This window comes from Haliotis rufescens, unplaced genomic scaffold (genome assembly GCF_023055435.1).
Source record: "Haliotis rufescens isolate VD_foot unplaced genomic scaffold, xgHalRufe1.0.p SCAF_5, whole genome shotgun sequence".
Lineage (NCBI taxonomy): Eukaryota > Metazoa > Mollusca > Gastropoda > Lepetellida > Haliotidae > Haliotis > Haliotis rufescens.
In genome coordinates this window covers 6,740,874-6,885,052 of record NW_025964223.1, presented here as the reverse complement: position 1 = coordinate 6,885,052, position 144,179 = coordinate 6,740,874, and the positions used below count along the sequence as shown (strand labels likewise).

The following is a 144,179-nucleotide window of genomic DNA, read 5'->3' as shown; positions in this document are numbered from 1 at the left end:
CCTGACTCTCTGATTGGTCGGATGAAAGGTTGTTCTGACTTGACCCGTAATGTGATGCCCTCTGATCATTGTTTAGTGGTAGCAAGAACTGATATCTGATTTTGATGAGATTGCTTTTGTTTAGCAATGTATTGCAGTTACTTGTAATTATAATTTTGAAAATGCATAATAAATAAATAAACATATCTCAAACCAAGTGTTGTGAATGACGGAAGCTATGTTTTGCAGATGACAGTGAGCAGTGACTACCTGCGAGTGTCCCCCTTCACATGTACCTGTGTGCTGGAGATGTGGGTGGGGCTCATCCACCTCGCCTCCCACCGACACAAGGCCCTAGGGGAGGAGGTACAGTCCTTTATCTACAGCATCGTTTCTTCACTAGAGTGATGCTGTTTGTGTGTAACCTGTAACTGGTCACATTTGCATTAGAGTAGGAAATTTCAATTTATTTTCTTAATGATAAAAGGATACTTCTTATGCTATTACCGATGCTTGAGCTTTCTGATCCGGTGAAATTGACTTTATTTCACCTCCATACATGTAATGTAGGCAGATTGTGGCCTGCAAAACTTAGGGCTGGGACTGGTAACTTGGGTGCTCGGTCCTCACAGGACTATTCGTACCCGTGGTTAGTCATGTGATTAATGTTTAATGACAATAACAATCAAACTCTCATGGGCTTTCTGCTACCCTGGGCAGAAGCCCATTTATGTAACAGGTGCATCTTTCTAAAAACAATAAAAGAAAAAAACCCCCAAAAAACCCCAATCAAACTCCATGGTTAAACTACAAGTCGCTAATTATGAATGTGTTCTTTGACTTTTGTATGTTTGAGTAGAGATAAAGCTTCTGTCAACATGATCAGATCGTTTTATGCATGTATCTTTCCAGGGCTACGGTAAAATAATTTTCAGTTGGAAACCTGCGGTACCAGGTAGTGCTGGTAATAGGGGTCTGGTACCCGGGTTGTAAATTTGGACTCATCCCAGCCCTAGCATATTTGTCGTGTAATCATTGTTACCGATAGAGGGGCGTTGAAACTATTTTGTGTCAACACAGATGAAATGTGGTGCTCTCTGATATAGAGGGGCGTTGAAACTATTTTGTGTCAACACAGATGAAATGTGGTGCTCTCTGATATAGAGGGGCGTTGAAACTATTTTGTGTCAACACAGATGAAATGTGGTGCTCTCTGATATAGAGGGGCGTTGGAACTATTTTGTGTCAACCCATTTGTAAGGTGGTGCAAACTGATATAGAGGGATGTTGGCACTATGTTTGCTTTTTTTATGGCATCATGATTGACATTTGAAGTGTTCCTGAATGGTACTGTTAACATACTCCATATTTATTCACAAAACATTACCCACACATTTACCTGAATATTTGCTGATGAAGTAATTTTGTCATCAGGGGGATGAGGCCCTGCTTGCTTGAGTGTTTGGGCTTGCCTGGAAAGGGGAGTTGCTTTCTTCTGGAAAGGTCTTGTGTTCATTGTTAACACTGATTGTTGTAGAGTACATGTTGTTGTTTTTGGTTCAGTCCTTCTGGGTGCGCTTCTACGGCATCATACAGGAAGTGTGTGATGTGAAGGAACAGGCAGAGGGTGGACCACAAGTTTACGGTAAGAAAACCCAGACGTGCGTACAGGGGGGAAATGGATTTTGCAGATTTTGCAGATTTTGCATGCAATGGTTCGTACAATAAATGATGTACATTTATGAATTGTATTGTGTTTTATTTTGACATTTTTAATTTGAAAATTCTCTGGCACCAAGATTAATGGCTAATGCAGCAATATTCAGATTCACTTGCTCATCACTCTTCTTGTTCAGTGAGCTGGTACTCACTGATGATGGATGGTAATGACGGCTAGGGGTGAAACATCTTCCTGAGGCAAGGGAGTTCACTGACTTTAAAAGTCCAGTTTCCACCCTTGCCGAACTAGGCTGGGATTATGGAGTTACATTTTGGCTGGACTAACGAGTCTATGCATAATCCTATCAAAATCGGGCTCTGAAATCGAAATCCAGTTCGTAAACTGTCATGCAGATTTCGGTCGATTGGAGGATTTGCAAAGCATGTGCACCACTAACTTGTTGTCAACAGATATTTTCTAAATCTTTTCATGTTTTTAATCAAGGTGCTCGCATGATTTGATGCACTCCGTGATGTAAGACTCGTTTTATCACAATATAGATTTTGATTATCGATCAGATCGACTTGACGGGGCGCCACCGTTTTGTTTGAAGCAAATGCAAGTGATACGAGGGGTGGAATTTGATTGGTCCATAGGAGAGGCATAGAGCTTGTAATAGCCACTGATCGAGCGCAGGAATTCCAGCCTCTCTGGACTTTTAATAGTCAGTTAACTCTCTTGTCTCGGGAAGATTGGGGTGAAACGGAGCACCGATGCATTGTGAGTTTTCATGTGACGATACGATACATGATACATTTTTATCTATATTGATACAAAATACAGTTGCTGAAAAAGATTACTTACTACTCTCTTAATGAATCCTGGTGTATTTGTCAGTCAGATATCGCAAAATGTGTTGTCATTGGCGTTTCAAGTTCACTACAAAAATAGCAACTGCAAACATGTGCCACAGCTAGCTTTTCCTGTTGAACCTGCTCTGAAATATTTATTGTCAAGAAGTTTCCATGCGATTTGACGTAAATATGGGTATCGTGATGCGTATCGTATTGAGACCTATGTATCGTGACTTTGCTGTATTATATCACTCCTAATAACGATACAACATTTCCATCTGGCCCAGTCGTCTAAGGTGCCGTGATTGGCTGTGCAGAGTTGCGTCGCTCGCTCGCTCGCTCACTCACTCACTCACTCACTCACTCACTCACTCACTCACTCACTCACTCACTCACTCACTCACTCACTCACTCACTCACTCACTCACTCACTCACTCACTCACTCACTCACTCACTTTAAATTAAAAGGCAGAAGTATGCAACCAGCCATGAAAGTGTTCTCTTTTCAGACAGTGACGTGTTCGTCAACCCTTCCGGCACCAAGCCCAAGAACCCTGTTGGGTTCAGCCTCTGGGTCATCACACACGTCGCCCATGTCTTCACAGTGGATGAAGCTGGCCATCCCAGGACTCTGGTCAGTCAGATTCCATCCTTTAGTTGATGATATTTTGTAATCATTCAGTTACTTTAGTTACTCATTACGTTTTTGTAATACTCAGTAATGAACTCTGTAGGAATTGTGTAGATGCAGGAAGATCAGTGTTCGTCATTTTGCCTTTTCCTCAGGAGCCACCGCACAGCAACTATTTCATCATGAAGAACATCTTACAGAAGAACCTGTCTTCAGTAAGTGATTTTCAAACATCTTAAAAACAATCCCTCGTACTGTACCCGTCTCCCCGCAGGCGATTGGGGTGAAGATGTTTGTGTGATGTGTGTGACTGATACAACTGGACTGCCTCTGTTGTCTAGTTGTAGAGCCTCTGTTGTCTAGTTGTAGAGCCTCTGTTGTCTAGTTGTAGAGCCTCTGTTGTCTAGTTGTAGAGCCTCTGTTGTCTAGTTGTGGAGCCTCTGTTGTCTAGTTGTGGAGCCTCTGTTGTCTAGTTGTAGAGCCTCTGTTGTCTAGTTGTAGAGCCTCTGTTGTCTAGTTGTAGAGCCTCTGTTGTCTAGTTGTAGATCATCCGCCTGGAGAGCGGAAGGTCAGGCTCATACCAAAAGATGTTAAGAGAAGATACTTGTTTCCCTGCCTGGCACTCGGGATATAGGGGATAAAACGACCAGTTGGCTCAGAGTTTACTGTGTCTGAGTGGGTATTCTTGTTAAACTGTATCTCAGTGGGCTAGCAGTATAAAATCACCTCACCTCACCTGATACTACTGTGGTTGTCTCCCTGCAGTCGACTGTGACGGAGCCGGAGATGCGGAGCTACCTCCTGTGCTGCCTGACTGTGGCCAGGCTGTGGGGACCGGAGACTTCACTCATAGCGCTCCTGTGGGACCACTTTTATCGTAAACTGGTGAGATTCATCTTTCATGACAAATACCACACGTGTATCTTTGAGTTGTATTTAGAAACTGTAGTATCAGTGAAGGTCCAGGATTCACTCATGGACTTCAAGTTCATTTTCGTTCTGGGACAGTGGCGTAGCCTAGTGGTTAAAGCGCTCTGTCGTCACGCCGAGAACCCGGGTTTGATTCCCCACATGGGTACAATGTGTGACGACCATTTCTGGTGTCCTCTGCCAGAATATTGCTGGAATATTGCTAAAAGCGGTGTAAAACCGTACTCACTCATTTTCTTTCTTTGAGTGCAATGTTTTGAGACAGTTATTTCTTTCTCAATGTTGGAAATTAGCTTTTATGGAAATCAGTCATATTTTGAAACAAAATTTGTTTCAGTCAGGATTCATTTTCAGAAAGATTCAAACAGACACTTGATAAATTACAATACATATTGTAACCTGACCCTGGAGATCAGTTGAGTAGTTTCATGTCTGGCTCACCTGACTGCAGGTCTTATAGTTGCTGTATGTGTTTCAGAACAACTCATTCCAAGTGTCGTCCACAAGCCTCGACGGACTGGCCCAGATCAGGTCAGTATCCTTCAGCCATTTTGTCACTGACGTATTCTTCAGGGTCACGGGACCATTGTACTGCATACTTGTTGTAGGATACGAGAGTGAAGACCAGATGTCATGATGTTGTAACCTGATTGTTTGTGTCTCTGTATTTGCTTTGTTTATATATATATATATATAGGAATGGGTGCTGTCCGTCCGTCCTTCCGTTCTTCCATCCTTCATTCCATCCGTCCGTCCGTCCGTCCGTCGGTCACATTTCGTTTCCGAGGCAGATCTTGAAAACCGTACCATATTTCTTCACATACTGTCACATGGATAGGTCTAGTGGTGAAATAGTGCCTTTTGATAGTTTGGATTTTAAAAAAAAATATTTTTCAAGTTTCCATGGCAACGACTTTGACTTAGACGGAAAATGGTGGTAGTCCTCGTTTCCGGAGCAGATCTTGAAAACCGTAACATATTTCTTAACCAAATGTGGCACATAGATAGGTGCTCCATCGCTCCTAATTGAAATAAAGAAGTTGTTCGTCCATATGTCTCATCCTTACTCATTACAAATACAGTTACATATTCTATCATAAACAGCAGATGGAAAAACAACACCAGTAATACTTTAAAACTTTTTTTAGTGCTGCAATTAGGCCATTTAGAAAAAGGCCCAGTGAACATAGTTCACAGGAGCTAATGCATTGCACACAACCGGACATGTCATATTGGCGGGGGATATGAGTATTTCATGCTTGTTATTTACTGATATAAGATAATACTGATTGTCTTATCACTCCACTTTTGGATGCGATCGTTCGGCCACTGTGTTTCATCTGTGTAGCACAGCTACATCAATGAGGAACAACTTACTGGACACTTCCCTTTTGAAAAAAATGTCGTCCAGTATGTGACTTCATCATGTTGCGAGGGCATATTCGAATCACCAAAATGATAGAACAATGTCTTATCGTGAAATAAACCATGCTTTGTTCTTCATTGTTCTTTGCGATATACCACGTAGTTATAGAAGAAAAGGTACAGAGAATTGAAGTGAGGATTGTGAGAATATACATGAAATACCAACTTTAACCCACCTGTTCGCAAAATGTGCCCCTCATAGTTTATTCGATCTCTCTGGCGTGTGTTTTATTGTACGATAAACAACTCTCACTCGACGTTTATTTCTCAAATAGATATGCAGAAATCACATGCATGAACACTACTGCAGTGAATAATGCACATCTCGCTATTTTAACTTTTCGCACATAGTGCTGTTGTAGACTTTTGGCACCATGTGGTTTCACTTGGAGCAGCACGTGAACGGATACAAATTAGGAGTAACTATAAATTACTAATTATAAATTATATAATATACTGCATACCCAAAGAAGATTATTACTACCCAATGAAAAGGATTATATGTAATATGCAGTCTGGTTTGCTTGTCGTGGTTAAACTCTAGGTTCAATTGTTGTGTCCCCTTGAGTTTTATTCTTGCAATGCAGCATGAGGGAACATGGAATTCCTATCCCTCACATTCTTCTTTTGATTTCAGCAAAACCTCCAAGACATTGCTGACTCAGTGTAAGAAATGGTGCGCCGAGGAAGAGAGGTAGGCCCCACTCGTGATGACAGCGTCTCATTCTTGAGAAAACGTCATTTTTTACAGGGAAGGGGTGGCTGACAGATTTTTGATCCACTAATGTAATGAAAATAATGACCCTCCCCTACTGCTTGTCCTATTTTTTCATGAACCTCCCAGAGGGAACAAAATGCAAATGCACTTTATGTTTTATTATAAAATGTCGATTTTAACATTACGTACCCTCCCCAACTATATGTATTATGTTTTATGCCCCCTCCCCGAAAGAGGGACCCTACCCTGATTCCTTCTGACCCACCCTATAATAAATGGCCGGTCCCTTAAATGTTCATCATTAATATTGATTAAAGAGAGACTATGCGACAATACCAGCCTGTGTAAAGACAGAGTTGTTTATGTGAAACGTTGCCTTTGTCTCTGTTCAATCAGACTAAGTGGTGTTTCAGCTACTGATCTTGCTAGGATGACCTGTTTCCCAGGCCGTCACACATCAGCCATGTGTTACTTAAAACAGGAACAACTCAAACTGCCCATTGAAATCAGAGTCAAATGACACAAATAAAAAGTATGCACAACAAAACATGCGTATTGGCCAGCTTAAAACATCACCGCAAATGTCTATGTATTCGATATGTACAAATGGAAAGATTTGTAACTGTTTTTATTTTTGGGCTTTTTTTACTTTTTTTGTCAGTGACTGTCTTGAGTAGAACACGTAATACATGTGAAAAGTACAGTTGGAGGTTTGTGTTCGTAGCTTGGAGAAAGAGAACAGCTTCCACCTGTTTCTGTGTCTGATGGCGACACAGATTTCGCGGCTCATGAAGTCAGGAGCTGTGCAGGAATGGCGACAGATGAAGGGGAGGTAACTGGAGATGGACTTACAGTTCATATTAGCATATGTTGTGCCAGATGTCCCTTGATGTAGTCTGCTGTAGTAGATTAATCCTGGGGCCTCTTGACATCAGTTCTGACAGGGGCCTTTGAAGGTCATGGCTAGAATTGGATCTTCAGCAACAATGCTTGTTGTAAGAGGCCACTAACATAACTCAACTCACTGACTTGGTTCATGCATGTCATCGTATCCCAATTGCGAGCGATGCTCATGATGTCAATCACTGGTATTTCTCGTCCAGACTTGATTATTTACAGACAGCCGTCATATAGCCAGAATATTGCTGAGTGTGACGTTAAACAAGAAACAAACAAACAAGGTTACTATGATTTCAGCGGTCAACTGTCCTCTCAGTGTTCCTGTCTATTAACAAACATTCAAAATTGTGGTTAATAGGCTACAAAATCTTACTGTTTATAATAATATAGTGTATACTGATAGTTCTCTCAGTTAAACAAGTCACTGTATGGCTGAAATAACACTGATGGAATGTTAAAATGTACTCAGATCCGGGGTGGTATAGGTCTTCAGCAAACCATGCTTGCCGTAAAAGGCGACTAACGGGAACGGGTGGTCAGGCTTGGTAACTTGGTTGATGTATGTCATCGTATCCCAGTTGCCTGGATCCGTGTTCATGATGTCAGTCACTGGATTGTCTGGTCCAGACTTGATTATTTACAGACTGCTGTCATATAGCTGGAATATTGCTTAGTGCAACGTTAAACAACAAAGATACAAACGAATATAATGTACTCACTCACTCACACACTCAGTTAAACAAGGCTGTGGATAGCCTAGGAGTTACAGAACTGGTGAAGACTGAGGTTCTTCATGTGCCCTAGACAGGCTAATATAAAGCAGTGTCACAACCAACTCACTCCTAGTTACATGCTTTGTGTCAGATTCTGCTCCAAGTTCCACCAGCGTCGGATGCAGGAGCTGTCGGAGACGGGTCTGTACAACTTCACCTGTCTCTTCCTCACTCTAGCCAGCATCACAGAGCTGGAGGACATGGTGAGTCCTGCATAACATCGGTTTTCTTGTTTTAATCTTTACCTCACCTACTAAAAGTCAAGTCAGCATCGTCCGTCTGCTGTCTTCCTTCATGTACAATCGCCTCAGAAACCACTCGACCAATGAAGCTGAAATTTCTCATGCTTGTTCCCACAGCAATGATGATACCTCAATTTGTACAAGGGGCGGTCGGGTAGCCTAGTGGTTAAAGCGTTCGCTCATCATGCCGAAGACCCGGGTTCGATTCCTGACATGGGTACAATGTGTGAAGCCCATTTCTGGTGTCATCCGCCGTGATATTGATGGAATATTGCTTAAAGCAGCGTTAAACCATACTCACTCGCTCAATTTTTACAAGTGGTTGGAATCTGATTTTTCAATATGGTCGCCACTGCCACTACTGGACTATTTCTGGCTATTTCTCAGGCATTTTTGTTCAATATGTAATGCAATTTGATATGTTTAGTTGGTACTGACACTCAACACATATGTTATATTTTGGCATTGTTTCAATTTTAGTTTTTTTGACCGTGCACTTTCATTCCATCAAAATTCTTAGTTCGGCTCTTTAGCTTATTCTTTGGAATTTGTTTCAAGTCCTCAGTATTTTGCAGAAAATGTTGAGTATCAACGCTACAGCAACTTTTGGAAGTGGCTGTCTTTGTTGACATGTTTAATTCTTGACCACATGTCCAGGTGAGCTACAGTGGCATGGGCCTATGATTTAATTAAGTCTTTGAATGGCATTTACAAGTGACACTCATAAGAGAGGGAATTCATGAACGTGAACTTCTTTATTGTAACGAACACAACGTTTCGGAGTCAATGATCAGAATAAATCATTCGCCTGATGAAGGAGTAAGCATACACTCCGAAACGTTGTGTTCTTCATAATAAAGACATCCATAAATTCTCTCTCTTAGTATTTAATTGCTTACATTGAACCATGTGGATAGTAAACAGGTGAGTACTGTGAGGTTGGGCTGTATATTTCAGGGCAAGAAGCTGTGTGACTTCTACAGTATGTTAGACCCCAGTAACACGTCTTCGAACCGCCGCACCATCACGTGGATGGGTGGGCTGGCACTGTGCCAGATCTGCGGGGAGAGAAACACAGACATGGCATTTGTAGCAGACAAACTGGCGCCGTCCTTCAACTCAGTCTGCAGGTGGTTCAGAGTTCTTTATTCTTGGTTAATTTGCAGGAATTACAAGACAACTGGTTTGGGATGCCTGCTGAGGTTTTGTGTTTAATGCGTAACACAAAATTAGTTGTGGTATGTCAATTTTCTTTACAGTAGGGAGCACGGGTGGCCCAGTCGTCTAAGGCGCTGCGATTCGCTTTGCAGAATTGCATCCCTTGGGCATGCCAGAAACCTATGATTGTGGGTTCGAATCCTGGTCCGCCCCGATTATGTTTCTAGGTGGTAGACGAAGTGGTAAACGTCCGAGACCTGCATCACTTCCGGCTTTCCTCCCACATTAGCTGACATGCCATGATATAACTGGAATACTGTTAAAAGCGGCGTTAAACCGCTCACTCACTCACTTTACAGCACTTGGCCTTTTACCGGCTCTTCAATCATTTGCTGCCACTGACATCACTTACAACAATCTCTACTCCCACACCACACATGCTTTTTAGTGCCATTTGACGAGGGCCACTGGTGGGGCGGGATACACTCACCTCTTCACAGATACCTAGTATCATCACTGTTTGATAGTGATTTATATACACAGGCCTGTAAATTAGGCGATGTTGTACAGTGGACTCTGCTTTTAACAGGGATTTATAATGATTATGGAAAGGTTTTTGTCTCCTTTATTTATATATGTCACTATTGGGACAAGTAAATATTTTAGGTAAACTTGCATCCCTGGGCTCGATTGTTTACAAACGTTGCGGCGTAAAACAACAGTCACTCACTTCCAGACAACAGTCCAGCGTAAACAAGGTATCAGTGAGCTCATGTAGACTTGGTGATGATGTATGAAAGACCATGTTATCCCCCTGAAGACAGATATTGTCACATTAGAGCTTTGTACCGAGCCCTGTTAGAATATACATAAAGAGAGAAAACAGTCTGCAAATTTGCAGATGTTTGTGTGTCATGTTTCAGGGAATTCTCGGACTCAGGGCTTGACCCACAGTGCCGCCACGCCCTGTGGAGGATGGTGAGTTTGTACCTAGAGGGCTTGCAGGACGTCTTTGAGGCCAGCTCCTCGCTTACAGCTTCAGAGTACAGGTTACTGGGTGAGTTCAGGTTACTGGGTGAGTACAGGTTACTGGGTGAGTACAGGTTACTGGGTGAGTTCAGGTTACTGGGTGAGTACAGGTTACTGGGTGAGTACAGGTTACTGGGTGAGTTCAGGTTACTGGGTGAGTTCAGGTTACTGGGTGAGTTCAGGTTACTGGGTTAGTACAGGTTACTGGATTAGTTCAGGTTACTGGGTGAGTACAGGTTACTGGATTAGTTCAGGTTACTGGGTGAGTACATGTTACTGGGTGAGTTCAGGTTACTGGGTGAGTACAGGTTACTGGGTGAGTTCAGGTTACTGGGTGAGTACAGGTTACTGGGTGAGTTCAGGTTACTGGGTGAGTACAGGTTACTGGGTGAGTTCAGGTTACTGGGTGAGTACAGGTTACTGGGTGAGTACAGGTTACTGGGTGAGTTCAGGTTACTGGGTGAGTTCAGGTTACTGGGTGAGTACATGTTACTGGGTGAGTTCAGGTTACTGGGTGAGTTCAGGTTACTGGGTGAGTACAGGTTACTGGGTGAGTTCAGGTTACTGGGCGAGTACAGGTTACTGGATTAGTTCAGGTTACTGGGTGAGTACATGTTACTGGGTGAGTTCAGGTTACTGGGTGAGTACAGGTTACTGGGTGAGTTCAGGTTACTGGGTGAGTACAGGTTACTGGGTGAGTACAGGTTACTGGGTGAGTTCAGGTTACTGGGTGAGTTAAGGACATTTGGGAAGCGTGTTCATTGTCAGGTTTATCTGAACTGACGCAGGGTTGCTAACAGGAGGAAATGCTGATGTCAGGTTGACAGAATGTACCTAATAACAAAACAAAGTCAACAAATGTCTTGATTAATGTAGTTGTTTCTTGTGAGTAGTTCAATGTCAGTGTGCCATCTCCAGGAGAGGATCTGAGTCTGGTGTTCCGGGTCTGCCGAGATGGGGAGCTCCGCTTTGTCCTTAACTCTCTACACATGATAGTCAGCAAGTTCAGGTGAGCTATGCTTTCACCCTCAACTCTCCACACACATGATAGTCAGGATGTTTAGGTGAGCTATACTTTTCCCTCAACTCTCTACGCATGATCGTAGTTAAGTTCAGGTAAGCTATGTTTCCACTCAACTCTCTACACATGACAGTCAGCAAGTTCAGGTGAGCTATGCTTTTCCCTCAACTCTCTACACATGACAGTCAGCAAGTTCAGGTGAGCTATGCTTTTCCCTCAACTCTCTACTCACATGATAGTCAGCAAGTTCAGGTGAGCTATGCTTTTCCCTCAACTCTCTACATGTGATAGTCAGGATGTTCAGGTGAGCTATGCTTTTCCCTCAACTCTCTACACGTGATAGTTAGGATGTTCAGGTGAGCTATGCTTTTCCCTCAACTCTCTACACGTGATAGTTAGGATGTTCAGGTGAGCTATGCTTTTCCCTCAACTCTCTACACATGACAGTCAGGATGTTCAGGTGAGCTATGCTTTTCCCTCAACTCTCTACACGTGATAGTCAGGATGTTCATTTCAACAAGAGTAAGAGCAGTTTGATTGTCCTTGTTTAGGGGAGCTCATCTTCCCGAGGCAAGGGAGTTAACTGACTATAAAAGTCCTGTTTCCACACTTGCTGAACTAGGCCGAAATGTTTAGGTTCAATTGTAACGCCAACAGTGGCTACTACGAGTTATGTCCCTTCTGTGTCCCACCTACTGACCAATCAGATTCCATCTCTCATATCACTTGCTTTGCTTCAAACAAAATGGCAGCTCCTAGTGAGGGAGTCAACCGGATGTTAATTTTTTTATGCGACTTTGATTGGACTATGCATAGACTCGTTATTTCAGCCAAAATATAACTCAATAATTGCAGCCTTGTTCAGCAAGGGTGGAAACTGGACTTTTATAGTCAGTTAACTCCCTTGCCTTGAGAAGATGAGCTAGGGGAGCTAGGGTACGAGGTTGTTACAACTAAGACTGATTTGCTTCCAGGAGTGTCCTGCAGCCAGACACCAGCTCCGATGCAGCAGTGCAGCCTCGACTGAGGGAGGATCAACACCAAGGTTGTACAAGGAGATGCTGGGTTAATAATACGTCCCTAGTTCCCCTTGCTGGTCATCACAGCCAACTAAGGGGATTGGTCAGACCGGGCCTCAACTCCATGTTTGGCAGGCAGCCACTAGGCAGTATCCCTTGAATTATCCACTGAAGTATCCCTTGAATTATTCCTTGAAGTATCCCTTGAATTATTCTTTGAAGTATTCCTTAATGTATCCCTTGAATTTTTCCTTGAAGTATTCTTTGAATTATTCCTTGACATATCCCTTGACATATTCCTTGAAGTATCCCTTGATTTATTCCTTATAGTATTCCTTGAATTATTCAAGTATTCATTGAAGCATCCCCTAAAATATTCCTTGAAGTATTCCTTGAAGTATCCCATAACATATTCCTGGAATTATTCCTTCTGTTGACAGCCATATCCTCCTATCTGTGGCTGTACATCTACCCCGCCGTCAAGGACCACTCCACCACGCTGACCCCGCCCCTCAGTCTGGCCGACCTCGCCGCCAACCTCGCCCTCATGGCCAGAGACCAGTAAGCGGCTTTGTGTCTATTCCACAGTTGCTATGGTAACAATAGCTATCATGGAATGTATTTGTACTCATTCAACTTCCCAATCAGGATTCCAGTTGGTCACAAGGTCCTGGCAGATAGTGTCATTAGACCCCAGGATCCTCTCACACCCCGGACTATTGGCAGATTGCCATGGTGGATGGAATATTGCTGACTGAGGCATAAAACAACATTCATTCACTCACTAAATTTTTTATTAGCTCACCTAACTGAGAGATGCAAATACAAGTTTCATTTTCTCATACTGGAATAATGTGTCTCCATAGTAATGTGAAGAGTTGTGAGATCAACATTTTAAATAAGTTACTTCTTTGTGTCCTCAGTATTTGCTCAGAAAATACTTGAATCTCAATGCAGACTGCAGCGTTTGTTAAGTGGATGTCTTTGTGGACATTTTAAACTGTGGACGACATATCCAGGTGCTGTGGCACTGTTTTCACACACGACCAGACTGAAAGATTTTATGGATGTTTCTGTCAATCCATCAAATCACCCACGGAATCCTAGTGACCATGTTAATTATCCTGCCTGATGTTGCAGACCTCCGTCCATGAGACCGACGCGAGAAGACTTCCAGTCAGTTTTTCAACACTTCAGCTCTAAAGAGTCTGTTCAAGTCAGGTAATGCCAGAGTTTGCCCCGGTATTTGGAAAGAGGGTTGGTTTGGTAACTCGCTAACACCTTCACAAGCAATGAAGAGTCTAGAACTTGATATTATGCGGTAGGCCTTGTCAAATAGAGCAAGGTAATCTACACTGTAGGATGACAGGGATTTGTTTCTGTGTGTCTCTGTCCGTCCATGAAAGATGGGATTTCTGGAGCAGATCTTGAAAACCGTACAGCATTTTTGTACCAAATTTGATACATTGATAGGTCCAGTGGTGAACTAATGCCTTTTGATATTTTGGGATTTTTAAAAAAATGTGTTTTTCGAATTTCCATGGCAACAACTTTGACTTAGGCTGTAAATGGCAGTAGGGCTTGTTATCAGAGCAGATCTTGAAAACCGTACACTATTTCTTCACCAAACTTGGCACATAGATAGGTTTAGTGGTGAACTGGTGCCTTTTGATAATTTGGGATTTTTTAAACAAATATTGTTGGAGTTTCCATGGCAACAAGTTTCATATATTTATCCATAACTAGTTTTTGCCATTGCATGGGATGTCGATGATTTTGTCCTCTTATTAACTATTGTAACTCTACTGCAGTAGTAACATTGCCCCTACCTTTAACCATTACTCCTTTTTTGAACTATTACAAATTAAAACTATTATGAAGTCATTCAGTCAATGTGGAGGTGATTTGACTGAACACAATTCCTCATCTCTCCAGCATCAGCTGCCACTTCCTGTGCCAGGTCCTGTGTGAGGATGGAATTATGGACTACATGATTTCAACCAATCAGAATGCTCAGACCCAGTTGCTGCAGGCTTGGTTCAGATGTGTCCTATTACTACCAGCATCATCAGCCCAACTAAACACATTGACGAGGTAAAGATGGAGTGAGTGAGTGAATGGAATTTAATTGTGTATATGATGCTATATCTGACCTTGTACAGACGTATCAGTGGTTGATGGCGTGAGCACTGATGTACGGTCGGGGCATGATGACACATGGCTGTCCAGAGCTGCTACAGCTCATTCTGTGGCGCTATGCTTGTCATAAGAGGCGACTATCAGGATCGGGTGGTCAGGCTCGCTGACTTGGTTGATGCATGTCATCAATCACAATTGCGGGGATCGATGTACATAATGTCAATCACTGGATTGTCTGGTCCAGGCTCGATTATTTACAGACCGCCGTCATATAGCTGGAATAATGTTGAGTGCGGCATTAAACTACAAAAAAAAAAAAAAAAAAATTATTTAAGAATTAATCAAAACATTGAGAACACAATTTATAACCAATATTCAGCCATGATCAGAATGTGTTTGTTTGTTTGTTGATTAATGTCGAACTCAGCAGTATTCCAGCTTTATGACTGTGGTCTGTAATCAATTATAGACCAGACAATCCAGTGATTGACATCATGAGCATCGTTCCACTCATTTGGGATACGATGACATGCATCAACCAAATCAGAGAGGCTGACCACCCGATCCTGTTAGTCGCCTCTTACAACAAGCATAGTCACCTATTACAGCAAGCATGGGTGGCTGAAAACCTGTTCTACCCCGGATCTTCAGGGGTGTTACACAACATGGGCTGTGCAAGTCTTTGACCCAGGTTCATGGAGGTGTGGGTAAAGACATCATGGGTCTTGGTCTTGCACTTGTATATGCAAGAAGTCAAACCCTGTGCATTCATTCTCCTGGTTTGCTGAGGCTCCTGTAACCATGGTAACAAGGGTTTGATGTGTTTGTCAGTATTGCCCTTGGCATCCCGGACATCAAGAAGGTGTTTGAGTTGGCACGAGCAGCGATCCCCACCGACATGGAGGAGGCCCCCAAGATGTTCCTGAAGGCTCTCGGAAAACTCTACTCCAACACACAGGTAACTCACCTGCCTCTACTCTAACACACAGGTAAGTTACCTGCCTCTACTCTAACACACAGGTAACTCACCTGCCTCTACTCTGACACACAGGTAACTCACCTGCCTCTACTCCAACACACAGGTAACTCACCTGCCTCTACTCCAACACACAGGTAACTCACCTGCATCTACTCCAACACACAGGTAACTGACCTGCATCTGCTGTAACACACAGGTAACTGACCTGCCTCTACTCTAACACACAGGTAACTCACCTGCCTCTACTGTAACACACAGGTAACTCACCTGCCTCTACTCTAACACACAGGTAACTCACCTGCCTCTACTCTAACACACAGGTAACTCACCAGCCTCTACTCTAACACACAGGTAACTCACCTGCCTCTACTCTAACACACAGGTAACTCACCTGCCTCTACTGTAACACACAGGTAACTCACCTGCCTCTACTCTAACACACAGGTAACTCACCTGCCTCTACTCTAACACACAGGTAACTCACCAGCCTCTACTCTAACACACAGGTAACTCACCTGCCTCTACTCCAACACACAGGTAACTCACCTGCATCTACTCCAACACACAGGTAACTGACCTGCATCTGCTGTAACACACAGGTAACTGACCTGCCTCTACTCTAACACACAGGTAACTCACCTGCCTCTACTGTAACACACAGGTAACTCACCTGCCTCTACTCTAACACACAGGTAACTCACCTGCCTCTACTCAAACACACAGGTTACTCACCTGCCTCTACTGTAACACACAGGTAACTCACCTGCCTCTACTCTAACACACAGGTAACTCACCTGCCTCTACTCTAACACACAGGTAACTCACCAGCCTCTACTCTAACACACAGGTAACTCACCAGCCTCTACGCTAACACACAGGTAACTCACCTGCCTCTACTCTAACACACAGGTAACTCACCTGCCTCTACTGTAACACACAGGTAACTCACCTGCCTCTACTGTAACACACAGGTAACTCACCTGCCTCTACTGTAACACACAGGTAACTCACCTGCCTCTACTCTAACACACAGGTAACTCACCTGCCTCTACTCTAACACACAGGTAACTCACCTGCCTCTACTCTAACACACAGGTAACTCACCTGCCTCTACTCTAACACACAGGTAACTCACCAGCCTCTACTCTAACACACAGGTAACTCACCAGCCTCTACGCTAACACACAGGTAACTCACCTGCCTCTACTCTAACACACAGGTAACTCACCTGCCTCTACTGTAACACACAGGTAACTCACCTGCCTCTACTCTAATGCACAGGTAACTCACCTACCTCTACTCTAACACATAAGTAAAATTTAACTTCCAAGGGTGCCGTTAGTGCAAAACAAACTCAGTGCTACGACTGTCGTAAGTCAATGTAAATGTATAGGAGTTACGATCACCTTAGCGCTAAGATTGCTCTGTACAACAGCATCCAGGCCTCTACACAAACTGTACTCTAACACACAGGTAACTCACCTGCCTCTACTCTAACACAGAGGTAACTCACCTGCCTCTACTCTAACACACAGGTAACTCACCTGCCTCTACTCTAATGCACAGGTAACTCACCTACCTCTACTCTAACACACAGGTAACTCACCTGCCTCTACTCTAATGCACAGGTAACTTTCCTTCCTCTACTCTAACACAAAAGTAAAACTTAACTTCTCAGGGTGCCGATGTATGCTGTTGCTACGGCTGTTGTAAGTCTGTGTTAAGGTGTAGGAGTTACAATCACCTTTGTGCTAAGATCACTCTGTACAACGGCAAATAAAAAAAAATGAATTAAGAACACTGGGAATTTTATTTTCAAAAGCATTATTTTTTGCAATTCCCTGAAATGTAATCGTCGTTATTCACATCAAAACAAATTGTGCACACATTGTGAACTCATACTGAAAAAGCAACAATTCAGTTTAATAACTTTGGCCACAGATTCTGATAAATAACAAAACAAATCTTAAAGGTTATATTTCATCTTACTGCTGCCCACCTACTTCATACAAGTGAATCTGTACTCCAAGGAGAGAATGGGGCTGACTGACTGACGCTGACGTCGATGATGTCCATGTTTCAGGACCTGCGGGAGAAGATGCTGCTGCGGGAGAAGGTGATGGGGTACTTCTCCAATGTCCCCCAGCACATCTCCCCAATCCTGCGCAACATGGGGCCCGTCGACACCCTCACCTCACTCTACTCCAGCGTCGGCCACCTCATCAAGTACTGCTCTCCCCTGCTGTTTGCACAGGTGGGTCGGGGAGTCAATCTCACTATAGTTTTACAATCATTTCACCTTTTTTATGAAAGCAAATTCTATTAATGGCTGAGTGAAGTCCCATGGTCGGTAAAGTGAATTATGTTTGAGTGTGCCACAGAGCAGATGTTACGATGTTCAATGTGCCCTTTGGAAGAATACTTTTGATAGATTTCAAAAAATAGTTTTGAATCAATACTGTGTGACAATCAATGACACTCGCTGGTCACTACACGTATCATGGCATAACAAGTCAGTCACACTGACAGCTGGCTGTTATGAAAGTACTGGTTGTGACCTTTACCATAAGCTGTGGTCCATCTTTGAACTCAGTGAATGTCATTCACCATGAGCTAGGTACTACGCAGTGTACTAAGTCCAAAGTTGTCCCACTTCAGTTTCATTGAGACTGACATGTTTCAATTACTGAATCACCAGGTTAGGTTGTGGAGCATTCTGTTCCATAAGCTCATTTTCTTCAGATCTTAACAGAGGTATTGAATCTGGATAAAAGATCTGATTTACTGAGATTGCTTCCCAACTGCCATATTTCATGAAGAGTTGGGTACAGATGTCATCCATTCTTCCTTTTTGATGAAGACGAGCAAGCAGACTTCAAAACTTCTAGATGTTGTTTTCAGTCCAAGACGGACTGTCCGCTGCCTGCTATCATCAACGCCATGATTGTGCCCCACTTTCTGTTCAAGACCGACAAGCCAGTGAACCCAGTGTTTCTCAGCGCAGTCAGGGCAAACCTCCACCTGGTAGGGATGTGTTGATGGAAGTGTAGCTCACCTGCACTTCTTGGGGATATGTTGATGGAAGTGTAGCTCACCTGGTAGGGATGTGTTGATGGAAGTGTAGCTCACCTGCACTTCTTGGGGATATGTTGATGGAAGTGTAGCTCACCTGGTAGGGATGTGTTGATGGAAGTGTAGCTCACCTGGTAGGGACATGTTGATGGATATGTAGCTCACCTGCATCTGGTAGGGATATGTTGATGGAAGTGTAGCTCACCTGCACCTGGTAGGGACATGTTGAAGGAAGTGTAGCTCACCTGCACCTGGTAGGGACGTGTTGATGGAAATGTAGCTCACCTTCACCTGGTAGGGACATGTTGATGGAAGTGTAGCTCACCTGCACCTGGTAGGGACATGTTGATGGAAGTGTAGCTCACCTGCACCTGGTTGGGATATGTTGATACAAGTGTAGCTCACCTGCACTTCGTAGGGATGTGTTGATGGAAGTGTGGCTCACCTGGTAGGGATGTGTTGATGGAAGTGTAGCACACCTGGTAGGGACATGTTGATGGAAATGTAGCTCACCTGCACCTGGTAGGGACATGATGATGGAAGTGTAGCTCACCTGCACCTGGTAGGGACATGTTGATGGAAGTGTAGCTCACCTGCACCTGGTGGGGATATGTTGATAGAAGTGTAGCTCACCTGCACCTGGTGGGGATATGTTGATAGAAGTGTAGCTCACCTTCACCTGGTTGGAATGTGTTGGTGGAAATGTAACTCACCTTTACCTGGTAGGGATGTGTTGATGGAAGTGTAGCTCACCTGAACCTTATATGGATGTGTTGATGGAAATTTAGCTCACCTGAACCAAGGTTCTACTGAGATTATAGCATGGCGCATTTTCCGTCATCTTCAGGAGTCCATCTGTTCATAAACTTTTGACGTCTTGTCTGAACAGTGTCATGGAAGAGCCTGACACTAGGAGCATGTCTAGCACTGTGATAGGACTCGGATTTGGCATTATAAACAACATTTTCAGTCTTTTGATGCAAAAGCAGAAAAAAATTGGAAAGTCTTTGAAAACCTTATTGGTTACCCTAATTATTCATACTATGCAAGGCATTTCATCTTTTCGTGCCCTTCCACAAGAGCTTACATGATGTTCTACTATCTGACCTGTTTACAGTTTGTCCAAGGCCTTGGTAAGCTGGACTACAAGAGGGCTCCCTATGTTCAAAGACGTCTTGGTGATATTGTCAGTCTGTACTTCACACGATTTCCCCTGGTAAGTTGTGGCCTTTGTTTTAATCAACACGACCTCTAACACACACAGACACACAAAGAATGTACTTATATTTCCTCATGGTGTCTTCCTAGAACTGTTATCATCAGGGGATGACCCAGGTGGCCTAATCACCTACGGCACCGTAGTTTGCTGTGCAGAGTTGCTTCCCCTAGGCATGCCAGGATCTGTTGATTGAATCTCAGATGCCCTGACTGTGATCCTGGTTTATTACATCACTGGTGCTTGTGGGTTCCACTTTGTGGTAAGGCCTGCATCACCTCAGGCTTTCTCCCCACAGTAAGCTGACCCGTGAAGATTCCAGGGTAGAATAGATCTTCAGCAACCCATGCTTGCCGTAAAAGGTGACTAAGCTTGTCGTAAAAGGCAACTAACGGGATTGGGTGGTCAGGCTCGCTGACTGGGTTGATACATGTCATCGATCCTAATTGAGTGGATCGATGCTCATGATATTAATCACTGGACTGTCTGTCCAGACTCGATTATTTACAGATCGCTGTCATATAGCTGGAATATTGCTGAGGGCGGCGTTAAACAACAAACCAACCAACCCCACAGTAAGCTGGTATCCCTCCAATAACTGAGATACTGTTTGGAGAAATTAGACCAACTTACTGTCTGTAGGTTTCCACGATAGTCTCAAACACTATTACCGAATTCGACGTAATAAGCACCCCCCTCTATAAGCGCCCATGGCGATATTTGCTAATATACTTGCTAGTGAACAATCTCAATCAGCACCCCTTCTGATTGATCAATGTAAGACTTATTTATTTGTGTATAATACACACTCGTGTGTTATATGCACCCTCAATTATGGGCAATTTAAAACTGGAAAAATATATCTGTCATATATAAACATTTCAGGCTGTCAGCATAAACCACGAAACCATCTTTCAACTTTTTTCACCAAAATACTATTTTGATAAGAGCCCCCTATTTCTAATTTTGAGAGCGCCCTGGGCGCGTATTACGGCAAATACGGTATTTAACATCATTTCAGGAATTATGAGATAAGTTGTCTACTGAGATTTGTGTTACCTTGTTGGTAGTCAAGGCTAAAATGTACTTCATGCTTGTCCTAGGAGCTGAGTAGATTGAGGATTGGATGGCTTTCAATGTATTACTTGACTGAATGTGTGTCATAGTACCTAAACAGTGAGGTTCTTTGCTTATGCTGTCAACCGCTGCCTCATAAGGCAGCTTGGCTGGAATACTCCCCAGGAAGCTGAGAATGAAATTCACCTAGCTAATACCAATACAGGACCATGAGCATTGACTTGGTGAATGGGGCGGTCGGGTAGCCTAGTGGTTAAAGTGTTCGCTTGTCACGCCGAAGACCCGGGTTTGATTCCCCACGTGGGTACAATGTGTGATGCCTATTTCAGGTGTCCCCTGCCGTGATATTCCTGGAATATTGCTAAAAGTGGCGTAAAACAATACTCACTCACTTGGTTAATTGAATGGTGCATTTTAAGCTTTTGTATATAATTATTACCTGGCCTAGACTGCATTATTTACAGGCTGCTGTGGTGTAGGTGACAATAATATTACAACACTCAGTTGCTTGCTGACAATGTAGCAGTGTCCAAGGATGTATGTCCATCTTCTGAGCAGCGTCTTTTGCTTGTTTTGTCAGAAATCTACTGGGTCCAGTGCGACGGCTGTGCATCCCTTGGTTGTGAGTACTCCTACTTCTACTTCATGGTGTGACAAGGTGGTGGGGAAGTCCAGTGGTTAAATCATTCGCTCACCATGGCTTAGACCCGGGCTCGATTCCCCACATGGGTACAATATGTGAAGCCCATTTGTGGTGACGCCCGCCGTGATATTCCTGGAATACTGCTATAAACGGCGTAAAACAATACTCACTCACACACTCATAGTGTGACACTCTTTTCACTGTGAGCCAGCTGTGCTTGATTCCGGAGAAACAAGAAACCATTCCTCACAGAGAGTTTGACATCTCTTGTAACATCCATATGTTAACATGTAGTAGGGACACTGGCAGTGTGAAGATCACTTTATGAATGTGGAATTCAAGGTCACAATGGCGGCTCTGTATGAATTATGTCAGTTAACTACCGCCTTTAGGCTTAGACCTCTCTCATTACCCGTAAGAGGCCACTAACGGGATCGGGTGGTCAGGTTAGCTAACTCTTTGATGCATGTCATTGTATCCCGATTGCGTACACGATGCTCATGATGTCAATCACTGGATTTTCTGGTCCAGACTCGATTATTTACAGACCGCCGTCATATAACTGGAACATTGCTGAGTGCAGCATTAAACAACAAACACAAAACAAACAAACAAGTCTCATTATCCATAGCCATTCCAGGTTAGAGTAGTTCTTCAGCAACCTCTGCTTGTCATGAGTGATGACCGAATGGATCCAGTCCTCAGACTCGCTGACCGCGTGTCATTGTACAGAAATCACATAGGACATTGCTCATGTTATCAACCACTGCTCTATGTGATCTAGAATCAATTATTTATGTGTTGTTATACCTAGAATATTGCTTACTGCAGTGTTAGATAACAAACCAACAAACAAACCTGTCTTCATTGAGTTAACAACGTTCCTTGATTGAGAACATCTTTTTTTCCTACTTTAGTTATTGGTATTTGAAATTTGTGTGTTTTGTTGTCCAGAGTTCATTGTATGGGTCGTGCGTCCAGTCTCCGAGCCCTGAGTCGGTGGATCTCCGCCATCTTGTCCTTGAGATGGTTCACAACAACTACCTCCAGTTGAAGAACCAGACCCTGCCGCCGTCTGCCAGCGCTGTCAGTGTCCTCTCCACATCTACGATTGTCTTTTTGTATTTTCATGTGGTTAACTATAATAATATCATTATGATAACATGTGAAATGACCTTAACAAGAAATATTAACCTGCTAAGCAATCATATTGAAATCAGATCTTAGTTCTTGCTACCGCGAAACAAAGATCTGAGAACACCTCATTAGAGGTCACATTGGAATGACCTTGCGCGAACTTTGACCGACCAGTGGAATGACTGACCAGAAGTCGACATTAGCCAATCAGAAGGCAGCTTTTTCGTGCTCTATGGCACTAATTTCAAATTGGCGACTACGCTTCGAAACATATTTTGACAAATTCTCAATTAGAAATTTGAAACCTGAACAAAAGAACAATCTGGAATGGCTAATAGATGGTCTAGCTTGTATGGATTCAGTCGTTAAGCCCGTAACTATTCGGAATACCACTTGTTAAAGTTTTCGAGGTTGCATGATTAGAAATCACATTCCGACTGCCACTTTCATGATCTGGTAAGCGACGCTCTGATTGGTTGGGTGAAAGGTCATTCTGACGTGACCTCTAATGGGATGTCCTCAGATCTTTGTTTAGCGGTAGCCAGAACGAAGATCTGATTTTAATGAGATTGTCTGCTCTGTGTCCAGACTCCATAGGATAACAATTAAGTGGAAGAAAGTACATAATATACCAACTGGTGAAAAAGCAGGTGTAAATGTGGTCCATTTAATTCTTCCCAAAAAAGATATCAGCGTTCAAAAACTTTATGTTGCGTTTTGATAAAACTGGCTATTTCTCCTTGGAAAAGCACATCAACTTTTCAAATGATGTAGCATTTTGTGATGACCTGTCTTCCAGTGTTTATGGGACAGAATGTGCGTGCCAGACAATGATGGTGAGGTGCCCAGTGCTTCCTGACAATTTGTGATGTTAGACCCAACTCTGTCAGCACCAAACCCCGTGATACACATGTGATGTTAGACCCAACTTTGTCAGCACCCAACCCCGTGATACACATGTTATGTAAGACCCAACTCTGTCAGCACCAAACCCCCGTGATACACATGTGATGTTAGACCCAACTTTGTCAGCACCCAACCCCGTGATACACATGTGATGTAAGACCCAACTTTGTCAGCACCCAACCCCGTGATACACATGTGATGTAAGACCCAACTTTGTCAGCACCCAACCCCGTGATACACATGTGATGTAAGACCCAACTTTGTCAGCACCCAACCCCTTGATACACATGTGATGTTAGACCCAACTTTGTCACCACCCAACCCCGTGATACACATGTGATGTAAGACCCAACTTTGTCAGCACCCAACCCCGTGATACACATGTGATGTAAGACCCAACTTTGTCAGCACCCAACCCCGTGATACACATGTGATGTAAGACCCAACTTTGTCAGCACCCAACCCCTTGATACACATGTGATGTTAGACCCAACTTTGTCACCACCCAACCCCGTGATACACATGTGATGTAAGACCCAACTTTGTCAGCACCCAACCCCTTGATACACATGTGATGTTAGACCCAACTTTGTCACCACCCAACCCCGTGATACACATGTGATGTAAGACCCAACTTTGTCAGCACCAAACCCCGTGATACACATGTGATGTAAGACCCAACTTTGTCAGCACCCAACCCCGTGATACACATGTTATGTAAGACCCAACTTTGTCAGCACCCAACCCCGTGATACACATGTGATGTAAGACCCAACTTTGTCAGCACCCAACCCCGTGATACACATGTGATGTTAGACCCAACCCCTTGATACATGTGATGTTAGACCCAACCCCTTGATACACATGTGATGTTAGACCCAACCCCTAGATACATCTGATGTTAGACCCAATCCCTTGATACACATGTGATGTTAGACCCAACCCCTTGATACATCTGATGTTAGACCCAACCCCTTGATACACATGTGATGTTAGACCCAACCCCTTGATACGTCTGATGTTAGACCCAACCCCGTGCTACATGTGTGATGTTAGACCCAACTCACTCCCTGTTCTAGGGTTTGGCCTACGTCACCGAGGTGCTTCAACGAACTAAAGGAGGGGAGGTAATCGCAAAGTGAGTGAATGTACAGGAACAGAAATCCTGATATTGGCTGCTTTTCGGAGCTGATTAATTAATACATAAAACTGCTTCAATAAAATAACAACAGGTGCATTTAATGTATACTTTTGCCTAAATCTCTTTCTCTTTTTACACATGCCTACATACAGAGCATGTAAAGCATGCGGAAATATTTAATTTAATAAAATACTCAGTCTTTACAAATTGAAATGGGCAGATTTTGGGGGGATTTGACTCAAAAGATTTAGTATCGTATCTTTTGTATATATATATATATATATATATATATATCTTTTTAGAGACAGCAGGCTCCTGATTCGCACGTCCATGGAGTATATGCTGTTGGCGCCGTCACCTGCCCTGAAGCAACACTCCACTCACATCACCAAGCACCTGCTGGAGGCCTGTGCCCAGAACCCCACCGTTGTACCTGTGTAGGTGTAGCGAGGAGGGACACGATATATGTAGCTGTCTTAGTAGACTGTCAGCCTGGAGAGCCGAAGTTGGGGGATCAATCCCCAGCCGCGTCATACCAAAAGACGTTAATAGATGGAATTGTTGTTACCCTGCCTGGCGCTCGGCATTAAGGGGCCAAAACAAGGACTGGTCAGCTCGGAGTCAGTATACTTTGTCTGAGTGGGGTATTCATGTTAAAGTGTGGCATGGTATCTGAGCGGGCTAGCAGTATAAAATCGGCATCAGTCCAGACTAGTACAATCTCTCTCTCTCTCTCTCTCTCTCTCTCTCTCTCTCTCTCACACACACACACACACACACACACACACACACACACACACACACACACACACACACACACACACACCGCTATATAAGTGCAATAATCTTGAACGTGATGTTAAACCCCATTTCACCTCCCCTCACCACACCTGTCTTAGTAACAGAGTAAAACTGTTACTGTCTACAGACTATTGACTGCCCCTTTCATATTAACATGCGTCGATGTCCCTGTTGTTCCAGCACTGATCTGCTGCCGGTGGTGCAGGGGTATGTGGGGAAGTACCTGAGGCTTCAGACAGAGGGGGTGTTCCAGGTGCTTGGGAAGATCCCAGATGTGCACCCCGGGCTGCTGGTGCAGCTGATCCCAGACCTCACCGGTGCCGTCCGAGACCTAGAGAAGAAGCGAGGAGTCGGAGTCGACACATCTCTCAGGTGGGCCGTAAACATACACAATAACATACAGAAAAGTAACAGATTCTGTGAGCCTCTTTCAGAGACATGATTCAGCTTCATGGGCCTCATGGTTCCTTATAGATATGACCAAAATGTATGTTTTGATTGACAGATGTATGAACTGGGGATGAAAGGTGCAGCATGACAATAGCTCACTTGAGATCCTGGGTAGAATTGATCTTCAGCAACCCATGCTTGCCGTAACAGGCGACTATGCTTGTCGTAAGAGGCTTGCTGACTTGGTTGATGCATGTCATCGATCCCAATTGAGTGGATCGATGCTCATGATGTCAATCACTGGATTGTCTGTCCAGACTCGATTATTTACAGACCGCCGTCATAAGCTGGAATATTGCTGAGTGCAGCGTTAAACAACAAACAAACAAACAAAGCACCTGCTCCAGGTGCCGCCAAGTACATAAATCAGGTTGCACTACCAAAATATTGTCTGCACCATATGCATTATATCATATATTGAAAGGTGCATGTGAACAAGGAGAAGGACTTGCATCTGACAGAAGTGTTTCTGTTTCAGGAAGCTGTACATAGATGTTCTGTCCCAGCTGGGAGAAGTACTTGCATCTGACAGAAGTGTTTGTGTTTCAGGAAGCTGTACATAGATGTTCTGTCTCAGCTGGGAGAAGTACTTGCATCTGACAGAAGTGTTTGTGTTTCAGGAAGCTGTACATAGATGTTCTGTCCCAGCTGGGAGAAGTACTTGCATCTGACAGAAGTTTTTGTGTTTCAGGAAGCTGTACATAGATGTTCTGTCCCAGCTGGGAGAAGTACTTGCATCTGACAGAAGTTTTTGTGTTTCAAGAAGCTGTACATAGATGTTCTGTCCCAGCTGGGAGAAGTACTTGCATCTGACAGAAGTTTTTGTGTTTCAAGAAGCTGTACATAGATGTTCTGTCCCAGCTGGGAGAAGTACTTGCATCTGACAGAAGTGTTTGTGTTTCAGGAAGCTGTACATAGATGTTCTGTCCCAGCTGGGAGAAGCTGGTGACATGGAGAAGCAGAGGCTACAGCTGGACCACGTCTAGAACAGCTGGACCACATCTAGAACAGCTGCGCTACATCTAGACCAGGTGCACAATACAATAGCTGGAACATGTATAGACCACATGGAACGGTACCACAGCACACATAGCTCAACAACAGACACTTCAGTCTTTCCTCCAACATCAAGCTGACAGGCTGTGATATAACTGGAATAAAATTCAAAGTGAAACAGACTAACAGAACCCAGAACAGCAGGACCACATCTAGAAAAGCTGGACCACACCTTCAACAGCTGGACCACACCCCTTCAAAAGCTTGACCACACCTTCAACAGCTGGACCACCCCTAACAGCTGGACCACACACCTACAACAGCTGGACCACACCTACAATGGCTGGGCCACACCTACAACAGCTGGACCACACCATCAACAGCTGGACCACACACCTTCAACAGCTGGACCACACCTTCAACATGTGGACCACACACCTTCAACAGCTGGACCACACCTTCAACATGTGGACCACACCATCAACAGCAGAACCACACACCTTCAACAGCTGGGCCACACCATCAACAGCAGGACCGCACATGGAACAGATGTGCCACATCTCTGACAGCTGGGCCACACCATCAACAGCAGGACCGCACATGGAACAGATGTGCCACATCTCTGACAGCTGGGCCACACCATCAACAGCTGGGCCACACATGGAACAGATGTGCCACATCTCTGACAGCTGGGCCACACCATCAACAGCAGGACCGCACATGGAACAGATGTGCCACATCTCTTACAGCTGGGCCACACCATCAACAGCAGGACTGCACATGGAACAGATGTGCCACATCTCTGACAGCTTGTCTTGATGACAGAGTGAATATAAAGCTGCACAATAAGTTCATTATCAGAACTCCCGGCCCAGGCCCAGGTGCTAGGGTTTCTTGAAGTGAGATTTGCTTTAGACAGGACACATGTTAGCCATGATTGTATGTGTTGAAGGTGGGTTTGTTGGTACCAAGAAGGCTGATTGATGATGGATACCCATGCTGATGACGTTTAACCAGTGACCTTGCATGGAATGATAGAGCATCCAATCCAGTCACTGCTCATGAACAATACTATAGCCTGGACATGTGTTGCAATAAAGAAGGACGATCCCGCCAATAAAATAATATTCATTCATCAACTTTGCTGAGACTAAGAGGTAATAAATTAAGCAATTAACCTAACCCTGAGGACAAACCATTTGGTTTTCAATGGAAGGGTTTTCATCTGAGATCAGCATTTAATTTTTTTAAATTTTAATACTCAATTATGTTTCCAACATAAAAGGTGGTCAGTTATTTTGTTGTTGTAAATAGATATAAATAAACCATATTCTTTAGACACTTTAATATAGTTTTCTGTATTCTCCATATTTCAATTCACACCATCTTCTAAAGAAAGCATATTATTGTTTTCCCATAATGTCAGGCATAGGTATAAATGTTTCAGTAAAAAGGTTTTACAAACCACCCACACCCACACCCTCATGAAAATCAAATGTATTTCCCCCATCATGATTGTGCCCTGGGGTACATTGCCAGGAGACTTCATCTACATAGAGGATGCTCACTACTAGCCATTGTCAAACAATTTCAGCAAATTATGATTAGCGACTAAGGGCAGTGTTAGAAATTGGCACTAGTCCTGTAGTCCTTGCCAAACTGCCCAATAGTTAAGGTATCATAAGGACTAGTAGAAATTGGCCATTTTTGAGGGTTTTGCTATGTTATCATTATAAGGACTTGTAGAGTAAAACTGTTAGTTTCTACCGCTGCTAAGGGGATCGGGTGTTCAAGCTCTCTGACTTGGTTGATGCACATCATCCTATGCCAATTGCGTATGTTGATACTCATGGTGTCAATCTCAGCAGACTACTGTCATAATAGCTGGAATATTGCTGGGGCGTCAAACAACAAACAAACAATATACAATTCTACCATAACCTTAAACAAAAATGCTTGATTATGATTGGTTAAAAAGAGGTTATCTTTTCGCAACAGAAACCTCTTTTTGAATATATTAAGCCTTTTCACACACAAAACCGTGCGTATGAATACATTGATAGCCAACGTAGCCATCCATAAATATTTGGCCACATTTCTGCCACATCCCAGTTGGGGGTGGAAAGGGATTACTTTACATTTGTATTATTCACGGGTTTATTGCTAACTGAAAAGACTTACACTTTTGAAAAACGTAGCTGAATGTTAATAAAAAAAGTTATTGGAGAAATAAATTTGTTAAGAATTTTGTAAAACTATTATTATATATTGGTTCACCCCTACACAACTATAGTCAAGTTGTTGGCTGACGTTGCTAAAATTAACAAGCATTCAACCACGACATTGATGAATGCTTGATTCTGATTGGTTAAAAAGAGGTTTCCTTTTTGCTACGGAAACCCCTTTCAAATATGTTAAGCCTTTTCACACACAAAAAAGTGCGCATGAATACATTGATAGCTTACATGTCGATTCATAAAAAGATGGCTGCCGATCGATCACCCCCATATGAACTGTAAAACGTATCTATATTTCCTCCTATTACAAGCCAGGTCTCCGATACACGCCGAGTCGGTCCAACTAAGTAACGCCCTGTGGCGTTCGGGAGAATGATACTTAATAATAAAGTGTATTCTATTTTAATTGTGTTCTTGTATTAATTATAAAAAATAACATATAGCTAGAAACAAATTACATACACCAATATTCTTTTTAAATGGTGAATCTGCGAAGCAAAGACGATTTCATTTTATTCGAACTGAGGTGGTGGTCGTAACTTAATTAGCCTTTGAAGGATACAATGTAAATTTGCTTATGGAACAAAAATAATGTACATTTATAGTGTCATATTCTGTATACTATTAATTTTATAAGAAATATTGAAAGACAGACGTTAACAATTAATAAGAGTAAACTGTACATAAAATAATAAATTTAAAATAATTGTACCTACTGTTGCAAATATTACGAATGCGAATATATAAGCCACACACAAATACATACATGCATATATCGGTACATAAACAATTTACATCAATGCACATATGTGTATACCCATATATGCTTGTACACCTATACCTCTACATACCAGCATATCACACATGCAAACAACTATTTGATTGCTGAATCGTAAAGAAGATTTATTTAAATTTTAAATCTTTTAGATTTTGCAATGAACAGTTGGACAGATTGTACAACAGCAAGGTTAGTATCAGTAGATGTAGCATTTCCATATAATACTGAATCCAAGTCATATCCCTCTATATAGTAGTACATATTGTTCCGAAGATTGCAGTAGTTACGACATGAAAAGAAGTAACATCTAGGATCCTCATAATGATACCCACAGGATCAGTTAGTAGACTCATGAATATGTCTATAATGTTTGTGTGCATTTAAATCACTGCATCCTAATCTGGGGGTGGCCAAGTCGTCTAAGGCGCCGCGATTCGCTGTACGGAGTTGCGTCCCTTAGGGACGCCAGAAACCTATGATTGTGGGTTTGAATCCCGGTTCGCGCTGATTATGTTTCTAGGTGTGTCAGCACCATACCCGTGCTCGTTGGTTTCACCGAAGTGGTAAACGTCTGAGACCTGCATCACTTCGGGCTTTCCTCCCACATTAAGCTGACACGCAGTGATATAACTGGAATAGTGTTAAAAGCGGCGTTAAACCCAACTCACTCACTCACTCACTATCGGCAGATGGACAAAAAGCACCCATGGCACCATCAGGTAAAGGTAATCGTGTCATTGTTTTGCACGCTGCAGCCATGATATGGGGCTTATGGAAGGATGTGTGCTAGTTTTCGATGCGAAAAAGAAAACTGGTGATTTTCATAAGGAAATTATAGGAGTTGATTAGTTTATAGACTGGTTCGAACCTCAGCTATTGCCCAATTAAAACGTCAGTGTCATTGTCATGGATAACGCCAGTTGATATAACGTCTGGGAATCGGATACTGTCGCCCAAACCATGAGTCGTGTAAAGGCTACCATACAGAAATATATGACATTGTCGACTTCAGACCATATGAAACGAAAGTTCAACTCATTGAGAAAATTCGGCTGAATAAGAACCCTGTAAAGTACAGGACATATGTGCTGGCGGCACAACACGGTCACGTTGTCTCACGTACGCCAGTCAGACATTGTGAGCTGAACCCTGTTGTGCCTATCTTGGCTAAGTGTAAAGGGTTCATGGCAAGACTTAACACAACATTCAAAAGTACCGATTCATATACGTCATAAGCGGAGATAAATGCTACCTCAAGAAATCATCTGTAGAGCAACAAATACTTCTGGATTCCAAAACCGCAACCTTCCGATACTCATCCTGTTTCATAGCTCTTAACTAGTTCCATCATGTTTCCAAGTAAATATAATGCAGTACATATCCTAAATTGCTACCCCATCAACGCACAAGTCAATTAAGTACAATAACAGACATATTTTGAGGCCACCCCCAACTCGGTGACATTTGCACCTGGGACGGTGGGAGGCAACCGCCACAGGACAGGTATTAGGTAATTACATCATGTTATAGGCCATTTCATACATGTATGACAACACACGAATATTTTCAAAGTTGATCATCATTTTACCTGTAAAAGTACATGTTAAGGGAAACCACATTTTCAGTTTGGACAGGCTAGATGAGGGCAATTTGAGTTATTTTGATATATGCTCTGTTTATAGTCCTGTGACTCGTATTTATTAAACGAAGCCAGAAAACCAGTTTTCTAGCATTTCCGACAGTACTTTAGTACTTACCACGTTCTATGCAACGTCTCTTCCGTTCAAATTTTTACCCCAATGAAGCGAGATGTAGACGATGGTTTTGACGGAATCTGTCGTACAGGCCGTAACTGTCATTCGGAATACCCTGTGTTAACCTTTTCGAGTTTGCATGATTAGAAAACACATTCCGACTGTCACTTTCCTGCTCTGGTAAGTGACGCTCTGATTGGTCGGATAAGAGGTCGTTCTGACGTGACCCGGAATGGGATGTCCTCAAATCTTTGTTTAGCAATAGAAAGAACTCTGATCTGATTTCACAAAAAGTTTATAATTGATGCATAAGTGTTTCAGAAGGCAGGTTCAGAGAAGTCTTTGGGGCAAAAACGGTGGAATAATAATAATAATAATTAAAGCTGCAAGCAGCAATGGCGGGCTCCAAGTAACACTGTGCACAAACGTCCATGTTCGAATCCTCAAAGGGTTTCCTTGAACCAAATCAGTCAAATGTAGTCACCACTTGCAGGGTATTGTCGCAAGGAAATTGGCGTGTGCCAGGGTGTCCACGTCTGTTCTAAAACCATTTCCGACCTCGAACATGTTCGAATCCAAAAAGGGTTTGCTTGTACCAACTCTGTCAAAAGATGTCACCGGAAATCGCCGCTACGAAATTGATCAAATATTACCACCAAGCGGTGTTACTTTTAGCATACAACTAAAAACAATAAATGAGATGCATATGGCACACTAACTTCATGTAAACTTGCAATAGTTTCTGTAGAGAACCTTACAAGATATGATCTTTAAAACAAAATTTCGTTGAAAAAAATGATCAAAATCAAAATTCAATACGGCCGTAACTAAACATGAATTCCAAAATCGTCTATTTAAGTTTGATGTGTTATGCATGGAGACGATTATCAGAAAGTTTGAAAGCATTTCATGCAGTGGACTCGGAGTTGTTTGCGTTTAAAGACAGGTACCCAAAAAACACTGTGGAAACCTTGAATCCAAAATGGCTGCCAAACCACGTGACCAATGACCAAAGTCGAAGAACAAAAAATGAGGTACATATAGCACACTAACTTCATGTAAAACTATCAATAGTTTCTGTGGAGAACTTTACAAGATATGATATTTATAGTAAAATTTCGATGACAAAAAATGATCAAAATCAAAATCCAATCTGGCCGCAACTATAAAAGATATCCAAAATCGGCTATTAACGTTTAATGTGTTATGTGTGGAGACCATTCTCAGAAAGTTTGAAAGCATTTCATGCAGTGGACTCAAAGTTGTTCGCATTTGAAGACAGGTACCCAAAAAACACTGTGAAAACCTTGAATCCAATATGGCTGCCAAACCACGTGACCAATGACCAAAGTCAAAGAACAAAAAATGTCAAGCAGCTCAAGCAGCAGATGCATGCAAGGTTTCAAAGTAATCGGATAAGCGGTTGCGGAGCAATAGGGTGGAATACATCTTCAAAATATTGTGTTCTTTTAGTTATCTGCCCTTGGCCTTTGGGCCTACAGCCTTGGGTTTTTGGCGGGCACTAGTACCCACCGGTCCACATACACACACACAACTTGAACAAAATCGAGCCAGTGGTTATTTTTCTAGCTCTGGTACAAAAATTGGCGGAATAATAATAATATTAAATCAAACGCTAACACTGGGACTCTTCAGCCTTTCGGCTTGGTGACTCTTTAACAGGCTGTAACTTCTTTGTCAGTTGGGCTCCAGTCAAACGGATTATGTCTGCGTTCGATCAGGCCCCGGGTTCCTGTCGCATTGCTGAGATAAAGTGCTAAACCTGTTTCCCACCTCGTTCATATATACGAACCCTCAAAGGGTTTACCTGTACCAACGCCGTCAAATGTAAAGAACCTCTTGTGAGACATCACCACTACTAAATTGACATGTGCCTGGGTGCCCCAGGATGTTTTAACCAATTTCCAACTTCGACCATGTTCGAATCCTCAAATGGTTTGCTTGTACCAACGCAATCAAATGTAATGAACCGCTGGTGAGACATCACCACATGTGTCCCAGTGTGTTCTTAACCCACGTTTGACTTCGACCATGTTCGAATCCCCAAATGGTTTGGTTGTACCAACGCCTTTAAATGTAATAAACCGCTTGTGAGACATCATGACATGTGTCCCAGTGTGTTCTTAACCCATGTTTGACTTCGACCATGTTCGAGTCCCGAAATGGTTTGCTTGTACCAATGCCGTTAAATGTAATAAACCGCTTGTGAGACATCATGACATGTGTCCCAGTGTATTCTTAACCAATGTTTGACTTCGACCATGTTCGAATCCGCACATGGTTTGCTTGTACCAACTCCATCAAAAGATAGTCCATGTTTGCAGGACATTGCCGCTACCAAATTGGCGTGTGCCACAGTTTTCCAGAGTGGACTAAATGCCGACCTCCATATTCTAATCTGCAAATGGTTTGCAAATGGTGTGCTTTTAACAACGCTGTTAAAAATAAGGTACCGTAGCAATTGACAATTGAGAAATGAAGAATCAAGTCAGCAAGTCTGATCACCCAATCCCATCAGTCGCCTCCTGTGACAAGCATAGTTGCCTCTTGAGACAAGCATCGGTTGAAAAAGGCCAATTCTAACTCTGGTCGTCAAGGGTAGTACACATAATATTGAACAAGGCTGTGGAGAACGCTAGGGTATCTGCAAAGCCAGTGAATGGGGGTTTATAGTAGATTTATGAGGCGCTTCCTTCAGTATTTGTACTTGGGTGAAAAAAATTCTCAAAATCAAAATCAAATATGGCCGCAACTACAAAAGATATAAAAAAACGGCTATGCTAATTTGTTGTGTTCTGTATGGAGACAATTTTCAGAAAGTTTGAAATCATTTCATGCAGGGGATTCAGAGAAGATAGTATTTGAAGACAGGTGCCCAAAAAACCCTGTCAAAACCTTGAATCCAATATGGCTGCCAAACCACGTGACCAATGACCAAAGTCAAAGAACAAAAATTATCAAGCAACTGCAGCAGTAGATACATGCAAGGTTTGAAAGTAAACGGGCAAACGGTTGTAGAGCAACAGGGCAAAATATATCGTCAAAAAATACTTGTTTTTCAGTTATCTGCCCTTGGCCTTTGGGCCTACGGCCTTGGCTTTCTGGCGGGCACTAGTACCCAACGGTCTACAAACACACAAAAAATTTGAACAAAGTCGAGCTAGTGGTTATTTTGCTAGGGCAGGTACAAAAATCGGCGGAATAATAAATAATAATAATAAATAATAATAATAATAATAAATCGAACGATTACAATAGGGCTCTACAGCCTTTCGGCTTGGAGCCCTAATAATAATAATAATAATAATAATTACAACAACAACAGTAAGAGGAAAATTTTGAGTTCAGAGCTGAACGCTCGCAACAAAGTTAAAGCCACAAATACTTATACTGTACTCGTCCTTTCGTATTTTTTTGGTGTTGTTGATTGGACGAAACAAGAAATTCTGGGTACCCTCACACGAAGAATCATGTCAGACAATAGATCCCATCACCTTCGCTCTTCCCTCAATCGTTTGTATTTACCAATCATAATAGGAGGGCGTTTTTTAACATGGAGGGTCTTCGTGATAGACTTGTATTGTGCACTTTTGCGCACAACTATTTGTCTGATGATCCTCGAGGGACGGTTTCGCCTTCACCCATAGCAACATCGTAAACAACCTGAACCCCCGTTACACAGACAGCCGCTCTCACCACTGCAGGTAACGTTTTCAATAACTCGTCATTTTAATTTATTCGAGATCTATTAAGACATCCTTCTCGGTTATAATTAACCTCAGTTCTTCAAATATATGTGTCTCCGTGATTATCGATTTCTGTTTTAAATTTCACAATGCTGTGATTCGGCGGTGGTTGGGTTGATGACTTTCTTCAGGTGTAGTTAATTACATTAAGTAATACGTTACCACTGTTATACCGAGGCTGTTGTCTCCCACAACTGCTGCTATAGCGAAATCTACCACAGAGATCTCAATTACCTCATGCAGCACGTGCGTAGCCACCAAGCTGCCATGTGACCCCCTTCACTCTTGTCTCTTCGCTTGCTCTAGTAAGACGTACAATAAACTGCTCAAGCGTTCCTGTTTCTCCGACTATTCGGTGATATTTATTACTGTTTATTCTCTCTAATAAACTGTGCTTTTACGGGGCGTTTGCTGTAACTACGCTTGGAAATATTTTCCCGCCAAAAGGAAATATTCCCCCCCCCCCCTTTTTTCTATATACTTGCGGGGTGTCTCGTATGCACGTTGCGTCTTACGTTCCCCTGTTCTAGTATATCTTGGGTTTTTTACATCACTTATACCTCTAAATGTTATATGTGTATGTTCTATATTCGCATTGCTCGTTTATTTTCTGGTGAAAATACTCGTTTGTGACTATTTGTGGTGCGTGTGTTGTAACAATGTTTTGCTCTTTGTTCATAGTACAAACAAAATGTCTGACATGGATGTTTCGCCGTCCTCCACCCCCTCTACCCCCGCAACCAGGAGCTGCGGGGTGTGCCGCAAGCGAGCGCTACCGGCTGTATGTGCAGTCCGTTTCCACCCCTGTGGTGGCCGGCTCGTCCGGTCGGGGTCCCCTTGCGGGTACCACCACCACGGCTGCGGCGGATCCCTTGGCGGCCCGTGGGCTGTCCGGGGATTCCGTCGCTGCATTACTTGCATAACTTGTGGACTCCAAGCTGGCGGCCTTATCTCAGGATAGGCCGCTGGCTGTTCCGTCCCCGGCCAGTTCGGTGGCCGCGGGGTCCACCGGTACGGCGGCAGCTCCCGTGGTCACCGGTCCTTCCCCAGAACCGTTGCTCCCGCTATCGGTTAAGGACCGCGTGGCCATGGTTTATGACCTCTTTGAGGACATGCCACTCTGTGGGTTCCTCCGAGGTATACGATGAGTCTTCCGACACGGCTTTCCCCGCATCAACCTTGCTGCGCGGTATCAAGGCTTCCTTGGAGAACGCCTTCGCGGCGGCCTCCGGTCGGGGTCTCCCGTTGCCTCCGACGTCGTGGAGAAAGGGTTTATTCCCGGTACATGACCTTGCCTTTCCCGAGGCTGGTCCTACCGCGGTGGCCCATGTTGAGCGGTTGGGTGTCCGTGCCCCAGCAGCTGCTACGGTAACGCAAGCTACCTTGCACCAGCTGGACGCCCTCGCTCGGCACTCCATGCTTGCCATGTCTCCCGGAGACACTTACTTGGCTGCAGCGGCCAGTCTGGTCGAAGGTTCTCCCACAGACCGTGACCAGCGCATTTACAACTGCCTGCTCAGTTTAAATGCTTCCCTGGAGTACGTTGCCGAGGACTCTCGGCACACACTTGCTCTGCGTCCCTGCATAGGCGCCGGTAGGTCTAAGGGGTCGGGTTCTTCTTCCTCTGGGAAGAAGCCCCGCCCTGAGGGCTCCGGTATGGGCAATCAGCTGCCCTTTCGCGGGAAGACGGGGAACTGGGGGAAGCCCAAGTCGTCTAAGGATGGCAAGGGCCCCTCCAGGTGACTCTCATTGGAGGGGTTCGTATGCCGACAGCGCCAACTTCGGTTGGCCCTTAGGCGAACCCGAGTCACTTGGCCCTGGACAGTTGCGCCTGCCGCAGCCTGTCAGGGCCCCCTCTCCTTCCCCAGTGGGAGCCAGACTCCAGACTTACTGGAACAATTGGGAACAAGTGTTCGACCACCCGTGGGTGGTCAACACGATTCGGTACGGCTATCGGCTAGATCTCAAAGCGAATCCGCCACTCACCGTTGCCCCGTTGGCAGGTTTCGATTCGGAAACCGATCTTCCCATCCTCGCCGATGCCATCGGCAGGTTGGTGGAGAAGGGGCAGTTCGGGAGTTAGCTTTACCAGGAATAACACCGGGGTTTTACTGCAGGATATTTCTCGTTCCCAAGAAGGACAGTGCCGAACTCAGAATGATTCACAACTTGAAATCGTTCAACGAGTTCTACCTGCGCAAGCCGCCCAAGTTCAGAATGTTGAGCTTGGCGGACCTGTAAGCACTGATCATGCCGGCCGACTGGCTCGCTTCGATCGACCTGAAGGATGCTTATCTGCATGTTCCGATTCACCCGGATCATCACAAGTATCTCAGGTTTGTCTTTCAAGGCAGGCACTACGAATGGGTTGTACTCCCATTCGGTCTTTCATCCGCTCCCTGGCTGTTCACCCGGTTAACCACCCCCCATTGTGAGGGGGGGTGTCCGGTACTTCGCGTGCCTGGACGACTCGCTAGTAGCAAATCGAATGACGGACACCCTGTCACGCCAACTCGTTTTCGCACGTCGGCTCTTGGAGCAATTGGGGTGGATTATCAATCTCCCCAAGAGCGAGTTAACCCCTTCTCAGAACTTGCAGTTCATCGAAGGCCGGTTCAACACGGTGTTCTATCGCCTCTTTGTCCCCCCAGACCGGTGGCACAAGATTCAGGCGATGATTGCCAAAGTCTTAGCGGTGCAACAGATTGTTCACTTTTGGGAACAGCTGTTAGGGCTACTTGTATCAGCCCAGGTCTGCACCGAATGGGGTCGTCTCCAACTCCGCCCGCTGCAACGGTTTTTAATCCAGTTGTTAGCAACAGAGGTGAACAGTGCGACCGTCGCCCTCCCGGATCGGCTCCGACCGCATCTGGAGTGGTGGACGGTCCCTTACAATGTCTTATCAGGAGTCTCTATGCGGCCCTACCGGGCCACGTTGACCCTGTATACAGACGCCTCTCTAGTGGGCTGGGGCGCCCATCTAGAGGGGGAGGTGAGCTCGGGGCTGTGGTGCGTAGACGAACTAGGTCTTCACATCAATTGTCTCGAGTTCAAGGCAGTGATCAACGCAGTCAATCACTGGAAGCATCGTCTCGTCGACGCCCGGCTCATGCTGGCGACCGACAACACGACGGTAGTGTCCTATGTGAACAAACTGGGGGGAACCCACAGTCACTCGCTACTCGATCTCACGTTCGAGTTTTACGCTCTGGTGGACAGTGTCCCGTGCCAGATACGCGCCAGTCACATCCCAGGTGTGCGGAACGTACTGGCCGACGCTCTATCGAGGCCTCAGGATCCGAGCCCCACAGAGTGGATGCTGAACCCAGTAGTGTTTCAGTGGCTGTGCGAACGTTTGGGTCGTCCGATGGTCGACCTGTTCGCAACGCGGTTCAACAATCAACTCCCGTTGTTTGTATCACCAGTCCCGGACCCGAGGGCCATCGATCACGATGCTCTCGCGTTAGACTGGACGGGCTTGGACGCTTATGCTTACCCGCCGACAGCGTTGATACCACACATTCTAAGCCGGCTCTGAGGAGTTCGCTGTCGAATGTTACTGATCGCGCCCATGTGGTCGAACAGATCGTGGTACCCCGACTTGCTGACCCAGGTCACGCAGTCGCCACTTCCACTGCCTGTGAGACCGGGTCTCTTGATCCACCCTCACACCCGTCAGCTTCATCCAAACGCAGGGCAGTTCAATCTGCACGCGTGGATGTTGTCACCGAGCGTCTGAGGGGTAAAGGTTTTTCTCGCCGGGCGTCTCGGACATACGTTAGTATGCATCGTGATTCTACCCAGAAGGTGTATGATGCACGTTGGGTTATTTTCACGAAGTGGTGTTGTAAACATCACATTCATTCGCAAGATAAGGTATCTGTGCAGGATATTGCTCACTTGCGAGAGACCCGGAAACTCTCCGGGGGTTCCATTGCCAACTATGTCTCGTCCGTTGCTACGGTACGGGACGTTGCTATGGTTGCCAGTCTCTCCAAAGAGCCGGTGATACGGGGTATTATCAAGGGTTTCAAACAGCACGATCTTAAGAAGGGCCGCCTTCGGGCACCGGCCTGGGATCTTTCCCTAGTGTTGCAATCACTTACGGAAGCTCCGTATGAACCCTTGCATAGTGCTTCGTTCCGGCATGTGACTTGGAAAACAGCATTTCTCCTCTCCTTTGCCACGGCGGCACGTGTATCCGAAATTCATGCACTCGATGTCGCCAAGGTACGATTCGATAGGGGTGACGAAGGAGCGGTCCGCCTGGGCCTGCTCATGGGCTTCCTCGCCAAGAATCAGAGAATCGGGCAAACGGAGAGAGAATTCACTGTAAGATCACTCAAAGAAATCTTACATCCTGCTGATACTGAGGACAGAGCGCTGTGTCCGGTTAGGGCCCTTAAGTATTATCTTAAGGCTTCGAATGAACGTAGACAAGGGCGTGACCGTCTGTTCATATCGTGTAACCCTAATCGCACGGTTGACATAACTCGCAACTCGATTGCGTTGTGGCTTCGTTCTGTCATCAATCTGGCGTACCGGTCTCGGGGGTTACCGGTAGCGGGGTCAAACCCGCACGAGATCAGGGCGCTAGCGGCAACATTTGCCCTACACTCGAATATCTCTGTTCGCAGAATATTCCGAGGTTGTTACTGGCGTTCTGACTCGGTTTTTGCCAATCATTACCTCAAACAGGTCGCTGATGCCGTCGTGGAGAGTGTGCACCGTCTTGGCCCGCGGATCGCGGCGCAAGCGGGCACCAAAGGGCTGTGCCCAGCGCAATTCCGAATTCCTCAGGCGTCAGACCTTGCACGGTGGTCAATCTGGGTCGACTCCAATGTTCCCACTGCCGTGGGTACAGGAGTTGGGGTCCCGCAAACCAGCGCACTTACACCACAGATGAGGGCGGCTTTTTGTGTGCTTTGTCCTTATTTGTATTTTGACAATTATGTATTTAATTGTCTGTCGTGTATCCCAACCTTGTGATGCATGCTTACAAATACTGGAATTAGGTCACGCGCCTAATGCATACTTTAAGTAGGCTTGCTCTGGGATATACGGTCTGAATGAAATTAATTTCCCTCTTTTCGACTGTTTAACCTGATCTAAGATTAAGCTCACGCGGATACAGTGTTCTCATCCGCTGCGGCGATGAAAAACCTATCCAGTGGGGCCGTTTGGAGTCACCAATCGTTTTGGCAATGACGATTGATCCTTACGGTATGCGCTTGACAGTGCTTTGGTATTCCTATAGGGTAACGCCTAGCTAGGTGCATGCGCATCGAGTGCTTCCGCCTTGGTGTTTACTTCCGCTGGTCGGAAGGAACGCTAGCAGTCAGGATTCGGGTTGTAGGTGCTCCCCACCGCCTACTGTGGTAGTCAGCCTCGGTATAACAGTGGTAACTATTACTTAATGTAATTTGTAGAATTTTCCTATTCGGAATATTCTATAAGTAATACGTTACCACTGGGCTGCTGCCCGCCCGTCCGTCCCCCGAGCACTTGCTCTCGCAAGAGACAAGAGTGAAGGGTGTCACATGGCAGCTTGGTGGCTATGCACGTGCTGCATGAGGTAATTGAGATCTCTGTGGTAGATTTCGCTATAGCAGCAGTTGTGGGAGACAACAGCCTCGGTATAACAGTGGTAACGTATTACTTATAGAATATTCCGAATAGAAAAAATTCTACAAATTTCTACATGCATGATTATTTATATGGCATATATTCTCATCTACATATGCAGATTGGTGTCCCTTAGTCATGCCAGGATCCGCTGATCGTTTTCGTGAAATAACTGAAATACCCGTGTAGGTCACGTTAAACCTAACTCACTCTATTAAATATCGCTTGTTAACACCTTTAAAAAGCTAATACTACCACAGCTACTACATTTTCTTCTAACGGATAAACTTATTCCTTTATAACGGTTTGGCAGACCACTTTTTTCGGGCTAAACGTTGCATAAAACGATCCTTATTCACTTTTTACTGTGAAAACTAGTTTATCCAGACCCCGATAATATGAAAACCCATCCTTACGGACGGTCTTGTTGCTAGGGATGTCTGTTTGTGTACATATCCAAACGAACAAACCTATGACCCCCAACACGGAAGTTTGATAACCCGATTCAGTTGCAGACGAATTCTGCGGTAAAATTATAAAAAATCTGATGTCAAATTACCTAACTACTACAGCTAAAAGAACCAAACCTCCAAAATAGTCCTTGGCTGCATATCCAACGTGAACATATGGTCGTCACACAACCGCTGGTCTTGATGTAATGTGAGATGAGAGAGACATGCCTTTGTCCCCTTATATAGTCTAAATATATTCGATTAGGTTCTATATAGTGCTGGATTAGTGCTGGATTCTTGTGGTAAAAGGCGGCTATGTTTGTCGTAAGAGGCGACTAATATAACGGGATCGGTGGTCAGGCTCGCTGACTTGGTTGATGCACGTCATCGTATCCCAATTGCGTGGATCGATGCTCATTATGTCAATCGGTGGATTGTCTGGTCCAGACTCGATTATTTACAGACCGCCGTCATATAGATGGACTATTGTTGAGTGCGTCGTTAAACAACAAACAAACAAACAAACAAACATCCCTTCCTGTTGTAGGGGCATAGGTGACCATGTTGTCTAAGGGGCTGCACTTCGATGTCCAGAGTTACGTCCCTCAGGCATACCGGATCATACGTTCGGATACACTTGCTGATACACTGGCACTGCGGTGCATCTCAAAATTCACAGTTTTTGTGGCAAAAGGGGCCAAGAAATGTTGTTGGTATCTGCTATAAGTTTCACAATGCCGTGATTAACGATTACGTTGATGACGTTTTTAAGCTGTATTGTGCTTGCATGATTAAAGATACTAGCCACATAAAGAAACTGTGCACGGAGAAAATATAGATATAAGGGCACACCGTCCACATATGAAATATAGGTTTGAACACAGCAATTATTGGAAACATTCAAACGCTCATGCACGTGTCATGCGATATGACGTCATTGATGGGGGCCTATGGACGTGCAATGTGTTACTGCACGTGCATCCTGTGCAGCTGTACACAGCATGTGCAACTCAAAATTCGCTGTCACTTTGGAAAGCATGATCTGTGATCATTCAAAAATTCAAAACTTCTCAGGCGCTGACAAAAGCATATCACAAGCAAATCATGCCAAGATTGACAGCTGCACAGCGTCATGAAGCCATTGGAATGATCCGAGCGGGAATGAGGCAACAACAGGTGGCAACACATTTCCAATGCCATCGTAACACGATATCGGCATTGGTGAGGCGTTATCAGAACACAAATGACGTTGCCGACCACCTACGTTCAGGACGTCCCCGAGTAACGACGCCAAGACAGGACAGATGGATTCGAGTTACACATCTCCGACACAGGTTCCAAACGGCAGTAACGACGTCCCAGACAATTCCTGGACTGCGCCGTATCCATCCCAACACTGTCCGGAATCGTTTACGTCAGTACGGGATTCGACCACGACGCCCTGCCATACGTCCCATCCTGACACACCGTCATCGCGTCAACCGTCTAAGATGGTGTCGAAATCATGTTCGCCAACCTCGAATATTGTGGAGAAATGTTGTCTTTACAGATGAATCGAGGTTAAACATTTCCCACAGTGACGGGCGCCAACGTGTCTACCGGCGTTTGGGAGAACGTTATGCACGCAACTGTATTGTGGAGAGGAATCGTTTGGAGGTGGCTCTGTGATGATTTGGGGTGGGATAACAGCTCGGCACCGAACCCCTTTGGTGGTTGTTCAGGGCAATATCACCTGAGTAGTATAGTCTCAGTCCGCAGGAACCCTTTTTGGTTGAGGGAAAATAGGGAAGGTGATTGGCTGTTCCAAGTCACGTGATCAGATAGGATGACTCATGGATCAACGGCGCGTCGGGAAAGGGGGGAATGAAAGGTGTGTGTTTTTAATGCAGGAAACCCTTTATATGAAAACAAAAGCAAAGGGTTATGAATAGAGCTATGTGTATAGCGTGCTGCCCTGAAGTGCCCTGATGGCACAGTTTTACTTCAGAACGTGCTATTTTGAAAATAGATAGAAAACTGATAAGTACATGTACCAGTGTGACGGCACGAAGCTAGGTATGTTGGGAAAGTGATGGAAGCAATCTATAGGACATTTTCATGTTTACAATACTCACCCTTAATTCGAAGAGAGAACAGAGTTTATCATGGAAAATTGTTTGACGAGGAAAATGTTTTATTGGAAATATATGTCGAAGCAGGTTTATTCATAGCTAATGTATAGCAGAGAGACTAAGCGACCGACCGCCCATAACAATGTCAACATACCCCGGCCTTACAATTAATGTCAACATACCAGCCTCGCCTGAAGCTTCACATTCATAAATGGTGTGACCAGTGTCCCGTATTTATGATATGTTAGGGAAGATTTGTTGTACATTTGTTATTTTAAAAGGGAGTTATTTCAGAGAGGATATATAGAGGTTATCAGGCGAGTGTGTTTAGGGATGGTAAATATCCTGCATTAGGAATAAACATTGTATTTAGCGAGCCTTACAAAGGTCAGCTGAGGCAGCTGCTCACCGAGGTCCTGATATAATGGCTGCCATTGAGTATAACACCAAACGATGCGGGTAGGTTGGGGTTGGATCAGGCCATGCCGGAGTACATGAGAGGTAAACACAGACTTTCCACAACCACTGTGTCCCACAAAGAGCGCATTTGAGGGAATCAGGAACTTGAATTGTTCTCGAAGATCAGATATACATGGTAAATGAGGCAGCCACGAGTGGACTTGCGATGGCGGCGGCGGCGGCGGCGGCGGATGTGCTTGTAACGGCGGGTTGGCTTGACGCAGCGGCGGCGGTGGGTGGACTTGCGGCGGCGTTAGCGGGTGGGCTTGTAGTTGCGGGTGGATTTGCGGCGGCGGCGGCGGCGGTAGCGGATGGGCTTGCGGAGGCGGCGTTAGCGGGTGGGCTTGTAATGGCGAGTGGACTTGCGGCGGCGGGTGGGCTAGTAACGGCGGCGGTATGCTATGTTTATTTCTCCTGTGTCGTAACATGACATCTCTCCTTGAAAACATTTTTTCACAGTCCGGACAGGTGGCACCCCCATGGTGATCCAATACGGTGTGCGATTAGAGGGTATGAAGCTTTCTTTTATACCCTTGACTCTGTTGACGCTTCAGCGTCGACTTCTTGGCTGCTTGTGGTTTCTTTCTCTGTTGTGATTTTCTCAACGTAGTCTTCCTAAATATATCTCTAGGGTCAAGTCTAATCTCTGATGCTTTCTTCATGTTGATCACGTCCAATCCGTTTGCTGGCGAGAGTAAAACTGTTTGTCGGGCTACACTACTGTAGAGTTTATACTGTCTTACACGTGCTGGGAATCTTGGAAGACACTCTTTTCTTCACAGCACACTTGTGAGTATGTTAAAAAAGCGATCATATTAGTATATAGTCCTCGTCATACTACACCCGTGAAGGTCCGGGTTATAGAATCGACCTTCAGTAACCCATGCTTATCGGCGACTGACGGGGATCGGTTGGTCAGTCTCGCCGACTCGGATGACACGTGCCATCGGTTCCTAGTTGCACGCTCTAGCGAGCGCGGGCTATTTGAAACGACGAGGCCACTTGAGTTGTCAAGCGCGCTCAATTCAAACTGGGCTGATGGGTACTTCAGGGCAGCACGCTATACACATAGCTCTATTCATAACCCTTTGCTTTTGTTTTCATATAAAGGGTTTCCTGCATTAAAAACACACACCTTTCATTGCCCCCTTTCCCGACGCGCCGTTGATCCATGAGTCATCCTATCTGATCACGTGACTTGGATCAGCCAATCACCTTCCCTATTTTCCCTAAACCTCCCTCAACCAAAAAGGGTTCCTGCGGACTGAGACTATACTACTCACCTGTGTTGGCTACAGAGATCAGATTCTGAGGCCTGTGGTCATTCCCCTCCTGCAATGTCATGGCCCGGGATTGACATTTCAACAGGACAACGCTCGTCCTCACACGGCTAGGGTCGCAATGGATTTCCTTCACCATAACAATGTAATGTTACTGCCATGGCCTGCAAATTCTCCAGATCTCTCCCCAATAGAGCATGTGTGGGATGAAATGGAGCGCCGTCTGCGTCGTCTTCCAAATCCTCCAGATAACGTCCGTGACTTGGCACAGGATTTGAGGAGGATATGGCAGGTCATTCCCCAGGCCTTCCATGCCCATTTGGTGGACTCCATGCGTCGCCGATGCACTGCTGTGATTCACGCACAGGGTGGTCATACCCGTTATTGACTTTGTGACTTTGTCGTTTGACCCCCTACTCCATTTTGATCTTCTGACGTCATCGTAACAGATGTTGTTCAGGTCCCGTTGACATTTTCTTATGGTCCGATCATTCAGCTGCTACAGCGTCTGCATATATATATATATATATATATATATATATATATATATATATATTAGTTTATTATACATTAATATAACACATATTTCATATATAACTCGTCTCTCATAATTCCATTTAGGAATGGCTCAAATTTTATTGACATTTTTACTGTATACTCAAAGTATTTTTATTGAGGTGAGAGTAAACAATCGATCTGTCTGTCTGTCTGTCTGTCTGTCTGTCTGGAATATTTCTAAGCATGGTTAATACAGCCTATCACTTATGTTAAATCAACCTTACACGTTACAACACATTATAAGGAATAATCACTTTATCTTTAGCTCAGGTCAGGGTAGAATATTTAACAACAAGCCCATACGGGCGGTGTATGAATTCCTAGAACTCCTGTGAAGAACTTATTGACTCCTGTTTCTAGGAACATAAAAAAAACAGAAGTCTATTCAAAGCTGCATGTAAAGTCAACGAATCCAGGGCTAGGTGCGCGCCACTATTCAATCACACTGAATAGATGTACGTTAGGAAGTTTAAGTGGTCGGTTAGACAGACTACTTGCATGCCTTTCAGGCTGTGTACACAGAAGGTGGGTGGGGTGGGATGGGGAGGGGTGGGATTGGGGTAGTGGTGTTGATGGGTGGGGGTAGACTGGATCTGGTCCGTCATTGAAGTATAACCTTTACTTGTTTACACAAAGTCACCTACGTCTGTTTGATTGTAAATATGTTGGATGCCCCTCAATTCTGTACTTCATTTCACAAAGGTCACGTATTTAGAGACAATTTAGAGAATGGCCTACGATCGACGTATAAGAGGAATGATGGGTGGTTATTTGTCTGTGTCCTGAGTGAACTGATTGTGTAAGATGGCGGCAAGAAACGCCGGTAACCATGCCAGTCATGGGCTTACCATGCCAGCCGTGTGCTAATCATGCCAACAACCATGGGCTAACCATGCCAACTATGCGCTAACCATGCCAACCATGGGCTAACCATGCCAACCACGCGCTTACCATGCCAACCATCCGCTAACCATGGCAACCATGCGCTAACCATGCCAACCATGCGATTACCATGCCAACCATGCGCTAACCATGCCAACCATGCGCTAACCATGCCAACCATGCGCTAACCATGCCAACCGTGCGCTAACCATGCCAACCGTGCGCTAACCATGCCAACCGTGCACTAACCATGCCAACCGTGCGCTAACCATGCCAACCACGCGCTAACCATGCTAACCATGCCACCTATGCGCTAACCATGCCAACCATGCGCTAACCATGCCAACCGTGCGCTAACCATGCCAACTATGCGCTAACCATGCCAACCGTGCGCTAACCATGCCAACCACGCGCTAACCATGCCAACCATGCGCTAACCATGCCAACCGTGCGCTAACCACGCCAACCACGCGCTAACCATGCCAACCGTGCGCTTACCATGCCAACCACGCCCTAACCATGCCAACCATGCGCTAACCATGCCAACCATGGGCTAACCATGCCAACCGTGCGCTTACCATGCCAACCATGCCAACCGTGCGCTAACCATGCTAACCATGCGCTAACCATGCCAACCACGCGCTAACCATGCCAACCACGCGCTAACCATGCCAACCATGCGCAAACCATGCCCACCGTGCGCTTACCATGCAAACCACGGGCTTACCATGCTAACCATGCGCTAACCATACAAACCACGCCCTAACCATGCCAACCATGCGCTAACCATGCCAACCATGGGCTAACCATGCCAACCATGCGCGAACATTGCCAACCGTGCGCTAACCATGCCAACCATGCGCTAACCATGCCAACCGTGCGCTAACCATGCCAACCATGCTAACCATTCGCTAACCATGCCAACCGTGCACTAACCATGCTAACCATGCGCTAGCCATACCAACCACGAGCTAACCATGCCAACCATGCGTAAACCATGCCTACCATGGGCTAACCATGCCAACCATGCGCTAACCATGCCAACCGTGCACTAACCATGCCAACCATGCGCTAACCATGCCAACCGTGCGCTAACCATGCCAACCATGCTAACCATTCGCAAACCATGCCAACCGTGCGCTTACCATGCCAACCGTGCGCTAACCATGCTAACCATGCGCTAACCATGCCAACCGTGCGCTAACCATGCCAACTATGCGCTAACCATGCCAACCGTGCGCTAACCATGCCAACCACGCGCTAACCATGCCAACCATTCGCTAACCATGCCAACCGTGCGCTAACCATGCCAACCATGCTAACCATTCGCAAACCATGCCAACCATGCGCGAACCATGCCAACCGTGCGCTAACCATGCTAACCATGCTAACCATGCCAACCATCCGCTAACCATGCCAACCACGCGCTAACCATGCCAACCATGCGCTAACCATGCCAACCATGGGCTGACTATGCCAACCATTCGCTAACCATGCCAACCGTGCGCTAACCATGCCAACCATGCGCAAACCATGCCAACAGTGCGCTAACCATGCCAACCGTGCGCTAACCATGCTAACCATGCGCTAACCATGCCAACCGTGCGCTTACCATGCCAACCGTGCACTAACCATGCTAACCATGCGCTAGCCATACCAACCACGAGCTAACCATGCCAACCATGCGTTAACCATGCCAACCATGGGCTAACCATGCCAACCATGCGCTAACCATGCCAACCGTGCACTAACCATGCCAACCATGCGCTAACCATGCCAACCGTGCGCTAACCATGCCAACCATGCTAACCATTCGCAAACCATGCCAACCGTGCGCTTACCATGCCAACCGTTCGCTAACCATGCTAACCATGCGCTAACCATGCTAACCATGCCAACCATGCGCTAACCATGCCAACCACGCGCTAACCATGCCAACCATGCGCTAACCATGCCAACCATGGGCTTACCATGCCAACCATTCGCTAACCATGCCAACCGTGCGCTAACCATGCCAACCATGCGCTAACCATGCCAACCGTGCGCTAACCATGCCAACCGTGCGCTAACCATGCTAACCATGCCAACCATGCGCTAACCATGCCAACCGTGCGCTTACCATGCCAACCATGCGCTAACCATGCCAACCGTGCGCTAACCATGCCAACCGTGCGCTAACCATGCTAACCATGCCAACCACGCGCTAACCATGCCAACCATGCGCTGCGCTAACCATGCCAACCATGGGCTAACCATGCCAACCATGCGCTAACCATGTCAACCGTTCGCTAACTATACCAACCATGCGCTTACCATGTCAACCGTGCGCTAACCATGCCAACCGTGCTAACCATGCGCTAACCATCCCAACAGTGCCATAACCATGCTAACCATGCGCTAACCATCCCAACCATGGGCTAACCATGCCAACCATGCGCTAACCATGCCAGCCATGCGCTAACCATGCCAACCACGAGCCAACCATGCCAACCATGCGCTAACCATGCCAACCATGCCAACCGTGCGCTAACCATGCCAACCATGGGCTAACCATGCTAACCATGGGATAACCATGCCAACCGTGCGCTAACCATGCCAACCATGCTAACCATGCCAACCATGCGCTAACCATGCCAACCATGCTTACCATGCCAACCGTGCGCTAACCATGCTAACCATGCACTAACCATGCCAACCATGGGCTAACCATGCCAACCATGCGCTAACCATGCCAACCATGCGCGAACCATGCCAACCATGGGCTAACCATGCCAACCATGCGCTAACCATTCCAACCGAGCGCTAACCATGCCAACCGTGCGCTAACCATGCCAACCATGGGCTAACCATGCCAACCATGGGCTAACCATGCCAACCATGCGCTAACAATGCCAACCATGCGCTAACCATGCCAACCGTGCGCTAACCATACGCTAATTATGCCAACCATGCGCTAACCATGCCAACCGTGCGCTAACCATGCCAACCATGCGCTAACCATGCCAATCATTCAATAAATTTAAATTCAAATGTATATTTTCTATGCCATAGACTCAAATACATAAAGTGCATACTATAGTGCCCAGGATCATTTTACAACAAGATTCGCATGTGTCATTTAAGTACATATCGTACCATGCCTGAAATGTACCTTGACAGATTTTTAATCTTGATAATTTGTGGTTGCCATCAGGCGAGTAAACGGTTGGGTTGAAGGTCGAATTACACATGTCTCCTAAAGATGGACAGATGAAGGGGAAATGATACAGATCTTCGATACAGTTTGAAATATTACCAGTCGTTACATCCTTCATGGTTTTTTATTCTCCCTTTGAACTTCAGGTTCATGTCCAGTTTAATGTTATCAAATATACTGACCTGTTGATTACCATCCGCGGAGCTCGGAAAGACAACGTGGGCATTTATCTCGGCATCTAATACAAGAAATGATTAACTTTGTATCAATTTCAATTTCTTGTGTGTATTCGTACTACCAGCATACAAACGTGAAACTCAGTTTGACGCAGTGTCCCTTTCGCCAAGTATTACTTTTACGTCATTGGCAAATTCTGTATTTGCCTTGCATGTATATCCAGCTAACGCACTCAAATCACATTTGCAGACATGTGTCTCTTTATAGCTTTAAAAATAAACAATTTACAGAAAGTTTAGAAAATTATAAAGAAGTCATTGGCAAGTAAAATTCAAATATCAATCCGGAAAGTACAACTATTAAGTAAATAAAGAATTGACTTCCTTTCACCTCTTAGGAGTATCCGTGTTCACAGTATATTCTTTGTTCGTGGCTTTGTATGAGAAATATATATATTTCACCACAAAATTAATAATCTGATTTCTGTCAGTCATCAAGGTAAACCTGGAGCAGTCTCTGTTTCCAGCATGAATTTGAAAATGATATAAACAAGTTTGATTCTTTCGTCCCTAGTGTTCTCAACGTTAACTTTTGTTGAACTTATTTGTTTAAGGTTATTTGATATTATAATATGATAAAATGGAGACTGTTCCAGTCTAGTGACTCAGTCATGTTCTTTCCTTCTGCAGAATGACTGAGCCTGCCCCACCCACCATTGACAGAGCGCCTAAACCGGGCCCACCACCCTACGCGCCACACTCGGGCACCGTCAACCCTCAGGCCCCGACCCCCCAGGAGTACCAGGGACCAGGGGTAGTCCCATACCAACCCGATAACTACAACCCCCCTTACCAGCAGCCCGTCATGCAACAGGTGCGTCCACCATAGGTCCTCGAGTGAGTGAGTGAAGTGTGTTTAACGTGGTCAGCACTCGTCCAGATGTGACCGGCTTTCACATCATCGAGTCTTGTCAGCTGACTGATATGAGGGCGACGTCCGGGAAAGATGACAAGCGATCAGCGAAGTCAAAACACCCGAATATCATTACCATTTTACCGTAAAAGGCGACATGCTTGTCGTAAGAGGCGACTAACGGGATTGGGTGGTCAGGCTCGCTGACTTGGTTGATGCGTGTCATCGTGTCCCAGTTGCGTAGATCGAAGCTCATGGTATCAATCACTTGATTGTCTGGTCCAGACTCGATAATTTACAGACCGTCGTCATATAGCTGGAATATTGCTGAGTGCGGCAGGGGTTGCTGAAGACCTATCCTCTACCTGGATGTTTACGGGTTTTATATTGTGTAAATGTAGTTTTATGTATGTTTATTGTGTAAATGTGTCGTACTACGTATGTGTATTGTGTACATGTGTAGTTTTATGTATGTTTATTGTGTAAATGTGTCGCACTACGTATGTGTATTGTGTAAATGTATAGTTTTATGTATGTTTATTGTGTAAATGTGTCGTACTACGTATGTGTATTGTGTAAATATGTAGTACAACGTATTCATCACTTGTTTATTTCGCACTAGGTATTGCTGTGAATGTATTACATATGAGAACACGTGTATTCTTCCAGCCTATGCCCATGCAGACGATGCAGTCGCACAACACCACGGTGGTGGTGGCGGGGCTAGGAGGGGGCGGGCCAGTGTACGTTCCCCCCCGGGGATGGAGCACGGGGCTGTGTGGGTGCTTTGAAGACGTTATGGGATGTGAGTACCACGTGATTCTGTATACAAATGGCTCGTAACAGTATCCAAATTCAGCAAATGCAAATGGGATATGCACTGCCTGTCGGTGAAAGTGCTGGTATTCAAAGTTTGCCACTTTTCTGCATAACTCGAAACACGGAAGCACCTAAACGTGCCAAATAAAGTCAAGAAAGCGCCTTGTTTGAAACGCTAGCCCATATGTTGTCTCAACAAGACCCCATATGTTGTCTCAACAAGAGCCCATATGTTGATTCAACAAGAGCCCATATGTTGTCTCAACACGAGCCCGTATGTTGTCTCAACAAGAGTCCATATGTTGATTCAACAAGAGCACATATGTGGTTCAACAAGAGCCCATATGTGGTTTGAACAAGAGCCCATAGGGGTTTCAACAAGAGCCCGTATGTTGTCTCAACAAGAGCCCATATCTTGTCTCAACAAGAGCCCATATGTTGTTTCAACAAGAGCCCATATGTTTTCTCAACAAGAGCCCGTATGTTGTCTCAACAAGAGCCCATATGTTGTCTCAACAAGAGCCCATATGTGGTTTGAACAAGAGCCCATATGTTGTCTCAACAAGAGCCCATATGTTTTCTCAACAAGAGCCCATATGTTGTCTGAACAAGAGCCCATATGTTGTCTGAACAAGAGCCCATATGTTGATTCAACAAGAGCCCATATGTTGATTCAACAAGAGCCCATATGTGGTTTCAACAAGAGCCCATATGTGGTCTCAACAAGAGCCCATATGTTGTCTCAACAAGGGCCGATATGTTGTCTCAACAAGAGCCCATATGTGGTTTCAAGAAGAGCCGATATGTTGTCTCAACAAGAGCCCATATGTTGTCTCAACAAGAGCTTATAAGTGGTTTCAACAAGAGCCGATATGTTGTCTCAACAAGAGCCCATATGTTGTCTCAACAAGAGCCCATATGTTGTCTCAACAAGAGCTTATATGTGGTTTCAACAAGATCCCATATGTTGTTTCAACAAGAGCCCATATGTTGTCTCAACAAGAGCCCATATGTTGATTCAACAAGAGCCCATATGTTGTTTCAACAAGAGCTTATATGTGGTTTCAACAAGAGCCCATATGTTGTCTCAACAAGAGCCCAAATGTTGTTTCAACACGAGTCCATATTGGGTACGCGCACGAGATTAAAGTGAGTAGTTTAATTTACTTATCATCCACTGTTTCACTCGATGTTTGTTTGGGTCCTTATATTTAGAAGTAATTCCCACAATCTATTTGAAAATACATGTTATGGTTGTTGCAACACTTGCTGACCAATGAATGCATTTGTATTTTATTTCACCCCCAGGTCTGTGTGTGATGTTCTGTCAAGAGTGTTACGGGTGCCACCTGGCGTCGAAGGCTGGGGAAACGTGTTGTCTCCCCTGCTGTGTGCCGGGCTGGCTCATATCACTCCGCGCCCACATCAGAGGAAAGCACAACATCCAGGTCAGGCCATCGGATAGGGATGGGGTACCTGTGTGTGGTTGTCTGCATGTGTATGTGTGTAGGTGCGTGAGGTGGAATGTACGTGTGTTGGTATGTGCGTGAGTTTGTATGTGGGCGTGGGGTAGGTGCGTGAGTGTGTACGTGCGACAGTTGCTATGTATGCAAGTTGATATGTGTATGTGAGCATGTTCCTGAGGTGGTATGCTCGTGAATGGACATGTGCGTGAGTTGGTATGCGCGTGCGGTGTATGTGCATGGGTTTGTATGTGCGTGAGTGTGTATGTTCGTGAATTGACATATACATTTAGTTGGTATGTGCTTGCGTTGGTTATGCGCATGAGTGGGTATGCATGGGGTGTGGTTGCGCGTTATTGTGTATGTGAATGGGTTTGTATGTGCGTGAAGTGGTAAACACGTGAGTGTATTTGTGCGTATGTATGTATGTGCGCGAGGGGGTATGTGTGTGGGTGTACATCAATGTGTGAGTGCGCGTGAGCGTAAGGTGATATGTGTTAGGTGTGTGTATGTGCGTGGGTCTGTGTGTGTATATGTGCGTTAGTGTGTATGTGCGTGCGTGTGTATATGTATATGTGCGTTAGTGTGTATGTGCGTGCGTGTGAATGTGTATATGCGCGTAAGTGTGTCTGTGCGTGCCTGTGTATGTGCGTGCGTGTGTATGTGTATATGTGCGTGCGTGTGTATGTGTATATGTGCGTAAATGTGTATGTGCGTGCGTGTGTATGTGTATTTGTGCGTTAGTGTGTATGTGCGTGCGTGTGTATGTGTATATGTGCCTAAGTGTGTATGTACGTGCGTGTATGTGTATATGTGCGTTTGTGTGTATGTGCGTTAGTGTGTATGTGCGTGCATGTGTGTATGTGCGTTAGTGTGTATGTGCGTGCGTTTGTATGTGTACATGTGCGTTAGTGTGTATGTGCGTGCATGTGTGTATGTGCGTTAGTGTGTATGTGTATATGTGCGTTAGTGTGTATGTGCGTGCGTTTGTATGTGTGTATGTGCGTTAGTGTGTATGTACGTGCGTGTGTACGTGCGTGTGTACGTGTATATGTGCGTTACTGTGTATGTGCGTGCGTGTGTAAATGTGTGCGTTAGTGTGTATGTGCGTGCGTTTGTATGTATATATGTGCGTTAGTGTGTATGTGCGTGCGTGTGTATGTGTATATGTGCGTTAGTGTGTATGTGCGTGCGTGTCCATGCGCATGAGTTGCTGTCCGGGTTCATAGGTTACAAGGGACATTCTATTACACATCTTGAGTGTTTGATGTTTGAGGCATCTGGTGTTTGATGTTCGAGAACCCGGTATGTGATGTTTGAGACTCCCGGTGTTTGATCTTTGAGAAACCTGTGTTTGATATTTGAGACACGCGGTGTTTGATGTTTAAGACACCCGGTGTTTGATGCTTGAGACACACGTTGTTTGATGTTTGAGACGCCCAGTGTGATATTTGAGACACCCGGTGTTTGCTGTTTGAGACACGCGGGGTTTGAACTTTGGGGCACCCGGTGTTTGATGTTCGAGAACCCGGGTAGATGTTTGAGACACCCAATGTTTGATGTTTGAGACACCCGGTGTTTGGTTCTGAGACATCGGGTGTAATGTTTGAGACAGCCGATGTTTGGTGTTTGAGACAGCCGGTGTTTGGTGTTTGAGAAACCTGGTGTTTGGTGTCTGAGCACCGGAAGTGATGTTTGAGACACCGGGTGTGATGTTTGAGACGCTTGCTGTTTGCCGTTTGAAACTTCCGGTGTGTGATATCTGAGACACGCGGTGTTTGATGTTTGAGACACCCGATGTGTGCTGTTTGAGACACCCGGTGTTGGATGTTTGAGACGCCTGGTGTTAGATGTTTCCACACACTGTTCCAGGGCTCCATCTGCGACGACTGCTGCATGGTGGTCTGCTGTTACCAATGCACGATGTGCCAGCTGTCCCGGGAGATCAACAACATCAACAACGGCAGGGCAGCCAGATAGATAGATACACCATGGAGAGATAGCTAGATACACCATGGAGAGATAACTAGATACACCATGGATACACCATCCTGCGACTATAAGTTCTCATGACCGATATTGAGAATGAAATCATTTTTTCCGAAAAGGAAATTTCAGCTCGTTCCAAGCATTTGAAGGAACAGCAGATAAATAAATAATGTGGTATATCAACCTTCGTATTGGGTGTGCAAACATTAAATATTGGTTGTGTCAGCGATACATGTTGGATGTGTAAACGTTATTTTTTTAATCACATGCCATGGTCGACGTGAAGTGTGATCTACGTCATGTGTGGTCTACCTAATGTGTGGTCTACGTCATGTGTGATCTACGTAATGTGTGGTCTACGTGATGTACGGTCTAACGTCATGTGTGGTCTACGTCATGTGTGATCTACGTCATGTGTGATCTACGTCATGTGTGGTCTACTTAATGTGTGGTCTACGTAAGATTTCGTAACTTAACATTCCAGATCAAGTTAACTGAAAAACGAAACGAAAAACGAAATCGGCCTATATCCTCTTGATTTATCCTGTTGATATTATCAACTTCTCAAGATAACACGAGGAGGTGTTTCGCTGATATGGCCTAGTTGTGTACCTGCGCACAGTGTACCGTAATGCAGCGTTTAGTGTGTTAACATTTAATGTGTATTCTCACCTTTTCGTGAACACCTGGTATCATTCCTATCTGATAGTGATAGTGATTTATAACACATACTCATGATGTAGTCGGAATCGTACAATCGACTCTGCTTTATGCTGAGATTTCTATTGGATATGGAAAGGGTGATTTATTATCATAGTCGGAATAGAACAATGGACTCTGCTTTTTGCAGACATTTTTCGGATTAGGGAAAGGTTTTTGTTTGTTATATTGGAACAGTTTTTTAGCTTTTAACTCCTCCACCTTTGTTTGAGACTTATCTAATCTCATAGTTACATGTTATATGTCCAGGGATGTGTTTGTTCCCATGACTTCAGAACGTCAGTGATATGTGTTCCATTCCTCCACATTCAGAACTTTCTTAAAGAAAAGATAAGCCGCGGCTCTGGTGAAGTATTTCATTTCAAACCTGTATTGTAAAGTTCTGTCAGCATCAAGAATGTATTTGCAGACATCATGCAAATGAAATTTGTTCTTTCGATGAGGATCGGAATATCAAGGATGTTTCTTTAATCAGCACTTCAAAGTGAAATCCAGTGAAGTCGTTGCACAAACGGAATGTAGAATAAGTGTATTTGAGTCACCAATTTTAAAATCAATGTGTGCTTATGAAATTCATTTTGATGCCTATTAGGGGTGTTATAGTTGTTAAAGAGGTCAATACCCATTAAATTCTATGTCACAACCTCAAGTTTCAAATTAAACAATTGTATGTATAAGTATACAATACTGTTGACGTGAATATGGTAAATGTGGGATTTGAAGCAAAGGCTCTCTGAAGGTTACGGAAGCCTTTTATACGGAAGCTTTTTTGGGCCATTTTGTTCTGGAAATTTCAAAATGTCATGTTCAAGTTTCAAGATACATACTAAGTTGAAATTTCAAGATAATAAGTTAATATATTGAAATTTCAACTTAGCATTTTGAAAATTCAAGTTAGTATCTTGTAATTTCAGCTTACATGTATGTATCTTGAAATTTCAACTAAGTATCTTGAGATTTCACAAAAGAATATAAAAACAAATGGCCCTAAAAGGCTTCAGTAGAAGGTAGACTGGGCGGTTGTATTTGTAAGAAATAAGTACATGTACCTGCTTTTATTATGCACATAGCTTTCAAACATATTACTAGGACACTAATATGATTTAAATGGAATACTAACACACATGAAAACAGTTTTCCTTCTTGACCTTATTCATAAACATTTTTCAAAGGAAAAAGCGACATAAGTGTCATGTCTTCTATTGTAGTAAAACATATCCTGCTAAGAATAACATCATACTATATGGTTTTTTAAACTTATGTTTTTGTATGCACCAGCCTCAGAAACAAACTGTGCATTTACTGTACTGGGGGCTATCTCACTGTTTTAATGCATTTGGGGAAACGCATGGAAGATATCGAACCACATATATTGTGACAAGGTCACACTTCAGTAAGCGTTAAAACATAGAATGAGTTTCTACCCCAGTAAAATGTTTATCCAGCGTCCAGATAAGTTAATGTACCGTCAGGTGTGGTTAGGGAAATATCCCTTTACGTTTTTTCAATTGTCTTGCAAATGTATTACAACAGTTGGAATAATAAACAAAACAAATGTTTCTTCGTATTTTGTCCTATTTGTATGATCTTTGTAATGGGTGTATAATGATATAAGCTTTTTTACCACCGCCGGTTATGAATGGGAAAAACTGATTTGATTCGCTGACTATAAGGCGAACATCATGTGTTGGAATGGAAAGGATTATGTAACAGGCAGTACACTGAAAATATGTGACATGGAAGGGTATTATTTTGACCAGGTTTCACTCATAGGATTTTGGGAGACGATACATTTGACAGGTGGGTTCTACTCCATATTAAAAGGGGCACTTTGGAAGCCTGGTGCTTGAGGCATTCGGATGGGATTATGTCAGTCACCAATGGAATGACTCTTACTTCAGGTGGATTGGCTAGGTCTTGGTTAACAGTATACCATCAGTTTCATATAAAAGTGGTAAGATACAAGTGATATGCAGTTGTAATAGTAGTAATACTCATAATGTTCTTTGCTGCATATACTTATTTTAATCTACACGTTGTTACATACCGTTCACACGCGTTATGGGGGCGGTCGGGTAGTCTAGTGGTTAAAGCGTTCGCTCGTCACACCGAAGACCCGAGTTCGATTCCCGACATGGGTACAATGTGTGAAGCCCATTTCTGGTGTCCCCCGCCGTGATATTGCTGGAATTTTTCTAAAAGCGGCCTAAAATCATAGTAGAAATAATCATAATGCTCTTTGCTGCATATATGGTTTTAATCTGTAAAAAATACCAATTTCTTTAAATATCCTCCAAAGTATGCATGTTCACATGGCGATCTAAATCATGTAAGCATTACTGGCGCGTAGGATAAGGGAATTGTAAGTAATGACGCCTGAAGAGATGGGTTTTCAGGACTGATTTTGAATAAGCCATGGAGGGAGACTGCACGATGTCAACAGGGAGAGAACTCCAAAGTGAAGCTGCTGTAAAGATGCATGTTCTGTGACCCCAGGACGTAAGTCTTCTTTCAGGCACTGCCAGCAGGTGGTGATCCGTCGCCAGGAAGTTACAATATTTAGATGCTAGTGTGGTGTGAAAACTTCCGGTCCGGTATACCGCGGACGGTGAAAGTATGTAATCCACTATGTGGTACTTTCAAATAGCTGGTTAGGTTGTATATAAGGATACAAGTGCGGGTTTACGCAGATCTCTCACGCATTTTCATCACATCGGAATCAGCGTTCATGTGAGGATCGCTCATGATCCCCGATTCCTTGCCTAGCCCATCACGGAAGCTTGACCACTGTTGCCGCTGGGTGAATATATATTCTTTTCACTGACTTTTACTATCACCACTGTATTTTTGTATTTGATACTGACCACTGCTATCAAATTATGTATTGTCATTGAATATTGTACTCGCCCACTTTTGTGTACTGCCATTGTTATTGCTGTGCAGTAAGTTGTGTTGATTTGTTAACCTAGTTTTGTTAATTGTATACCATTTGATGATGGTAACAATAATATGACGTGAAGGTGTACGGCATTGCCTAAAAGTCGGGCCGGGCCGGGCCAAGACGGGCCAAATTGTTACTGGCTAATTACTTCATTATCGGCGATCATACCTACATATAATTGATGCAACATACACACATGACATTAATGAACAGTCTCCAAACAAAAAAGTACACCATAAATAAGTAATTCGGAGTAAATCTCTTGAAAACCAGAAAGTGGAGCAGTGTGTAAGCGTCGCTGATCTTGGTAACATGTAAAAGAGCAATCGTTAAACGAAGTAAGATTTGAAACGTATCAAATACTTCTAGCTATCGTGATACAAATTTCCATCTGTGAGCATAGTGTTTATATTTATAAGTAAATACCACTTTATAATGTCACTTTTCGTCGTATTTAAAGCAGACACGTTGGTTAAAGTTATACTCTCAACAGTCACACAGGTTTTCGGTCCGACTTGGCCCGGGCGGTCAAAATCAACTTTAAACTCACATATGTATCATCAAATGGATTCACATCTATGAACTAGTATAATATCTACCTAAATACCACTTTATAGTGTCTCAGATCACTGTACTTAAAGAAAACAAGGTGCTCAAAGTGAAGCATTTTTACTGTATTTTGTTTAGAAAATCTCTGTCAGAAGTGTTCGGTCCGACTTGGCCCGGGCTGTCAAAATCAACTTTAACCTCACAATTGTATCATCAAATGGATTCACATCTTTAGATTAGTATTATATCTGCCTATATACCACTTTATAGTGTCTCAGAACGCTGTACTTAAAGAAAACAATGGGCTCAAAGTGAAGCCCTTTTCCCTCTACATTCTCAACATAGTCTCTATCAGAAGTGTTTTGCTTGTGTTGGGTCCGACTTGGCCCGGGCGGTCAAAATCAACTTTAAACACACAGATGTATCTTCAAATGTGTTTACATCTATAGATTAGTGTTATATCTACCTATATACTACTTTATAATGTCACGGTACATCGTATTTAAAGAAAACAAGGTGCTTAAAGTGAAGCATTTTTACTGTATTTTCTTAAGAAAATCTCTGTCAGAAGTGTTCGGTCCGACTTGGCCCGGGCTGTCAAAATCAACTTAAACCTCACAGATGTATCATCAAATGGATTCATATGTTTAGATTAGTATTATATCTACCTATATACCACTTTATAGTGTCTCAGATCGCTGTACTTAAAGAAAACAAGGGGCTCAAAGTAAAGCCCTTTTCCCTCTACATTCTCAACATAGTCTCTATCAAAGTGTTTGTCTTGTGTTGGGTCCGACTTGGCCCGGGCTGTCAAAATCAACTTAAACCTCACAGATGTATCATCAAATGGATTCATATGTTTAGATTAGTATTATATCTACCTAAATAACACTTTATTATGTCACGGTACATCGTATTTAAAGAAAACAAGGTGCCCAAAGTGAAGCATTTTTACTGTATTTTCTTAAGAAAATCTATGTCAGAAGTGTTCGCGTATTTTTGTGCTTAAGTCACTTGGACATTGTTTAGCTTCATAAACTGTTCATAAGAAACATGTCAGACAGCTGATGACTTAGTCTTATGAAATGTGTAAACCTTAGGGGAAATGAGCTCAAGTAAATACAGAAACAGAGGGTCTAAACTTGCCACAGTGTTAGGCCCGAAAGTCTATTTAGGATTTAAATTGTGATTAAGGAAGTAGAGGGTAGAGAGAGAACAAGATAACAAATCTTAACAAAACCTTCCTGCCAAACAAGTGCTAGTTCGTTCGTATCCGTAATCCGTCACAAACTGTGATGAACGCATAGTGTGTTCGATGAAGGAAATACAGCCCTTCAGATCTGTGTTTTCTGAATACACCTTGACCTATGTTCAGTGATATCATTTATAAGATATTGAAGCTACCTGGCCGCCCATAGTTTCTTGGAAATGTCCTGGCTACACTTCGTTTCGTTTCGTGCTCAACAAATATATATGAATGTATATGATGTCTCATCTTGATGTACTTTAATAATGCAATTCGACAAAGAAGATGTACAGATGCCTCAACAGCATTTTTGGCAGTCAACTACAAGTACAGGTAAACATGGCTATTAATGCTCATGTGTGTCAGGTTGCCCCAACCTAGCCGTCGTATCTGTACACAAAACAAGTGCATAGTCTAAACTAGGCTACATATGCATTTCTTCAGCCGTTTCAATAATGCAGTGCGCTGTCACAGCATGCTGCGTAGGTCTGTACAGCACAATGTATTTTATTAGTAATTGGTCGATCCTTCATAAATCGTATTTTTGCCATTCGTTTCACATATGCCTCGGTAGAATTGAGGTAGGGGAAGGACTTCTGGTCAGATAACAAGGTATTCAGATATCCAGAAACTCGTTTATCCGGACAACATTTTAGAAAAAGCAATTGTCCGGATAAGCGAGGTTCGACTGTATAGCGCGTGATACATGACAAAACAGATGTGTTAGGACCTGATTCGCACTTGCTGAAGGGATACCAATGGACCCTGATCATAATACATTGGTTGCTTATTATTATTATTATTATTATTATTAAACATATTGTATTGTCCAAAAAGACAAAGGGATTGGGCACAACTGCAGCACTTATTACCACCTTCTCCCTATATACAGTTATACATAATATTGCATAATGAAAATTAACAATTTACAGTTGAAGCATCACATTGTGGAAACATAGAGCGCAATATACATTTATATACAGTGCTCATATGAAGGATATGTACAATGTGCTGGAAAGTGAAGACAGTGTGCATCTCATACATATGCTAATATTATACATGTTAGTGTTGTATATAGATTTAACAATATTAATGATTAACAGTTTGGAAACAATAATATGCTAGCTACTGAATCTGTTAGTCGTTTCCTTAAATTTGTGTACAGACAAGAATATTTTTGTATTCAGGAAAACATCTAAGTTTGGATCACAAAAAATAATACTATTTAGAGTTTTTTGTCCTCCAAGATTATCGATAGCTGTCAGTAATGTCTCCCTAATATCATCATATAAGGTACATTGGAAGAAGAAATGGAATGAATTTTCACAAGGAGCATTTACAGGAAATAGTATCAGATAATTAACACGAAACAGGTTGGAATTTAGTGTGCTACAATTGTGTCTCAATCTAGTGTGCAATATGTTTGTAGATCTCTCACCGCAATTATAGTGCATAGGTGGTGATGTAGGCTGCTCAGATGCGACAGCTTTAAAATAAGATATTGACGCACTATCCCTGATTCCTGATGATAGATTATTCCATTGGCCTAATGTATCTATAATATAAGACCTTTTAAACGTAGATGTCCGTGCAAATGGAACTACAAAATCATGGCGGTTTCTGAGATTATAACTGACCTTCTGTAACTCAGCTGGTGGTATAAGATCAGTTGCATATGAAGGACATGGCTTATTTATTATTTCATACATAATTACAAGTTTGTTGACGTTTCTTCTATACGCTTAGATACATGTATCCACGTCACACACGCCTAGAACAAGTACACTTATTTGAATATTACTAATATTACAGGAATGTTACTGAGCAGTCAGTTAGAGTTTATATCTTTGCGTTTAATCAGCAACATTAAGCCTTTCACGTATATTACAACTTTGTAAGTTAACTTTCCTTTCCAGAAATACCATAGCATGGTGACAGAGATGAACTTCTACCCCAAGAGGTGTGTCATTGACTAAAATCTGCTTTGTTAATTTGATTTCAAGTGATAGCCTTCACCTGGAAGGAATTTATATTTGTATTATTTCAATATTTCTTTTCATATATATCCCTCAGAATTTTGGGTTTTGAAATAGCATGTCGCAGAAATAACTCCTGTTGGACCCTTTGACTTGCAAGAATACGCTAATCATTGGCCGAAACATGCCCCATTTGTGCTTCTTGCTTTGTCAGACCAAACCCATACTGTTGAATTCCTCAAAAGCTGACTGACTGACTGACTCACTGGCTGACTGACTGACTCACTGACTGACTCACTGGCTGGCTGGCTGGCTGACTGACTGACTGACTGGCTGGCTGACTGGCTGACTGACTGACTGACTGACTGACTCACTGGCTGACTGACTCACTCACTGACTGACTCACTGGCTGGCTGGCTGGCTGGCTGGCTGACTGACTGACTGACTGGCTGGCTGACTGACTGACTGACTCACTGACTGACTCACTGGCTGGCTGGCTGGCTGGCTGACTGACAGACTGACTGAGGGAGAGGTTTATCCTGAAATGCAAAGTGTCTCACCTTACCTTCTCCAAGTGTTACCCTGTGTGTATGATCCTTGAAAAAAACCACGACGGATTAGATAAAAGCAAGTGATTTTCCGACCAGACACATACTATGAAAAAAGGGCTTCACTTTAAAGAGTATACTTCACTCCAACACATTTGGTGAACTTTTCTTGAGAATATACAGTGAAAGTGCTCGACTTTAACAGACCAGTTTTCTTTGAGTTATCGTGCGACATTATTAAGTGTTATATAGGTAGATATAATACTAGTCATGTTGAGAATGTAGAGGAAAAAGGGCTTCACTTTGAACTCATGGTTTTCTTTAAATGCGATAAACTGTGACATTATAAAGTGGTACATAGGTAGGTATAACACTAAGCTATAGATGTAAACACATTTGAAGATAGATCTGTGTGTTTAAAGTTGATTTTGACAGCCCGGGCCAAGTCGGACCGAACACTTCTGACATAGATTTTCTTAAGAAAATACAGTGAAAATGCTTCACTTTGAGCCCCTTGTTTTCTTTAAATACGATGTACCGTGACATTATAAAGTAGTATATAGGTAGATATAACACTAACTCAAAGATGTAAACACATTTGAAGATATATCTGTGTGTTTAAAGTTGAATTTGACCGCCCGGGCCAAGTCGGACCCAACACAAGACAAACACTTCTGACAGAGACTATGTTGAGAATGTAGAGGGAAAAGGGCTTTACTTTGAGCCCCTTGTTTTCTTTAATCACAGCGATCTGAGACACTATAAAGTGGTATATAGGTGGATATAATACTAATCTATAGATGTGAATCCATTTCATGATACATCTGTGAGGTTTAAGATGATTTTGACAGCCCGGGCCAAGTCGGACCGAACACTTCTGACATAGATTTTCTTAAGAAAATACAGTGAAAATGCTTCACTTTAAGCCCCTTGTTTTCTTTAAATACGATGTACCGTGACATTATAAAGTAGTATATAGGTACCAGAGGGAAAAGGGCTTCACTTTTGAGCACCGTGTTTGCTACTGCAATATGATACACTTAAGTGTTATATAGGTAGATATGATATTATAATTAGTCTATAGATGTAAAGTATGTGTTGTAATTTTAGAAACGCTTTGACAGTTATTATCACGTGTCGTGTCAGTCCTATGACATTCGCGAATATCCACTTGCAGAAAACATCCTGTGTTGGTTTAACATGAATTAGTAAAGGTTAATTAGGTATGCCGAACACGTTAATTAATGAAAGAAGAGTAGTCAAAACACTGTCATTTCGAATTCCTGCCCAGGACATTACACCCCTGCACGCTAAGGTCGGTGAGAAACCTTCTCATCAAAGTAAAGACACAGTCAAGACACTGACTTTCGGTATGAACTCTCGGTATGTAGCTATAATTATCAGTTTATTACATTGCTGAAGATACATTTTGATTCAAACTCAATTAAATGAGCAAAACTATCCGTTTCTGGACATTTGAGATCTGCCTAGATATGCACGATTCGTTTTATTATTCTGCAATCCATTTTAAGTATTACCCGCTGGCCCGGCCCGACTTTTAGGCAATCCCAAGGTGTACCTTCCGTTTCAACCAAACACCTGTTGATACAACCAGTGCCTTGTCTCTGCTGCAAAGACATTCAAAAGAATAATTAAATATAAAGTAGTGCAATAGATGAGGTCTATAAGTTGACAGCCTGTCCATTGCAGTTCACCTATAGGTAGCTAACATCAATATCATCCTATATCTGCTAAACAAATTGAATAGGGCGAACAAATAATGAAGAATATTTTGTGATAAACAACATGATGTTGATTGACCAAGGTTCCAACATGCAATGTCTGACGCAATTCCCAATATTGACTTGTACCATTAAGTCCGTGTTTTTTTAGGTGAACACTTCACTTGACTCTGCATGTGTTTGGTGGGGACAGGATACGCTCACCTTTTCGCGAACACTTGATATTATCACTATTTGATAATGATTCATAATATAGTCGGAATCGAACAATGGACCCTAAGATTTCTTATGAATATGGTGAGAATTTTGTCGCATGTATTGTATTTATGGGTTCTGATGAAAAGGAGGGAGACACTTAATAAGCAAGTGATATCTAGAGCAATCGCCCATACACAAACAATGTGTGACGTGAGTTTATTTCTAATAAATATGAACATGCATTTGAGATGTGTTTAGGTAAGGTCAAAATGTCCTTTTCCCAATCTACTATCAGCTATCAGGCTAACCACGACCTGTCAACAAAATTCAGCCACTTTTGTGGGTTTTTTTGCACACCGTTTTTATGACACCATTCAAACTTCAAGATTGGATTGGATGTTATTTATCTTCCTGACTAGAGAGTGAAGTCCAACGACCATGTCCTAGAGAGGCAGTGCATTTGTCTGGCCGTTTCTACATCACATGTGGAAATTTAAACACAGCAATACAAACCTTGGTGGACTGGACGGTGAGGTGAGGTGTAGAAGTATGTCAAATCTCAAATGTTCATTTTTTTCTATACATCTTGTCTTCTTTTGGGGCTGTTTGCATCCTTACAACACACCGCCAACATGTTCTGTTGATTGCCAAGTTTCATCAGGTCTTTGCTTGATTTTATCCATTCGTCACCATCACTCGATACCTCTTTGTATGTCTGTATTCATTTGTTATTTTCGAATATCCTATTCTTAGTTTGGAGAGTATACTTCAAGCTTATTTTGTCCTTGTTTTGTCAAAACCTTAGTTGTTCATCAGAATGTTGGAATATAGGGGAATATCAAAGTTGAATTCAAAATGGCTGACTGGTATAAGGCAGCTGACAGATAAGGTGAGTGAGTGTGAGTGAGGTATTTTTTAACGTCACATGGGCAATATTTCAGCCATATCGTGACAGATTAGGCTGATAACAAATGGGTCAGACGACCGACCCTTTAGTGTTGAGCTTTCCTCGAAAAAACTTATCAACTACCTGTACACATTTCTTAGAAATAGATCCACGTTGCTCAAGGTTTCCTCTTGATTAAAACCCATATCACTAACGTCTACAAGATTAAGTTTTATCTGTATATTAGGTTATAACAAAACCAGGCCTTATATTGTAATATTCTGTAAGTCAAATTAAAAGAAAGTTTTCAAGGTTTTAGCAGATTCAAAATTGCGGTCGTGCTTCATGGCGAGAATGGCGAGAGCCCTAAATGAAGTAGGCTAATGCGCTTCTGGACCCGTTGCTGCCATAATTGAAATCAAGCGGTTGACGACGTTTTTTTAATTATGCAGCCATGTCACAAAGAGTTGAAAGCTTTGTGTAAAATATTCCGTGCCTGTATTGCTTATCTGGTTAAAAAGCCATTGGATAGTCTAATACAAATACATAAAACTAGATATATTCTAGGTAGACGTGTCAGTGAAAACACGAGACTAGTGCATGGTATCTTGTTTCAGACATAAAAAAGCCTTACACATCTGGAGTACTATTACTTATAGATTTTGAAAAAGCATTTGACTCTGAAGTTTTACTCAATAATTCATCACTATGTTCCATACAAATATGGCTTCGGAATAAATGTGATTAAATTACAAAAGCAAATATACCCACTTCGTGTGTAATCCAAAATGGTCATCTATCTTCATTCTGTAGTAGTGATCAAGGTTGTAGACAAGGAGATCCCCTATAACCATGTATGTTTCCTCTAGTTGCTGAAATCGTTTGGTGCATGATAAAAATAATAACATGAAAAGGATTACTCGACATGATGTCGAACATAAACTTGGACAATGTGCTGACGACACAGAGCTATTTCTGGACGGCACAGGAGAATGCCTCTATAGAAATATTAAATATATTCTTTAGAATGTCAGGGTTGAAAATGAATGTAGATAAGACCAAAGCCATATAGATTGGTTCCAAGGCAGGATGTCAAAAGTAAAAAAAAACTATTTGAGACCACTGAGATAAAGTTAAATCCATATATTAAGGATTTGTGGGTGATTAACACGAGAAAAAGGATTGAACATATTAATAGAATATTATCTAGTTGAAGAAAGAGGAATTTAACAATCGTGGGAAAAAATACAGTTATTAAAATACTGGCTCTGTTTTTCTTTTTCACAAACTAATTTCCCGTCCCAGCCCTTCGACTGACTTTATTCCAAAACTTAACAGAATGTATTATAGTGAGTAAGTATGGTTTTACGCCGCTTTTTCAGCAATATTCCAGCAATTTCACGGCGGGGGATACCGTGCAATGGGCTTCACACATTGTGCCCATGTGGGGAATTGAACCCGGATCTTTGGCGTGATGAGCGGACACTTTCACCACTAGGCTACCCCACCACCCAGAATTATTATAAATTCATTTGGAATCACAAAATAGATAAAATAAAGATATCTAACCAAATACAAAAAATAAGGACTCCTTAAAATTATCAAGTCAAAGAAGACATGTACTAAACCCAATACTAAAATCCTTCTTTCAAAGACAAAAAGAGATGTTGTTTGTTTGTTTGTTTGTTTGTTATATAACGCTGCACTCATGTCGGTAGACAAGGCGCTAATATCGACAAATAGACAAAATAGAGAAAGGTTGATAAGAAAAATACTTTGTAGTTATTGGGAACATTCTGGAGAAAGTATGAGTCAAACTCTGACATTAATGATTAAATCTTATCCCAAGACCTTTGCCCGCCGTGATATTGCTGGAATATTACTAAAAGCCATACTCACTCACTCACACCCCAAGACCTGTGGCTAAGTCACAATGTAAAAACTCAACATTAATTATTAGAAATTAGGCCCAAAGAGGCATTTACACAATAAAAGATATATGTAACGAATGAAGTTTCATACCCTTTGAGAGCTCACGGATAAAAAAAACCCCATTAATGGTCATGCCCGATTATTTCTTGGCATACCAGTCTTTGAAGGACGCTGTAGTCTACGATTCGTTTTATAAAAAAACACCTGGACGAATGGTTGAAACCAACAGAAGGACCAAATGGTATTATGAACAACTTATTACATCTGTAATCTCGGTTTGTTATGAATGGCAGGCAATGTTTGACAGAGAAATCTCCTAGAAAGAAGTGTTTACTCAATAAAGAACGTGTTCTAAAGATGTAAATCTTCTAGACTTTCAGTTCAGGTTCTTGTATAAAATATGAACACAACAAAGGAACTCCATAATATGGAATGAATTGAAAATGACATAATATTCCACGGCTTATCTCTGCTTCACGCTGTTTCCTTTTACGTATGCTTCTTTTCTCAATCCCACTCCTTGTTGTCTTACCAGTAGTATGTCGTGCACATACCTGTGGTGGTACATTGGAGGAGAGACGTTTTTCCTCACTCGTCTTGAAATCATTTAAATTTGATGCCTCAGATATCTTTTACAGGAATGTTTCCTTTTCTATCTGCCTTCTTTATGGTAAGCTAACCCCTGTACCGAAAATGGAGCCATCCTTTGAAACTTAGAAATGGGAGTTGCCTTATTCGAGATAATTCCTACCCAACTGCTATTCTGTCCCAGAGAGAGGAAGTCCCCAACAAAGTGAATAGGTGTTCTTCTTTCACTAGGTGAGAGGGCTACATTTGACAATCGTGAGGAAACTGGAAGGACCATATGGCACTCTGGATAATCCGGAAGCTTTTGTTACAGTGCATATATTTCATTACACTTTTTATATTTTTAACAAATTAAACTTAAACTGGGAAATTCTAAAATTCGAAAGTCGCTAGACCAGTATTTCTCGTTTTTATCGCCACTGGTCGACCATGACGGCCGCTCCTTGGCAAGCTCATTCACGCCAACAGTAAATTACGTAATCATAGATAAAGTCGGCGCGTTCGTCCGCCCCGGCCCTTGTTCTATTAATAATGTTTTGTTACCAGCTGGCGCACGTTTTGACCATCATCTAAAACCGTAATTAAAATAAACTCTTGTTAGGCAATACTGATACTATTCTATTACCACCTGCTTTTGTGTAGTCAACTTGGACAGCCTAGCGCAGATAACAGAGACCGAAATTACAACTTCAAAGTAATTGTTCATGTGATAAGAGTAGAGCTGTGGGGGTATATAACTCCTTGGGCGTTGGTCCTCAGCACACTTGCTTGAATAAACCCTAAGGACCTCACAGCTCTCTTCTCTCTTGTTTCAAGGCTAGCTCTCAATAGCTAATTCCCCAAATCGAGGCCTGACAGTTATTGGGATCACCCCAACAGGGCTGTCTTAATTGGTGGAGACGTTCGATCCTCGGTGCCTGGAGCCAGCCTTGTGAACTACAAGTTGAGACTGTGACATTACCTGTACCTGACTCCACACTACCACCACCACCTCCATGGCTTGACACCACACTATGCCTGCTAACACCATCGTCCCCTACAGAAGCAACAACACAGTCAGTCTCATCTTACCCAGCAACAACCCCCAGTAATGGCACAGATACATCTCCCCAAATACACAGGTCAGAAGGATGCTGAAAGTTGGTGGGCAGATTTCTACAATTTCAACTTCCTCCATGGTCACACAGACACCCAATCCTGTAGAATTCTGCCCTTCTACCTGGACGGAGCTGCTAAAGTATGGTTCAGGGACCTGCCTGCGCACACACAGCTGGACATCCACTTGCTGAAAGTAGCCTTTCAGCAACGATTTCGAAGTTCATCAGCCTTCAATTTTAGTCTTCTTGATATGACACAGAAGGAACAGGAGGACTTTGGAGACTTCATCACCAGGGTCCAAGCATCCGCGTTACACTCCTGCTTACCACAATCTGTGATAGTAGCCATTGCAATCAATGGGCTACTCCCACAGATTAAGCAGTGGGTGTATATGAAGGAGCCACTGACCCTGGATGAGGTTCGTCACCATGCCCAACTGGCTGTACAATCGCAGGCCCCAAGCAAGGAAGAGGTCAGCTTGGTCCAACAAGTTGAGCAATTAACGAACTTGGTGACCATGCTGATCACTACAAACAAGGTCTGTGCTGTACAATCAGCAACTCCCTCATCCCACCATCAGCAGCACGAGCCCCAGGTCCAGCAACAGCCACCCTCCCCATCACCAAGATACCACCAGCAACCACAACAGGAACAATACCAACCACAAGAGGATCCATACCAACCACAAGAGGATCCATACCAGTCACCACAGCAGTACCAACCACAGAAGAATCCATACCAGTCACCACAGGAACAATACCAACCACCACAGGATCCATACCAGTCACCACAGGAACCATACCAGTCACCACAAGAACCATACCAACCACCACAGGAACCATACCAGCCACCAAAGGAACCATACCAACCACCACCACAGCAGTACCAACCACTACAACATCAATACCAGATACGGCAGGAACAATATCAACCACTACAGGAACAATACCAACCATCACCACAGCACTATCAGCCACCACAGAATCGTTGATGCCGTAGGTGACAGCCATTCCAAAATCTTTAGTGTCCTTGATTGTGCTAGTGGCTTTTGGCAAATACCACTCCACCCAGATACAAAACACAAGTCAGCCTTCATTACGCTTGATGGTGTTTTTGAATGGAATCACCTTCCTTTCGGCCTCAAAAATGCTCCTATGGCATTTCAGCAAACCATTTCAGAGGCACTAAAAGAGATGAATTGGCGTTACATATTGATATATGTTGATGACATAATAATATTTTCTAAAACCTTTTCTGAACATTTGAATCAGCTCAAGGCAGTATTCCAAAAGACCAGTGAAGCAGGCCTCACTCTAAAACCCAGCAAATGTAAATTTGCGACAAAACAAAATACCTACTTAGGGCATATCTTCAGCAAAGATGGCATCCATGTTGATCCTTCCAAAATAGATTCAGTCACACAGATTCCACCTCCTAAAAATGTCCATGACGTGCGCCATTTCCTAGGTTTGGCATCCTATTATCGAAAATTTGTAGCAAACTTTTTCGGGCATTGCCTCCCCTCTTTACAATCTTCTTAAAAAAGATGCATCTTTCGAATGATCATACAATTGTCAACAGGCATTTGAAAAGCTAAAACATGCCCTTACAACTGCACCTATCCTCGCATACCCTGACAAAAACCAACCCTTCATCCTCACAACTGATGCATCACAAACTGCAATAGGGTACATCTTAGGCCAACTTGATTCTCAAGGTAGAGAACATGTAATATGTTATGGTGGCCGCTCTCTCCATACTGCTAAAAAGAATTGGGGTATCACACATCTAGAATGCCTGGCCGTCCTAGAAGGTATTAAAAACTTCAGGGTGTACCTTGCAAATGGATCATTTTCTGTTTACACAGACCACAAAGCTCTGACTTGGCTTAAGAAAACCAAATATGACTCTGGTCGCCTTGGTAGATGGTCCCTCATGCTGCAAGAGTATGATTTTGAGATCATACACAGGCCAGGCAAAGCCAACACAAACCAGATGCCTTATCTCGCATTCCTCATGCAGAGCAAGTACATCAACCTAACACTGATGATATACCCTCCCCACCCATTTCAACAGAACCCATATCATCAACCAGCACATATGCACAAGTAGCTGCCACTGCTTCATCTCCACTCTTACCCACTCCAACTTCACATTCGATGTCACCATCAAGCAGCCTCAAAGTGTCATTCCCTCATCACCAAGGCAACATGAGGCCTACTCCCTCGACTGCCACTTCTTTCCATTATGCCAATCCCAATACAGGCAACATGAGGTCTACACCCTCGACTGCCACTTCTCACCATTATGCCAATCCCAATACAGGCAACAAGAGGTCTACACCCTCGACTGCCCATTCTTCCCATTATGCCAATCCCAATACAGGCAACAAGAGGTCTACACCGTCGACTGCTCATTCTTGCCATTACGCCAATCCCAATGCAGGCAACATGAGGCCTACACCCTCGACTACCTCTTCTCTCCAACATGCTAATTCTCACTCAGCCAACAAGAGGTCTACACCTTCGACTTCCTTCACTCGCCAATATGCTTATTCAAAAGCAGGCAATATGAGGTCTACACCCTCAACAGCCTTATCTCACAAACCAGCCAGCCGTGCTCATCCAAGTCCCATGCCACCTACTGACAAGAAGACAAACAAGTCGGCCACCACTGCTACAAAATCCTCCAACAACAGTGTCCACACCAAACTACCATTCATGTCTCATCCCTCCAGCCAACTGAGGTCTTCTTCTACTTCAACCAAATCATGCTCATCCCCACAAAACAACTTTCCAAAGCATACAAACATTGACAATGGCACTCTTGACTCACACAGTGTCTCATCAGAAGATATCGGTAGAGATGACATAACATCCTCTTTATCTGTAGACTTTGTCTACAAGTCGGGTCCTCCCGATCCTCCTTCAGGCCCTATGGTCTTTGCTATAGGAACTGATCTTGATGATCAAGACTTGGCAGAAAAGCAACGTAAATCCCCTGACCTTCGTCCAATCATGGACTACATTGAAAAAGGTGAAATTCCTTCCACCTATACAGATGTTCAGGTCAAGGGTCTAACTGGCCTTGCTCAAAAGTATGACATACGTGATGGTATTCTGTACCACTTCTATCATGCAAAGCATAGAGGTCAGAAAAACAATCGCCCTCCTATGGTAACACAGCTAGCTGTCCCTGTCTGCTGTCGCAAAGAGCTTCTTTTTGCCTACCATGATTCCAAAACTGGTGGTTGCCACTTTGGACGACAAAGTATTACTGGCCAGGCTTATACCAGGATATTGAGAATTATGTCAAGTCCTGTGATGACTGCCAATGGTCCAAAAGAAGGACAAATGCCAAGCCAGCACCAATGGTGCCCATGCCTATTGAGGACACATTCTCTCGTCTCCATGTTGACATCCTCGGGCCATTGCCTGAGACTAAGGAAGGTTATAAGTATGTTCTCCTTGCAGTTGATTCCTTCTCACGCTGGACAGAAGGTTTCCCTATGCGCACTCAAGAAGCCTCTGAGGTTGCATCAATCCTGTTCACTGAGGTTTTCTCACGGTTTGGTGCTCCCTGTACACTTACTGACAGAGGTAGGCAGTTCACTTCCAAGCTAGTAAGTGCTCTCTGTGAACTCCTCGATATCAAGCACTACTACACTTCGTCCTACCACCCCCAAACTAATGGGATGTGTGAAAAGGAGGAACAGTGTCATAGAGCAGGCTCTCCGAACATATGCTGACCCTGATCAGACCAATTGGGCCAAAGAAATGGATAGGACTTTACAGAATCATTCAACATCGGTCTAAACCATACATTCAAACTACTGAACATGAACACAAACAAAGAACATAAATCCTTCATTCATGCCAACAGACTTAAAACTTATACACCTCCAACCCCTCGAAGACAACCTGCACAACCAGCTCAGCATCTAGCAACACCCACTCAGTCGACGGCCTCCCAGCCCGACAATCCTCGTAGAGAAGCCTCACAAACAGCTCAGCATCAATCACAGCACACTTCTGCAGAGCATCCCATTATGCTACCTCACTCGTCTGATAACTCTGACAATATTCCACAGAGTCCCACATCATCTGCCCAACCAGATGATCAACTTTATGCTGTAAAACGCATACACAAAGCTAAAAAGAAGTCAGGAGTAACTCATTACCTAATTGAATGGGAAGGTTACCCCCAACGCACCTGGGAACCTGCCTCCAACTTTAGTGCGGAAATGATAAGTGATTACCATACATTTTGAACAGGATCTGGTCACAGACGGAAACGGAAACACAGATATTTTGCAAAATCATAGGTCATGACCTTCCATGCTATTCCTCCTGGCAACAAGTCATCATTTGTCAAGGTAGATGAGCTCTGACCACCCCCTACAGGTAATCAAATTGCCTTGTGTTCTATAAGTGCTACGCAGTGAAATGTTGTGGCCACAACTTTCCTGCATCAATGGTCAACACATCTGACTTGTACTTTGGTTTCCATTTGTCTTTGGTCCATCATGGGGAGTCATTATCCTTGAGTTCGGTTGATATTTGTGCCTCCCGTCCTGAGTGAACTTGTTTTGCCTTCAATCCCTAAATATGATACTTACACGTCAACTACCGTTAATCTCTTGTTGTCATCACCACCTTCACGGACTACAATGTCTCCATTCTGTTAGGAATCTTGGCTGTTCCTTGGGCAGCATTTCTCATCCTTGTCTCAAAATCTCAACTGTCTTCTCCAAGACTTGAGTGTGCCACAGTTCCAATTCTTCCACTCACTCTGTGTCCTTCCTATTGGCATATCCAACCGCCTTCTGGTGCCTCACTTCCCGCACATTCACAAACTCTTTAAGCACCCCTTTGCCGCCTATATCCTAATATTTCACCACGGATACCTTGAAATTGTAGACCTAGCGTGATGTGAAATGTTTGACAGTGTAAGGGCAAATTGTTGGGGAATGCTAAAAACTCCCGCATCACAAAACAACCTTTCCTCAAACCATATTATGTATGTTCACGTTAACCGGGTTCCTTTTCACAGAAATGCTTGTTCATTACTTCAAACTGTCATTTTTTCTTGTAGTTTGATAAGTAGGTATGTTTCAGAATCTTTGTAATGGAAATCGTGTGCCTTATGTTTTCAACTTATCAAACTATTTTTATGCACACATTTGTTCATGTCCAACGTAATCTATTGTATCATTGTATTCTGATTATCTATGTATATTCGCTTCATTTTAATCCCTTTTTTTCTTGGCTTTTGAGGTCAAAAGCTCCACTACGCACAGGGGTATTGTTACAGTGCATATATTTCATTACACTTTTTATATTTTTAACAAATTAAACTTAAACTGGGAAATTCTAAAATTCTAAAGTCGCTAGACCAGTATTTCTCGTTTTTATCGCCACTGGTCGACCATGACGGCCGCTCCTTGGCAAGCTCATTCACGCCAACAGTAAATTACGTAATCATAGATAAAGTCAGTGCGTTCGTCCGCCCCGGCCCTTGTTCTATTGATAATGTTTTGTTACCAGCTGGCACACGTTTTGACCATCATCTAAAACCGTAATTAAAATAAACTCTTGTTAGGCAATACTGATACTATTCTATTACCACCTGCTTTTGTGTAGTCAACTTGGACAGCCTAGCGCAGATAACAGAGACCGAAATTACAACTTCAAAGTAATTGTTCATGTGATAAGAGTAGAGCTGTGGGGGTATATAACTCCTTGAGCGTTGGTCCTCAGCACACTTGCTTGAATAAACCCCAAGGACCTCACAGCTCTCTTCTCTCTTGTTTCAAGGCTAGCTCCCAATAGCTAATTCCCCAAACCGAGGCCTGACAGTTATTGGGATCACCCCAACAGGGGTGTCTTACTTTCTACACTACTCATCAACAGGAATAACATTACACTCTGAACCAACACTACAAGCGGCAGATGATGACAAGTATGCTATCCAGTTTTGAAAAGAAACAAGACCATGTGATAAGCATACTGAATGCACTTGAGATGGTACGCCGAGCGTGGTGGCAAGTCAATGTAACATCAATGAAGAACTGTTTCAGAAAAGGTGTTGACGGATGGTGGGGCTGAATCCGACAGTGACGAATCTGATGACATTCTGTTATCAGACTTGAGGGATATTTGGAGTTAAAGAAGGTCACAGACATTCCAACGGAAGTGAGTCGACAAGAATTCATAGACGCCGACAGAGACATCCTTGTTGCAGAACGGCCGAGTGATGATGACAGTCCAGTCGATTGTTGAAAAGCGAGGTGGCATTAGCCGAGCGGATTCCGAGGATGAAGACACGCAAGACGGGGTCGACAGTGGAACCAGCCACACCCGCCTTTGTCGATGCCAGTAAGGCTCTTGAAACACAAAAGATCTTCCTGAACACTCAAAAGTCAACAGAGAAGACATCATTTGACAGTTTGGCTGATCTCAACAATGCAGTTTCACCAATGCAGTCAGCAAAAAATCACGGACAACACATCTTCCCATATGTAAATCGTAATATGCTAAATATGTACATCTATTTGATAAACAATGTTCTTAAAATGAATGTTACGAAATGTTATCAATTGAATGCTATGAGGTGAACCTTGCTAATACAAGTCAATGCTACAATTACATGTATTGTGTTTTGATTTATCCAAGTTGACGAACGTTTCCAAGCGGAAACGTATATAACGAACAACGGATATAACGAACTGATTTCTCTTGTAATTCATAATATCCATGTTCTACTGTATATTGGAAACTCTACCACAGAGAACCACATGTGGAGGAAGCTACATGGACAATATGTCTAGAAATATTATTTTGAGAAATAAATTCTGGAGTGTATTATATACAAAGAATGCTACCCGACCTTCATTTTACTCAGGACAGGATTTTGAGGATCTTCTGCAGACTACAAGAGACATTGAACATGAGATGCAAGGAGAACTACATCCAAAGGTGTGATCGAAGGTTCAACAGCAACCACACATCATGGATAGGAACCCCACACCAGATACAGATTATTCTGCCAAGATATCTCAGCAGCTATCAGAAGTTATCAAGCTGGAACTTGCACAGCGAAAGCAACAGCCCTAGGCGGACAACAAACGTTTGAAACTCATCTTTGAGGTTGACTACGACTTGGCTTGTCTGTCTATCTCTTAGAAGAAGTTGGAAAACATGGAAATTCATCTAGAACATCAGATTGATGCTTTAACATGTCTGCACGAGTCATCACCATTCGTCCAAAGGCTAGACTCCAATACGTTTGTGTCGTTACGCAAGTGCCCCTGGGTGTATCTGCTAAGAAGCCCCAACATGTATCAGAGGACATCATAAACTTCTTCTCAGAAGGGCAACACAAGGAAAGCCACCTTGATGATCCACAGAAGCAACTAGTCTCTGATATGATCCAGCACTGGGAGTGCATCGTGCCTTCAAGTATCACAGACTTATGCAACACTGTAAGGCATGGAATTAAGTTGACAGGTGAGACTCCTTTCAAGCAGCCACATTGAAGAAACACCCCTGGATTAATTACAGAAGCAAGGAAACACATACATGAGATGATTGCATGTGGAGCCATTAGAGAATCTCACGGTTCAAACTCATCTAATGTGGTTCTAGTCCGCAAACAGGATAACAGTCTCTGTTTCTGTCTTGACATGAGATTGATGAATTCAAGAACAGTTCAGAATTCCTACTAAATTCCAAGAATTGATGAAACTTAAGTTGTCAGTCTGGATCGAGATGGTTCTCCAAGTTGGACTTATGCTCAGGATACTGAGAAGTTGAGCTTGAGGAAAAGAGTAGAGTGGTCCTCCTCTAGTTCCCGCCTACCATGCTACACAACATGAGAGTGCAGTGGTCCTCCTCTAGTTCCCGCCTACCATGCTACACAACATGAGAGTGCAGTGGTCCTCCTCTAGTTCCCGCCTACCATGCTACAGAACATGAGAGTAGAGTGGTCCTCCTCTAGTTCCCGCCTACCATGCTACAAAACATGAGAGTGCAGTGGTCCTCCTCTAGTTCCCGCCTACCATGCTACACAACATGAGAGTGCAGTGGTCCTCCTCTAGTTCCCGCCTACCATGCTACAAAACATGAGAGTGCAGTGGTCCTCCTCTAGTTCCCGTCTACCATGCTACAAAACATGAGAGTGCAGTGGTCCTCCTCTAGTTCCCGCCTACCATGCTACACAACATGAGAGTGCAGTGGTCCTCCTTTAGTTCCCGCCTACCATGCTACAAAACATGAGAGTGCAGTGGTCCTCCTCTAGTTCCCGCCTACCATGCTACAAAACATGAGAGTGCAGTGGTCCTCCTTTAGTTCCCGCCTACATTGCTACACAACATGAGAGTGCAGTGGTCCTCCTCTAGTTCCCGCCTACCATGCTACAAAACATGAAAGTACAGTGGTCCTCCTCTAGTTCCCGCCTACCATGCTACAAAACATGAGAGTGCAGTGGTCCTCCTCTAGTTCCCGCCTACCATGCTACACAACATGAGAGTACAGTGGTCTTCCTCTAGTTCCCGCCTACCATGCTACACAACATGAGAGTACAGTGGTCTTCCTCTAGTTCCCGCCTACCATGCTACACAACATGAGAGTACAGTGGTCCCCCTCTAGTTCCCGCCTACCATGCTACAAAACATGAGAGTGCAGTGGTCCTCCTCTAGTTCCCGCCTACCATGCTACAAAACTTGAGAGAACAGGATACAGGGAGGCCTACCCATCACAGAGCTTCACCGGTTTGGTACAGAAGTGGCGACTGGGTAACTGACAACGTATTGCCATCTGGGATTTTTTTCTGATAAAGAAGTTTTCCTGTCTGAGGATACTTCATTGGCTGCTGGTATCTCAGTACCATTCAGATTTTTTGAGTTGTTATGCTGTTAACTTCATAGTTGTGGGTTCATAAGGTGTGTAAGTAATTGTGTAAAGGATTTGTTCACTTGTTATGTTTACAGGTGAATCAAGGGTTTGCACAGATGGCATAAAATGTAGTAGTGGCGAGCAGTATGCCATGGCAATAATTCTTGACCACGATCAGTATGCGGCGGTAAGTGTCATGGTGAGGGCGGGATCACACATGACAGGCCAACTGATATGGTTTTTGTGAATGGACATTTGACTAACCAGTGATATGCTGAGTACATTTTATGTCCTGTCTTTGTTCAATTTGCTAGAATTGTCGTGAGAAATTTTAAACTGCAAGATCATGTCAGATCAATTCAAGCCCAGGTCGTCACTGACTGTCTCCGACAAAAATGCATACAAACAATGGACTGGGCCGCCAAGTCCCTTGACATGTCTCCAATAGAATATCTGTGGGATGTTCTCGTTCTTCAGACTGAATGGCGGGCAATCCAAAGGGCAACTATACTCAAGTTAATCAACAGTATGCCATCATGGTGTGCATGCATTGCACAACATGGTAGACACACCAGGGATTGATCTACACGCCCGAAATTGAGGTGTATTGTCATTACACCATCACGGTCATTTCATCAGTTCTCTTGTTTTTCGGTCATATTAATGTCATCAATCACATATTGTAAACGTGTCACCCTTCCTGTACATCTAACTGTAAACATAGGAACAGGCGCCACACCATTACAGTGAATATATCATTTATATGTGTATGAAAAAATAAATGGAAAGTAAATAAACTTTTCAGCAGCATGTGAAAATTGCGGAGTTGTGAATGGAGCATTCTCGTAATTCAACAGTTGCACCTGTTAGAACTTGGATATGAATTTAAATAATGTTCTCACAGCTTGATATGATTATGTTCTGAGATTGTTCTCATTCGGAAACGGTGGATCTGCATCAGTTGCAGCATGGGCTAGGGAAAATAACTCGATCGCAGTGTTGCGACTACTCAAACAAGCGTACATAAAAGTATCAGACGCTCAAACAAGTTTTTATCTTCACAAAAGATATAAGGGTCTGTCACACCAACCGGCTCACTACGGCGTTCCCGTCTTATTTTACGGGGAGTCTTTCAATATTTAAGGCCCATTATGACCTGAACTGTCACCATCACCTTCTGGTTCTGCTGCTTTTCATTGTAGAAGCCCTATTATGAGTATATTGGTGAGGACAGCCTAATTGATAACGTGTAAACGCCAAAAACACGGAACTGGAAAACACCGAACATGTTAGGATGGAAAACTGAAACTGAAATTGAAAGAAAAGATGTGAAAACTTTCATTTATAGTATTTGTAGGGTTTTTGTTTGTTTGTTTTTTACGGTTTTAAGTGTTTTCACATTCAGTATATGCAAGGGTTTTATGCATTGTCCGTCCTTTCGTCTGGTCATTCACCATTCGTCCAAAAAAATACTAAAACTCTGAATTTAAATTTATTGGAATCTGTTTGGTCAGATAATCAATATTATTGTAACAAATTTAGGTTGAGATCATGAGAATGTGTTTTTTAAAAAACACCTATACATTATTCCTTGACAGGGAAAGCTCACTATTGGAAGGTTGAAGTCACCCCTCTTGTCAGACAGTCGTGTGGTGATTTTTTGGTCACTCTGAACCTTAATGCAGACGAAACAAATAAGAAAAGAGGTATTGGAACAAAGGAGGCATGTTTGTCCAATACGGATGTCAGTCGACAGATCCTCAGACCATCTGCCAATGTCATAAGAGAAGTGACTCCGCCAAGCTGATCCCAGACCTAGTTCTTTATGTCTACAGTGATCAGTTTGGTAGGTGGGATGAAACTATCTCTCCTCCCACAAGGGTGTCTTTTGTGACAATGTCCAATGTTTCATGCATATATATTATCGGGTGTCTTCCTGTGATACTGGCCAAGAGGCCGTGCAAATAAATTCATATTTGAGTATATGTAATGCAAAATAATCTTCTGTGGAAAGAGATATATTTCGCGAAAATGTAACTTGTCTTCAAGTGACTGTTCATGTCCACACTGGAAGAGCAGCAATCCTGTACAGTTAGAAGAAAGTACCCAAAATCTATCATCAGAACTGTTATACTTCATGTCAAATTTCGTGCTCAGTGATTTCAAGAAATAAGCTTCTATAGTGAGTATATTGGTGATATGAGAGGACATAAGGTAGTGAAAGAATAGGGGGGGGGGGGGGGGGGGGGGGGGGGAATAGTTTTTGGCTGTTTTTACCATAATTTATTGTCACTACTATTTTGCCGTTTAACACCCAGCTGAAACCGTTTGGGCGAATAATGAAGACTATTTGTTCTCTGGGCGTCCACATTTCATATTTGCATTCAAATGCAATGTTAAAACGTTTTGAAAGCTACACTGAGGTCTTGAATGTTGCAATCTTGATCAAACAACTTTTAAATACTAGTCCTATGGTGCTCTTTGAAATCTCCGAAGAAAGAGCATGCTCGATTGTACCTCAAAAGTTGTGAAATATAGACACCAAAGAATGGAGTTGCTGGATTATTTCTTGACATAAGGGAAAGTTGAAGTCATCCCTCTTGTCATACAGTCGGGTAGTGATGTTTTTGTCACTCTGAACCTTTATGCATAGTTTTAAATACCAAAGAGATCAGGTGCTTCCACAGGTTTCTCTTATTTCTAGTTCAGGTGAGTAAATAAGTTGAATGGAACTGGCTTTGGGGCCATTATTATACCAAAAGGTCAAGTTGAACCTTCTTTGAAACTATATGTATAAATCACCGAGCAGGTAGTTGTGAAGGTAGTTAACGTCTCGTGTTATTGAGTAGTAAATTATGTAGATAAGTTTTGTTGTGGACACTTGATCAACATGCATATTCACTAGGCCCTGGTCTCCGTGAAGACAGCCAATCACTGGACTGTCTGGTCCAGACTCGGTGATCTGCAGACCGACTTCATACACTAATATGTTTGCCTTCTTACTGCCCAAACCTGCCATTTTATACTTTTATAGCGAAATTCGTATGTATATAGCCATTAATACCTTATTAGTATCTATGTACAACACAAAACATGTCTTTTGTACAGTTATGTTTAACTGATTTAACTAAATATATATTACGAATATCTTAGTTTATAATACATTAAAAGAACTCATATTTCATATATAACTCGTCTCTCATAATTCCATTTAGGAATTGCTCAAATTTTATTGACATTTTTACTGTATACTCAATGTATTTTTTATTGAGGTGAGACTATAATAAACAGTCGATCTGTCTGTCTGTCTGTCTGTCTACCTGGAATATTTCTTAGCACGGTTAATACAGCCTATCACTTATGTTTAAACCACCCTTAAACGTTACAACACGTTATAAGGAATAATCACTTTATCTTTAGCTCAGTTGAGGGTAGAATATCAAACAACAAGCCCATACAGGCGGTGTATGAATTCCTAGCACTTCTGTGAAGAACTTCTTGACTCCTGTTTCTAGGAACATACAAAACAGAAGTCTATTCAAAGCTGCATGTAAAGTCCAAGAATACAGGGCTAGGTGCGCGCCAATTTTTTAATCACACTGAATAGATGTACGTTAGGAAGTTTACGTGGTCGGGTAGACTGCTTGCATGCTTTTCAGGCTGTGTACACAGAAGGAGGGTGGGGTGGCGTCGGGTGGGGCGGGGTGGGATTTGGGGTAGTGGTGGGGATGGGGGGGGGGGGGGGGGGGGGGGACTGGATCTGGTCCGTCATTGAAGTATGACCTTTACTTGTTTACACCTACGTCTGTTTGATTGTAAATATACTGCTCAAAAGAAGTTAAGGATCACCCGATTCTTTCATAATGGTAAAGTTAATCTGTCATGACATGATGGATCAACTATAGTAAAATGAAAGAATCAGGTGATCCTTAACTTCTTTTGAGTAGTATATGTTAGGACATCTACAGGAGAGCGCGAATGCCCCTCGCGATCTGTTTCAATTCTGTACTTCATTTCACAAAGGTCACGTATTTAGAGAATGGCCCTATGATCGACGTATAAGAGGAATGATGGATGATTATTTATCTGTCCTGAGTGAACTGATTGTGTAAGATGGGGGCCAGACACTCGGAGTAGGGTCATTGCACATCACCTGTAGTCATTGTTCTGACACAGTGAAATGTGTTTCGATGTTTGCGCTCTCGCAGTTTATGCATATTAATATTGTTTCCAAAGGTCGATAACGCGAAAATATCCCTGACATTGCTCATGGGTATCTCTAGTTGTGCAGGATACACAACAATCTAAGCGCTAACTATGCCAACCGTGCCCAAACCATGCCAACCATGCGCTAACCATCCCCACCGTGGGCCAACCATGCCAATCATGGGCTTGCCATGCCAACCGTGCGCTAACCATGTCAACCGTGCGCTAACAATACCAGCCATGGGCTTACCATGCCAAATGTGCGCTAACCATGCCAACCATGCGCTAACCATGCCAACCGTGCACTAACCATGCAAAATGTGCGCTGACCACGCCAATCGTGCGCTAACCATGCAAACCATGAGCTAACCATGCCAACCATGCGCTAACCATGCCAACCATGCCAACCGTGCGCGTAACATGCCGACCGTGCGCTAACCATGCAAACCATGGGCTAACCATGCCAACCGTGCGCTAACCATGCCAACCGTGCGCTAACCATGCCAACCATGCGCTTACCATGCCAACCGTGCGCTGACCATGCTATCCATGCGCTAACAATGCCAACCGTGCGCTAACCATGAAAACCATGCGCGTAACATGTCAACCGTGAGCTAACCATGCCCACCGTGGGCTAACCATGCCAACCGTGCGCGTAACATGTCAACCGTGCGCTAACCATGCTAACCGTGGGCTAGCCATGCTAACCGTGGGCTAACCATGCCAACAATGGGCTTACCATGCCAACCGTGCGCTAACCATGCCGACCGTGCGCTAACCATGCCAACCGTGCGCTTACCATGCCAACCATGCGCGTAACATGTCAACCGTGCGCTAACCATGCCCACCGTGGGCTAAACATGCCAACCGTGCGCGTAACATGTCAACCGTGCGCCAACCATGCTAACCGTGGGCTAGCCATGCTAACCGTGGGCTAGCCATGCCAACCATGGGCTTACCATGCCAACCATGGGCTTACCATGCCAACCGTGCGCTAACCATGCCAACCGTGCGCTAACCATGCCAGCCATGGGCTTACCATGCCAAATGTGCGCTAACCATGCCAACCGTGCGCGTAACATGTCAACCGTGCGCTTACCATGCTAACCTTGGGCTAGCCATGCTAACCGTGGGCCAGCCATGCCAACAATGGGCTTACCATGCCAACCATGCGCGTAACATGTCAACCGTGCGCTAACCATGCTAACCGTGGGCTAGCCATGCTAACCGTGGGCTAGCCATGCCAACCATGGGCTTACCATGCCAACCATGGGCTTACCATGCCAACCGTGCGCTAACCATGCCAACCGTGCGCTAACCATGCCAGCCATAGGCTAACCATGCCAAATGTGCGCTAACCATGCCAAATGTGGTGCGCTAACCACGCCAACCGTGCGCTAACCATGCCCACCGTGGGCCAACCATGCCAATCATGGGCTTGCCATGCCAACCGTGCGCTAACCATGTCAACCGTGCGCTAACAATACCAGCCATGGGCTTACCATGCCAAATGTGCGCTAACCATGCCAACCATGCGCTAACCATGCCAACCGTGCACTAACCATGCCAAATGTGCGCTAACCACGCCAATCGTGCGCTAACCATGCAAACCATGCGCTAACCATGCCAACCATGCGCTAACCATGCCAACCATGCCAACCGTGCGCGTAACATGCCGACCGTGCGCTAACCATGCAAACCATGGGCTAACCATGCCAACCGTGCGCTAACCATGCCAACCGTGCGCTAACCATGCCAACCATGCGCTTACCATGCCAACCGTGCGCTGACCATGCTATCCATGCGCTAACAATGCCAACCGTGCGCTAACCATGAAAACCATGCGCGTAACATGTCAACCGTGAGCTAACCATGCCCACCGTGGGCTAACCATGCCAACCGTGCGCGTAACATGTCAACCGTGCGCTAACCATGCTAACCGTGGGCTAGCCATGCTAACCGTGGGCTAGCCATGCCAACCATGGGCTTACCATGCCAACCGTGCGCTAACCATGCCAACCGTGCGCTAACCATGCCAACCGTGCGCTTACCATGCCAACCATGCGCGTAACATGTCAACCGTGCGCTAACCATGCTAACCGTGGGCTAACCATGCCAACCGTGCGCGTAACATGTCAACCGTGCGCCAACCATGCTAACCGTGGGCTAGCCATGCTAACCGTGGGCTAGCCATGCCAACCATGGGCTTACCATGCCAACCATGGGCTTACCATGCCAACCATGGGCTTACCATGCCAACCATGGGCTTACCATGCCAACCGTGCGCTAACCATGCCAACCGTGCGCTAACCATGCCAGCCATGGGCTAACCATGCCAAATGTGCGCTAACCATGCCAAATGTGTGCTAACCACGCCAACCGTGCGCTAACCATGCAAACCATGCGCTAACCATGCCAACCATGCGCTAACCATGCCAACCATGCCAACCGTGCGCGTAACATGCCGACCGTGCGCTAACCATGCAAACCATGGGCTAACCATGCCAAATGTGCGCTAACCATGCCAAATGTGCGCTAACCACGCCAACCGTGCGCTAACCATGCCAACCATGGGCTTACCATGCCAACCGTGCGCTAACCATGCCAACCGTGCGCTAACCATGCCAGCCATGGGCTAACCATGCCAAATGTGCGCGAACCATGCCAAATGTGCGCTAACCACGCCAACCGTGCGCTAACCATGCAAACCATGCGCTAACCATGCCAACCATGCGCTAACCATGCCAACCGTGCAGTAACCATGCCAAATGTGCGCTAACCACGCCAACCGTGCGCTAACCATGCAAACCATGCGCTAACCATGCCAACCATGCGCTAACAATGCCAACCATGCCAACCGTGCGCGTAACATGCCGACCGTGCGCTAACCATGCAAACCATGGGCTAACCATGCCATCCATGCGCTAACAATGCCAACCGTGCGCTAACCATGAAAACCATGGGCAAACCATGCCAACCGTGCCAACCATGAGCTAACCATGCCAACCATGCGCTAACAATGCCATCCATGCGCTAACCATGCCAACCATGCGCTAACCATGCCAACCGTGCGCTAACCATGCCAACCATGCGCTAACCATGCCAACCATGCGCTAACCATGCCAACCACGCGCTAACCATGCCAACCATGGGCTTACCATGCCAACCGTGCGCTAACTATGCCAACCATGGGCTAACCATGCCAACCATTGGCTAACCATGCCAACCATGCGCTAACCGTGCCAACCATGGGCTTACCATGCCAACCGTGCGCCAACCATACCAACCATGCGCTAACCATGCCAGCCATGGGCTTACCATGCCAACCGTGCGCTAGCCATGCCAACCGTGCGCTAACCATGAAAATCGTGGGCTTAACATGCCAACCATGGGGTAACCATGCCAACCATTCGCTAACCATGCCAACCATTCAATAAATTTAAATTCAAATGTTTATTGTCTATGCCATAGACTCAGATACATTGTACAAGTGCATACTATAGTGCGCAGGATCATTGAACAAAAAGAGTCGCATGTGTCATTTAAGTACATATCGTACCATGCCTGAAATATACCTTGACAGATTTTAAATCTTGATAATTTGTGGTTGCCATCAGGCGAGTAAACGGTTGGGTTGAAGGTCGAATTACACATGTCTCCTAGGGATGGACAGATGAAGGGGAAATGATACAGATCTTCGATACAGTTTGAAATATTACCAGTCGTTACATCCTTCGTGGTTCTTTGTTCTCTCTTTGAACTTCAGATTCATGTCCAGTGTTATGTTATCAAATATACTTACCTGTTGATTACCATCCGCGGAGCTCGGAAAGACAACGTGGGCATTTATCTCAGCATCTAATACAAGAAATGATTAACTTTGTATCAATTTCAATTTCTTGTGTGTATTCGTACTACCAGCATACAAACGTGAAACTCAGTTTGACGCAGTGTCCCTTTCGCCAAGTATTACTATTACGTCATTGACAAATTCTGTATTTACCTTGCATTTATATCCAGCTAACGCACTCAAATCACATTTGCAGACATGTGTCTCTTTATAGCTTTTAAAGTAATTAATATACAGAATATTTTGAAAATTACAAAGAAGTCATTGGCAAGTAAAATTCAAATATCAATCCGGAAAGTACAACTATTAAGTAAATAAAGAGTTGACTTCCTTTCACCTCTTAGGAGTATCCGTGTTCACAGTATATTCCTTGTTCGTGGCTTTGTATCAGAAATATATATTTCACCACAAAATTAATAATCTTATTTCTGTCAGTCATCAAGGTAAACCTGAAGCAGTCTCTGTTTCCAGTATGAATTTGAAAATTATACAAACAAGTTTCATTCTCTCGTCCCTAGCGTTCTCCAAGTTAACTTTTGTTGAACTTATTTGTTTAAGGTTATTTGATATTATAATAAAATGGAGTCTGGTCCAATCTAGTGACTCAGTCATGTTCTTTCCTTCTGCAGAATGACTGAGTTTAAATCGGGCCGACCACCCTACGCGCCACACTCGCGCACCATCCACCCTCAGGCCCCGACCCCCCAGGAGTACCAGGGACCAGGGGTAGTCCCATACCAGCCCAACTACTACAACCCCCCTTACCAGCAGCCCGTCATGCAACAGGTGCGTCCACCATAGGTCCTCGAATGAGTGAGTGAGTGAGTGAGTGAAGGGTGTTTAACGTGGTCAGCACTCGTCCAGATGTGACTGACTTTCACATCATCGAGTCTTGTCAGCTGACTGATATGAGGGTGACGTCCGGGAAAGATGACAAGCGATCAGCGAAGTCAAAACACCCTAATATCATTACCATTTTACCGTAAAAGATGACATGCTTGTCGTTAGAGGCGACTAACGGGATTGGGTGGTCAGGCTCGCTGACTTGGTTGATGCGTTTCATCGTGTCTCAATTGCGTAGATCGAAGCTCATGGTATCAATCACTTGATGGTCTGGTCCAGACTCGATAATTTACAGACCGTCGTCATATAGCTGGAATATTGCTGAGTGCGGCAGGGGTTGCTGAAGACCTATCCTCTACCCGGATCTTTACGGGTTCTATATTTTTTAAATGTGTAGTTTTATTGTATGTTTATAAATGTATCGTACTACGTATGTGTATTGTGTAAATATGTAGTACAACGTATTTATCACTTGTTTATTTCGCACTAGGTATTACTGTGAATGTATTGCATATGACAACATGTGTATTCTTCCAGCCTATGCCCATGCAGACGATGCAGTCGCACAACACCACGGTGGTGGTGGCGGGGCTAGGAGGGGGCGGGCCAGTGGACGCTCCCCCCCGGGAATGGAGCTCGGGGCTGTTTGGGTGCTGCGAAGACGTTAACGGATGTGAGTACCACGTGATTCTGTATACAAATGGCGCGTAACAGTATCCAAATTCAGCAAATGCAAATGGGATATGCACTGCCTGTCGGTGAAAGTGCTGGTATTCAAAGTTTGCCACTTTTTTGCATAACTCGAAATATGGAAGCACCTAAACGTGCCAAAAAAAGTCAAGAAAGAGCCTTGTTTGAAACGCTAGCCCATATGTTGACTCAACAAGAGCCCATATGTTGTCTCAACACGAGCCCATATGTTGATTCAACAAGAGCCCATATGTTGTCTCAACAATAGCCCATATGTTGTCTCAACAAGAGCCCATATGTTGATTCAACAAGAGCCCATATGTTGATTCAACAAGAGCCCATATGTTGTCTCAACAAGAGCCCATATGTTGTCTCAACACGAGCCCATATGTTGATTCAACAAGAGCCCATATGTTGTCTCAACAAGAGCCCATATGTTGTCTCAACAAGAGCCCATATGTTGATTCAACAAGAGCCCATATGTTGTCTCAACAAGAGCCCATATGTTGTCTCAACAAGAGCCCATATGTTGATTCAACAAGAGCCCATATGTTGTCTCAACAAGAGCCCATATGTTGTCTCAACAAGAGTCCATATGTTGATTCAACAAGAGCCCATATGTTGTCTCAACAAGAGCCCATATGTTGATTCAACAAGAGCCCATATGTGGTTTCAACAAGAGCCCATATGTTGTCTCAACAAGAGCCCGTATGTTGTCTCAACAAGAGCCCATATGTTGCTTCAACAAGAGCCCATATGTTGTCTCAATAAGACCCCATATGTTCATTCAACAAGAGCCCATATGTTGTCTCAACACGAGCCGAAATGTGGTTTCAACAAGAGCCCATATGTTGATTCAACAAGAGCCCATATGTGGTTTCAAAAAGAGCCCATATGTTGTCTCAACAAGAGCCCATATGTTGATTCAACAAGATCCCATATGTTGTCTCAACACGAGCCCATATGTTTATTCAACAAGAGCCCATATGTGGTTTCAACAAGAGCCCATATGTGGTTTCAACAAGATCCCTTATGTGGTTTCAACAAGATCCCATATGTTGTTTCAACAAGAGCCCATATGTTGTTTAAACAAGAGCCCATATGTGGTTTCAACAAGTCCCATATGTGGTTTCAACAAGAGCCCATATGTTGTCTCAACAAGAGCCCGTATGTTGTCTCAACAAGAGCCCATATGTTGCCTCAATAAGAGCCCATATGTTGATTCAACAAGAGCCCATATGTTGTCTCAACAATAGCCGAAATGTGGTTTCAACAAGAGCCCATATGTGGTTTCAACAAGAGCCCATATGTTGTCTCAACAAGAGCCCATATGTTGATTCAACAAGAGCCCATATGTTGTCTCAACACGAGCCCATATGTTGATTCAACAAGGGCCCATATGTGGTTTCAACAAGAGCCCATATGTGGTTTCAACAAGATCCCATATGTGGTTTCAACAAGATCCCATATGTTGTTTCAACAAGAGCCCATATGTTGTCTCAACAAGAGCCCATATGTTGATTCAACAAGAGCCCATATGTTGTCTCAACAAGAGCCCATATGTTGATTCAACAAGAGCCCATATGTGGTTTCAACAAGAGCCCATATGTTGTCTCAACAAGAGCCCGTATGTTGTCTCAACAAGAGCCCATATGTTGCTTCAACAAGATCCCATATGTTGTCTCAATAAGAGCCCATATGTTGATTCAACAAGAGCCATTATGTTGTCTCAACACGAGCCGAAATGTGGTTTCAACAAGAGCCCATATGTGGTTTGAACAAAAGCCCATATGTTGATTCAACAAGAGCCCATATGTGGTTTCAACAAGAGCCCATATGTTGTCTTAACAAGAGCCTATATGTTGATTCAACAAGAGCCCATATGTTGTCTCAACACGAGCCCATATGTTTATTCAACAAGAGCCCATATGTGGTTTCAACAAGAGCCCATATGTGGTTTCAACAAGATCCCTTATGTGGTTTCAACAAGATCCCATATGTTGTTTCAACAAGAGCCCATATGTTGTTTAAACTAGAGCCCATATGTGGTTTCAACAAGAGCCCATATGTGGTTTCAACAAGATCCTATTTGTTGTCTCAACAAGAGCCCATATGTTGATTCAACAAGAGCCCATATGTTGCCTCAATAAGAGCCCACATGTTGATTCAACAAGAGCCCATATGTTGTCTCAACACGAGCCGAAATGTGGTTTCAACAAGAGCCCATATGTGGTTTCAACAAGAGCCCATATGTTGTCTCAACAAGAGCCCATATGTTGATTCAACAAGAGCCCATATGTTGTCTCAACACGAGCCTATATGTTGATTCAACAAGAGCCCATATGTGGTTTCAACACGAGCCGAAATGTGGTTTCAACAAGAGCCCATATGTGGTTTCAACAAGATCCCATATGTTGTTTCAACAAGAGCCCATATGTTGTCTCAACACGAGCCCATATGTTGATTCAACAAGAGCCCATATGTGGTTTCAACAAGAGCCCATATGTGGTTTCAACAAGATCCCATATGTGGTTTCAACAAGATCCCATATGTTGTTTCAACAAGATCCCATATGTTGTTTCAACAAGAGCCAATATGTTGTTTCAACACGAGCCGATATGTGGTTTCAACAAGATCCCATTTGTTGTCTCAACAAGAGCCCATATGTTGTCTCAACAGAGCATACATGTTGTTTCAACAAGAGCCCATATTGGGTACGCGCACGAGATTAAAGTGAGTAGTTTAATTTACTTATCATCCACTGTTTCACTCGATGTTTGTTTGGGTCCTTATATTTAGAAGTAATTCCCACAATCTATTTGAAAATACATGTTATGGTTGTTGCAACACTTGCTGACCAATGAACGCATTTGTATTTTATTTCACCCCCAGGTCTGGGTGTGATGTTCTGTCAAGAGTGTTACGGGTGCCACCTGGCGTCGAAGGCTGGGGAAACGTGTTGTCTCCCCTGCTGTGTGCCGGGCTGGCTCATATCACTCCGCGCCCACATCAGAGGAAAGCACAACATCCAGGTCAGACCATAGGATAGGGATGGGGTACCTGTGTGTGGTTGTCTGCATGTGTATGTGTGTAGGTGCGTGAGGTGGAATGTGCGTGTGTTGGTATGTGCTTGAGTTTGTATGTGCGTGAATTTGTATGTGCGTGAGTTGGAATGTGCGTGTGTTTGTATGTGCGTGAGTTGGTATGTGCGTGAGTTGGAATGTTCATGTGTATGGTATGTACGTGAGTTTGTATGTGCGTGAGTTGGTATGTGGGCGTGGGGTAGGTTGCATGTGTGAGTTGATACACACGCGCGTGTGTATGTGCGTGATTGTGTTCGTGCGACAGTTGCTATGTATGCAAGTTGATATGTGTATGTGAGGCATGTTCCTGAGGTGGTATGCTCGTGAATGGACATGTGCGTGAGTTGGTATGCTTGTGAATGTGCATGTGCGGGGTGTGGTCGCGTATGAGTGTGTATGTGCATGGGTTTGTATGTGCGTGAGTGTGTATTTTCGTGAATTGATATATACATTTAGTTGGTATGTGCTTGCGTTGGTTATGGGCATGAGTGGGTATGCATGGGGTGTGGTTGCGCGTTAGTGTGTATGTGCGTGCGTGCGTGCGTGCGTGAGTATGTGTATATGCGTGTTAGTGTGTATGTGCGTTCATGTGTATGTGTATATGTGCGTGCGTGTGTATGTTTATATGTGCGTTAGTGTGTATGTGCGTGCATGTGTATGTGCGTTTGAGTGTATGTGCGTGCGTTTGTGTGTATGTGTATATGCGTGTTAGTGTATATGTGTGTTCATGTGTATGTGTATATGTGCGTGCGTGTGTATGTGTATATGTGCGTTAGTGTGTATGTGCGTGCGTGCGTATGTGAATATGTGCGTTAGTGTGTATGTGAATATGTGCGTTAGTGTGTATGTGAATATGTGCGTTAGTGTGTATGTGCGTGCGTGTGTATGTGAATATGTGCGTTAGTGTGTATGTGTATATGTGCATTAGTGTGTATGTGCGTGCGTGTGTATGTGTATATGTGCGTTAGTGTGTATGTGCGTGCGTGTGTATGTATATATGTGCGTGCATGTGTATGTGCGTGCGTATGTGTATATGTGCGTTACTGTGTATGTGCGTTAGTGTGTATGTGTATATGTGCGTTAGTGTGTATATGCGTGCTTGTGTATGTGCGTGCGTGTGTAAGTGCGTGCGTGTGTATATGTAAATGAGCATTAGTGTGTATGCATATATGTGTGTTAGTGTGTATGTGCGTGCGTGTGTATGTGAATATGTGCGTTAGTGTGTATGTGTATATCTTCGTTAGTGTGTATATGCGTGCGTGTGTATGTGAATGTGTTCGTTAGTGTGTATGTGTATATGTGCATTAGTGTGTATGTGCGTGCTTGTGTATGTGTATATGTGCGTTAGTGTGTATGTGCGTGCGTGTGTATGTGTATATGTGCGTTAGTGTGTATGTGTATATGTGCGTTAGTGTGTATGTGCGTGCGTGTGTTAGTGTATATGTGCGTTACTCTGTATGTGCTTGTGTGTATGTGTATATGTCCGTTAGTGTGTATGTGCGTGCTTGTGTATGTGTATATGTGCGTAAGTGTGTATGTGAATATGTGCGTTAGTGTGTATGTGTATATGTGCGTGCTTGTGAATGTGAATATGTGCGTATGTGTGTATGTGTATATGTGCGTTAGTGTGTATGTGCGTGCGTGTGTATGTGTATATGTGCGTTAGTGTGTATGTGTATATGTGCGTAAGTGTGTATGTGCGTGCGTGTGTATGTGTATATGTGCGTTACTGTGTATGTGCGTGCGTGTGTATGTGTATATTTGCGTTAGTGTGTATGTGCGTGCGTGTGTATGTGTATATGTGCGTTAGTGTGTATGTGTATATGTGCGTTAGTGTGTATGTGCGTGCGTGTGTATGTGTATATGTGCGTTAGTGTGTATGTGCGTGCGTGTGTATGTGTATATGTGCGTTAGTGTGTATGTGCGTTAGTGTGTATGTGTATATGTGCGTTAGTGTGTATGTGCGTGCATGTGTATGTGCGTTAGTGTGTATGTGCGTGCGTGTCCATGCGCATGAGTTGCTTTCCGGGTCCATAGGTTACAAGTGACATTCTCTTACACATCTTTTGATGTGTTTGATGTTTGAGACACCTGACGTTTGATGTTTGAGGCATCTGGTGTTTGATGTTTGTGAGCCCAGTGTTTGATGATTGAGACACCCGCAATTTGATGTTTGAGACACCCGATGTTTGATGGTTTTGGACACCCAGTGATTGATGTTTGAGACACCCAGTGTTTGATATGTTTGGTATGTGAGACATCCGGTGTTTGATGTTTGAGATACCTGACGTTTGATGTTTGAGACATCTGGCGATTGATGTTTCCGGTGTTTGATGTTTGATACACCTTCTGTTTGGAGTTTGAGACACCCGTTGTTTGATGACTGAAATGTTTGCCAGCGTTTGATATGTTTGATGTTTGATACACCTTCTGTTTGATGTTTAAGACACCCATTGTTTGATGACTGAAATGTTTGCTAGCGTTTGATATGTTCGATGTTTAAGACACCTTCTGTTTGATGTTTGAGACATGCGGTGTTTGATGTTTGAGACATGCAGGATTTGATGTTTGAGACATGCGGTGTTTGATGTTTGAGACACCCGGTGTGTGTTTTTCGAGAACCCGGTATGTGATGTTTCAGATACCCAGTGTTAGATGATCGAGAAACCTGTGTTTGATGTTTGAGACACCCGATGTTTGATCTTTGAGAAACCTGTGATTGATAGTTGAGACACGCGGTGTTTGATGTTCGAGACACCCAGTGTTTGATGCTTGAGACACACGGTGTTTGATATTTGAGACACCCGGTGTTTGATGTTTGAGACACGCGGGGTTTGAACTTTGGGGCACCCGGTGTTTGATGTTCGATAACCCAGGTAGATGTTTAAGACACCCAATGTTTGATGTTTGAGAAACCTGTGTTTGAGACACCGAGTGTAATGTTTGAGACAGCCGATGTTTGGTGTTTGAGACAGCTAGTTCGTGCTGTTTGAGACACCAGGTGTTGGATGTTTGAGACGCCTGGTGTTAGATGTTTCCACACACTGTTCCAGGGCTCCATCTGCGACGACTGCTGCAAGGTGGTCTGCTGTTACCAGTGCACGATGTGCCAGCTGTCCCGGGAGATCAACAACATCAACAACGGCAAGGCAGCCAGATAGATAGATACACCATGGAGAGATAGCTAGATACACCATGGATACACCATCCTGCGACTATAAGTTCTCATGACAGATATTGAGAATAAAATCATTTTTCCGAAAAGGAAATTTCAGCTCGTTCCTAGCATTTGAAGGAACAACAGATAAATAAATATTGTGGTATATCAACCTTCGTATTGGGTGTGCAAACATTAAATATTTGGTGTGTCAGCGATACATGTTGGGTGTGTAAACGTTATTTATTGAACCACATGCCATGGTCGACGTCAAGTGTGATCTACGTCGTGTGTGCTCTACGTCATGTGTGCTCTACGTCATGTGTGGTCTACGTCATGTGTGGTGTACGTCATGTGTGGTGTACGTCATGTGTGATCTACGTAATGTGTGGTGTACGTCATGTGTGATCTACGTAATGTGTGATCTACGTCATGTGTGATCTACGTAATGTGTGGTGTACGTCATGTGTGATCTACGTAATGTGTGGTGTACGTCATGTGTGATCTACGTCATGTGTGGTCTACGTAATGTGTGGTCTACGTAATGTGTGGTGTACGTCATGTGTTATCTACGTAATGTGTGGTGTACGTCATGTGTGATCTACGTGATGTGTGATCTACGTCATGTGTGATCTACGTAATGTGTGGTCTACGTAAGATTTCGTAACTTAACATTCCAGATCAAGTTAACTGAAAAACGAAACGAAAAACGAAAAATGAAATCGGCCGATATCCTCTTGATTTATCCTGTTGATATTATCAACTTCTCAAGATAACACGAGGAGTTGTTTCGCTGATATGGCCTAGTTGTGTACCTGCGCACAGTGTACCGCAATGCAGCGTTTAGTGTGTTAACATTTAATGTCGCAAATATACCTTGTCCAACTTGAAGGTAAAATACTTTTTACACTGCTGGTAGATTTCTTTGAAAATGCAAAAAAGATATTGAACTGTAACATGTTATATATGGGATATCACTTTCTTAGTAAAGTGCAGATTCTCGTACTTTTTTTGGAGTTGAGTCCCGTCCGGGATTCGAACCTACACTACCAGAGTGGGGAACCCCATGTAAAGTCAGCGACCTAACCCACTCAGCCACCGAGGCTTCCAGAAAAATGAAAGTCCGACAACTGGAAGTCTTGATCACGTAGTTTGTGTACCCCTCTGACAAGTGTAAATTGGCAAGGCTCCAATGGCCGAAAGCTTTGAACACACAATGCTATTTAGAAAAGGGGCACATGTAACAAATGTTATATTTGGGATAACACTTACTTACTAAAGTACAGATAATTAATTTTATTGTAATATGTGGTCCATAGACTACCAGTTGTGGGTTAGATCGCTGCTGGCGATTAGGCGCGCACGGACACACACACACACACACACACACACACACACACACACACACACACACACACACACACACACGTTGACCCACATACACATTATTGCCCAACGAACTCATTATTGACCTACATACTCATTCACGATAGTCAAGAGCTACGTTTCTAAGAATTATAGTACCATCCTAATTCCAGGACAGCAAGGAAGGGCAAGTACAGTTGCCCGTACCATGCCTATTTTACAAGGTCACGCTGTCGATTTAAGTTCATAACATTTTGAAATATAACACTTGGGCACCACAGGCCCTTGTGCCGTTGTTTAAATATTTCTAGATAAACAAAAATTATACCGGATGTTAAACATGCACTGTGTGTATAGATATAATAGGACAGTGTATTTGACGATATAATTCGAATTATTAAGCTGCTGGAATTGATTTTATTGAAGCCTAGAAACGAACAAATCGTCACGTTTCAAAAAGGGAGCTTACTGTAAAACCGCACCACGATATCACAGATTCATCATTAGTTAACCATACATATGGTAAACAGTCACGGTGTTTGATGTTTGAGACACCCAGTGTTTGATGCTTGAGACACGCGGGGTTTGAACTTTGGGGCACCCGGTGAACCCGGGTAGATGTTTTAGACACCCAGTGTTTGATGTTTGAGAAACCTGTTTGATGTTTGAGACACCCTGTGTTTGGTTCTGAGACACCGGGTGTAATGTTTGAGACAGCCGATGTTTGGTATTTGAGACAGCCAGTGTTTGGTGTTTAAGCAACCTGGTGTTTGGTGTCTGAGCACCTGATTAGATGTTTGAGACACCGGGTGTGATGTTTGAGACGCCTGCTGTTTGCCGTTTGAAACTTCCGGTGTGTGATATCTGAGACACGCGGTGTTTGATGTTTGAGACACCCGATGTGTGCTGTTTGAGACACCCGACAGCCAGATAGATAGATACACCATGGAGAGATAGCTAGATACACCATGGAGAGATAGCTAGATACACCATGGAGAGATAGCTAGATACACCATGGAGAGATAGATAGATACACCATGGAGAGATAGCTAGATACACCATGGAGAGATAGCTAGATACACCATGGAGAGATAGATAGATACACCATGGAGAGATAGATAGATACACCATGGAGAGATAGCTAGATACACCATGGAGAGATAGCTAGATACACCATGGAGGAGGGCGCTGTTCCCCGTTAGGACCTCATGGGACATATTTACGGTCATTATCTGACTGATACCGCGAAACATCAAGTGCCGTGTGTGACGCTGAGTGATATTTGTGAAACGATTTAATATATACATATTTCATTGATCTCATTCTGATAAATTTCTTAGATACAATAGATACCTACTGTGAACTTCGTACAAGAACATGGCGTCTTCCTTCAGATGAACGCACGTCCGGACTCGCATGATGCAAGGAAGCATCGGAAGGGTAGTCAAACAACTATTGAACAGTCCCCAAAATGCAATCAGGTTAACTGACTTCCAGACTCAGTGTCTCTATTTCAGTATAAGCAGATCACTTTGTAGACATGGACAGATGAGTTTGATCAAAAACTTAATGCAGGATGCAACTTGGCTGTTGTATGAAATAAATTGTTTGACAGGCATTACTTAAAAGTTGACAGGACAAAGTGGACGCAACTTTTTGATAATAATTTCGTTATTTACTGTAAAGGCAACGTTTCGGTATAGATTCTTATACCGTTGTCAAGGATCTATACCGAAAAGTCGTCTTTACAGTAAATATAGAAGTTGTTATTCATACATTTTGTCCACTTCATTGTATGAAATATATACAAACGTACGCACATACACACTAACGCACATATATACATACACACGCACGCACATACACACTAACGCACATATATACATACACACGCACGCACATACACACTAACGCACATATATACATACAAACGCACGCACATACACACTGACGCACATATTTACACACGCACGCACGCACATACACACTAACGCACATATACACATACACACGCACGCACATACACACTAACGCAATTATAGACATACACACGCACGCACATACACACTAACGCACATATACACATACACACGCACTCACATACACACTAACGCACAAATATAAAACACACGCACGCACATACTAACGCACATATACACACACAGACGCACGCACATACACACGCATGCACACACCTAACACATACCACCTTACGCTCACGCGCACTCACACATTGATGTACACACACACACATACCCCCTCGCGCACATACACACATACGCACAAATACACTCACGTGTTTACCACTTCACGCACATACAAACCCATGCACATACACACTCACGCGCAACCACACCCCATGCATACCCACTCATGCGCATAACCAACGCAACTAAATGTGTATATCAATTCATGAACATACACACTCACGCACATACAAACCCATGCACATACACTCTCATACGCGACCACACCCCGCATATGCACATTCACGCGCAAACCAACTCACGCATATGTCCATTCACGAGCATACCACCCCAGGAACATGCTCACATACACATATCAACATGCATACATAGCAACTGTCGCACGAACACACTCACGCACATACACACGCACGTGTGTATCACCTGTTGAGACAACATACGGGCTCTTGTTGAAACCACATATGGGCTCTTGTTGAAACCACATATGGGCTCTTGTTGAGACAGCATATGGGCTCTTGTTGAAGCCACATATGGGCTCTTGTTGAATCAACATATGGGCTCTTGTTGAGACATCCCATAACGTCTTCAAAGCACCCACACAGCCCCGTGCTCCATCCCCGGGGGGGAGCGTACACTGGCCCGCCCCCTCCTAGCCCCGCCACCACCACCGTGGTGTTGTGCGACTGCATCGTCTGCATGGGCATAGGCTGGAAGAATACACATGATCTCATATGTAATACATTCACAGCAATACCTAGTGCGAAATAAACAAGTGATAAATACGTTGTACTACATATTTACACAATACACATACGTAGTACGACACATTTACACAATAAACATACATTAAACTACACATTTACACAATACATATACGTAGTGCGACACATTTACACAATAAACATACATAAAACTACACATTTACACAATATAGAACCCGTAAAGATCCAGGTAGAGAATAGGTCTTAAGCAACCCCTGCCGCACTCAGCAATATTCCAGCTATATGACGACGGTCTGTAAATTATCGAGTCTGGACCAGACAATCAAGTGATTGATACCATGAGCTTCGATCTTCGCAACTGGGAAACGATGACACGCATCAACCAAGTCAGCGAGCCTGACCACCCAATCCCGTTAGTCGCCTCTTACGACAAGCATGTCGCCTTTTACGGTAAAATGGTAATGATATTCGGGTGTTTTGACTTCGCTGATCGCTTGTCATCTTTCCCGGACGTCGCCCTCATATCAGTCAGCTGACTCGATGATGTGAAAGCCGGTCACATCTGGACGAGTGCTGACCACGTTAAACACCCTTCACTCACTCACTCGAGGACCTATGGTGGACGCACCTGTTGCATGACGGGCTGCTGGTGAGGGGGGGTATAGTAGTTGGGCTGGTATGGGACTACCCCTGGCCCCTGGTACTCCTGGGGGGTCGGGGCCTGAGGGTGGACGGTGCCCGAGTGTGGCGCATAGGGTGGTGGGCCCGGTTTAGGCGCGCTGTCAATGGTGGGTGGGGCAGGCTCAGTCATTCTGCAGAAGGAAAGAACATGACTGAGTCACTAGACTGGACCAGTCTACATTTTATCATATTATAATATCAAATAACCTTAAACAAATAAGTTCAACAAAAGTTAACGTTGAGAACACTAGGGACGAGAGAATCAAACTTGTTTATATCATTTTCAAATTCATGCTGGAAACAGAGACTGCTCCAGGTTTACCTTGATGACTGACAGAAATCAGATTATTAATTTTGTGAAATATATATTTCTGATACAAAGCCATGAACAAAGAATATACTGTGAACACGGATACTCCTAAGAGGTGAAAGGAAGTCAATTCTTTATTTACTTAATAGTTGTACTTTCCAGATTGATATTTGAATTTTACTTGCCAATGACTTCTTTATAATTTTCTAAACTTTCTGTAAATTGTTTATTTTTAAAGTTATAAAGAGACACATGTCTGCAAATGTGATTTGAGTGCGTTAGCTGGATATAAATGCAAGGTAAATACAGAATTTGTCAATGACGTAAAAGTAATACTGGGCGAAAGGGACACTGCGTCAAACTGAGTTTCACGTTTGTATGCTGGTAGTACGAATACACACAAGAAATTGAAATTGATACAAAGTTAATCATTTCTGGCATTAGATGCCGAGATAAATGCTCACGTTGTCTTTCCGAGCTCCGCGGATGGTAATCAACAGGTAAGTATATTTGATAACATAACACTGGACATGAATCTGAAGTTCAAAGAGAGAATAAAAAACCACGAAGGATGTAACGACTGGTAATATTTCAAACTGTATCGAAGATCTGTATCATTTCCCCTTCATCTGTCCATCTTTAGGAGACATGTGTAATTCGACCTTCAACCCAACCGTTTACTCGCCTGATGGCAACCACAAATTATCAAGATTTAAAATCTGTCAAGGTATATTTCAGGCATGGTACGATATGTACTTAAATGACACATGCGAATCTTGTTGTTAAAGATCCTGGGCACTATAGTATGCACTTAATGTATTTGAGTCTATGGCATAGACAATAAACCTTATTAGTATCTATGTGCAACACTAATCTTGTCTTTTGTATAGTTATATTTAGCTGATTTAACTGAATATATATATATATATATATATATATATATATATATATATATATATATATATATATATATATATATATATATATTAGTTTATTATACATTAATATAACTCATATTTCATATATAACTCGTCTCTCATATTTCCATTTAGGAATTGCTCAAATTTTATTGACATTTTTACTGTATACTCAATGTTTTTTTATTGAGGTGAGAGGAAACAATCGATCTGTCTGTCTGTCTGTCTGTCTGTCTGTCTGGAATATTTCTAAGCATGGTTAATACAGCCTATCACTTATGTTAAACCAACCTTACACGTTACAACACGTTATAAGGAATAATCACTTTATCTTTAGCTCAGTTCAGGGTAGAATATTAACAGGGTATGAAACTCCCCAAAAATTCAGCCAGACCACAGAACTGGCTAGCTGAAATACTTGCCAGCCCTGACCAAAACCTGCCTGCCCACTATAATCATATGTTTCTCAGGATAATTTAACCAAAAATATGAAAACTGATTGCTTGTAGCATAAATGTTAGGTTGTCTAAAAGCTAACGGGGTTTCTTTTTGGTTACATTATATCATTCATCTTTACATGTGAATCTATGAAATATAACCCGACCGTCGGGCAGGGGGATTTGATAATCTGACAGCCCGAGTTGAAATCAACCCGTCTCGGACGGTCGGGCAGGCAGGTAGCCCATACAGGCGGTGTATGAATTCCTAGAACTTCTGTGAAGAACTTCTTAAATCCTGTTTCTAGGAACATAAAAAAACAGAAGTCTATTCAAAGCTGCATGTAAAGTCACCCATAGCAACATCGTAAACAACCTGAACGTCTGTTACACAGACAACCGATCTCACCACTGCAGGTAACGTTTTCAATAACTCGTCATTTTGATTTATTCGAGATCTATTAAGACATCCTTCTCGGTTATAATTAAAGCATTCACTATCTACTGTGAAAATTCGTTAATCCAGACCCCGATAATATGAAAACCCATCCTGACGGACGGTCTTGTTGCTAGGGATGTCTGTTTGTGTACATATCCAAACGAACAAACCTATGACCCCAAACACGGAAGATTGATAACCCGATTCAGTCGCAGACGAATTCTGCGGTAAAAATATATAAAAAAATCTGTGGTCAAACTACTACAGCTAAAAGAACCAAACCTCCAAAATAGTCCTTGGCTGCATATCCAATGTGAACATACGATCGTCACACAACCGCTGGTCTTGATGTAATGTGAGATGAGAGAGACATGCCTTTGTCCCCTTATATAGTCTAAATAGTTGTGATAGAACTTCTTGACTCTTGTTTCTAGGAACATAAAAAACAGAAGTCTATTCAAAGCTGCATGTAAAGTCAACGAATCCAGGGCTAGGCGCGCGCCACTAATCAATCACACTGAATAGATGTACGTTAGGAAGTTTAAGTGGTCGGTTAGACAGACTACTTGCATGCCTTTGCACAGAAGGAGGGTGGGGTGGGTTGGTTCGGGGTGGGGTGGCATTGGGGTAGTGGTGTTGATGGGTGGGGATGGACTGAATCTGGTCTATCATATAACCTTTATTGTTTGCACAAAGTCACATACGTCTGTTTGATTGTAAATATGTTGATGCCCCTCAATTCTGTACTTCATTTCACAAAGGTCACGTATTTAGAGACAATTTAGAGAATGGCCTACGATCGACGTATAAGAGGAATGATGGGTGGTTATTTGTCTGTGTCCTGAGTGAACTGATTGTGTAAGATGGCGGCCAGAAACGCCGGTAACCATGCCAGTCATGGGTTTACCATGCCAACCGTGCGCTAACCATGCCAACCACCATGCGCTAACCATGCCAACCGTGCGCTAAACATGCCAACCATGGGCTAACCATGCCAACCATGCGCAAACCATGCCAACCGTGCGCTAACCATGCCAACCATGGGCTAACAATGCCAACCATGGGCTAACCATGCCAACCGTGTGCTAACCATGCCAACCGTGCGCTTACCATGCCAACAATGCGCTAACCATGCAAATCATGGACTTACCATGCCAACCATGCGCTAACCATGCCAACCATGCGCAAACCATGCCAACCGTGCGCTAACCATGCCAACCATGCGCTAACCATGCTAATCATGGACTTACCATGCCAACCATGCGCTAACCATCACAACCGTGCGCTAACCATGCCAACCATGGGCTAACCATGCCAACCATGCGCTAACCATGCCAACCATGGGCTAACCATGCCAACCGTGCGCTAACCATGCCAACCATGCGCTAACCATGCCAACCATGCGCTAACCATGCCGACCATGGGCTAACCACGCCAACCATGCGCAAACCATGCCAACCGTGCGCTAACCATGCCAACCATGCGCTAACTATGCAAATCATGGACTTACCATGTCAACTGTATGCTAACCAAGCCAACCGTGCGCTAACCATGCCAACCATGCGCTAACTATGCAAATCATGGGCTTACCATGCCAGCCGTGCGCTAACCATGCCAACCATGGGCTAACAATGCCAACCATGGGCTAACCATGCCAACCGTGTGCTAACCATGCCAGCCGTGCGCTAACCATGTCTACCGTGCGCTAACCATGCCAACCATGCCAACTATGGGCTAGCCATGGGCCAACCATGCCAGCCGTGCGCTAACCATGCCAACCGTGCGCTTACCATGCCAACCATGGGCTAACCATGCCAACCATGCGCTAACCATGCCAACCATGCGATAACCATGCCAACCGTGCGCTAACCATTCCAACCATGCGCTAACTATGCAAATCATGGACTTACCATGCCAACCGTGTGCTAACCATGCCAACCGTGCGCTAACCATTCCAACCATGCGCTAACCATGCCAACCATGCGCTTACCATGCCAACCATGGGCTAACCATGCCAACCATGCGCTAACCATGCCAACCATGCGCTAACCATGCCAATCATACAATGAATTTAAATTCAAATGTTTATTGTCTATGCCATAGACTCAAATACATTAAGTGCATACTATAGTGCGCAGGATCTTTAACAACAAGATTCGCATGTGTCATTTAAGTACATATCGTGCCATGCCTGAAATATACCTTGACAGATTTTAAATCTTGATAATTTGTGGTTGCCATCAGGCGAGTAAACGGTTGGGTTGAAGGTCGAATTACACATGTCTCCTAAAGATGGACAGATGAAGGGGAAATGATACAGATCTTCGATACAGTTTGAAATATTACCAGTCGTTACATCCTTCGTGGTTTTTTATTCTCTCTTTGAACTTCAGATTCATGTCCAGTGTTATGTTATCAAATATACTGACCTGTTGATTACCATCCGCGGAACTCGGAAAGACAACGTGAGCATTTATCTCGGTATCTAATGCCAGAATTGATTAACTTTGTATCAATTTCAATTTCTTGTGTGTATTCGTACTACCAGCATACAAACGTGAAACTCAGTTTGACGCAGTGTCCCTTTCGCCCAGTATTACTTTTACGTCATTGACAAATTCTGTATTTACCTTGCATTTATATCCAGCTAACGCACTCAAATCACATTTGCAGACATGTGTCTCTTTATAGCTTTAAAAATAAACAATTTACAGAGAGTTTAGAAAATTATAAAGAAGTCATTGGCAAGTAAAATTCAAATATCAATCCGGAAAGTACAACTATAAAGTAAATAAAGAATTGACTTCCTTTCACCTCTTAGGAGTATCCGTGTTCACAGTATATTCTTTGTTCATGGCTTTGTATCAGAAATATATATTTCACAAAATTAATAATCTGATTTCTGTCAGTCATCAAGGTAAACCTGGAGCAGTCTCTGTTTCCAGCATGAATTTGAAAATGATATAAACAAGTTTGATTCTCTCGTCCCTAGTGTTCTCAACGTTAACTTTTGTTGAACTTATTTGTTTAAGGTTATTTGATATTATAATATGATAAAATGTAGACTGGTCCAGTCTAGTGACTCAGTCATGTTCTTTCCTTCTGCAGAATGACTGAGCCTGCCCCACCCACCATTGACAGCGCGCCTAAACCGGGCCCACCACCCTATGCGCCACACTCGGGCACCGTCCACCCTCAGGCCCCGACCCCCCAGGAGTACCAGGGGCCAGGGGTAGTCCCATACCAGCCCAACTACTATACCCCCCCTCACCAGCAGCCCGTCATGCAACAGGTGCGTCCACCATAGGTCCTCGAGTGAGTGAGTGAAGGGTGTTTAACGTGGTCAGCACTCGTCCAGATGTGACCGGCTTTCACATCATCGAGTCTTGTCAGCTGACTGATATAAGGTTGACGTCCGGGAAAGATGACAAGCGATCAGCGAAGTCAAAACACCCGAATATCATTACCATTTTACCGTAAAAGGCGACATGCTTGTCGTGAGAGGGATTGGGTGGTCAGGCTCGCTGACTTGGTTGATGCGTGTCATCGCGTCCCAGTTGCGTAGATCGAAGCTCATGGTATCAATCACTTGATTGTCTGGTCCAGACTCGATAATTTACAGACCGTCGTCATATAGCTGGAATATTGCTGAGTGCGGCAGGGGTTGCTGAAGACCTATCCTCTACCTGGATCTTTACGGGTTCTATATTGTGTAAATGTGTAGTTTTATGTATGTTTATTGTGTAAATGTGTCGCACTACGTATATGTATTGTGTAAATGTGTAGTTTTATGTATGTTTATTGTGTAAATGTGTCGTACTACGTATGTGTATTGTGTAAATATGTAGTACAACGTATTTATCACTTGTTTATTTCGCACTAGGTATTGCTGTGAATGTATTACATATGAGAACACGTGTATTCTTCCAGCCTATGCCCATGCAGACGATGCAGTCGCACAACACCACGGTGGTGGTGGCGGGGCTAGGAGGGGGCGGGCCAGTGGACGCTCCCCCCCGGGGATGGAGCACGGGGCTGTGTGGGTGCTTTGAAGACGTTATGGGATGTGAGTACCACGTGATTCTGTATACAAATGGCGCGTAACAGTATCCAATTCAGCAAATGCAAATGGGATATGCACTGCCTGTCGGTGAAAGTGCTGGTATTCAAAGTTTGCCACTTTTCTGCATTACTCGAAATACGGAAGCACCTAAATGTGCCAAATAAAGTCAAGAAAGCGCCTTGTTTGAAACGCTAGCCCATATGTTGTCTCAACAAGAGCCCATATGATGTTTAAACAAGAGCCCATATGTTGATTCAACAAGAGCCCATATGTTGTCTGAACAAGAGTTCATATGTTGTCTCAACAAGAGCCCATATGTTGATTCAACAAGAGCCCATATATTGTCTGAACAAGAGCCCATATGTTGTCTCAACACGAGCCCATATGTTGATTCAACAAGAGCCCATATGTTGTCTCAACAAGAGCCCGTATGTTGTCTCAACAAGAGCCCATATGTTGATTCAACAAGAGCCCATATGTGGTTTCAACAAGAGCCCATATGTTGTCTCAACAAGAGCCCATATGTTGTCTCAACAAGAGCCCATATGTTGATTCAACAAGAGCCCATATGTTGTTTCAACAAGAACCCATATGTTGTCTAAATAAGAGCCCATATGTGGTTTCAACAAGAGCCCATATGTGGTTTCAACAAGAGCCCATATGTAGTCTCAACAAGAGCCCATATGTTGATTCAACAAGAGCCCATATGTGGTTTCAACAAGAGCCCATATGTTGTCTAAAAAAGAGCCCATATGTGGTTTCAACAAGAGCCCATATGTTGGTTCAACAAGAGCCCATATGTGGTTTCAACAAGAGCCCATATGTGGTTTCAATAAGATCCCATATGTGGTTTCAACAAGATCCCATATGTTGTCTCAACAAGAGCCCATATGTGGTTTAAACACGAGCTCCTATGTAGTTTTAACACGTGTCAATATTGGGTACGCGCACGAGATTAAAGTGAGTAGCTTAATTTACTTATCATCCACTGTTTCACTCAATGTTTGTTTTGGTCCTTATATTCAGAAGTAATTCCCACAATCTATTTGAAAATACATGTTATGGTTGTTACAACACTTGCTGACCAATGAACGCATTTGTATTTTATTTCACCCCCAGGTCTGTGTGTGATGTTCTGTCAAGAGTGTTACGGGTGCCACCTGGCGTCGAAGGCTGGGGAAACGTGTTGTCTCCCCTGCTGTGTGCCGTACTGGCTCGTATCACTCCGCGCCCACATCAGAGGAAAGCACAACATTCAGGTCAGGCCATCGGATAGGGATGGGGTACCTGTGTGTGGTTGTCTGCATGTGTATGTGTGTAGGTGCGTGAGGTGGAATGTGCGTGTGTTGGTATGTGCTTGAGTTCGTATGTGCGTGAGTTGGAATGTGCGTGAGTTGGAATGTGTGTGAATTTGTATGAGCGTGAGTTTGTATGTGCTTGTGTTGGTATGTGCGTGAGTTGGAATATTCATGTGTATGGTATGTGCGTGAGTGTGTATGTGCGTGAGTTTGTATGTGCGTGAGTTGGTATGTGGGCGTGGGGTAGGTTGCGTGTGCGAGGTGATACACACGTGCGTGTGTATGTGCGTGAGTGTGTTCGTGCGACAGTTGCTATGTATGCAAGTTGATATGTGTATGTGAGCATGTTCCTGGGGTGGTATGCTCGTGAATGGACATATGCGTGAGTTGGTTTGCGCGTGAGTGTGCATGTGCGGGGTGTGGTCGCGTATGAGAGTGTATGTGCTGGGGTTTGTATGTGCGTGAGTGTGTATGTTCATGAATTGATATACACATTTAGTTGCGTTGGTTATGCGCATGAGTGGGTATGCATGGGGTGTGGTTGCGCGTGAGTGTGTATGTGCATGGGTTTGTATGTGCATGAAGTGGTAAACACGTGAGTGTATTTGTGCGTATGTGTGTATGTGCGCGAGGGGGTATGTGTGTGTGTGTACATCAATGTGTGAGTGCGCGTGAGCGTAAGGTGGTATGTGTAAGTTGTGTGCATGCGTGTGTATGTGCGTGCGTCTGTGTGTGTATATGTGCGTGCGTCTGTGTGTGTATATGTGCGTAAGTGTGTATGTGCGTAAGTGTGTATGTGTATATGTGCGTTAGTGTATATGTGCGTAAGTGTGTATGTGCGTGCGTGTGTATGTGTATATGTGCTTTAGTGTGTATTTGAGTGCGTGCGTGTGTATATATGTGCGTTAGTGTGTATGTGCGTGCGTTTGTATGTATATATGTGCGTTAGTGTGTATGTGCGTGCGTGTGTATGTATATATGTGCGTTAGTGTGTATGTGCGTGCGTTTGTATGTATATATGTTCGTTAGTGTGTATGTGCGTGCGTGTGTATGTATATATGTGCGTTAGTGTGTATGTGTATATGGGCGTTAGTGTGTATGTACGTGCGTGTGTATGTATATATGTGCGTTAGTGTGTATGTGCGTGCGTGTGTATGTGTATATGTGCGTTAGTGTGTATGTGCGTGCGTGTGTATGTGTATATGTGCGTTAGTAGTTGCTGTCCGGGTCCATAGGTTACAAGGGACATTCTATTACACATCTTGAGTGTTTGATGTTTGAGACACCTGACGTTTGATGTTTGAGGCATCTGGTGTTTGATGTTCGAGAACCCGGTATGTGATGTTTGAGACTCCCGGTGTTTAATCTTTGAGAAACCTGTGTTTGATATTTGAGACACGCGGTGTTTGATGTTTGAGACACCCGGTGTTTGATGCTTGAGACACACGGTGTTTGATGTTTGAGACGCCCAGTGTGATATTTGAGACACCCGGTGTTTGATGTTTGAGGCACGCGGGGTTTGAACTTTGGGGCACCCGGTGTTTGATGTTCGATAACCCGGGTAGATGTTTGAGACACCCAATGTTTGATGTTTAAAAAACCTGTTTGATGTTTGAGACACCCGCTGTTTGGTTCTGAGACACCGGGTGTAATGTCTGAGACAGCCGATGTTTGGTGTTTGAGAAACCTGGTGTTTGGTGTCTGAACACCGGATGTGATGTTTGAGACACCGGGTGTGATGTTTGAGACGCTTGCTGTTTGCCGTTTGAAATTTCCGGTGTGTGATATCTGAGACATGCGGTGTTTGATGTTTGAGACACCCGATGTGTGCTGTTTGAGACACCCGGTGTTGGATGTTTGAGACGCCTGGTTCTAGATGTTTCCACACACTGTTCCAGGGCTCCATCTGCGACGACTGCTGCATGGTGGTCTGCTGTTACCAGTGCACGATGTGCCAGCTGTCCCGGGAGATCAACAACATCAACAACGGCAGGGCAGCCAGATAGCTAGATACACCATGGAGAGATAGCTAGATACACCATGGATACACCATCCTGCGACTATAAGTTCTCATGACAGATATTGAGAATGAAATCATTTTTTCCGAAAAGGAAATTTCAGCTCGTTCCTAGCATTTGAAGGAACAACAAATAAATAAATATTGTGGTATATCAACCTTCGTATTGGGTGTGCAAACATTAAATATTGGGTGCGTCAGCGATACATGTTGGGTGTGTAAACGTTATTTATTGAACCACATGCCATGGTCAACGTCAAGTGTGATCTACGTCATGTGTGATCTACGTCATGTGTGGTCTACGTGATGTGTGGTCTACGTGATGTGTGATCTACGTTATGTGTGGTCTACGTGATGTGTGGTCTACGTGATGTGTGGTCTACGTCATGTGTTATCTACGTCATGTGTGGTCTACGTCATGTGTGGTCTACGTCACGTGTGGTCTACGTCATGTGTGATCTACGTCATTTGAGGTCTACGTCATGTGTGATCTACGTCATGTGTGGTCTACGTAAGATTTCGTAACTTAACATTCCAGATCAAGTTAACTGAAAAACGAAACGAAAAACGAAAAATGAAATCGGCCTATATCCTCTTGATTTATCCTGTTGATATTATCAACTTCTCAAGATAACACGAGGAGTTGTTTCGCTGATATGGCCTAGTTGTGTACCTGCGCACAGTGCAAGTGCAGATTCTCGTACTTTTTTTGGAGTTGAGTCCCGTCTGGGATTCGAACCTACACTGGGGAGCGGGGAACTCCATGTAAAGTCAGCGATCTAACAACAGATGTGAACTTTTATTCTATTTCTGTGTGTTTAATAGCTGCTCATTAACTGTTTTTTCGTGAGTTGGGTTTAACATTGTTTTCATAAAGACATGCTTATGGCTGGGCAGGATATTCTCTTCTTTTCGTGAACACCTGGTATCATTCCTATCTGATAGTGATTTATAACACATACTCATGATATAGTCGGAATCGTACAATCGACTCTGCTTTATGCTGAGATTTCTATTGGATATGGAAAGGGTTATTTATTATCATAGTCGGAATAGAACAATGGACTCTGCTTTTTGCAGACATTTTGCGGATTAGGGAAAGGTTTTTGTTTGTAATATTTTAACAGTTTTTTAGCTCTTAACTCCTCCACCTTAGTTTGAGACTTATCTAATCTCATAGTTACATGTTATATGTCCAGGGATGTGTTTGTTCCCATGACTTCAGAACGTCAGTGATATGTGTTCCATTCCTCCACATTCAGAACTTTCTTAAAGAAAAGATAAGCCGCGGCTCTGGTGAAGTATTTCATTTCAAACCTGTATTGTAAAGTTCTGTCAGCATCAAGAATGTATTTGCAGACATCATGCAAATGAAATTTGTTCTTTCGATGAGGATCGGAATATCAAGCATTTTTCTTTAATCAGCACTTCAAAGTGAAATCCAGTGAAGTCGTTGCACAAACGGAATGTAGAATATGTGTATTTGAGTCACCAATTTTAAAATCAATGTGTGCTTATGAAATTCATTTTGATCCCAAGACTATTAGGGGTGTTATAGTTGTTAAAGAGGTCAGTACCCATTAAATTCCATGTCACAACCTCAAGTTTCAAATTAAACAATTGTATGTATAAGCCTACAATGATGTTGACGTGAATATGGTAAATGTGGGATTTTGAAGCAAAGGCTCTCTGAAGGTTACGGAAGCCTTTTATACGGAAGCCTTTTTGGGCCATTTTGTTCTTGAAAATTCAAAATGTCATGTTAAAATTTCAAGATACATACTAAGTTGAAATTTTAAGATAATAAGTTAATATCTTGAAATTTCAACTTAGCATTTTGAAAATTCAAGTAAGTATCTTGTAATTTCAGCTTACATGTATGTATCTTGAAATTTCAACTAAGTATCTTGAGATTTCACAAAAGAATATAAAAACAAATGGCCCTAAAAGGCTTTAGTAGAAAGTAGACTGGGCCGTTGTATTTGTAAGAAATACATGTACCTGCTTTTATTATGCACATAGCTTTCAAACATATTACTAGGACACTAATATGATTTAAATGGAATACTAACACACATGAAAACAGTTTTCCTTCTTGACCTTATTCATAAACATTTTTCAAAGGAAAAAGCGACATAAGTGTCATGTCTTCTATTGTAGTAAAACATATCCTGCTAAGAATAACATTATACTATATGGTTTTTTTAACTTGTGTTTTTGTATGCACCAGCCTCAGAAACAAACTGTGCATATAATGTACATGAGGCTGTCTCACTATGTTAATGCATTTGGGGAAACGCATGGAAGATATCGAACCACATATATTGTGACAAGGTCACACTTCAGTAAGCGTTAAAACATAGAATGAGTTTCTACCCCAGTAAAATGTTTATCCAGCGTCCAGATAAGTTAATGTACCGTCAGGTGTGGTTATGGAAATATCCCTTTACCTTTTTTTGAGTTGTCTTGCAAATGTATAACAACAGTTTGAATAATAAACAAAATAATGTTTCTTCGTATTTATCCTATTTGTATGATCTTTGTAATAGTTGTATAATAATATAAGCTGTTGTACCACCGCCAGTTATGAATGGGAAAAACCGATTTGATTCGCTGACCATAAGGCGAACATCATGTGTTGGAATGGAAATGATTGTGTAACAAGCATTATACTGTAATTATATGTGACTTGGATGGGTATTATATTGACCAGGTTTCACTCATATGATTTTGGGAGACGATACATTTGACAGGTGGGTTCTACTCCAAATTAAAAGGGGCTGTTTGGAAGCCTGGTGCTTGAGGCATTCGGATGGGATTATGTCAGTCACCAATGGAATGACTCTTACTTCAAGTGGATTGGCTAGGTCTGGGTTAACAGTATACGATTGGCACAAAGTACGAAGAAAGTGTAATCCCAAATATAATATTTGTTATATTAGCACAACATTCTCACTCCCCCTTATATTTGTGTCATTCTCTGGGTCATACGGGTGATGCTGTTTGCCAAACATTTGTCTTTCTTCCATCAGTTTCATATAAAAGTGGTATGAAACAAGTGCTATGCAGTTGTAATAGTAGTAATAATGATAATGCTCTTTGCTGCATATACTTATTCTATTCTGTAAAATATAACAATGGACATTTCTATTGAACCATATCCTCCAAAAACACAGCGACTTAAATTATGAAAGCATAGCTGGAGAGTAAGATAAGGGAATTGTAGGTAATGACGTCTGAAGAGATGGGTTTTCAGGACTGATTTTTAATAAGCCATGGAAGGAGACTGCTCGATGTCAACAGGGAGAGAACTCCAAAGTGAAGCTGCTGTAAAGATGCATGTTCTGTGACCCCAGGACGTTAGTCTTCTTTCAGACACTGCCAGCAGGTGGTGATCCGTCGTCAGGAAGATACAATATTTAGATGCTAGTGTGGTGTGAAAACTTCCGGTCCGGTATACCGCGGACGGTGAAAGTAGGTAATCCACTATGTGGAACTTTCAAATAGCTGGTTAGGTTGTATATAAGGATACAAGAGTGTGTTTACGCTGATCTCTCACGCATTTTCATCACATCGGAATCAGCGTTCATGCTAGGATCGCTCATCATCCCTGATTCCCTGCCTAGCCCATCATGGATGCTTGACCACTGTTGCCGCTGGGTGAATATATATTCTTTTCACTGACTTAAATATGAACCCGCAGTTGAGATGTGTTTAGAGGTAAGGTCAAAATGTCCTTTTCCCCATCTACTATCAGCTATCAGGCTTACCACGACCTGTCAACAAAATTCAGCCACAAATTCAAACTTCATGATTGGATTGGATGTTATTTTTCTTCCTGACTAGGGAGTGAAGTCCAACGACCATGTCCTAGAGAGGTAGTGCATTTGTCTGGCCGTTTCTACATCACATGTGGAAATTTAAACACAGCAATACAAACCTTGATGGACTGGACGGTGAGGTGAGGTCAAGAAGTATGTTAAATCTCAAATGTTCATTTTTTCTATACATCTTGTCTTCTTTTGGGGCTGTTTGCATCCTTACAACACACCGCCAACATGTTCTGTTGATTGCCAAGTTTCATCAGGTCTTTGCTTGATTTTATCCATTCGTCCCCATCACTCGATACCTCTTTGTATGTCTGTATTCATTTGTTATTTTCGAATATCCTATTCTTAGTTTGGAGAGTATACTTCAAGCTTATTTTGTCCTTGTTTTGTCAAAACCTTAGTTGTTCATCAGAATGTTGGAATATAGGGGAATATCCAGGTTGAATTCAAAATGGCTGACTGGTATAAGTCAGCTGACAGATTAGGTGAGTGAGTGTGAGTGAGGTATTTTTTAACGTCAGCCATATCGTGACAGATTAGGCTGATAACAAGTGGGTCAGACGACCGACCCTTTCGTGTTGAGCTTTCCTCGATAAAACGTATCAATTACCTGTACACATTTCTTAGAAATAGATCCACATCACACACGGTTTGTGTGACAATGTTTGCTCAAGGTTTCCTCTTGATCAAAACCCATATCACTAACGTCTACAAGATTAAGTATATCTGTATATTAGGTTATAACAAAACCAGGCATGATATTGTAATATTCTGTAAGTCAAATTAAAAGAAAGTTTTCAAGGTTTTAGCAGATTCAAAATTGCGGTCGTGCTTCATGGCAAGAATGGAGAGAGCCCTAAATGAAGTAGGCTAATGCGCTTCTGGACCAGTTGCTGCCATAATTGAAATCAAGCGGTTGACGACGTTGTTTTTATTATGCAGCCATGTCACAAAGAGTTGAAAGCTTTGTGTAAAATATTCCGTGCCTGTATTGCTTACCTGGTTAAAAAGCCATTGGATAGTCTAATACAAATACATAAAACTAGATATATTCTAGGTAGATGTGTCAGCGAAAACACGAGACTAGTGCATGGTATCTTGTTTCAGACATAAAAAAGCCTTACACACCTGGAGTACTATTACTCATAGATTTTGAAAAAGCATTTGACTCTAAAGTTTTACTCAATAATTCATCATCAAGGGTCCATACAATTATACCTTCGGAATAAATGTGATTAAATTACAAAAGCAAATATACCCACTTCGTGTGTAATCCAAAATGGTCATCTATCTTCATTCTGTAGTAATGATCAAGGTTGTAGACAAGGAGATCCCCTATAACCATGTATGTTTCCTCTGGTTGCTGAAATCGTTTGGTGCATGATAAAAATAATAACATGAATAGGATTACTCTACATGATGTCGAACAAAACTTGGACAATGTGCTGTCGACACAGAGCTATTTCTGGACGGCACAGGAGAATGCCCGTATGCCTCTATAGATGTATTAAATATATTCTTTAGAATATCAGGGTTGAAAATGAATGTAGATAAGACCAAAGCCATATAGATTGGTTCCAAGGCAGGATGTCAAAATAAACTATGTGAGACCACTTTGAGGTATAAGAGATAAAGTTAAATCCATATATGAAGGATTTGTGGGTGATTAACACGAGAAAAAGAATTGAATATATTAATAGAATATTATCTAGTTGGAGAAAGAGGAATTTAACAATCGTGGTGAAAAATACAGTTATTAAAATACTGGCTCTGTTTTTCTTTTACACAAACTACAGCAATTTCCCGTCCCAGCCCTTCGACTGACTTTATTCCAAAACTTAACAGAATGTATTATAGTGAGTGAGTATGGTTTTACGCCGCTTTTTCAGCAATATTCCAGCAATTTCACGGCTGGGGATACCCTGCAATGGGCTTCACACATTGTGCCCATGTGGGGAATTGAACCCGGATCTTCGGCGTGATGAGCGAACACTTTCACCACTAGGCTACTCCACCACCCAGAACTATTATAAATTCATTTGGAACCACAAAATAGATAAAATAAAGATAGCTAAGCTTATAAAAAAAATAAGTATTCCTTAAAATTATCAAGTCAAAGAAGACATGTACTAAACCCCAATACTAAAATCCTTCTTACAAAGAAAAAAGAGATGTTGTTTGTTTGTTATATAACGCTGCACTCATGTTGGTAGCTTACAAAATAAATAAAGATAGATAAGAAAGATACTTTGTAGTTATGGCGAACATTCTGGAGAAAGTATTAGTCAAACTCTGACATTAATGATTAAATCCTATCCCAAGACCTGTGCCCGCCGTGATATTGCTGGAATATTACTAAAAGCCATACTCACTCACTCACACCCCAAGACCTGTGGCTAAGTCACAATGTAAAAACTCAACATTAATTATTAGAAATTAGGTCCAAAGAGCTCACGGATAAAAAACCCCATTAATGGTCATGCCCGATTATTTCTTAGCATACCACAGTCTTTGAAGGACGCTGTTAATGCCTTGTAGTCTACGATTCGTTTTATAAAAAAAACCCTGGACGAATGGTTGAAACCAACAGAAGGACCAAATGGTATTATGAACAACTTATTAAATCTGTAATCTCGGTTTGTTATGAATGGCAGGCAATGTTTGACAAAGAAATCTCCTAGAAAGAAGTGTTCTAAAGATGTAAATCTACTAGACTTTCAGTTCAGGTTCTTGTATAAAATAGTGACAACAAAGGAACTCCATGAGATGGAACGAGTTGAAAATGACATATATTGCGGGAATGTAAATGTCACCGGATATAGTAGTACATTTAATATTCCACGGCTTATCTCTGCTTCTCGCTGTTTCCTTTTACGTACGCTTCTTATCTCACTCCTACTCCTTGTTGTCTTACCAGTAGTATTTCGTGCACATACCTGTGGTGGTACATTGGAGGAGAGACGTTTTTCCTCACTCTTCTTGAAATCATTTAAATTTGATGCCTCAGATATCTTTTACAGGAATGTGTCCTTATCTATCTGCCTTCTTTATGGTAAGCTAACCCCTGTACCGAAAATGGAGCCATCCTTTGAAACTTGGAAACGGGAGTTGCCTTATTCGAGATAATGCCTACCCAACTGCTATTCTGTCCCAGAGAGAGGAAGTCCCCAACAAAGTGAATAGGTGTTCTTCTTTCACTAGGTAAGAGGGCTATAGTTGACACTGTCGTGAGGTAACTGGAAGGACCATATGGCACTCTGGATAATCCGGAATCAGTATTGCAAGCTTTCTAAACTACTCGTCAACAGGAATAACACTACACTCTGAACCAACACTACAAGCGGTAGATGATGACAAGTATGCTATCCAGTTTTGAAAAGAAACAAGACCATGGGATAAGCATACTGAATGCAATTGAGATGGTACGCCGAGCGTTGCGGCAAGTCAATGTAACATCAATGAAGAACTGTTTCAGAAAAGGTGTTGACGGATGGTGGGACTGAATCCGACAGTGACGAATCTGATGACATTCTGTTATCAGACTTGAGGGATATTTGGAGTTAAAGAAGGTCACAGACATTCCAACGGAAGTGAGTCGCCAAGAGTTCATAGACGCCCACAGAGACATCCTTGTTGCAGAACGGCCGAGTGATAACGACAGACCAGTCGATTGTTGAAAAAGCGAGGTGGCATTAGCTGAGCGGATTCCGATGATGAAGACACGCAAGACGGGGTCGACAGTGGAACCAGCCCCACCCTCCTTTGTCGATGCCAATAAGGCTCTTGAAACACAAAATATCTTCCTGAACACTCAAAAGTCAACAGAGAAGACATCATTTGACAGTTCGGCTGATCTCAACAATGCGGTTTCACGAATGCAGTCAGCTAAAAATCACGGACAACTCATCTCCCCGTATGTAAATCGTAATATGCTAAATATGTGCATCGTTTTGATAAACAATGTTCTTAAAATGAATGTTACGAAATGTTATCAACTGAATGCTATGAAGTGAACATTGCTTATACAAAAATGCTACAATTACGTGTATTGTGTTTTGTTTTATCCAAGATGACGAACGTTTCCAAACGGAAACGTATATAACAAACAACAGATATAATAACCTGATTTCTCTTGTAATTCGTCATATCCATGTTCTACTGTATATTGGAAACTCTACCACAGAGAACCATATGTGGAGGAAGCTACATGGACACTATGTCTAGAAATATTATTTTGAGAAATAAATTCTGGAGTGGATTATATTCAAAGAATGCTACCTGACCTTCATTTTACTCAGGACAGGATTTCGAGGATCTTCTGCAGACTACAAGAGACATTGAACATGAGATGCAAGGAGAACTACATCAATGGATGTGATCGAAGGTTCAACAGCAACCACACATCATGGATAGGAACCCCACACCAGATACAGATTATTCTGCCAAGATATCTCAGCAGCTATCAGAAGATATCAAGCTGGAACTTGCACAGCGAAAGCAACAGCCCTAGGCGGACAACAAACTTTCGAAGCAGATCTTGGATAGACTTTCAGTCTTAGAAGCCCAGAAGGAGGATCCTACTGCAGATAAAAATATCTCAGTTAGAGGCCAAGGTCGTGGTAGATTGGACATGGTAGACGTGGTGGTGTTTCTTTAAACTAGAACAGCATAATGCTGAAGGGATAGCAGAGGCCAATTGAAGAGACAGCCCTAACCCAACAGATATTTGTGACAGAATGATCGGAGATGATAATGAAACTCAAGTAGTCATCGCTGGTCTGCACTTTTAGATATATGATCCCAGATTACAAATGTCGGTCAAGGCTTTTACAACTCGAACTTATCAGATATTGAATGACGGCCTCTAACTGAATTTGAACTTCAACTAACTGGAGCTGGAGACTCTGACATAACTTCCCCTGGATACATTGATCTACATTCATTGCTATGATGTGGAATGTTAGATTCCTAAACTAATAACTAATAATATGAAATACAACAAGGACATCCCTGCAGTGATTGGCATCAATGTTCACAAGAGAGAAACGAAAGGGATTACACAAGGAATGGACATTTGGCATACAGTCACGTCAAACAGCAATGAGCCTATCAGGACTGATTCCAATCAGATGGTCAAACTCAATGAATTTATTCGTCATAGCCCAGGGAGTTACAGAGCATCTTGAGGTTGACTACGACTTGGCTTGCCTGTCTGTCTGCTAGTAGAAGTTGGAAAACATGGAAATTCATCTAGAATATCACGAGTCATCACCATTCGTCCAAAGACTAGACTCTGTCAACTCCAATACGTTCGTGTCGTTACACAGCTCCCCTGGACGTATCTGCTAAGAAGACCCAACATGTATCAGAGGATATCACATATACTTCTTCTCAGAAGGGCAACACAAGGAAAGCCACCTTGATGATCCACAGAAGCAACTAGTCTCTGATATGATCCATGGGAGTGCATCATGCTTTCAAGTATCACAGACTTATGCAACACTGTAAGGCATGGAATTAAGTTGACGGGTGAGACTCCTTTCAAGCAGCCACATTGAAGAAACACCCCTGGATTAACTACAGAAGCAAGGAAACACATACATGAGATGATTGCATGTGGAGCCATTAGAGAATCTCACAGTCCAAACTCATCTAATGTGGTTCTAGTCCGCAAACAGGATAACAGTCTCTGTTTCTGTCTTGACATGAGATTGTTGAATTCAAGAACAGTTCAGAATTCCTACTAAATTCCAAGAATTGATGAAACTTAAGTTGTCAGTCTGGATCGAGATGGTTCTCCAAGTTGGACTTATGCTCAGGATACTGAGAAGTTGAGCTTGAGGAAAAGAGTAGAGTGGTCCTCCTCTAGTTCCCGCCTACCATGCTACACAACTTGAGAGTGCAGTGGTCCTCCTCCAGTTCCCGCCTACCATCCTACACAACATGAGAGTACAGTGGTCCTCCTCTAGTTCCCGCCTACCATGCTACACAACATGAGAGTGCAGTGGTCCTCCTCTAGTTCCTGCCTACCATGCTACACAAGATGAGAGTGCAGTGGTCCTCCTCTAGTACCCGCCTACCATGCTACACAACATGAGAGTGCAGTGGTCCTCCTCTAGTACCCGCCTACCATGCTACACAACATGAGAGTGCAATGGTCCTCCTCTAGTACCCGCCTACCAAGCTACACAACATGAGAGTACAGCGGTCCTCCTCTAGTTCCCGCCTACCATGCTACACAACATGAGCATAGAGTGGTCCTCCTCTAGTTCCCGCCTACCATGCTACACAACATGAGAGTACAGTGGTCCTCCTCTAGTTCCCGCCTACCATGCTACACAACATGAGAGTGCAGTGGTCCTCCTCTAGTTCCCGCCTACCATGCTACACAACATGAGAGTGCAGCGGTCCTCCTCTAGTTCCCGTCTACCATGCTACACAACACGAGAGTACAGTGGTCCTCCACTAGTTCCCGCCTACCATGCTACACAACACGAAAGTGCAGTGGTCCTCCTCTAGTTCCCGCCTACCATGCTACACAACATGAGAGTAGAGTGGTCCTCCTCTAGTTCCCGCCTACCATGCTACACAACATGAGAATAGAGTGGTCCTCCTCTAGTTCCCGCGTACCATGCTACACAACATGAGAGTAGAGTGGTCCTCCTCTAGTACCCGCCTACCATGCTACACAACATGAGAGTACAGTGGTCCTCCACTAGTTCCCGCCTACCATGCTACACAACATGAGAGTGCAGTGGTCCTCCTCTAGTTCCCGCCTACCATGCTACACAACATGAGAGTAGAGTGGTCCTCCTCTAGTTCCTGCCTACCATGCTACACAACACGAGAGTACAGTGGGCCTCCTCTAGTTCCCGCCTACCATGCTACAAAACACGAGAGTAGAGTGGTCCTCCTCTAGTTCCCGCCTACCATGCTACACAACATGAGAGTACAGTGGTCCTCCTCTAGTTCCCGCCTACCATGCTACACAACACGAGAGTACAGTGATCCTCACCTAGTTCCCGCCTACCATGCTACACAACATGAGAGTGCAGTGGTCCTCCTCTAGTTCCCGCCTACCATGCTACACAACATGAGAGTGCACTGGTCCTCCTCTAGTTCCTGCCTACCATGCTACAGAACATGAGAGTAGAGTGGTCCTCCTCGAGTTCCCGCCTACCATGCTACACAACACGAGAGTACAGTGGTCCTCCACTAGTTCCCGCCTACCATGCTACACAACACGAGAGTGCAGTGGTCCTCCTCTAGTTCCCGCCTACCATGCTACACAACACGAGAGTAGAGTGGTCCTCCTCTAGTTCCTGCCTACCATGCTACACAACACAAGAGTAGAGTGGTCCTCCTCTAGTTCCCGCCTGCCATGCTACACAACATGAGAGTAGAGTGGTCCTCCTCTAGTTCCCGCCTACCATGCTACACAACATGAGAGTGCAGTGGTCCTCCTCTAGTTCCCGCCTACCATGCTACACAACACGAGAGTACAGTGGTCCTCCTCTAGTTCCCGCCTACCATGCTACACAACATGAGAGTGCAGTGGTCCTCCTCTAGTTCCCGCCTACCATGCTACACAACATGGGAGTGTAGTGGTCCTCCTCTAGCTCCCGCCTACCATGCTACACAACACGAGAGTACAGTGGTCCTCCACTAGTTCCCGCCTACCATGCTACACAACACGAGAGTACAGTGGTCCTCCTCTAGTTCCCGCCTACTAAGCTACACAACATGAGAGTGCAGTGGTCCTCCTCTAGTTCCCGCCTACCATGCTACACAACACGAGAGTACAGTGGTCCTCCACTAGTTCCCGCCTACCATGCTACACAACACGAGAGTGCAGTGGTCCTCCTCTAGTTCCCGCCTACCATGCTACACAACACGAGAGTAGAGTGGTCATCCTGTAGTTCCTGCCTACCATGCTACACAACACAAGAGTAGAGTGGTCCTCCTCTAGTTCCCGCCTGCCATGCTACACAACATGAGAGTAGAGTGGTCCTCCTCTAGTTCCCGCCTACCATGCTACACAACATGAGAGTGCAGTGGTCCTCCTCTAGTTCCCGCCTACCATGCTACACAACACGAGAGTAGAGTGGTCCTCCTCTAGTTCCCGCCTACCATGCTACACAACACGAGAGTGCAGTGGTCCTCCTCTAGTTCCCGCCTACCATGCTACAAAACATGAGAGTACAGTGATCCTCACCTAGTTCCCGCCTACCATGCTACACAACACGAGAGTGCAGTGGTCCTCCTCTAGTTCCCGCCTACCATGCTACAAAACATGAGAGTGCAGTGGTCCTCCTCTAGTTCCCGCCTACCATGCTACAAAACTTGAGAGAACAGGATACAGGGAGGCCTACCCATCACGGAGCTTCACCGGTTTGGTACAGAAGTGGCGACTGGGTAACTGACAACGTATTCTTGCCAAGCCATCTGGGGGGTTTTCTGATAAAGAAGTTTTCACGTCTGAGGATACTTCATTGGCTGCTGGTATCTCAGTACCATTCTATTTTTTGTGTTGTTATGTTGTTTACTTCATAGGTGTGGGTTCACAAGGTGTGTAAGTAATTGTATGAGGTTTTGTTCACTTGTTATGTTTACAGGTGAATCAAGGGTTTGTACAGATGGCATAAAATATAGTAGCGGCGAGCAGTATGCCATGGCAATAATTCTTTACCACTATCAGTATGCGGCGGTAAGTGTCATGGTGAGGGCAGGATCACACATGACAGGCCAACTGATTTGGTTATTTTGAATGGACATTTGACTAACCAGTGACATGCTGAGTACATTTTATGTCCTGTCTTTGTTCAATTTGCTAGAACTGTCATGAGAAATTTTAAACTGCAAGATCATGTCAGATCAATTCAAGCCCAGGTCGTCACTGACTGTCTCTGACAAAAATGCAAACGAACAATGGACTGGATCGCCAAGTCCCTTGACATTCTCCAATAGAATATCTGTGGAATGTTCTCGTTCTTCAGACTGTATGGCGGGCAATCCAAAGGGCAACTATACTCAAGTTAATCAACAGTATGCCATCATGGTGTGCATGCATTGCACAACATGGTAGACACACCAGGTATTGATCTACACGTCCGAAATTAAGGTGTATCGTCATTACACCTTCATGGCCGTTTCATCATTTCTCTTGTTTTTCGGTCATATTAATGTCATCAATCACATATTGTAAACGTGTCACCCTTCCTGTACATCTAACTGTAAACATAGGAACAGGCGCCACACCATTACAGTGAATATATCATTTATATGTGTATGAAAAAATAAATGGAAAGTAAATAAACTTTTCAGCAGCCTGTGAAAATTGCGGAGTTGTGAATGGAGCATTCTCGTTATTCAACAGTTGCACCTGTTAGAACTTGGATATGATGCTTAATAATGTTCTCACAGCTTGATATGATTATGTTCTGAGATTGTTCTCATTCGGAAACGGTGGGTCTGCATCAGTTGCAGCATGGGCTAGGGGAAATAACTCGATCGCAGTGTTGCGACTACTCAAACAAGCGTACATAAAAGTATCAGACGCTCAAACAAGTTTTTATCTTCACAAAAGATATAAGGGTCTGTCACACCAACCGGCTCACTGCGGCGTTCCCGTCTTATTTTACGAGGAGTCTTTCAATATTTAAGGCCCATTATGACCAGAATTGTCACCATCAGCTTCTGGTTCTGCTGCTTTTCATTGTAGAAGCCTTGCTATGAGTATATTGGTGTGGACAGCCTAATTGATAACGTGTAAACGCCAAAAACACGGAACTGGAAAACACCGAACATGTTAGGATGGAAATTGAAAGAAAAGATGTGAAAACTTTCATTCATAAGTATTTGTTGGTTTTTTTTATAGTTTTTTTTACGGTTTTAAGTGTTTTCACATTCAGTATATGCAAGGGTTTTATGCATTGTCCGTCTGTTCGTCTGGTCATTCACCATTCGTAAAAACTAAAACTCTGAATTTAAATTTATTGGAATCTGTTTAGTCAGGGAATTGTTTTTGGCTGTTTTTACCATAATTTATTTTCACTTCTATTTTGCCGTTTAACACCCAGCTGAAACCGTTTGGGTAAATAATGAAGACTATTTGTTCTCTGGGCGTCCACGTTTCATATTTGCATTAAGATGCAATGTTAAAACGTTTTGAAAGCTACACTGAGGTCTTGAATGTTGCAGCCTGATCAAACAACTCTTAAATACAGAGCATGCTCGATTGTACCTCACAAGATGTGAAATATAGACACCAAAGGATGGAGCTGCTGGATTATTTCTTGACAGAAAGGGAAAGTTGACTTTTGGAAAGTTGAAGTCATCCCTCTTGTCAAACAGTCGTGTGGTGATTTGTTGTCACTCTGAACCTTTATGCATAGGTCTAAATACGAAAGAGATCAGGCGCTTCCACTGGTTTCTCTTATTTCTAGTTCAGGTGAGTAAATAAGTTGAATGGAACTGGCTTTTTGGCCATTATTATACCCAAAGGTCAAGTTGAAACTTCTTGGAAACTATGTGTATAAATCACCGAGCAGGTAGTTGTGAAGGTAGTTAACGTCTCGTGTTATTGAGTAGTAAATTATGTAGATAAGTTTTGTTGTGGACACTTGATCAACATGCACATTCACTAGGCCCTGGTCGCCGTGAAGACAGCCAATCACTGGACTGTCTGGTCCAGACTCGGTGATCTGCAGACCGACTTCATACACTAATATGTTTGCCTTCTTACTGCCAAAACCTGCCATTTTATACTTTTAAAGCGCAATTCGTATGTATATAGCCATTAATACCTTATTGGTATCTATGTATAACACTTAACATGTCTTTTGTACAGTTATATTTAACTGATTTAACTGAATATATATTACGAATATCTTAGTTCATCATACATTAATAGAACTCATATTTCATATATAACTCGTCTCTCATAATTCCATTGGGGGTAGTGGTGTTGATGGGTGGGGGTAGACTGGATCTGGTCTGTCATTGAAGTATAACCTTTACTTGTTTACACAAAGTCACCTACGTCTGTTTGATTGTAAATATGTCGGATGCCCCTCAATTCTGTACTTCATTTCACAAAGGTCACGTATTTAGAGACAATTTAGAGAATGGCCTACGATCGACGTATAAGAGGAATGATGGATGATTATTTATCTGACGTGAGCATTTATCTCGGCATTTAATACAGGAATGATTAACTTTGTATCAATTTCAATTTCTTGTGTGTATTCGTAGTACCAGCATACAAACGTGAAACTCAGTTTGACGCAGTGTCCCTTTCGCCCAGTATTACTTTACGTCATTGACAAATTCTGTATTTACCTTGCATTTATATCCAGCTAACGCACTCAAATCACATTTGCAGACATGTGTCTCTTTATAGCTTTAAAAGTAATTAATACACAGAATATTTTGAAAATTACAAAGAAGTCATGGCAGGCTGGCAAGTTAATGGCAAGGGGATGGCAAGTTAAATTTAAATATCAATCCGGAAAGTACAACTATTAAGTAAATAAAGAATTGACTTCCTTTCACCTCTTAGGAGTATCCGTGTTCACAGTATATTCTTTGTTCATGGCTTTGTATCAGAAATATATATTTCACCACAAAATTAATAATCATATTTCTGTCAGTCATCAAGGTAAACCTGAAGCAGTCTCTGTTTCCAGTATGAATTTGAAAATGATATAAACAAGTTTGATTCTCTCGTCCCTAGCGTTCTCCAAGTTAACTTTTGTTGAACTTATTTGTTTACCGGTAAGGTTATTTGATATTATAATAAAATGGAGTCTGGTCCAGTCTAGTGACTCAGTCATTTTCTTTCCTTCTGCAGAATGACTGAGCCTGCCCCACCCACCATTGGCAGCGCGCCTAAACCGGGCCCACCACTCTACGCGCCACACTCGCGCACCGTCAACCCTCAGGCCCCGACCCCCCAGGAGTACCAGGGACCAGGGGTAGTCCCATACCAACCCAACAACTACAACCCCCCTCACCATCAGCCCGTCATGCAACAGGTGCGTCCACCATAGGTCCTCGAGTGAGTGAGTGAAGGGTGTTTAACGTGGTCAGTACTCGTCCAGATAAGACCGGCTTTCACACCATCGAGTCTTGTCAGCAGACAAGGTGACAAGCGATCAGCGAAGTCAAAACACCCGAATATCATTACCATTTTACCGTAAAAGGTGACATGCTTGTCGTTAGAGGCGACTAACGGGATTGGGTGGTCAGTCTCGCTGACTTTGTTGATGCGTTTCATCGTGTCCCAATTGCGTAGATCGAAGCTCATGGTATCAATCACTGGATGGTCTGGTCCAGAGTCGATAATTTACAGACCGTCGTCATATAGCTGGAATATTGCTGAGTGCGGCAGGGGTTGCTGAAGACCTATACTCTACCTGGATGTTTACGGGTTTTATATTGTGTAAATGTGTAGTTTTATGTATGTTTATTGCGTAAATGTGTCGCACTACGTATGTGTATTGTGTAAATATGTAGTACAACGTATTTATCACTTGTTTATTTCGCTCTAGGTATTGCTGTGAATGTATTACATATGAGAACACGTGTATTCTTCAAGCCTATGCCCATGCAGACGATGCAGTCGCACAACACCACGGTGGTGGTGGCGGGGCTAGGAGGGGGCGGGCCAGTGTACGCTCCCCCCCGGGGATGGAGCACGGGGCTGTGTGGGTGCTTTGAAGACGTTATGGGATGCGAGTACCACGTGATTCTGTATACAAATGGCGCGTAACAGTATCCAAATTCAGCAAATGCAAATGGGATATGCACTGCCTGTCGGTGAAAGTGCTGGTATTCAAAGTTTGCCACTTTTCTGCATAACTCGAAATACGGAAGCACCTAAATGTGCCAAATAAAGTCAAGAAAGCGCCCTGTTTGAAACGCTAGCCCATATGTTTTCTCAACAAGAGCCCATATGTTGTCTCAACACGAGCCCATATGTTGATTCAACAAGAGCCCATATGTTGTCTCAACAAGAGCCCGTATGTTGTCTCAACAAGATCCCATATGTTGATTCAACAAGAGCCCATATGTTGTCTCAATAAGAGCCCATATGTTGATTCAACAAGAGCCCATATGTGGTTTCAACAAGAGTCCATATGTTGATTCAACAAGAGCCCATATGTAGTTTCAACAAGAGCCCGTATGTGGTTTCAACAAGATCCCATATGTGGTTTCAACAATAGCCCATATGTGGTTTCAACAAGATCCCATATGTGGTTTCAACAAGAGCCCATATGTAGTTTCAACAAGAGCCCGTATGTGGTTTCAACAAGATCCCATATGTGGTTTCAACAAGATCCCATATGCTGTTTCAACAAGAGCCCATATGTGGTTTCAACAATAGCCCATATGTGGTTTCAACAAGATCCCATATGTTGTCTCAACAAGAGCCCATATGTTGTCTCAACAAGAGCATACATGTTGTTTCAACAAGAACCCATATTGGGTACGCGCACGAGATTAAAGTGAGTAGTTCAATTTACTTATCATCCACTGTTTCACTCGATGTTTGTTTGGGTCCTTATATTTAGAAGTAATTCCCACAATCTATTTGAAAATACATGTTATGGTTGTTGCAACACTTGCTGACCAATGAACGCATTTGTATTTTATTTCACCCCCAGGTCTGTGTGTGATGTTCTGTCAAGAGTGTTACGGGTGCCACCTGGCGTCGAAGGCTGGGGAAACGTGTTCTGTCTCCCCTGCTGTGTGCTGTGCTGGCTCATATCACTCCGCGCCCACATCAGAGGAAAGCACAACATCCAGGTCAGACCATAGGATAGGGATGGGGTACCTGTGTGTGGTTGTCTGCATGTGTATGTGTGTAGGTGCGTGAAGTGGAATGTGCGTGTATTGGTATGTGCTTGAGTTCGTATGTGCGTGAATTTGTATGAGCGTGAGATCGTATGTGCGTGAATTTGTATGTACGTGAGTTGGAATGTGCGTGAATTTGTATGACTGTGTGTTGGTATGTGCTTGAGTTTGTATGTGCGTGAATTGGTATGTGGGCGTGGGGTAGGTGCGTGAGTTGGAATGTGCGTGAGTTGGTATGTGCGTGTGTTGGTATGTGCGTGAGTTGGTATGTGCGTGAGTTGGTATGTGCGTGAGTTGGTATGTGGGCGTGGGGTACGATGCGTGTGTATGTGCGTGATTGTGTTCGTGCGACAGTTGCTATGTATGCAAGTTGATATGTGTATGTGAGGCATGTTCCTGAGGTGGTATGCTTGTGAATGTGCATGTGCGGGGTGTGGTCGCGTATGAGTGTGTATGTGCATGGGTTTGTATGTGCGTGAGTGTGTATGTTCGTGAATTGATATATACATTTAGTTGGTATGTGCTGGCGTTGGTTATGCGCATGAGTGGGTATGCATGGGGTGTGGTTGCGCGTTAGTGTGTATGTGCGTGCGTGCGTGTGTATGTGTATATGCGTGTTAGTGTGTATGTGCGTGCATGTGTATGTGTATATGTGCGTGTGTGTGTACGTGTATATGTGCGTTAGTGTGTATGTGCGTGCATGTGTATGTGTGTATGTGCGTTTGTGTGTATGTGCGTGTGTATGTGTATATGCGTGTTAGTGTGTATGTGCGTTCATGTGTATGTGTATATGTGCGTGCTTGTGTATGTGAATATGTGCGTTAGTGTGTATGTGCGTGCGTGTGCATGTGAATGTGTGCGTTAGTGTGTATGCGTATATGTGCATTAGTGTGTATGTGCGTGCGTGTGTATGTGTATATGTGCGTTAGTGTGTATGCGTATATGTGTGTTAGTGTGTATGTACGTGCTTGTGTATGTGAATATGTGCGTTAGTGTGTATGTGTATATGTGCGTTAGTATGTATGTATATATGTGCATTAGTGTGTATGTGCGTGCGTGTGTATGTGTTTATGTGCGTTAGTGTATATGTGCGTGCGTGTGTATGTGTATATGCGCATTAGTGTGTATGTGTATATGTGCGTTATTGTGTATGTGCGTGCGTGTGTATGTGTATATGTGCGTTAGTGTGTATGTGCGTGCGTGTGTATGTGTATATGTGCGTTAGTGTGTATGTCCGTGCTTGTGTATGTGTATATGTGCGTAAGTGTGTATGTGAATATGTGCTTTAGTGTGTATGTGTATATTTGCGTGCTTGTGTATGTGAATATGTGCGTTAGTGTGTATGTATATATGTGCATTAGTGTGTATGTGCGTGCGTTTGTATGTGTTTATGTGCGTTAGTGTGTATGTGCGTGCGTGTGTATGTGTATATGTGCGTTAGTGTGTATGTGCGTGCGTGTGTATGTGTATATGTGCGTTAGTGTGTATGTGCGTGCGTGTGTATGTGTATATGTGCGATAGTGTGTATGTTCGTGCGTTTGTATGTGTATATGTGCGTAAGTGTGTATGTGCGTGCTTGTGTATGTGTATATGTGCGTAAGTGTGTATGTGTATATGTGCGTTAGTGTGTATGTGAATATGTGCGTTAGTGTGTATGTATATATGTGCATTAGTGTGTATGTGCGTGCGTTTGTATGTGTTTATGTGCGTTAGTGTGTATGTGCGTGCGTGTGTATGTGTATATGTGCGTTAGTGTGTATGTGCGTGCGTGTGTATGTGTATATGTGCGTTAGTGTGTATGTGCGTGCGTGTGTATGTGTATATGTGCGATAGTGTGTATGTTCGTGCGTTTGTATGTGTATATGTGCGTAAGTGTGTATGTGCGTGCTTGTGTATGTGTATATGTGCGTAAGTGTGTATGTGTATATGTGCGTTAGTGTGTATGTGTATATGTGCGTTAGTGTGTATGTGCGTGCGTGTGTATGTGTGTATGTGCGTTAGTGTGTATGTGCGTGCGTTTGTATGTGTATATGTGCGTTAGTGTGTATGTGCGTGCGTGTGTATGTGCGTGAGTGTGTATGTGCGTGCGTGTCCATGCGCATGAGTTGCTTTCCGGGTCCATAGGTTACAAGTGACATTCTCTTACACATCTTTTGATGTGTTTGATGTTTGAGACACCTGACGTTTGATGTTTGAGGCATCTGGTGTTTGATGTTTGTGAGCCCAGTGTTTGAGGATTAAGACACCCGATGTTTGATGGTTTTGGACACCCAGTGATTGATGTTTGAGACTCGCGGTGTTTGATGTTTCCGGTGTTTGATGTTTGAGACACCCAGTGTTTGATATGTTTGGTATGTGAGACATCTGGTGTTTGATGTTTGAGACACCTGGCGATTGATATTTCCGGTGTTTGATGTTTGAGACACTTGCTGTTTGATGTTTGAGACACCCGTTGTTTGATGACTGAAATGTTTGCCAGTGTTTGATATGTTTGATGTTTAAGACAGCTGCTGTTTGATGTTTGAGACACGCGCTGTTTGATGTTTGAGACATGCGGTGTTTGATGTTTGAGACATGCAGGATTTGATGTTTGAGACATGCGGTGTTTGATATTTGAGACACCCGCTGTTTGATGTTAGAGACACGCGGGGTTTGAACTTTGGGGCACCCGGTGTTTGATGTTCGATAACCCGGGTAGATGTTTAAGACACCCAATGTTTGGTGTTTGAGAAACCTGTGTTTGAGACACCGAGTGTAATGTTTGAGTCGCCCGATGTTTGGTGTTTGAGACAGCCAGTGTTTGGTGTTTGAGAAACCTGTGTTTGATGTTTGAGACACCTGGTGTTTGGTGTCTTGTGACACCGGATGTGATGTTTGAGACACCGGGTATGATGTTTGAAACGCCTGCTGTTTGCCGTTTGAAACTTCCGGTGTGTGATATCTGAGACACGCGGTGTTTGATGTTTGAGACACCCGATGTGTGCTGTTTGAGACACCCGACAGCCAGATAGATAGATACACCATGGAGAGATGGCTAGATACACCATGGAGAGATAGCTAGATACACCATGGAGAGATAGATAGATACACCATGGAGAGATAGCTAGATACACCATGGAGAGATAGATAGATACACCATGGAGAGATAGATAGATACACCATGGAGAGATAGATAGATACACCATGGAGAGATGGCTAGATACACCATGGAGAGATAGCTAGATACACCATGGAGAGATAGATAGATACACCATGGAGAGATGGCTAGATACACCATGGAGAGATAGCTAGATACACCATGGAGAGATAGCTAGATACACCATGGAGGAGGGCGCTGTTCCCCGTTAGGACCTCATGGGACATATTTACGGTCATTATCTGACTGATACCGCGAAACATCAAGTGCCGTATGTGACGCTGAGTGATATTTGTGAAACGATTTAATATATACATATTTCATTGATCTCATTCTGATAAATTTCTTAGATACAATAGATACCTACTGTGAACTTCGTACAAGAACATGGCGTCTTCCTTCAGATGAACGCACGTCCGGACTCGCATGATGCAAGGAAGCATCGGAAGAGTAGTCAAACAACTATTGAACAGTCCCCAAAATGCAATCAGGTTAACTGACTTCCAGACTCAGTGTCTCTATTTCAGTATAAGCAGATAACTTTGTAGACATGGACAGATGTGTTTGATCAAAAACTTACTGCAGGATGCAACTTGGCTGTTGTATGAAATAAATTGTTTGACAGGCATTACTTAAAAGTTGACAGGACAAAGTGGACGCAACTTTTTGATAATAATTTCGTTATTTACTGTAAAGGCAACGTTTCGGTATAGATTCTTATACCGTTGTCAAGGATCTATACCGAAAAGTCGTCTTTACAGTAAATATAGAAGTTGTTATCCCTAAAGTTTGCCCACTAGGTTGTATGAAATACTTAACTATGTTCCTTGTGTATAGATCACAGAATAGGATAACAATCAAAGTTTGTATTAAAGGGCTTGAATGCAACATTCTTGGGCTGCCAGTAGACCGGAGGCAAACCCCCTTTTAAGGACAAGTGTACATGGCCTGCACGTGCTCGGTGCCGGCGCCGGTGCTGACACGAGGGGACAAGCATGTCCCATACACCACACCCATCCCCTCGCAGAACCAATGAAGAATATGTTTGTTTGTTTGTTTATCGTTTAACGCCGCACTCAGCGTTTGTGTCTCAGCTGTTTGTAACATCGTGTTCCAGTGTGTGACCTAGCTGATTGTAACATCGTGTTCCAGTGTGTGACCTAGCTGATTGTAACATCGTGTTCCAGTGTGTGACCTAGCTGTTTGTAACATCGTGTTCCAGTGTGTGATCTAGCTGATTGTAACATCGTGTTCCAGTGTGTGACCAAGCTGCTTGTAACATCGTGTTCCAGTTTGTGACCTAGATGCTTGTAACATCGTGTTCCAGTGTATGACCTACCTGATTGTAACATCGTGTTCCATTGTGTGATCTAGCTGAATGTAACATCGTGTTCCAGTGTGTGATCTAGCTGAATGTAACATCGTGTTCCAGTGTGTGATCTAGCTGAATGTAACATCGTGTTCCAGTGTGTGATCTAGCTGAATGTAACATCGTGTTCCAGTGTGTGACCTAGCTGTTTGTAACAACGTATTCAAGTGTGTGATCTAGCTGAATGTAACATCGTGTTCCAGTGTATGACCTAGCTGAATGTAACATTGTGTTCCAGTATATGACCTAGCTGCTTGTAACATCGTGTTCCCGTTTGTGACCTACCTGATTGTAACATCGTGTTCCAGTGTGTGACCAAGCTGCTTGTAACATCGTGTTCCAGTTCGTGGCCTAGCTACTTGTAACATCGTGTTCCCGTTTGTGACCTAGCTGTTTGTAACATCGTGTTCGAGTGTATGATCTAGCTGTTTGTAACATCGTGTTCCAGTGCATGACCTAGCTGTTTGTAACATCGTGTTCGAGTGTATGATCTAGCTGTTTGTAACATCGTGTTCCAGTGCATGACCTAGCTGCTTGTAACATCGTGTTCCCGTTTGTGACCTAGCTGTTTGTAACATCGTGTTCCAGTGTGTGACCTAGCTGTTTGTAACATCGTGTTCGAGTGTATGATCTAGCTGCTTGTAACATCGTGTTCCAGTGTGTGACCTAGCTGCTTGTAACACCATGTTCAAGTTTTGGCCTAGCTGTTTGTAACATCGTGTTCCCTTTTGTGACCTAGCTGCTTGTAACATCATGTTCCAGTGTGTGATCTAGCTGATTTTTACATCGTGTTCCAGTGTGTGACCTAGCTGTTTGTAACATCGTGTTCCAGTGTGTGATCTAGCTGAATGTAACATCGTGTTTAAGTGTGTGATCTAGCTGAATGTAACATCGTGTTCCAGTGTATGACCTAGCTGAATGTAACATCGTGTTCCAGTCCAGTGTGTGACCTAGCTGCTTGTAACATCGTGTTCCGGTGTATGACCTAGCTGAATGTAACATCGTGTTCCAGTGTATGACCTAGCTGAATGTAACATCGTGTTCCAGTCCAGTGTGTGACCTAGTTGCTTGTAACATCGTGTTCCGGTGTATGACCTAGCTGTTTGTAACATCGTGTTCCAGTGCATGACCTAGCTGTTTGTAACATCGTGTTCCAGTGCATGACCTAGCTGCTTGTAACATCGTGTTCCGGTGTATGACCTAGCTGTTTGTAACAACGTGTTCCAGTGCATGACCTAGCTGTTTGTAACATCGTGTTCCAGTGCATGACCTAGCTGCTTGTAACATCGTGTTCCAGTGAAGGACCTAGCTGCTTGTAACATCGTGTTCCGGTGTATGATCTAACTGTTTGTAACATCGTGTTCCAGTGTATGACCCAGCTGTTTGTAACATAGTGTTCAAGTGTATGACCTAGCTGATTGTATTATCGTGTCCGACCGTGTACATCGTTGCTCTTACAATTGATTGCGTGATCGAAACTTGATTATACAACTTCAATATTTGCAAAGCTCACAAACCACACAAGATAGTTGTCTCACACAAACCGCCATCCACTACTGGTCAACAGGATGATACACAATCTAACTTCAGAAGCACGTTGTTCTTTGCACGCGGTGGTAATTACAAATAGTAATTTGGTCTGGTCCAGACTCGATTATTTACAGACCGCCGTCATATAGCTGGAATATTGCAGAGTGCGGCGTTAAGCAAACAAACAAACAAAATCATACGATTTCTGTTATGCACTGAAACGGTGGGATCATTTTGAGATACATTTTAACTCACAACTCCTTATAAATATTATTCACAAATATATGAATTCATAGTTTCGCTGAAACAGTCGTATATACACAAATAGTAACATAAGCCAAGCACTGTCGGAGTGAGTGAGTGAGTTCGGTTAATCGCCACATTGGACAGTATTACAGTTATATCAAATATCAGAGCCTGTTAGTGTCATGTGGGAAGAGGGCCGAAGTGAGTGTTGTTGAAACAAACGAGCGCGGGTACGGTGCTGAAAAACATAAGTAAGGCAATCGTGGATTCGAACCCAAGACCATAGGTCGGTGGCACACAGGAGGCACACCCAAGGGACACAACTCTGCACAGCAGTGAGTATGTACGAGGGGCGTTCAATAAGTTTGGGCATTTGTGTTTACACAAACAATGTCAACTTGTGGCAGGTGTGACACTAGTCATAACGTCGGGTTGACACGTGTCATAACAAGTTCCAGACACAACAATAAGTTAGATGTGATGGCTTCATTCACCTAAGGGTGGTCACAATTATGGATTCTCGCAAACATGAACAACGCGCTGTGATAAAGTTCCTTACATGCTCCGGTTAACTAGTCGAGAATTGCACAGGCCGCCATTTGTGAATGTGGATTCGAATAGTTAAATCACCCACCCTACAGCCCAGACTTACCACCAGTGACTATTTCCTGTTCCGGCAAATGAAATCTGCCCTACGTGGAAGACGCTTCCAGGATGACGAGGACATAAAGGCTGCCACAGAGGCGTGGTTAGAACAGAACAAAACTCCAATCCACACTTAGTTGCAACAATCATATGACACTAGCAACGGTACTAAACCCCCTAAATGACTTACAAACATTTAAAGCACTAAGCATATATCTAATCAAAACAGGCCTACTTGGCCGCATTTAATAAAAAAAGAACAACAAACAAGCTGCCAATAAACCTAGACTAACAGCTAGTCTCTGAAATGAACATATCGTACAGAAAAAAACCCAGTTGTTCAGTTATCTTAATAAAAATATATTAAAAGGGAGCCCAGTGACACTCTCCTGATACTGCAGTAATCTAGACTTGCCAAACATTATAGACCTGCATGGTCTGTATTTGATATTTATTTGTATCAGGCTCTGTAAGACAGACTACTAATAAACCCTAAAATTCTAAACCTATAAAAAACACACAATCTCCCTTTAGTCCCCACCACCATCACCCCCCCCCCCCCCCCCCCCCCCCCCCCCCAACCCCCCGGACATACCCTCTTCGACCAAACACAAAATGGCCTGGAGGGCCCGTGCGCGAAATACGCATATGTGGTAAAGAGCACATTAAATTCCAAATTTTTAAGTAAGTAAGTGGTTAGAGGGACAATCTGCGGATTTCTATAAAAGTAGTATTAAAAGGACAAATGGAATAAGTGTATTGAGGTGAATGAGGATTATATTGAAAAATAAAAGTGCAAAAGATATTCTGCGACTTGGTATTATATTGAAGTTGCAAAACTTATTGAACGCCCCTCGTCATTCAATTTTTTTAACGGACTAACGATAGACTTGGGTTTAACACGTGACCGCTTTCAAGACGGACTATGCTGTACCATGACGTTCACATCCGTGGAACAATATTAATTAACTTTAACCTTTAGTGAGTTTTACGTCACAGCCAGCAATGCTCCAGCGATGTGACAACAGTCTGCAAATAATTGGATGTCTCATCAATGCCAAATGTAGTCGGGTTATGCGGTGACACCCAAATACATCATCATGAAATATCTATTTCTTGTTTGTTTAATTTTAGCCACCCTCAAACATGACGTATACTTTCTTTTCCCCGGCTGTACATTTACAGGTAAGCGCTTCTTCTGATTCACCCCGCTTGCAATAGACAATAGAACCACTTACTGCCCACTCGCCATCGTCCGTGCTGCACGTGCAAGAGCGTTAGTAATATATACATGACCAACTTCACTGACAACCAGTTCGACCCTCAGTGCGCGCGCGAGTTGATCACAGTTGGAAACATGGCAAATAATTACGTCTCCGCTCAACCCCAGGTGAGCCGTTTTTAAAGGACCTATAGATATATAACATTATGTCTATGTCATTACAAATTATGTTTTGTTCGTCGGATGTTTTGGTGAAGAAGTATCTGTCAATGTTTTTTATGTTCAAGGCCGTAGTTAACTTTTTTTGACAGGGGCGGCAAATATTTGTACAAGTATCACTTGTCCCCAACCTGATTAAAAAAAAAATGTTTTCTATAAAAACAATCTAGGGGGGCAACTGCCCTCCCTGACCCCCCTTAGACATTTGTTTAGAAACAATTCCATATTTCTCGCGATAGGTGTATTTATCATATATATCTTTTGACCCACATTTTAATTGACGATGCATTACCCACAGATAGACAGACTTGTAGGTTTCACGGTTTGCTATTTTGAAATGTTTGTAGGCAGAATGTTGTGCTTTGAAGAACAAACCCTCACAGAATTTCAGTGATCCATTCACATTATTGTCACGGTGTTTGCCCTTCATGCCCAATGGAATCTGTCTGGGCGGATAATCGAGTCTGATTATGTGGCGTTGACGATTTATATTGCCTAAGAATGAAATACCCCACGGATCAGGCGGCCAGGCGCTGATGGCGAGTCATCGTGCCCATTGTAATAATTCGTTATATTTCGTAGAACTTTCTCTCCCTATATTTCAGCTTTGGGTATCATGTCTCGCCCAGGAATCGGCGGAGAGTATAAGGATTTTGTTTGTGTCTCATCGCATGTAAACATGCTTTGAAAAAACCCCGAGCAGAACGAAAAAATGTTCCTATTGGCCGTTAACTTATACTACTCAAAAGAAGTTGAAGACCAGATTTTTTCATATACATCACTATCAGTAATAAATAACTTTAGTCATGTGACGAGATCGTGTGTACGTCGCTTGAGTAAGATGTTTGTTTAACCTCGCTCTCTGCAATACATGTATTCAAGCAAGTAAATAATCGAGTCTGGACCAGACAATCCAGTGACTGGCATACGAGCATCGGTCTACACAATTGGGATATGATGACATGCATCAACCAAGTCTGAAGACCCGATCCCGTTAGTCGCCTCTTGCAATCATGGGTTGCTGAAGATCAATTCTAACCCGGACATCCACAGGTATTGCCAATGTGAAACCGGATTTACTCCGAGATAATTTCGCCGAGGAATAGGTACCGTGATTGAGGATCGGGTGGGTGCAATGTCTGACATGACTGATTAATACACCCTACCTGTCACTCAGGGGTTTGCCCAAGCCCGATGTAAACGTCACGTGGACTAGGTGGAATATTGCTGACATCACGTAAACCTTTACTCTAACCTACAACGGCAATAACATCATAATCGTCTTCATAAAATCTTAAAAACCGGTTGACAAACTGACCATGACTTCAAATGTCATTTGTGATCCAACTCTTGCAATTCCGGGACAAGCCAAATAGCGACTCTTGACCCCTCATGGCTTTTTTTGCGACCGGGTTCCGTCTTAGCGCAAACGGACATACATGTACCTAAAACAATTGTAAACTCGTTGCGTTATGGTTCACATATTTTTCCTCATATATTCTATATTTTTCAGATGCAATTTAAAGCACATCGGGACATGCGAAATTATACAGTATGATGGAAGACATTTAACTGTGTCTTGGATATATCTTTAAATGCAAGACAACTTGAAATCATACGCGCATTCTGATTGGTTTGTCGTATTTTCGCACATAACATTTATGAATAGGGGGACGAGTCTTCTTGCAGGTTACGGAAAGGGGCAAGTGGTGACGAATGCAACTGGTATATACATATATATTTTCAGCCCATGGGAATGCCGATGAACCAGCCAGTGGGAATGCCGAACCAAGGCCAGCCAATGGGAATGCCGAACTATGGCCAACCAATGGGAATGCCGATGGCACAACCGGTTGCCATGCCAATGATCCAACCAACGCTGAATAACCAGAGCAACACAACAGTGGTCGTAAACTCACAGCCTGGGTCTGGGTCAGATAAATCTTCCCGACCCTGGAGTTCGGGGCTTTGTGGTTGTTGTGATAACTTCGGCATTTGTAAGTAATGAGGATTTTACGATCGCATGCTAGATTCACGTTTCAGCAGAGCTACTCCAACCGATGACATCATTACCCCAACGGCCTGCTTGGGGTTTAATCTCTCTGATCACGTGGACAAGGCGTTCGACCTCGGATTGGAAGGTCCGCGGTTCGAATCTCAGCACGTTAATTGTTATGGCCGCTGAGAAACCACCTGTGATATTGTTTTCGGAGATTTCTGATATTCATAAGACCTAAAATGATTCTTATTTAGGAGTTCAACAATGACAAACACCTCTGGTAACTGTTTACCTGTAAATAATCGATAATGAGACAATCCAGTGATTGATGATAAGAGCAAGGATCCACGCTGTCCGGGTGCGATGACACACAATCAACCAAGTCACCCAACCTGATCCCCCGATCCATTTAGTAGCCGGGGCGGTCGGGTAGCCTAGTGGTTAAAGCGTTCGCTCGTCACGCTGAAGACCCGGGTTCGATTCACGACATGGGTGCAATGTTTGAAGCCCATTTCTGGTGTCCCCCGCCGTGATATTGCTGTGATATTGCTAAAAGCGGCGTAAAACCATATTCACTCACTCACTCACTCATTTAGTAGCCCCCTAGGACAAGCATAGTTTTCTTGGGAGCAATTCTAACCTGGAATCTACCCACACAAGAAAACACGCTAGGACTCCAAAATTAATAATCTCTGTGAAACTCGTTGAAAAGTTCAATGTTTATTGAAAAACAACATCCCAATTGCTGGTCGTCAGAGGCGACGATATTGCTATGAGTGGAACCCGTGAAAGATGCGGGTTACAATAGGTCTTCAGCAAACCATGACTGCGACTAAAGGGATCTGGTGGCTCGCTGACTTGGTTGATGCATGTCATCGTATCCCAATTGCGTAGATCGATGTTCATGATGTCCATCACTTTTTTATCTGGTCCAGGCTCGATTATTTACAGACCGCCGTTATATATAGCTGAAATATTGCTGAGTGCGGCGTCAAACAAGAAAGAAAGAAAGCATTGCGTGGTCATGTTCCGTGACTGACGGCGTGGGACGTCGCCTGCTTCTTGCCACTGGTTGAGTCGATGATTGACAGAGCGCCGTGACATACCTGTAATTTTGCTAAATGCGGCGTAAAACAAACGTCATGATTATTGTTGTGTATGATGATTATTTTGGTTGTGTCAGGCGTGACTGTGATGATGTGTCCCGCCTGCTATGCCTGCCACCTGGCGGGCAAGTCAGGGGAGTTCTGTTGTCTGCCGCTGTTGGTCCCAGGATGGATGATAGCTCTCAGGGCGTACGTCAGGGGCAGACACCGTATCTCTGTAAGTACCGTACCTTACAATTATATAGTTTTAATTAATTAAGGAACGAACATAATCAGGTCATTTGAACTCTATGTTGAACACGTATGCCACGAAAAATGGAACTGTTTCTTTATCCGACATATACTGGAGTGGTCTGCGGTTTGTTATATACTAACGTAAACAATATTTTAAGTAATGGTAAAGAAGCATACAGGTAAAATTGAACATTGTTCCCCCAAAATGTATAATCATTCCAGTCTTTTTTTAATGCATTCGGAACGGAACACACCAGGAAAGAGAAAAACATATCTCGGAGTTTTTATGTATATATTTCTAAGTTCCTGTTAGATACAGGGACTTTTTTCCAGTCTATTTTAAGTTATCATGTACAATTCAGAATGGTTCCTCATGTGTTACATGGACTTGTTTTGATTTAGCGTGGATACACTGATTATTTAGTTGATGATTTGTGATTGTTTCTTGAAGTAAGATAAGGGGCAAGGGTGCCCCAGTCGTCTAAGGCGCCGTAATTCGCTATGCAGATCTAGAGTTGCGTCAATTGGGCACGCTAGAAACCTATGATTTTGGGTTCGAATCCCGGTTCGCCCCGATTATGTTTCTAGGTTTGTCAGCACCATACCCGTGCTCGTGGGTTTCACCAAAGCGGTAAACGTCTGAGACCTGAAAACACTTCGTGCTTTCCTCCCGTGCTTTGAATAATGCGTTAAAACGACGTTATACCAAACTCACTCACTCACTGAAGTAAGACATCACGTGAGCATACTACACAGTGTAGAAGGTGTGTGTCACCTCGGTAGTCGGACACTGTCATAGACATGACATGTTTTTCACATTTTTAGTGATAACGTGGCAATTGATACAGACATGTATGTTAGGATTAAAATGAAGGATTGACGAGGACATGCTTGAAATATTTCTCTCAGTGCAGGTATGGACAAGAACTTTTTGTTATTGACGAAACAGCGTATATTTCATTCTACTTGAACTTTCACAGTATATTTAATAAGTTATGCGTGAAACTCTTAGCCAGCGGTCACAGCATAGTGATCTGAGAAACTGTTACTAAACCTCCGGACAAAAAGGATACACCCATGTTGGGTGGTTAAAAAATGAAACAAACAAGAAATGGTTATTTATTAGGGATATATTTGATTCGGGTATCATAGTTGTGTTTTGGACATGTAAGTTTGCAGTGTTTCCGAGAGTTTTCTTCTTAGGAAAGTCATGGTAGCGTTTGTAATTTTGGGGTCAAATCCAATTGTCAAAGGTAAGCTTTCTTTTGCCCAGTAGTGTTGTATTGTAACATAGCGTGTCATCAGGTGGAAGGAAAACGCAAAGTCGTAGAACTTGATTTCATTATTCATAATTGTTGGATATTGTTCAACAATGTTGACTGTATTTAATACGGGAGTCATAGTGTGTCAAAGTGTGTCAAAGTGTGTCATAGTGTGTCATAGTGTGCCATAGTGTGTCAAAGTGTGGCATAGTCTCATAGTGTGTCAAAGTGTGTCATAGTGTGTCATAGTGTGTCACAGTGTGTCATATTGTTTCATAGTGTTTCAAAGTGTGTCATAGTCTCATAGTGTGTCATAGTGTGTCATAGTGTGTCAAAGTGTGTCATAGTGTGTCATAGTGTGTCATAGTGTGTCAAAGTGTGTCATAGTCTCATAGTGTGTCAAAGTGTGTCATAGTGTGTCATAGTGTGTCAAAGTGTGTCATAGTCTCATAGTGTGTCAAAGTGTGTCATAGTGTGTCATAGTGTTTCAAAGTGTCATAGTCTCATAGTGTGTCATAGTGTTTCAAAGTGTCATAGTCTCATAGTGTGTCAAAGTGTGTCAAAGTGTGTCATAGTGTGTCATAGTGTGTCAAAGTGTCATAGTGTCAAAGTGTCATAGTGTGTCAAAGTGTGTCATAGTGTGTCATATTGTCTTGAAACTTAAGGTTGAAGTGTTTCGGCGACTCTTTTCAGCCCTGTACCTTATTCATAACATTTTTAATGTTTTGTTTCAAATACAATTTTTTTAAAGTGTAGTTCTTTTAACCTGTATATTAATGATGAAATCTTTAAATGTGAAAAAGAGAATCGGTTTTTATAATAATTACCCAAATGTTTTTGGTCATATTCAATAATATCTTTTTTTATCCAAAAGTTGAACAAAGTTGTTCTAAAAAGCAAACAAAAAAAGCAATAACTTCCTTACCCGCGACCAACAGTTTCTTTATAACTAAAATATGTTTTCTTGCAGGGAACTATTTGTGATGATTGCTTGAAAGTGACGTGTTGCTTCCAACTCGCCATGTGCCAGTTGTCACGTGAAATCGATTTCATCAAAGATGGGAAGACGGCATTGTAGTCACGTGACCAATAAATACCATGTGCTAACTGTGATCAAAATAAAGGTGCTAAACATGGTCACTGTTTCGGTGACCTTTACCAACAAGCATTTGTTTTGTTTTGTTTTCCTTCAGGTGTTCACACTTGTATGATTGACTCTTGCTTGTTTGAAGGTTGCTTGGTCAGAGCTGCATCAAAACTTAAAAAATGTTTATGGTAGACAAGTGGAGTACATTTTCAAGTTTGAAGCATCAAATAGAATCATACAATTCTGTTTTGACTTGTACCATATGTCCCCTTATTTTTGTAAGGTGAACACTTAACTTGCCTTTGCATGTGTTTGTGACGTGGCACGGTGGGGTAAGATATGCTCACCTTTTCGCGAACACCTGGTATCATCACTATTCGATAGTGATTCATAAACACATGGTTATAAAATCGTAAATGGCCACTGTTTTTAACAGAGTTTTCTTCTGATTATGGGAATAATTTGCGTCTTATTTGTTTATATCCGGTGACATAATCACGGCGGAACCCGTGAAGATCCGGGTTAGAATAGATCTTCAAAAACTCATGCTTGTCGTACGAAGCGAATAACGGGACCGGGGTCAGGCTCGCTGACTTGGTTGATGCATGTCATCGTAATCCAATTGCGTAGATCGAGGCTCATGATGTTTTTAATCACTGGATTGTGTGGTCCAGACTCGATTATTTACAGGCCGCTGTCATATAGCTCGAATATTGCTGAGTGCGGTGTTAAGACAGCAGACAATCACGACTGTCATGTAACGGCAGATATGACTCACAATCAACCAAGTCATAGAACCTGATCACCCAATCCCTATTTCTATGCCGATGTTTCTAAACTCGCGGTACGAATGAGCGATGCATATAGGCCTGCATATCTGATTTCTGTATCTTGAAAATATAGTTAATCGGCTTGTTCCCAATGCAAATGAAAAAGGCCGCGTCAATATGTTGTAGATGTGCTATTCACCCTGTCGTATCTGAATGACCCCCTACACATTGTTGACTATGGAGGGTACACTTGTACTGTGTGCATTTTCTTTTGTTAAAAACCGAAATATCTAAATCGAATCCTTTTAGAAATTGGCTGATTCAAGATCTCATGTTTCCTACCTTCAGATTGGATGGCTAAACTTTCCTTTGTGAAGGTATACTCAAATCTTCACGCGCAGACAAGAGTATAAGATCTGCTTTTAATGAGATTGTTTTTGACAGAATGCAGTCATGGGTAATATTGCATTGAAGACACCTTGATTAATGCGTCAGGTTGTCAAATTTTCGAAGTTTACGGATTCGACGGACCAAAAAGGAAACTGAAATATAAATAATAAACTATATACTTATAGTTTTTCTTTGATGGAAACTAATAAGACGCAGTTACAAAAATCTAACAAGAAATTCCACTGTATATTTAAAGTATATAAATGTCTCTGGCGTTACGGTCTATATGTCCAAATGTGGCAAGGAGGTTCGGTGTTTGTTCCGTAGATGGAAACTAAGACAACATAATTATAAAATCTGATAAGATATTACTGTATTAAAATTGAATTAAGATATTCAAATGATACCAATGTTGTATACGATGTCTTTGAAATGCATTTAGAAGTGATACACATAAGGAAGAGAATTTATGGAGAGCCTCATATCATTCATTCACCTGGCGAAGGAGTAAGCATATACTCCGAAACGTTGTGTTCTTCATAATAAAGAAGTTGATATCCATAAATTCTTTTCCTTACATGTACATCTTTATGCCATCAGGAAGATGAAGAGCGGCAAGTATCAACAAAACAGAGGTCGTTATTTCTTGTTCATTCTCGCGGAATAAATAAGTTCTCAGCATGTTCCACCCAGAGCAATGTCTATAGTTTATGTTTCACCTTCCGCATCAGTAGACGCTTCATCAAGGTTCTAAGGATCAGCCCCATCCTCATCCCCATCCACGTCGTTTTCGCCGTCCACGTGGAAGTAGTTTACACCCGGCGCCCAGCTAGCCAATATAAACCCAAAGAAACCCAAGCAAAAACCAGCCACGTGGGGCGAGAAGTAAGTGCTGCAGCACATACAACAAACAATAGCAAATATTTATACAGAAATAAAACAATGTACCTCGTTTTTATCTGATAGGAAATGTGAGGGCAAAAATATTTTACATACAAAACTCAGGCATAACATGTAACAAATGTAATATTTTGGATAACTGTGTTATTGCTAGAATATTGCTAAAAGCGGATCGCTCGCTTACTCACTCACTCACCCACCAATGCATATGTCTTGGAGCACTAACTAAACCCCGCTCGAACAGAGTGTTGATACATGTCGGCCCCCAAACAGAATGTTGATCCTAGCCGACGCCAGGAACACCAGGCCCCCAGGATATGCCCCCCCCACACCATGACACTACCGCCACCGAATTTGTCGAGTTCACGTACACAACGTGGGGCAAAACGCTCATTTCGACGACGATAAACACGATGTCTTCAATCTCGACGGTGAAGAAGAAATCGTGATTCATCGCTAAACCACACTCGTCTCCAGTTTCTCAAATTCCAAGGCTGAAAGGTATGGCACCAACGCAAGCGTCGCTGTCTATGGATCTGTTGCAAAACAGGGACGATAACTGGTCTTCTGGGTCGGATTCCAGCCTCGCGAAGATGATTCCTGACAGTCTGGTCCGATATCCTCCTCAAACCAGGGAATCGTCCTGCAGTCTCCGTAGCTGTGGCATTGCGATGACTCAGGTCGAATGTGGCGATCCTATGCAGGCGTGGTAACTCTTGGTCGGCCGGTTCTCGGATGGTCTGCAGTGGAATGAAACTGTGTGTATCGGTCACAAAGGCGGCAAATGCTGCTGTGGTGGACGTTGAAGTGGCTTGCAACAGAAAACTTTGGATTCGTCCTAAAGCGCTGAGTCTCGGCATTTTCGAACTTGAAAAATGTTGACAATTGAATGGCAAATTATTGGCTTATGCTTGCCTTTTTATAGCCACTACCACGAGTTACGAATGCCATAACTTGCACGTGCATTTTGCTTTACTGTTTTCCTCCATGACATTTTTTTTACAAGTGTGAAAACAATGCCGTTTTAGACATTGTAAATCGACAATAGCTGCGTTTTGACGTACCGTTTGTCGAATATCAGGCCACCAACATTTTCCAATGACATATATCCAATTCATATACCGGATTTATTGTGTAGTCAGGTTCAATTAACTACCTACTACCTGTGCGTTTCTTTTTTTTAAAGGGTGTATATATTTATTTTGTCAATGAAATACATTTGAATAATAGCAACTATGGCAACAACGTATGTCACTGTTGAAGCTGACAGTAGTTTAAACCTATATATATATATACCTAAATATTATCCAGATAAAACGCACCAGAACAAAATGTCAGACCCTATATAAGGAAATATACCACCCAAAGAAACACGAACCATTGAAACATATAAAGAAGTATGTATGTTAAGAAGAGAT

The 144,179-nt window shown here is 43.2% G+C and overlaps 7 protein-coding genes across 11 annotated transcripts in view; 5 read left to right on the top strand and 2 right to left on the bottom strand.

Moving 5' to 3' along the window:
- Nucleotides 1-28,244, top strand: part of LOC124125917 (protein MMS22-like) — a 41,772-nt gene extending 13,528 nt beyond the window's left edge. For 2 of the 3 annotated variants that reach the window (XM_048383973.1, XM_046489312.2), the window contains exons 10-35: nt 229-345; nt 1,543-1,624; nt 3,004-3,128; nt 3,281-3,340; nt 3,891-4,010; nt 4,534-4,586; nt 6,118-6,174; nt 6,923-7,030; nt 7,963-8,074; nt 9,071-9,243; nt 10,195-10,328; nt 11,219-11,309; nt 12,296-12,366; nt 12,781-12,901; nt 13,481-13,561; nt 14,276-14,434; nt 15,311-15,437; nt 17,542-17,712; nt 18,360-18,482; nt 19,648-19,746; nt 21,404-21,445; nt 22,421-22,552; nt 24,589-24,647; nt 24,953-25,087; nt 25,632-25,823; nt 26,380-26,768. In XM_048383973.1, the coding sequence (XP_048239930.1) occupies nt 229-345; nt 1,543-1,624; nt 3,004-3,128; nt 3,281-3,340; nt 3,891-4,010; nt 4,534-4,586; nt 6,118-6,174; nt 6,923-7,030; nt 7,963-8,074; nt 9,071-9,243; nt 10,195-10,328; nt 11,219-11,309; nt 12,296-12,366; nt 12,781-12,901; nt 13,481-13,561; nt 14,276-14,434; nt 15,311-15,437; nt 17,542-17,712; nt 18,360-18,482; nt 19,648-19,746; nt 21,404-21,445; nt 22,421-22,552; nt 24,589-24,647; nt 24,953-25,087; nt 25,632-25,823; nt 26,380-26,464 (2,829 nt within the window). In that variant the 3' untranslated portion in view covers nt 26,465-26,768. Of the gene's footprint in view, nt 1-228; nt 346-1,542; nt 1,625-3,003; nt 3,129-3,280; nt 3,341-3,890; nt 4,011-4,533; nt 4,587-6,117; nt 6,175-6,922; nt 7,031-7,962; nt 8,075-9,070; nt 9,244-10,194; nt 10,329-11,218; nt 11,310-12,295; nt 12,367-12,780; nt 12,902-13,480; nt 13,562-14,275; nt 14,435-15,310; nt 15,438-17,541; nt 17,713-18,359; nt 18,483-19,647; nt 19,747-21,403; nt 21,446-22,420; nt 22,553-24,588; nt 24,648-24,952; nt 25,088-25,631; nt 25,824-26,379; nt 26,769-26,805 lie in introns of those variants that run through there. The other variant, XM_048383972.1, reaches the window with a different exon arrangement.
- Nucleotides 28,245-35,298: 7,054 nt separating this feature from the next.
- Nucleotides 35,299-57,635, top strand: LOC124125911 (placenta-specific gene 8 protein-like). Its single transcript, XM_046489304.2, has 5 exons — nt 35,299-35,391; nt 50,863-51,046; nt 51,755-51,890; nt 53,213-53,352; nt 55,240-57,635. Exons 2-5 carry the CDS (start codon nt 50,864-50,866, stop codon nt 55,345-55,347), a joined length of 567 nt encoding a protein of 188 aa, XP_046345260.1. The 5' UTR covers nt 35,299-35,391; nt 50,863; the 3' UTR covers nt 55,348-57,635.
- Nucleotides 57,636-65,658: 8,023 nt separating this feature from the next.
- Nucleotides 65,659-96,852, top strand: LOC124125920 (cornifelin homolog). 3 transcript variants are annotated; one of them, XM_048384375.1, is made up of 6 exons: nt 65,659-65,810; nt 87,360-87,516; nt 88,111-88,246; nt 91,156-91,295; nt 94,400-94,534; nt 96,807-96,852. In XM_048384375.1, exons 2-5 carry the CDS (start codon nt 87,361-87,363, stop codon nt 94,505-94,507), a joined length of 540 nt encoding a protein of 179 aa, XP_048240332.1. In that variant the 5' UTR covers nt 65,659-65,810; nt 87,360; the 3' UTR covers nt 94,508-94,534; nt 96,807-96,852. The 3 variants fall into 3 exon arrangements, with proteins under 3 accessions (XP_048240332.1, XP_046345272.1, XP_046345273.1); XM_046489316.2 differs by lacking the exon at nt 96,807-96,852 and having other exon boundaries at nt 94,400-94,675; XM_046489317.1 differs by lacking the exon at nt 96,807-96,852 and having other exon boundaries at nt 65,674-65,823; nt 94,400-94,675.
- Nucleotides 96,853-98,494: 1,642 nt separating this feature from the next.
- LOC124125916 lies at nt 98,495-99,609 on the bottom strand. The gene is made up of 2 exons (XM_048383800.1): nt 99,426-99,609; nt 98,495-98,782 (listed from the first exon to the last, which is right to left on the bottom strand). Exons 1-2 carry the CDS (start codon nt 99,606-99,608, stop codon nt 98,495-98,497), a joined length of 471 nt encoding a protein of 156 aa, XP_048239757.1. The 5' UTR covers nt 99,609.
- Nucleotides 99,610-101,438: 1,829 nt separating this feature from the next.
- LOC124128793 (placenta-specific gene 8 protein-like) lies at nt 101,439-111,450 on the top strand. Its single transcript, XM_046492261.2, has 5 exons — nt 101,439-101,559; nt 104,690-104,873; nt 105,512-105,647; nt 106,764-106,903; nt 108,841-111,450. Exons 2-5 carry the CDS (start codon nt 104,691-104,693, stop codon nt 108,946-108,948), a joined length of 567 nt encoding a protein of 188 aa, XP_046348217.1. The 5' UTR covers nt 101,439-101,559; nt 104,690; the 3' UTR covers nt 108,949-111,450.
- A 15,965-nt stretch (nt 111,451-127,415) lies between these two features.
- Nucleotides 127,416-127,890, bottom strand: LOC125373012 (bromodomain-containing protein DDB_G0271118-like; the record flags this gene model as incomplete). The annotated part of the gene is made up of 2 exons (XM_048383799.1): nt 127,416-127,466; nt 127,849-127,890. Coding segments are annotated over 2 exons (93 nt in total), but the record flags the coding sequence as incomplete, so codon positions are not given.
- A 6,925-nt stretch (nt 127,891-134,815) lies between these two features.
- LOC124116673 (cornifelin-like) lies at nt 134,816-140,772 on the top strand. The gene is made up of 4 exons (XM_046478102.2): nt 134,816-134,962; nt 136,761-137,010; nt 138,196-138,335; nt 140,585-140,772. The coding sequence occupies exons 1-4, from the start codon at nt 134,864-134,866 to the stop codon at nt 140,690-140,692; spliced, it is 597 nt and encodes a 198-aa protein (XP_046334058.1). The 5' UTR covers nt 134,816-134,863; the 3' UTR covers nt 140,693-140,772.
- The last annotated feature ends 3,407 nt before the right edge of the window (nt 140,773-144,179 follow it).

What these genes read in the sequence shown, in the direction of transcription:
- LOC124125911 (XM_046489304.2), top strand. Translation starts at nt 50,864, where the DNA reads ATGACTGAGCCTGCCCCACCCACCATTGACAGAGCGCCTAAACCGGGC. An exon ending in AGCAGCCCGTCATGCAACAG is followed by an intron (nt 51,047 to 51,754) that starts GTGCGTCCACCA and finishes GTATTCTTCCAG; the next exon opens with CCTATGCCCATGCAGACGAT. An exon ending in CTTTGAAGACGTTATGGGAT is followed by an intron (nt 51,891 to 53,212) that starts GTGAGTACCACG and finishes TTTCACCCCCAG; the next exon opens with GTCTGTGTGTGATGTTCTGT.
- LOC124125920 (XM_048384375.1), top strand. Translation starts at nt 87,361, where the DNA reads ATGACTGAGTTTAAATCGGGCCGACCACCCTACGCGCCACACTCGCGC. An exon ending in AGCAGCCCGTCATGCAACAG is followed by an intron (nt 87,517 to 88,110) that starts GTGCGTCCACCA and finishes GTATTCTTCCAG; the next exon opens with CCTATGCCCATGCAGACGAT. An exon ending in GAGGAAAGCACAACATCCAG is followed by an intron (nt 91,296 to 94,399) that starts GTCAGACCATAG and finishes ACACTGTTCCAG; the next exon opens with GGCTCCATCTGCGACGACTG.
- LOC124125916 (XM_048383800.1), bottom strand. Translation starts at nt 99,608, where the DNA reads ATGACTGAGCCTGCCCCACCCACCATTGACAGCGCGCCTAAACCGGGC. An exon ending in AGCAGCCCGTCATGCAACAG is followed by an intron (nt 98,783 to 99,425) that starts GTGCGTCCACCA and finishes GTATTCTTCCAG; the next exon opens with CCTATGCCCATGCAGACGAT.
- LOC124128793 (XM_046492261.2), top strand. Translation starts at nt 104,691, where the DNA reads ATGACTGAGCCTGCCCCACCCACCATTGACAGCGCGCCTAAACCGGGC. An exon ending in CTTTGAAGACGTTATGGGAT is followed by an intron (nt 105,648 to 106,763) that starts GTGAGTACCACG and finishes TTTCACCCCCAG; the next exon opens with GTCTGTGTGTGATGTTCTGT. An exon ending in GAGGAAAGCACAACATTCAG is followed by an intron (nt 106,904 to 108,840) that starts GTCAGGCCATCG and finishes ACACTGTTCCAG; the next exon opens with GGCTCCATCTGCGACGACTG.
- LOC124116673 (XM_046478102.2), top strand. Translation starts at nt 134,864, where the DNA reads ATGACCAACTTCACTGACAACCAGTTCGACCCTCAGTGCGCGCGCGAG. An exon ending in ACGTCTCCGCTCAACCCCAG is followed by an intron (nt 134,963 to 136,760) that starts GTGAGCCGTTTT and finishes ATATATTTTCAG; the next exon opens with CCCATGGGAATGCCGATGAA. An exon ending in GGGGCAGACACCGTATCTCT is followed by an intron (nt 138,336 to 140,584) that starts GTAAGTACCGTA and finishes GTTTTCTTGCAG; the next exon opens with GGAACTATTTGTGATGATTG.